Here is a 144179-nt window from a genome sequence, read left to right as displayed (position 1 = left end):
GCCATGGCGATATTGCAATAACTCTTCAGAAGTTGTTTATTGATTTGAAATTGTTGTGGTAATGCACTCCATTTTTGATATCCTTAAACTCACCTTGTGTTTCTGTCTTCCCCTGTTCTCTGTCAGGCCTTCGGGAACGCCAAGACGGCCCACAATAACAACTCCAGCCGCTTTGGAAAATTCATCCAGGTTAATTACCTGGAGAGCGGTGTGGTCAGAGGGTGAGTTATTAACAGAAAATGTGTGTGTTTGTATTTTTTGTATGTGTCTTTGTGAAGACTTTAAACAAGCTGTCTCAACCCTGCAGTACGGCACCACACAGGGACCTTTAAGTGGTCCTTTTTTCTAATATGCAATCTTGTTCCTGCAGCTCATCATCAGGGACTTCTACCTCTCTATTACCTAATATCTTCCTCTTTGACTTTTTTATGGCTGGTCATGTGGACTCACAGTTTGTGTAAAGGCTGAAACTTTTAACCACTAGCGCTTCCTTCCGTTTTCTCAATCGTCAGAGTCTGGTTAGGAAATGCATCAGAGTCTGTTCGGCCGAGTCACTTCCTCATCAGGAGAGAGAAACAGCTGCTCAATAGTGTTTTTTAAAGACAGGAATATTTTATTATGCTACAATTGTGAGAGAGTTGAAGTTGAAGCGCTGCAGAACATCTTCAGTCTATAAGGCTAACAAGATGAGATTTCTAATGCTTGTGTGTGTGTGTGTGTGTGTGTGTGTGTGTGTGTGTGTGTGTGTGTGTGTGTGTGTGCGCACATGCAACAGTACTATACATATCATTTAAATGTCTGTGGGGACAGCTGCTCGAGTCCACAGTAAATGGGGATCCCCAACCTGATTATCCACTAATGGCACCAGGTCCCTTAAAGCTCTATTGAATTTGCTTATCCTAAGAGAAGTATGTAATCAAATCAGTAGGGAGGATTTTTTTTCTGTCCTACAAAGTGAACCCACTTGGAAATAGAAATAAGATTTAAAAAACGATGAATGTAGTCAAACCAATACACCGTGCACTGTATGTGCTAGTGTAGACCTCATTGAAGTGTTGGACTACCACCACAGCTCTGCTCTGCCGACCTAACAAAGGCTGCCTGTCTATCTTTCCATCTCCAGTGGCGTCCATTCAGACAGTCAATAGAAGGGATTAACAAAGGGAAGGCTGCTGTTCGACTGCTCTGCTTTCTGAGCGGATTGACTAACTGACAGACAGGATGTTTGTTCTCTCTCTCTCTCTCTCTCTCTCTCTCTCTCTCTCTCTCTCTCTCTCTCTCTCTCTCTCTCTCTCTCTCTCTCTGGCCTCTGTTTGGGTAAAAGTTCCTCACTGGGATCTGAGCGATTTAAAAGGAACACACACTTTAGAGGAGGTGTAACAAGGAGGTGAAGTGAAAAATGTCTGAGCATGTACTGTATGCTTTTGTGTGTGTTGTGAGACTTCAGTTACGCCCCTGGTATATGCTGACAGATATACTGTATAGTCAGTGTATCATAATAACCCCCCTGAAAATAAATAAACATTCATGGATGAGAGACATTGTCCAACTGCACTATTTACTGGAACTTATCCTGGAATGGGTCCTGGTTTGAAACGTGCTTCTTTATGTTTCCGAAGAAGTGGCATCAAGCAGTAAAAGCTCACTTGACCTGTATTCCGTATGTATTCATGGTGTTTCCAAATCCTTTGACACAGTCAACGCCTGCACTGGATGCCTTATCTGAATTTCTGTCCATTTCTTGTGCCACAAGGCTGTCAAAAACATCTTTATACATCTCAAAATCGCTTGGTGAAAATATAGTCTTTACCCTTCTAATTTATGGTTTTAAAGTATTTGTTGATTACTATTTAATTTTTTTTTTGTCTAAGCGTTGCTAATTAGATTATTGTGAGAAAAGGGACAAAGAGAAAGCAAACAAGTAGCCCTATAATGTATATGTATACACTTGTTTAAGTCAGTTAAGTTGTCTATAGTTTTGGCTGCAGTTTTAGCAGATGGACGGTGTTTCTCACAGCACAGCTCTATTCTTAGTTTGTCATGAGGTCTGGCGTCATCAATGTTTGTGCCTGACTATAGAAAAAACATCTCAGACTTATAAAATCTGATTTAGACAACTTTATGGCCATGGCCTGGTGTGGTGTTACCCACTGCTTATAAAAGTGCATATCTCGTGACTTCAGTGGTCCGAAAGCATACCTCTGCCCCTGCAGTATAGCCTTCCAGTCTCCTCCGTCCGTCTGTCCAAAAAACTATACAATAAAAAGAAAAAAGCCAAATTTGTGTAATTGCTGCTGTGTATGTGTGTTTCTATGTGGTTTGTTTAATGTGTTACCATCCAATCCGAACGCTGTATTCACTATTTGATTGTTCCGACCATCTGCCCACTTCCCCTACTGCCCATCCCCTCATTTTTTATTACTAGCCCACTTTCACATGTGACCTAAAAACACACAAACACAAACACGGACAAAGCTGAGTGACCTTTGAGTGTCAAGTGATTCATCCTCATTGTTTTTCTTCTTCCTCTTTTTTCATTTCCTTGTCCTCTTCTACCACCATCCCACCCCGCTTTCTCACTGTCTTTTAGGGCTGTGGTGGAAAAGTATCTCCTGGAGAAGTCTCGTCTGGTATCTCGAGAGAAGAACGAGAGGTGAGGAGGGGTAGGACGGGTCTTGGCCCTTGACCACCACTGACCTTCATGAGGCCCTCTATACAAACATGGGAAGCCTCTGATGGTTGGATATAAAGTTCAATCATGGCCTCAGTCTTCTGACTTCAAAGTCACATCTGCCTTAACTCACATATACGTACTCTCATTCAGACTAGATTTTGCAGATTAAGATATTCACCACCTAAAGGCTTGAATATGAACATATTGGTAATACTAGCATTAGCTACATGTCCGCAATATAATAAACGGAATAATTGCAACCGCTGACATCAAAGCAGACATGTACTGTACAGTATGGACACACAGTCATGATGGATCATAATAATATTGTTTGGTTTAGCCTGAATTTAAAAGGACTTTTTAGAGACTCCGATTTGTGTGTTTCTTTACTAACAAATGAGAGAAGAAAATCTCTTTCCTGGCCGTCAGTTCTGCGAGAGACTGCCCCACCTCCCATGTCGTCACTCGTTCTCCCTTGACATCACGCAACTAGCCTTTGTTACTCACTCTGACATTTACTACAGATCAGACTGCCAGCATGTTGCTACTTGTGTGACTAATGTGCAAACAAATCTTTTGGTCATGGTAATTGAGAAATAAAGTCAGACGGTTAAGGGGATTTAGTGAATCCTCCATTGTCGTTGGATGTCGTTTCATTTCCAGTAACATATTATTACTGATGAATTAGTCAAAAAAGGACACTGATCCTACTTGACTTTCATATAAATAATTTCCCAAGTAGTGATGGTTTAACTGTTCTTGACACAGGAAGACTTTTCTCTCACTACACGTCATCTTTTATTCTTTGCATTGTCGATTTAGTACAGATGAAGATGTACTCAGCATTCAGGGTGGTTAGTATGTGAAAGCCATAGGTGAAACCGCAGGCTTGATGCCTTGTATAAAACACACACTACAGCTGTTAAGAGTGGGAGGAACACTACTCATTCACATTTCCTGTGCAGATTTTCCCAGCTATTTTGGGGGGGAAAATACAGTTGCCTCCTATTGACAAGCCCGCCTCCATAACCTTTTAGCTACTGGCAGCCTGCACAGTGTACTATTAATCGCCTGTTGACAGTGCATCTCGCCTGTCTAGTCAGGGAGTGAGTCTCCTGTATGATGTCATTGTTTGTTAACGATAAGATTATCCCGTGTGCCTTTCTACCTCCTTGCCCACTAATAGCGTGCATAGTGGAAAACTGTTATCAACATCATTGAGCCCTTCTTTCTATTAGTGTTGACTCTGTTTATTACTAAAACTTCCCCTTATTTGTCACCATAAACATGAAGCTTACATCCACTGATTACCCCTACCCAGATAATTGAACAAACAAATGATGGATGCACAAATTACATTTAATTCATGATTTTTGTTTATCAAGAGTTCCTTTCAGTAACTATTTGGTGTGACTGAAGTTTATGTGTAGTACCAGCTTAAAGGAATTCCTCACCCATATGGAACTGGCGTTCTATCATTATAAAATCGCTATTATAATATAATGAATGAGGTTTTTCTTCCCGCAGTCTTTCCTCAGTCTTCCCTTGGCCCAGCTGTCCTCTTAATCATAACCCTACATTTTTACTAGTGTGATGTCACACTAGTAAAATGAAGGGTTAGACAGTGAGACCATAAAACACTCTTTCTGCCTTTTCTCAGGCTAGGATGAACCGATTTCAAAAATGTTTGCACATTTATACTACATAGGACCTCAGAGTTCAATACACCTTCATATTCCCACCGGTGAAGTAGGTCTTTAAAGAACGATGTGTGTTGTTTTTTCCAGAAACTACCACGTTTTTTACTACCTGTTGTTGGGAGCTTCAGAGGAGGAGAGGAAGGAGTTCAAGTTGCTGCCACCTGAAGACTACTTCTACCTCAAGCAGGTACAGTGCTGCGCCCCTGTGTCATCACATCCGGCAGGTTGTATTCTATCCACTTGGTACAGGCAGCCTGTTTTAATGTGACACTGTAACTCACTGAGGGTGGACTTTGTATTCATGAAGACTGTCACGCTTCTGAATAAGCTGCTGTATACACTCTAGGCTCACTGCGCACATGTGTCCTGCATGTTAATGAAGCAGTCTTTGTTCTCTCTCACACTTTTCATTCCCCTCTTTCCTCACCATCCCTTTCATTCACATCTGTTCCTCACCTGTTTGCCTGTCCATTTTGTGCTTCGTACGTCATTTATCTCACCTATATAAAACCCCACTGACTTGTCTGTCTTTCCTTGTAGCAAAACTTTAAGATAGAAGATGAGGAAGACCTGCGTCATGACTTTGAAAGGTTGCAGCAGGCAATGGAGATGGTTGGCTTCCTTCCCGCCACCAAGAAACAGTAAGCAAATCAGTGGCCATGTTGAGGATAGTCTGTGTAATGCAGGAAAGACTGTTCTTCCAGAAATGTTGAGGGTTTTTTGTTGAAAATTCCGTCTTCAGCAGTTTTCCCCGCCGTCCTGGAAGTGGAGGTTATTTAGGTCTGAGCAATGAGTCACGTTACCATGAATATAAATAACAACTGAGACACTTTTTAACAGTACAACAATAGCAGTATTGAATTTGCTAATGTAGCAGTAATAAAAGGTGGAGTCAGCGATTCTGGAGAATGCTTGCTGTGAAAGTCTCTTTCAGTCAAAATCAGTTAAGACTACCTGTACGTACTGTGTGTGCGCTGAAATAAATCCAGTATTAATACACAGCCTAGGCTCTATAAACGGGCATGTTGCTAGCTACGGTGGGCCCTCTTTGTAAAAATACCCTTTGTTTACATACTACGATGCAGCCCCATACAATGCTTCTATTCAGTTTACTAGTTATAGACTGTTGCTGTTACTTCATGCAACTTTTGTGACTGTGTTGCAGGATATTTTCTGTGCTTTCGGCCATCTTATACCTGGGCAACGTGACCTACAGGAGGAAGTCGACAGGCCGTGACGAGGGCTTGGATGTGGGACCACCAGAGGTCCTGGCCACACTGTCTGACCTGCTAAAGGTAACGTGTGCATGTGTGTGTTTGTGAGTGACGCCATACTTCACCACTGTGTCGGCTGCGACTGTCTCAGCATTAATCTCTATGGGCTTCCCTTTCAGGTTAAAGAGGAGCTGCTGGTTGAAGCGCTGACGCAGAGGAAAACAGTGACGGTCAACGACACACTGATCCTCCCTTACAGCCCCTCTGAGGTAAGCAGCAGCCATGGAGACATCTCTGCAACCTGGCATTACTATGATAGTATCCAATGGCACACTAATTGGTGGCTCTGTGTGTCTGCTCCTTCCTAATGCCTTTCTGCTTCTTTATTGAAACCACATCTACAAGTCTTCCCGTCAGTGTGTAAATGTTCATGTTATCCTTAGTATCTCCTTAAGCCCTCGTCATCCATAGCAATTGAATGCTGAATACAAAGCGCTATACAAAATAGTATCATGGTATCAATGGTATCATTTCTATTACGTAATGTTTGTGGAAAATTTTGTCACAACATTATATCATTCCCTCTCGTTCCCATCAGGCTATCACGGCCAGAGACTCCATGGCAAAATCTTTGTACAGTGCCTTGTTTGACTGGATTGTCCTGCGCATCAACCACGCACTGCTTAACAAGAAAGATATGGAGGAATCTGTTCCAGTAAGAGACAAACACACACAACAGCACAATAACAACAACAAAAATAATCTTAGTTTTAATGTGACAGAAGAAACACATTTTTCCTGGTCCTGTTTTTCAGTGCTTGTCCATTGGCGTCCTGGACATTTTCGGTTTTGAGGACTTTGAGACCAACAGCTTCGAGCAGTTCTGTATCAACTATGCAAACGAGCAGTTGCAATATTACTTCAATAATCACATCTTCAATCTGGAGCAGGTGCGTGGCCTTGTTCAGTTTATTTACCCTCCAAATCAGGAGTTTCTCCTCTGTGATTCAAACACACAACTTGTCTTCTCTGCTCTGTGTTTTATAATAATGATGTGTTAAACAGTGACTCATCCAAGGATTTCCTGATGTCTAAAGACAGAAAAGGTTGCATGCTAGACAGTACATGCTCATTTTTCTTAGCCTTGTTAAAATAGAAAGGGTATACTGCTGCACATTTTTAGCATACACATTGAGTATTTTTGGGGATTTCACCAGTGAGCTTATTCACCAAAATGTTCCGTCTTGCCTCATCCAGGAGGAGTACCAAGCAGAGGGGATCACCTGGCACAACATCGACTACACGGACAATGTGGGCTGTATCCAACTCATCAGCAAGAAACCCACTGGCCTGCTCTACCTGCTGGATGAGGAGAGCAAGTAAGGGCAGCCACAGATGACACAGTTTCATTCATGTCTTATGGTCGCCTGTAAAGACTTGAGTTTGTTTTGATTCAGTTGAAGCTGTCCTTTCATGTGCAACATATTTTCTTTTTCCTCCCCTCCCCGTGCCCTTCACCCCAGCTTTCCCCATGCCACAGATGAGACGTTATTGGCCAAATTCAAGCAGCAGCACCAGGGCAACAAATTCTTTGTCCCCACAGCAGTAATGGAGCCTGCCTTTGTCATTCGACACTTTGCTGGGAAAGTCAAATATCAAATCAAGGTAAGGAGGACAGTCAGGGAAGACACTAGGGAACACATGAAAACGTAGTTATTTTTCAAAATGACCATGACCCATTTGTTTTTTATTGTTGATGTTGATGTTTGATCTCACCAGGATTTCCGAGAGAAGAACACAGACCACATGCGTCCAGACATTGTGGCGTTGTTGCGGAGTAGCGACCGTTCATACGTGCGACAGCTCATCGGCATGGACCCCGTGGCCATGTTTCGATGGGGCATCCTCCGTGCCACCATCAGGGGCATTGCTGCTTTTAACGAAGCTGGCCGCTCCTGGGCCGCCAAAACTTCAGGTACATGATCGCTCACTGTCATTCTGAAATTATCTTTAAAGATTGAAGGTCCACAATCAGTTTTGGTCTGCTTTTTTTTTCTTTTTTGTTATGCAAATGCTAAACAAAGACTTGTATTGCCAAATCGTTTCCCCATGGCTTGACAAAGACAAAAGGCATCAGACTGGACTTTTTAATCAGTGTTTCAGGTTTATTTCAGGAGTTTCCAGAAGACATACAGAGGTACATGCTCACCCACAGTCTTATATCTGTGTGAGGGGGGTATCAGGTGTATTAATATCTGCAAATAGACATGTAGTCTCATCATCTGTGCAACAACAAGTCAAACACCCGTCCATCTATGGGTGTTTTCGTTCTTCCCCGTGACCTCAACCTTTAAGATATACAAACTCTGGTGAATACAGGCCATTTAAATCCACTACAGACTATTATTTGTGTGTCTTTATCAGTCAGTAGTATTGAAGGTAGGTTTCATTATGGTCAGACACATTATAGCAGATGTCACACACTAGCTGCTTTTGCTCCACTTGTGCAGCTTATGCCACAACTCCACAGAGTGCTGCAGTTCCTCTGCTCTGTAATTAGCCTTCCAGGTCAACTCCATACAATATGGTGAAATGTGAGGCCAGAGGCGATTCTGACATTTTCCGTGCAATTCTCAATCCTCCACACTATTTTGGTTCCCGACTGACGTAGGAGCCTTTTTATGTGGATTAACATGCCTAACATGGGGGGGTAGTGGTTAGAGCACCCTACCACGAGGTTCAGTCCTCCAAATCTGCCTAAAAAAAGCAAAAATGCCAAAAAAAAATGCAAAAAAAAAAGTTGAGACAAAACCCAAAGCAACAAATACTGATCAGCCTTTATATTTAGTTTTACCTGAAAGCCCACCTAAAGTACATACATTGCTTGGCTTGTTAATAGGGCATGTAAGGTGTGTGCTTATGATTTTCTTTGTTTTGTTTTGTTTGGTTTTAGGTGTTGTCCGTCCCACCTCCAGAAGAACTCCTTTAGGAGAGCTTCAGCGATCCAATGCCCCAATAGAAAAAATGTACAAGTAAGTAATTAACATTAGTGAATATATATTGAAAGATGTCTCACTCAGTCTTTGTTGTGTTTGGATTACTTTTCAATCTGTCAGGTCTGTTTGCTCTGGAGGAGTCTGTCTGCCATAGCAACTGCAGACGACAAAGCAGGCAGTTGTTTCTTTGTGGTTAATGACTCTGACTCTTTTCTTTCATGAAACACAGGACGATTTATTATAAATAGGATCCACATAAAATACAGTGCTTGTGAAGCTTCAACCTTTTCTCCACTTATAAACTACACATTAACATATTTCCTGCTCCTTGTTGAAGGTGAAGGAAATGTTGAAAATGGTCGGTTGAATTGTGGACATCCACAATTGTCCTGAGTTGCTGGGTGAGATGAGGCAGGACATAGTCAGATACTATAACTCTGTTCACCTGAATTACCATCTGACCTGAATCCATTAACACAGACACAAACACAGATGAATCCTCCTTCATCTCATCACAGTCACCCATATCCTCTCCACTTTTTGGTGACCTCGGTGTGTGTGCGGTTCTCTCCTCTCCCTCTCCCCTCCACAGACGAGCGTCTATGCTCGATTTCTACTTTGATCACTCAGAGGAGCGCCCTCTAGAGGCCTTCGAAGACATCTTTGCTAGCTATGAGAGTAAGAAGTAAGTGAATTTGGTGGACAGGAGTAAGGTATGAAGACATGACGCCAGGCATGAAGGAAGTGTGTTTTATTTTGGGCAACAGATATTGGTTTGCTCAATTTTTCTGAGTCTGCTTCCATCTAAAATATATTTATTATAGGTTTTACCAAAGAAGGTCCAAATGGTGCAATGTCTGCTTCTTGACATAATAGCAGTGGAGGAAGTGCATCACACCGATAAAACACAGTGCAACCAAGTTGCCCTTTACTTTGCATTCCCTCTATCCCTAACTGTATTCTCCATCTTTTTCTGTGGCCGTGATAATCTCCCTCCTCACGTTTATTATTCTTGCCGTAGATAGATAGATAAGCTTTATTGTCATATGCACCGTTACAGCACAATGAAATTTGCCTTTTCAGTACACACCTCTCCACAGGTGCCGCGCCCCTCTTAGAGCACAGGAAGGTGTTTGTACTGGTCCACTCTGATTAGCCACCAGGACAACGTACATCAACTGTGGAGCTTTGGAAGCACACTTGTATTCATACACGTACAGAGGCTCCAAACCAAATAGAAGAAAAAAAGAACTTGGAGAGTTTTCTCAGAATGGAAAACAAACCATAAAGAATATTTTTGGATTGTTGGGCCCTCTGAATCTCGACCTTAAACCTCCTGCTTTTCCAATCTAAATTTACTCGGTTGATTTATTACAGGCCAGTACCTGACCCGAGTTGAACCGCCAGGCAAATTCTTACCATTATTAATTCAGCCAGCAGCTGCCAGATCTGCAAAGATTGAGGTGTGGGGGTCAGATTCACTGGGGCTCATTTACTGTTTTTCGCCCATTCCTTCACTGCCTGTCCTCTGTTTTCATGGTCAGTCAAGGTAAGTATGGAAAAGAATTGCATGGACTAGCTCTGGGACACAGAAAAGTTCCCGCATTAACCTCACCAGACCCGGTGTCCAACGTGACACCAGACGCAATTAAAGGACACTTAAGCCCCACAGCCTCACTAGTAACAACTTACAGTCACACAAAGCCCGGCATGGAAACAGACCGACAACCTGCTCAACGTCAGCTCAGCTCTGCATGTTTACTACCACAGCGGCAAGGATTTGGGCATCCATACAACCCCTACCTGCTCAAATCTGTATGTGTGTGTGTGAGGTTTTTTTTCTGTCTAGAAGGGGATATGGCAGCATGGTTGGGTGGCCTAGTGTGTCTTGTGGTTTCCATGTACATAAACATGAACAGAGGGAGAATACATTTTGTGGGTTATTCTTCATGGATGAGCAGAGCATGACATTCCTCTTGATATCAGACCCCCAGCCATCCTGCAGTCTGTGTGTGTTTTTTTGTCTTGGGTAACCACGGTGGTGTCATTTCTTCCAAGGTGTATAATCACGCCCCACTTTACGTTTTATTTTTTCTTTCCTTCCTTCCTTTCCTTCCTCCTTTTGTCTGTTCCCCTCCTTCTCCCCTTACTCCCCCTCTCTGTCCATCTCCACACTCTGCTGGGTCTTTGTGTGTGTGTGTGTGTGTGTGTGTGGTGGTCAGAGAAATGCACGCAGAGATCATCAGCTCCATTAAGAACTTGCCGTTGGATGGTGAGGACCCTCGCAAGCTGCTGCAGTCCTGGGGTCGCCTCCGCTTCCCTCGACACGTCCTCCAGTGAGTCTGCAGACAGACCTGGCGTCAGCTCTCCTACAGAATCAGTCCAGTCTAGTTGGCTTAGGCAGAACATGCTCCTGTTAAAGTATTTTCACCAGCTTTTACTCACGGCTCATAAAACCATTTTATAGCAGTCACATTTAAAAGCCACTTTTCTCAACGGATCATTCTCATCCAATGCGCTCCTGCATCCTCATCAGACATTAGGTCTTTAGCTCTGTGGGTAGATACTATCTAGCTCTCTTGAAGGCTGAAGCTGAAATGCCTTCAATACCTTTTGTAAACTGCTGCATGGATATTATCTGGAGACTGTTCTGGCATGTGAGGTCTTGCGGAGCATCCAGTGTAAATATGTCCAGGTGGACTCAACGCATGTTACACTTTACAGTTCTGTATTCTGAGAAAACTTGAGCATACATTTAGGGCCCTTTTTTATACAGTGAGGATAGCAAGAGAACATGTCTGTCAAGGGCATGCTGAGTTTCCGATGGGCTGAGTCGCAGCAGCATCCCATCTCCCTCCTCTGTCAGTCATTCTCTCCCGCTCATTGGTGCCTTGTCTCTGCCCGTCATTCATTCATCTTCCAGGTGCCTCCCTGGATTCCATCACTGAACTGACATCGCATGAAGAAGTCACGCCGCCTGTACTAACCCGGCTTCACATTCTTCATCCACTATTTATTCCTCCCGCTTCAGGCCTTTTCATTCTTCAGTCCCTCACTGTGCACATTTTGTTCTCTTTCACAGGAAACACAAGAACGCCAAACAGAAGCAGGTCATCCCCAAGGTAAACCCCCAGTATATGATTAAGACTTGCATGTTTAGGGTCCAATAAAGACAATGTATTGCTTATGTGATTTATTTAGGTTATATCCTCATTTCGTTGGAATCCCAATTATGGTTGCAAGAAGTAAAATATATCGATTGTATTACTGTCGTGCAGAGTTTGCTGGATTCCAGGTCGCTGAAGTACATTGTGAGCCTGACGCTGCACGATCGCACTACCAAGTCTCTGCTCAGCCTGCACAAGAAGAAGAAGCCCCCCAGCATCAGTGCTCAGTTTCAGGTAACGTCAACCCACAAACAGTTTGCACGTTGCACACACACAGAAACCAGCCAAACACAAAACCTCCCAACAGAAATACTGAATATTCCCTTGCTTTTTCTTCAGACCTCTCTCATCAAACTTTTGGGGACTCTGAACCGAGCTGAACCTTTCTTCATTCGTTGTATCCGCTCCAATGCTGAGAAGGTAAGCCTATATGGTATTGTTAATCTTGTGTAGGATGTATACATTGAATGTTATTCTTAAGTATTACATGTAATACTGAAGTTTTCTTCCCGCGTAATGAGAAGAGGAAAATATACCTCCATTTAAACAAACAAAAATTGAAACAAATCTCAAGTATACATAAAAAAATCACAACATTTGCATTCTAATCAATGATATGGAATATCTTGAACACAATTTTCAATAATGCTCATAATTACCATTGCCTTTTTGCAAATCTAATTTAAATGGTTGGAGTATGACTGACTGCATGTGCTACATGTGTCCTTGCATATGAGCAGAAGGAGATGCATCTGGATGAGGCCTTGGTGTTACAGCAGCTGCGTTACACAGGAATGCTGGAAACTGTTCGCATCAGGAGGTCAGGCTACGGAGCCAAGTACACATTCCAGGTACTGTAAAGTTACTCTGTGATAATCATGCACTGATCTAATGTCACACCGGGCACAGAAGGCATGTTTATATTATTGGTGTATATTTTTCTGTTGAATAGAATTTTGTGCAATGGCGTGCAACAATAGTATAAAAAACAATAAAAATTAGAAAGTGTCATAATTTCTATATATAAAATACGTTTAAAAGTGGGGTTAAGGTTCTGACCATACATTTCTACCTCATTAGTCTTCTTTTAAACAGTGAATTCCTTTTCTCATTAGTTTTTTTTTTTTTTGTCCCTGCAGGAGTTTAAAGAGCAATTTGGGGTTTTGCTGCCAAAGAACGCGGCTGCCTCTAAAGACGACATCGCAGCGCTGCTTGGGAAGAAGATGGGTCTGGACCCCACCACTTACCAGATTGGCAAAACTAAGGTACAACACAAAACTCTCTTTACATTCTCAGTGCTCCTTATATATGCTATGCCCATTCCGGCCTGCATTTGCTCCTGTTCTTTGCACGTAACATACGGTGTATTATTTTCTCTGTTCAGGTGTTCTTGAAGGAGTTGGAGCGACAGCGGCTGCAGGACACGCTGCACAAGGATGTCATGAGGAAGATCATCTTCCTTCAGCGCTGGTTCAGAGCTCTCCTGCAGAGGAAAGACTTTGTGGACATGCGAAAGGCAGCCATATTGATTCAGGTAAATATAGACGCAAACATTTATGGGCAGAGGTATGTGTCACTAGAACTTGAATTCGAATTGATCAACTTGAATATGGATTGATCAACTTAATTTTGAATGATTGATACTTGAATTCAAATTGATACACTTGAATATGAATTAATCAACTTGCATTTGAATTATTTATACTTGAATCGGAATCAGTTAATATTCGAAATGCCACATTCAAATTCAAGTTCTAAAATTTAAGTTTTCAAATTCAAGGAGAAAATACTTGAATCTGAATTTCTCTACTTGAATTTCTCTACTTGAATTTCTCTACTTGAATTTCTCTACTTGCATTTTCTACTTGTATTGTCTACTTGAATTTTAGAACTTGATCAAGTTGATTTATTCATATTCAAATTGATCAATTCGAATTCAAGTATTAATAATTCCAATGTAAGTTGATCAAGTCGAATTCAAGTAGAGCAATTTAAAATCAAGTTCTAGTTGCCCATAAACATTATCCTTAGGGGTTTCTGTCAGAATGTTCAATTGGTGTATGTTCCCACGCATGTTCTCTGTGCTCCTGCTTTAGCGTTCATGGCGCAGATACTGCAAAGAGGAGCAAAGGCGGCAGGCAGCCACCCTGATCCAGGCTGTGTGGAGAGGGCACAGGCAGAGAATAGAGTACGCCCTCCAAAGACAGGGCGCTACCAAAATACAAGCCCTGGTCAGAGGACACTCTGCACGAAGGAGGTAACAACACAGAGACACTTAAAAGTCCTGTCAGTAAGAAGTCCACATTATTAGACACCTAACTTTTATATCATATATTGATTTTTACTATTTTAGACCAGGTTTCCTGAGGCTCTAAAAAAAATATAACGCTTTAAATGGATACATATGACTGTACCTATATTCATGCTCTGTGCATTACAGGTGCCACTCCATGCGTGAGGACAAACGGATAAAGGAGGAGGAGGAGGAGAACGAAGCTAGGAAGAGGGCAGAAGAAGAGGAGCGGAGGAGGAGGGAAGAGAAGGAGGAAGAGGAAAGGAGGAAAGTGAGGGAAGAGGAAGAGAGGAGGAGGAGGATGGAAGAAGAGAGGAGGAAAGAGGTAGAGGAGGAAGCACGGAGGAGGGCAGAGGAAGAAGAGGCAGTCATGAAAGAGGAGGAGGAGGAAGCGCGGAAAAAGAGAGCAGAAGAGGAGAAAAGACAGGCGATCGAGCCTCAGACAAGAGACCATCCGGATATAGAGCTGGTCACAGAGGAGACTTTGGATGACAACCTCCCTGTCCAAGTGACAGAGGAGGACGAGGAAGAGGAGAACCAGGGTGAGGACGAAGAGCTGAAGGATGTGGACTTGGAGACCAACAGTACCCTGGCTGAGGCTGGACCCCAGCTGGAGGACAGAGAAGAAGACCACGATGATGAGGAGGAGGAGAACCAAACATTAGAAGAGTTGTCGCGTCCAAAACCTGCTCTGCCCTCCGACGCACACACACCATTATCTCCAGGTAAGGGCTCAGATACACAACCTCTCAGCAGTACCTCCAAACCTTCCAATGCCGAACAGAAGAAAGTACAACCGTCGGCAGCTAGCAGCAAGGCCCAGCCCTCCTCCTTCTCCAGGAGCCAGGAGAAGAGAGAGCTGAGGAGACGCAGAGGCCTGGAGCACAACCAGAGAGAGACCGAACGAGCCTCCTCCACAGCCACAGGCAGCGGCAAGGAGCAGACGTCTCCGCCCAAGAGCAAAAGCCAGGAGGCCTCTAAGCTGAAGGAGCGGGCGGACAGCAAGGAGCTGGACCAGTACACCTTTGTGGCCTGGAAAATGAGGGAAGACAAAGGAGGGAAGAAGGAGGCCAAGACGTCTCCCCCTTCTGCCAGTCCCGTTCGTCCGTCCACCTTGGCGCTGCAGCCCGCTGGCCCCGCGCCGGACAGAAACGGTGTGAGTGACAGTGCCGGAGCGGTAAACCTTCAGCGCCGTTCCGGTGGGTTTAAGGAGAAGCCGGAGAAGTGGAAAGGAAGGAGCACTGACGGAGAACTCTTTGAAAGCAGCAGCCCTCCTCCACCTCAAAACAGGGAGGACAAGAGAAAAAGAAAACCGCTGTATGTCTTCTTTTTTTGTTCTGGTTATATTCCTAGATATTTTTGATATTTACAATAATGAGATGTGAGAGTAGATCCTCTCCAACATAATGTGTATGTGTTTAATAAATCCCTCAGTTGTCACTGCTCACTGAACCTTTTAAATGTGTGTGTCTGTCTGCAGAAGTGAAACAGCCTCCTCATCCATTGATAGTTTGTCTCCGTGTTCTGAAGGGGCTGGCAGTATTTCAGCCAGAGAGGTATTTATTTTTTATTTTTTAATGTGCTTCTGTTTCAATGGGAAATTGCCTGTTTTGGAAATGAAAATATAAACTTTAAAAATTTGACATTTTATGTTGTACTGGCAAATTCTACTGCACATGCTCGTAGCATCACTCGTAGCTTGTTTTCTGTTCTTTGCAGATGATGCAAGACTACAACAGTGACGGTTCAAAGGGAAGCTCCATCAGAAGGAAAAATCTAGATGAACCATCCACACCGGATAGGTACAGCACTGTCGTATGAGCAGAGATACATTCTAGAGTTTAGTACACAGCTGAGACAGATCAATTAAAAAGAGGAAATCTCATTCACATATCTTTACAGATTTACATTGTCAGCATTGAGTATTCATGTGAAAACTCTATGCCTTGAGTAATCAAACTGTCCTCAGCTCCTTCTGTGTGGTGTTCACAGCCGGAAATTCCTGATAGCCAAATTTCCCCCTCAATGGATTCATACGCCAAAAGTGTACGCTTAGAGCTCGGCCAACCCGCCAGAGTTTTATCAGACGGAGACATCGGGTGTATTGCTTTGTTTGGAATTTCTATTGTCGCTATGGAGACACTGCTGGAGCCGAGCAATGACCACGTGGCACTTTAAAAACAGACTTTCTGTCAGGATAATTTAGTATTGATGTTTTTTTTTTTATAAATATTGGATACATATATTTCCTATGAATTGTCTGTTTTGTTTGTTGCTAAGGAACAATCCTGGGGGAGTCACAAAAAGACCCGGGATAAAGAAGAAAAAAAACAAGCCTGACCGTGCTGTTAGAAATGAATCAGTTGTTTGATATGGCAACATGAATCCACACTGAAAAACCTCGCTTAACCACTATGAGTCGCACAACGGTTTTGCTTAGCTTGGTTTATGGATATTCCTGAGTGCTCTGTGTTTTTTTCTACTTCTGTGCCCCTGCAGGTCAGTCGGTTTCTTCAGCAAGATTTTGAAAAAACGGCCACACAAGGAGGCCCAGACTCCCGACAATGGAGAGTTGACACCTTCCAATGAGGGGCCACCAAGGGGGGAAGGTAAATAATGTAGAAACAGGAGGACAAAAGAAATGTCTTTATTTAAAACTAAACTCCTTTTTAGTTTGTGGTTTGTCACATGTCCAAAGCTTGTATAAAAACGGGAGATTCATTGTGCTGTGTACACATATAGCACTACACCTGCTGGACAACTTTTTTCACACCTCATAACGTGAGAAAAGGAAAGAAAACACAGGTGTATTATCACTATTATTATCAGGCCTTAACTGATCCTGCTGTTTGCTTTCTGAGAAAATAATGACCCGTGCAGGGTCGTGCTCACTGCTAACACAATAACTTTAGTCTGGGTTTTTGTTTCCTTTGATCCTGTATATTCTGCATTAGAGAAGTAGTTTACATTTCCTTTGTTTACTTTGTCCTCTTGCTACAGATATAGCAGTATTATAAGTATGAAAACATTCTCCTTACAGCCCCAACATCCGCAAATCCATCTCGGCCTCTCTCCCAGCCACACGGGGAGCGTGCCGCTAAAAGTTTAAGCCGCAACCCCACCATAAAGATCAGTCGGGCCACACGCGTTTCAGAGCAGTGGAACGCCTCGCTGGATCGGGAGATCACCAACTCCAATGAGTTGAAGAGCCTCGATGAGTTTCTGGGCAACCAGGTGAGTGGGTGGAAGGCGGCTAGATGTTTACTCATTGTAGGACCACATTTTATCGTATTAACCAATACCCACGGATTTTTTGTATTGTTTGTGTTCTCTTCATAGGTCAATGATTTCCGCTCAAGAGGGAAGTCGCTGTCAGCTACAGAGGCCATCTTTGTAACAGCCACCATGCAGTTCAGAGACACCATCAAAGCCATGTATTCCCTCCCAGTGAGTCTGTCTTTCACAGGCACATAACACACACACACGATACATACCGATCAAAGTTCTTCCCCACCATCCTCTCCTTTTCCTCATTTTCTCTCCTGTTCCCCAGAAACCCACCATTGGCTACAAAGGTCTGATGACCGGCTACCAGAACAAAGTGATCCACCTGGCGGGCGACAAGCAGAAAGGAGAAGTCCAACTGGTGGTCAATCTCTTCCAGTCGGTGCTGGACGGCTTTATCAGAGGAGAGATGAAGAAGGAGGAGGCTGAGCCTGCAAAGGTGAAACACACTTGTGAATTTACACTCATCATTCGGTCTGTAAAGGGCAAACATGAGAAACTAATGTATCCGTGCTTACTCTCTCTGTCTGTTTTTAGCCCGCGAAAGCAAGGAAAAAGAGGAGGAAAAAAGATAAAAGTGTAAGAATGCAACATTTTCCCTCTAATTTTAAATCTATTTTTTGTATAAGAATATAGAGTTGTGTTTGTAATTGTGCTATTCTCTGTCCTGTTAGATGGAAAGCCACCTGGGTCATAGTTTCGTCAATTATCAAGTCAACATCATGCAGTCATGTGACCAGTGTAGTTCTTACATCTGGGGCATGGAGAAGGCCTACATGTGCAGCTGTGAGTGAACAAGCCAACAACCACAATGTTTTATTGAATTTGTTTATGTTCAAATATTAAGCACAAAGAAATCAGTTCCTGCTCTAATTAACCTGTTTTTTTCATTTATTTCGTCTTACAGATTGTAAAATGGTCTCCCACAAAAAGTGCCTCCACAAAATAGTCACAGACTGCTCCACTTTCTGTACCAAAAAGGTAAGTTTTAATAAAAAAAAGTAAATCACAGGTCTGGATTAATGATGTATTTAGGGCGTTGAGTGAGACTGGGCTTTACAATGTACACTATAGAGAACAGTAGAAAAATGAACGCATCGTTTAAAAGAAGTTGAAATCATTATTTTGTTAGTACTACTCTCTCACTATAAGTCTCAGCTACAGTTGCACTGTCGAAGCCTGGTGGGAGATGTACCTGTGTTGAATGCTAACAACATAATCCTTCTTGTATCTTTGTTAAAATTACAACACACAAGTTATACTGAGCAAAGAAAGCTAGGAGAACAAATACTGAGAAGTGGACCTTGGCTCTCAATATTGTATTGCATTAATTAAAATGTAAGTCCCAATATAATGTAAAGTATCACAAAGCACATGGTCTCACATGTTGGCACAGTGGAGAATATAATGTCCATAGATATTGTACTTACTGACTACTGCCGCTGTATGTGTGCGATTCTTGCAGAGCGATGAGGAGTCTGACGGTCTGCACTTTGGGGTGCGCGTGTGTCGCCTAGTCAGTGAAAAGAACCCTGTCCCCATGGTGCTAGAGATGATGCTGGAGCATGTGGAGATGCACGGCCTCTACACTGAAGGCATCTACCGCAAGTCGGGCTCTGCCAACCGAATGAAAGAGCTGCACCAGCGACTAGAGACCGGTTAGACCCTCCATCAAGTTGACTTCTGACGTGTTGATTTTTTAAATTCATAAACCCTCTTTGTCACTCTTTGGCATGGGCTTCTTTCATTGATTTCTCTATTGCTTGTGTTTAGACCCCCACCTGGTCAACCTCGAAGACTATCCCATCCACACAGTGACGGGCCTGGTCAAACAGTGGTTGAGGGAGCTACCGGATCCACTCATGCGCTTCATACATTACAATGACTTTCTCCATGCAGTAGGTGAGGAGGATATTCCACCACCAGGGGGCAGCATTTTATTTAAGGCTTTCTGACAGTATTTCTTTAAATTGGCTTGTAATGGCGTGAAACCACAACTTTGACATGTGAAGGGGGAAATTGATTTAAAATGAAATTGCGGCATTATATAAAATACATGATCTACTATTTGTGATCATGTTAAATTATAGGGTTTCACTCATTATGTGTTTTCTCCTACTTGTAGAATTGCCAGAGAAGCAGGAGCAGCTGCTATGCATATACAAAGTGCTGGAAGAGCTTCCACCATCGCACTTCAACACATTGGAGAGACTCGTCTTCCACCTCGTCAGGTAGGGATTCTCTCATTGACACAACTCAAGGCTACTCCTTTAAAAAAAATGGGTGCACTACTTCAGCAGTTAAGCTTGAACTAGGACAATATGCACATGCAGCTGAACTTAAAGTTAACGTCCAATGAAATCTCTTGCAGGGTTTGTAAAGAGGAGGCTCACAATCGAATGTCTCCTAACTCTTTGGCCATAGTTTTTGCCCCGTGCGTCCTGCGCTGCCCGGACAGCGCTGACCCGCTGCTCAGCATGAAGGATGTTGCCAAGACCACCACGTAAGGCCGTCATGAAAGCAACAAATATTAATAAGAATGATCTCATCTTTTATTCTAGTCTTGCTTTGTTAATATCAGATAGACGGTATGTTTGACATGTGCTTCCCGTCCCCGCCTGCAGGTGTATAGAGATGCTCCTCAATGAGCAGATCAGACGCTACAACGAGAAGATGGAGGAGATCGAACAGCTGGAGTACGCCGAGGCTCTTGCCGTCAACCAACTCAAACTCAAGAGAAAGAACACGGTGAGAAACTCAACACTGCCTGGCTCTGGACCGCCCGTTGTTTGGGTTAAGTGTGGCCTCAGTAGCGTACCAAGTCGCTGAGCCTCATGCCTGAATGTCTGAACTTGTCAATAATGTCCTATTTTATCAGACAATCAACAAAGCTTAACCACTTAACGTAACCTTTTCCTGCTTATTATTATTATTATTATTATTATCATGAAAACCAGTGTCAGATACTGTTGTTGTTATGTTACATGGGTAACATGGCCAATGTTCCTTGTCTCTCTTTAGCAATACTGGCATTTACCTCTCAGGTTCTCAGCTCCTTACAAAGGAGTGGTGGTATGTATCATCGAGCTCTCCTAGTACAGTAGATATAGTAGTTGTAGTGTGTAGTGGGGTGCCATGTAGGAGCGCCTGTGCATGGCATGTTAGATGTGGGGGACGCTGTGGCTGTTTTTTTTGGGTTTGTTTTTCCATCCTCCTTCACATAATCTCCTTTTTACTCTTCTTTACTAACAGGTGGTCGTTTGCATGTTGCCGTTTGCCATTATTCTTGTTCTGAAAGGACAAGATGGTTCTGGGTTGGTGTTGTATTAATACTTTTGTTGTCTTTTTTGAAAGACAATAATGTGACTCGCAAAGTTTTTTTGGTTTGCTTGGATGTTTCTGGATCGTGGTGATGCTTCTTTTAGTTTTAATCTCATAGCTAAACAATGAGAATGTTTGCATACTTAAACCCCCTTACACCAGTACTGTTTCAAATAGGTGGATGTTACCGTGTTTACTACGTTATTTTGTATCACAGCAAGCTTTTTTTATTTTTTTTTATTGAAGTTATTCTGTTCACAGCAGTGCTGCAGGAATGATGTGCAGATGCATGATAGCCACAAGCACCATCCATCCAGCCTCTTCTCTTTTTTTTCTCACTAACAAAATCTGGAATCAATTTCAGATTTGGGTCAGAGCTGTGTGTGTTGTGTGGCCTTTTATGTTTATTGTGTAGTTATTATATGAATAATCACATTTATATAATAATAACACAATAATAAATGTTTGAAGTTGTCTTGGTTCAGTCAATGATTGATAGTTATTCTGCAGGTGCACGAGAAGGTCAGCACTGAACTCAGCGTGGTCCCCGAGAACGAGCCTGTGGACTCGGACACAGAGGCTGAGAACAACTTGGTGGAACGCATCAAGTCCATCAAACAGGAAAAGTAAGGAGGATACATTCTGCCTTATTTCACCATGGTATAGCTGTGTAGTGTCCTATACTCCAGTCTCTCATTATCTCTGGTGCCCTCCTCATCGGTTTCTCTATAGAGAGGATCTGGCGTGCCGACTGCCAGAGATGGAGCAGGCTGGTTCAGACCAGGAGAACTTGGACTCCGAAGCCTCGCTGAGCTCCGAGAGTCTTTTGGACGAGCAGCAGCATTCTTCTGTTCACAGCTCGGAGCTTGAAGGTCAGTATTACGGTACACTCTCCGGCCCTCCCCTTCCTTTCTACCCCGTTTCTCTCACTCACCTGTGGCTTTCTGACCAGACCACGGGCCCTTCCCTGTCTTTTGTGGTGCAGGTTTGGACCCGTGATGGTGACAGGGAGCGGTGACGGTCTGCTCTATTACGATGCAGGTTGGAGTATAAGCAACCGTGTGTCTGTGTGTGTGTGTGTGTGTGCGTGTGTGAGTACGCACACCCATGTATGCATGTCAATGCATGTGTGACACAGAAGCATGCTCAAATATAACCCAAATGAATGAATTGAACATTTGACTCAACATGTCCAAATAAACCAAATCTTATCTCACTGGACATACTGTTTGGTAGCTAACATGGTTGCATGATCATCCGTTTCGCTATACCCTGTCAGCGTTGTTGTGTGAATTAAAACAAATGTTCCTCTTTTCCTTCCCCCTCTTCTTTCAGGACAAGGCGGCGTCTCCCAGCTGGGGAAATGCAAACCAGCTTGTCCACCCAAACCATCAGACCTGGCTCAGCGACGTAAATCCTTTGCTGGTGGACGCGTCTCTCTGCCAAACCTCACCCCTGCTAGCTCCACCTCCTCTGTGTCCAGCTGCGCTTCATCTGACTCCTCCAGCTCCTCCTCCTTCAGGCATCTTCTGCAGCGCCGCAACCCTGTCATTCCAAACACAGTCAAGCTCCCCCCGGGCGTCCGCTCCCAGTCCACCGCATCGAGTCCACCTCAGACTCACATGCCTCCTGCCGGACGTCGAACGATAAATCTCTTGGTCAAGAGACGAGAGCAGCCCGCCCGCCGCACAGACGTCACCCAGTCCATGTACATGGACAGCCCGGACTGTGACCTGCTGCTGCTGGATTTCTCCTCCTGCCCTCCATCCGCCTCCTCCTCTTCCTCTTCCATCGCCATGGTAACACCCTCTGCTCAGCAGCACAAGAAGCCCAAGGCACAAGCCTCGAAGGGCCGAGACAGACGTTTTTCCGACCCAGACATACCTTATATGGACGAGGGTGTCTGACCCAGAGCTGAAAAAAGGTAGTGAAGAGGATCCTAGGGCGATAGCAAATGAATATAATAGTGCTGTCAGTTTAACGCGTTATTAACGGCGTTAACGCAAACCCATTTTAACGGCGTCAATTTTTTTGTCGCGCGATTAACGCTCGTCATGGCAGAGGAAATGTTGTGGTTGCTGTTTCACATGCTGTTGTATCAACTAGTAATGTTTGAACAACTGAAACACCACAAACTATACATATGGCTCGCATTTAAGTTACTGTCAATTCAAACGGAACATGTCCTACAGCGTAATTTCACAATAAAATCATTTAACTGGCAAAACGGCAAGTCAATTCTGACTTTTTATTTTGAAGCAGAAACCGGAACCTAGCACTTCCTAGCTCAGCTACGCGACCTTCACTAGTCTTCCGTGTGTGACTCTGGGACCTCGCGGAAAAGAACAGTAAAGAAAGCCTGTCATTTGCAAAAGTCCGCACACCAAAACCTCCATGAATGTTGGTGGCAGCCGCCAGTCATTCATTTTCACTTTAATTTTCGCTACAAAGCCTCGGCTGCAGCAGCACCATGGCAACCACCTGCACGCAGGCATAGTGTGTCCACTCCATACACAGTCTGAAATAAGCCATGGATGAAAGACTCCCAAAACATTTAGGCCTACAACAACCAGTTTAATTTAGCCTTAATACTAATTTGTTTTATATACCCTATGTTGTTTTATGGTTTGGTTTTTAAATAAAAAAAGAAGTTCCAATATGTTTGTGAATGCTGTTCTAGGGGTGGGGTGCGGGGGGGAGGGGGGTATATAGCCTATTGTTATTTGCATTGAATTGCAAATTATGATATTTTAGAAGAAATACACTGAATTACAATGGTGTAAACATCATTGTAATTCAGTGTATTTCTTCTTTAATATCATAATTAGAATGGGTGTGATTAAAATGAGAAACAATAATGGGACAAAAAGAAATCAAGGGACATTCAGGCTAGAATAAATAAAAATGCGATTAATCGCGATTAATCGCGAGTTAACTATGACATTAATGCGATTAATCGCGATTAAATATTTTAATCGTTTGACAGCACTAGAATATAAATGATTTGCCTCTCATGATGATGATGGACTTAAGAGAGGATAAGAACTACGATGTACAGCAGAAGAACAGAAACCTGTACATCTCAGTGAAAAAAGGTGGATCCAGTTGCTGTTGTTAGTGGGGAACTAATCAATGAACTGGAAATGTGTCTCGAGTCTCCTCCTAAAATACCTGGACACGATGTTGCCAAGCACCTTTTCTACCATTTTAATTTGTTGTGCTTACTGTTGATGAAATCAGTTGGGTCATAGGCATTTATTCTGTAGCCTCATAATGTTGGACCAGCAATTTTGTATTCTTTTTTTCCAAACGCATTTGTGCTAATTCAAGGAAATATTGCAGGTTCCGGCCGAACTTTTCTTCATTTCTTAGTTCTTTCAATGAGCAAAAATGTTAGCTAGTGCCTTGTTATTGTACAGTAAGATGACATGTCACATTATGGACGGTGCTCTCGGAGGGAGGGAGGGAGGGAGGGTGGGAGGGAGGGTTATATGGGATAAAGAGAATGTACCTTTGTCTCAGACTTTTGTGTTTATGAAACTTAACGGACACGGGACATATTTGGAACAAGGACCGAAACATGCACAATGTTGGTAAAGATGCATTGCTGTAACAGACGACGGTGTCTTTCCACCTTTTACCTTCCACCCACTGCACAATGAACCCCAGATAGGAAGTTGATGCCTCGAAGAGCAATGGGAAATGGGAACAGCACATGCCACTTTCTCCTTTTCAAACAACAACAAAAACACGAACCCAGCCCTGCTGCAACAGCCGTGCCACAACGTCTTCAAAGCTCCGCTTGTCCTTGAATGTCCTTAGCCCTTATCTTGAAGTGGACTAGGCTTCACTCAGCTGTACCGGACCTGCCATTCACATTAAACGGTCCCCACAATGAACAGGTTCTGCTGGAGCACAGCATTGGCCCACTTTGTATGAAATTGAATACCACAATCCCCTCTCTGACTGCTGTTGATGTATGATGTCTGTTAGTTTGTCTGGATTCTAAGTAAGATGTTCCCATGTGTAATGTGTAACAGCGAGAGTGTGTGATAGGGATTGATTGACGTGAACTGTAACGGTTATTATTATGAGTATGACAATACAGAACGTGAACGCTTGTAACATCTGCTCTGCTGCTGTGTGTTTTTATCAGGTACGGGCAAAAAAAGATGTGGGTTACATCAAAAGGTGGTAGGCCTATACCACCTTTTGATACAGTAGATGATTATGAAAAGGTTAACTCAAAAGTTAATTACTCAAGGGGCGCCCTTAGCTCAGTTGGTAGGGCGTCCCCCCCATGGGCCTCGGCCAGCAGCGGACCCGGGTTTGATTCCAGCCCACAGTCGTTCTCTCCATGTCACTCCCCTCTGCCCCATTTCTACTCTGTCTCTACACTATCAATAAAGCATAAAAAATGCCCCAAAAAAAATGTAATCAGAAAAAATATGAATGCAGTAAGTGACACATGTACAAAATAATTTAAACAAAGGATTATTGTGCTTTAATGTTTACATTCAACCATGAGAGCAGCACCTGAATGTTTTACAACCTCAAACATCTCCATCTCATGTCGGGGAAGTTGGATACTTTGTCACTCAGCAAACCCTTTGAACCTTTGTAGTTAACAGAAATCGTGTACATGACTAAGTGTTCATTAAACATGTTGAGTCAAAAGAAATAACCTCTAGATCCAAAATCTTTGACAGATTTAATGATCTTCAAAACAATAACATTCAGTCTGCAGTCAAAAGTTTCTCATGTTAAATATTGTTGCAAAAAACATCACAGTATTTTCTTTTTTGTGATTATCAATTTTTATTACATCACAGTATTTTCTAAAAACTATACGAATATATGAATATATTAACCTAAACTCAGGTTGAAAGATAGATAAGAAAAAAGGTCAGTAACAACCACATGCAAGATTTAAGATTACATTTTGTGGAGGAGTGTTCAGGATCAACAGGTATTTTCTAATTTAAAAATAAGTTGATCTCTGTTAGCAATAGTCTACCACTGTTCACACACACTATGCTGATTTAGTTGTATTTTTCTTTCAGCCTGACATGCAGACCATAGTCTTCCTGTAGACTCTATCATTAACCTACTCATAAGTTATAATCAAGCTATAGTGTATATCATTTAAAGTCCTATTTCCCTTTGGGGCATTTGAGTAGACATTATTTGGTTATATTTAGCCATTCCCATGAACCCTGTCAGTTGGGTTCACAGATAGTCCCGTGGAAAAACGGATATTTACATTAAAAAAATAGATAAATCTTTTAGTGTTCGCTCTGCTTCATCTTTGACATTTAATTGCAGTTGGTTTCTGTAATGTTTCATTACTGCCTCCTCCTGGAATAATTCTAGCCTGGCAACGTCCGCCTTCCTACTTCCGCTCAATTTTAATTTCCCTTCAGGTCGGTGCAAATGAAATGAAGAACGATGGTCTGGTAGGACTAGGCTAGAATCATTCCTTCTCAATCTCCATTTTTTAAAATGTGCTCTGTCCTTTTAACCATTACTTGGTGGTCTCCACTGCACCTACATCACGTAGCTCACACAAGTTGACACAACTGATCCTTCTGAATATTTCAGAATCGACCGACTTCAATGACTGACCATCAGGAGAGAACAAGCTCTTTACTTTGCTTTCTCTAGGTGTAACGTATTATTCAGGGCCAATGTTTTCTGAACATGTTCCTTATCCTTAGACTTTGACATAATGTCCTTATTATATTATTATTGTAGATATACAGCATATCCATCTCATCGACAATTGCAAAAGGCTTTTTCGCCGATGGAGCACTGTGTGCTTTACTCCACATAAACAGCGTCTTATTCATTCTCTCCTTATTAGGCATTTTCCAAATATTCTATCTCTTTAGTTGAACTGACTCTTCTAACTGTCCCATGTCTTCCTGAAGCACTTGAATGGGAACAAATCTATGAACCCCAAAAAAAACGTTGTAGGCTTATGTCTCTATTTTGTATGACAACATTTTGGCTTACATTATTTTCAGGCTCCTATCCCTGCAGCATAGTTTACTTCACTACACAGACACATGCAACACAAAGCTGAGTATTTGTAGAATTTCCAGAACCAGTACATTAATTAATTTCATAAATGGATAGATACATTCCCGATAAGTAGCGAAATAAATATTAGTAATAATAAAAAAATATATAGTTATTAAATATTAAATACTAAACTTAAAGATTGAATCATCATCCTATCAACTAGTCATTGTGACTCAATTCCAACCTCATAAATCATAAATTCAGTAGGCCTATTTATATGCACAAACTTGCTCTTAAGTGACTGAAAACATTATGTGGGTTCTTCTTTCATACATTTCTTTCTGCATTAGTGGTTTGATTAAATATTACGATTTATCTAATGATATGCTCATTTCAATTGGCTATTACTGTACAGTAAAATGACATCATCTGCGTATAACCCATAGACTATATATGAAAGAGGTGTAGCCTAATTATAAATATTATATATTTATTATAATACAGTGTACTATTAATACGTTGCCTAATTTAATATCATCGAAGCACGTGCATCAATCTATCAGGACCACGTCACCCTGATACTCCGCCTACATAGTCATTTAACGTCATAAGGCTGCGTCAGTGTGTCGGCTCCCCAACATGGCTTCTAGGTTAGAGATAAATTTCATCAGATTGTTATCTCGCTGTGAGTCCATAGCGTCGGAGAAGCGAGGAGAAACTGAATGGAGACTAGAAAAGGTAAATCGGTACATTTACGTCAGGTCGCGCGGTGCGGTGCTGTTTTTCTCTGACCTTCACGAGCTAAAGTTAGCATGATGTTGTTGTTGTTGTTAGCTGCAGTTTAGCCACGTCGTCACTGAAACCAGAGACCCAACAGCTTGTTAAAGTAATTTCCACTGCGACACAGTTTACGCTTTTAACTAGTTAGCACAGTTGACATGTAGACAGGTTGTTAACGTTGCTAAGTTACTACATGAGTGTAACTCATCACGTTAATGTTACACTTTGCGTTAAAGTTTCTGGAAATTCATATACAGTAACTAGCAATATGGCATCACATTTTTCAAAGAGTTTATGAGTACCTTTGACACGCAAAGCAACGTAGTTTTCACAGATATAAAGAAATTGGTAGAAGTATTACGTAGTCTCACTATAACTGTTGGTGTTTTATCTCCACTAGTATGTTGGTGCCTTGGAGGAGATGTTGGTTGCTCTGAGGAAAAACCTGAGGTAACTACTCTCAAAACTCTGTGTCCCGCTAACAGCTAGGCCTTTGTATCAAGCACATCTTGAACCCTGCTTATGCATTCTCAACATAGTGTCACTTCAACAGTGCTGTTCTATTCTACTCAGTTAAAGGTTTATTATAAACCTAAACTTGTGTCTTTTTTCAGCAAGCCCACACCAGAAGTACTGACGGAATACACAAGAAAAGTTGATTTTCTGAAAGGTCTTCTAGAGGCAGAAAAACTGGTCAGTGGCAAAATGGATGTGTGATTGCCACTTTAATATGTACAGCAGTGTTTAACATCAGTCCAATCTCTGTACTGTACACCCTAAATACCTAAAAACAGTGGTCTTTGGATTTTTTCTCACCTGTTCTCTCGTCCACAGTCTTCAGCCACGGAGAAAGCGTTAGCCAATCAGTTCCTTGCTCCCGGGCGAACACCTACAATAGCCAATGAGAGGATGTCAGCCTCTAAAACTGTCCACATGCAGACAAAGGCCCGCTGTACAGGAGAGATGAGGGACGAGCTGCTCGGCACGGTAGGATGAGACATACACTGTTGAACTCAAACGCAGTAGTACTATTATTGGTATAAGTAGTTGCAAAGCATTCAAGGTGTACAGTTGTCAGTGAAACCCTGTGTTTACTGAACCGTAGAAAAAAAGAGCTCATAAAGTACATCTGCATTGTATTTCTCACATGTTGCACTACTGATTCCAGCTCCGACTAGTTGAAAGTTGGACATTTTAGACCAGGGGTTTTCAAAGTGTGAGAGAGTGAGCCCCCCCTCAGAGAACAAATTTCTCTGAGGGGGTCTTCTGTTTTATGGTCAGATGAAACTAAATTGAATTGTTTGGCCTCAATGAAGTATCCTTCATTTGGCATAAAAAAGGTGAAGCCTTCAACCCTAAAGCTGGGAACACACCGCACTGGCCCCCTTCGGCGGTTGGCCGTGTGAACGCAGGAGGCTCGCTGCTTGGTCATATTGGGCCATATATTCCTGACGCCGATGCCGAGATCAGTCCCGTCACACTTGCGGTGCAACAACAACAATAACATGGTCCAGCTGTGCCAAAAAATACAGATGTAGGTAGGCCTACACTGTTTAACCAGCGGCAGTCATGTCACAAATAACATTAAAACAGCATGAAGACACAGTCACAGTCTGAATACTCTTCAATAAACATTTGAGGAATCTAATCTTAGACATACAGGCGTAATACAAGATAAATACAATGTTTCTTATTGCACAAATAAGCATGCTAACATTTCAGTCCGGAGATAGACCATATGCATTAATTCCCAATACAAATCCAATTCAGAATCTGTGGAGGGAGCTAAAGATCAGGATGATGGCAGTGAGACCCTCCAAACTGAAAGAGTTGGAGCTCATTGCTAAAGATGAAAGGGCAATAATACCAGTAGATGCATGCAAAAAGCTGGCCAGCAATTATAGGAAGTGTTTGATTGCTGTAATAGCCAATAAGGGCTTTTCTATTGATTATTGAGAAGGGTACGAATAATTTGGGACATGCCACATTTTGTTCAAATGTAAATAAAAGCTGAAAAATATTTTTTTCCACAATTATGCCTCTTGTACATCGTCTTATTATCTTCTGGGAGAAGCCTGTGTCATTACCAACTTCCTGATTGAATAAAAATAACTAAGTAAAAATTTGCCAGGGGTATGAATAATTTCGGGCTTGAATGTATATACTTTATTTTCATGCCTGATTTGGAAAAGGTAACACTCTCCAAATCTAGAAACACTATATACTAATGGGCCCACATTCTGTCCAATTCACACACTTTCTTTATTTGTGTCTTAACAGGGACTGTCGGGTAAAGGTAAGGGATATTTTGATATTCAAAATCTTTAAAAAAAAACTAGTCTTCTACGTTCTGATTGAGATGATGTTGTTGGAAGGTGATGTTCTCCTTTCCTTTCCACAGGCCAATCAGAAACAGACCTGCGAAACAGAAGGTAAAGCTGAACATAAATTTGTCTGTTATACTGTTATTTATTTATATGTAAGACTGCAGCACTCAAGGAATTGCTTCTAAAAAGTGCAGGATCATTTGAATTGAATTGTGTCTTAAAGCATCATTGAGTTTATTACGCTTCATCCTTGCTGTGTATCATCGCTATCCCTGTCGTTCAGGTGTGACCCCTCTCACTGCTAAATGCTTTTAATAGATGGATAGTCTTCATCACATTTGTTCAGGCTCTGGATGAGAGCCTCGGCTCCATGCCCGCAGTGAAATAAAAACCAATCGTGCTTCCCCGCTGTGTGCAGAGGTGTCCCTCTGGACGAGCGCCAGTCGGCTGCCGAGCTAGAGGCCGTGCTGCACCACCACCACAACCTGCAGGAGAAACTAGCTGACGACATGCTCAACCTGGCCCGCAATCTGAAGAACAACACTCTGGCCGCACAGAACATCATCAAACAGGACAACCAGGTACCGGGATAGTATTCAGACTACATCAACCATGACTCTGAAGTTACCCTGCTCACATGATGCATTCAAAGTAATGTTGAAAAAGTAATTCCGTTCCATATTTTTTTGAAGGAGTAGTAGCTGTTTGTAAATGTCTGTCAGCGGATTGATATGGCAGGAAGTGATTGATCAGAACAATGTCCGTAGGTCCATAGCAAACGGTGAATTAACCTTAACGGGCATTATCGGAAAGATAATTGCCCGTAGAATGCAGTGATTGGCCAATCAGAACGCAGTATTTATCAGTGCCGTGTAATAACGTCCAAGAATAAATTTCACCAGACAAATCCTCATCTTTTTATTTTCTGTTTTATTTGGCAAACAGTAGCCTTTCAAGGGACCCAAGGATGATTTACAAAGTCGGACAAAGCTCAAAGAATGCAAACAATGTAGGCAAATAAAGATATGAATAGGACTTATAGTGGGGAGGTCGTGATTGGTTATTGTCCAAAGGCCTTGGTGAACAGATGGATTTTCATAGAACTAGGTTTAATTTCATGCATCCGTTCCCTAAGCATTTTCTCCTGATGTCTCTGCTGATTCTGTCCACAAGAGGGCAATACCTGACAACAACAAAAAACATTTATAACCAACCTAGAAACTCCAGGGGCCTGTTTCAGGTAGCTGGTTTTACATACTCTGAGTTTAATCCTGCGCTCTGAGTTGGTAAACTCAGAGCGCAGGGTTGATGAGTAACTCTGGGTTTTCGGTTTCAGAACAGTGGATCAGCGTTGGGTTTATCAACTCTGAGCGTGTTCACTCTGGGTGGAGCATGTGCGTAAAAGCCATCGTCAATGGATCGCTGATAACATGATTCACCATGGAAACAGAAGAAACAAATAGTTGATCCTCCCACTTTTCCACTTCTCAAAAAAGAAATCTCCGCTCCTCCCACTAGAGTTAGAAATACTAACAAATGAGCTTATGGTAGCCTATGGAGAAGAATTAACGGGATATTGTCTCATAACTCTGATCTAATCTCCTCGGCAATTCAGAAAAAAAAACAGAGCAAACATTTTTTGTCAAGAGAATCATTTCGCTTCCGTATGAGAAGCCATAGTCTATTTTAAAAAGTTACGCATATCAGCTGTAAAGTAATAAAGCTGGCGCGGCACAGCATTGCTGACAGTGTTTTATATTTGCTGTATAATATGTTGGCAAGCTATAGCCTAATAACCTACTGTGCAGTAAACAGAACAGACTGTCGCTTCTTTTAAATGGGGAGTGAAAGACATTAACGTCAAGACACATTAGGTGACAGTTTCCATTGAAGAGCCTGATTGATTTATTACCAGATCCATTTTCCTCAAGTGATCACAGTTTAAATTATTATATAATTTTTATATTCATATTAGGCTATTTAACGAGGCTCGTCTGTGACTTTAGGATCGCAGAAGTGAACTGTAACGATCGCGTGCAGCCGCAGCGTTACATGAATCCACCTGACATAAATCTGTTCAGTGGCACATACGTTAAAAAACATACAATACAAATAGGTTTATTAATCTGAATGTAGAGCATGTCACGATGTGTAAGGTGGCCGTCTATGAACGGACCGAGGGCTGAGAACAAGGCTACTGATCAGATAAATGATCGTTCAAACGTAAAATCATCAGGAAATTATAAAAACATCCCGATGGAGATTTTTATGGAGTGATTTTGCTTCAAACTGTACAGGGACGCGTGTGACAGTGACACTCTTTCTTCAGTCGGAGCTGCAGCGTAAAGTGAAAACAAACTCAGGGTAGGACTAACCACCTCCCGAGCAGGTTAGACCCACGGCGTATGTTGCCGCAGTAACTGACCCTCGGTTGCGCTGAACCTGCTACCTGAAACGGAAAACCCAGAGTTTCCACCAACTCGGAGCGAACAAACTCTGGGTTGCCTCAAAACCAGCTACCTGAAACAGGCCCCAGGAGATTAGTCTAGTAGTCACGGAACAACTTGATAGGTCTGTTTTTGTTCTCCATATTTCTCCTGTTCTTTACATGGCCGTCGGTGTGTTTCTTCTCCCTCCCCAGACCCTGGGCCAGTCCATGCGTCAGGCCGACCTGAACTTTGAGAAGCTGAAGACTGAGTCGGAGCGCTTGGAGCAGCACACCAAGAAGTCAGTCAATTGGCTGCTGTGGCTGATGCTCATCCTGGTCTCCTTCACCTTCATCAGCATGATTCTCTTCATCAGAATCTTCCCCCGACTCCGATGATGACCATCAAACCAATCCCCCTGAACTCTTAGTCCTCCCTGTGTTTACAGAGCAGCACCTCCACAGGCTTCTATAGATCACTACTGCATGTACTGTACGTGCGACTCATCAGTAGCTGGTCATAACCCAAACAACGCGGTTTGGTGAACGGAAAACATTGCACTCTTGAAACTGAAAAAAAATCTTCCTCTAAACTGGACTGTTTAAAATGTGTTTTTGAAGCATCGGTAGTCCTTTTTCTTTTAGCAGCAGAACTTGAATGGAGGTCAAGAGCTTCCTGTTGGAGCGTTACCATAGTCTTAATACCCAGACAGCAGAGACGGAGCCTTAATAGTTTCAATCCCTTATCAGGCTATTAGCCATTCTACTAATGTTTTTACTTTCTCATGTGTGGGACTTTATTTTTTTTGCCTTGCACATCAGCCACACTTTCAAATCTATATTGAAATAATCGGTCTAAAGATTGTGACCTATTTAAAGCTCTGGATGTCCTAGAAACCCTAAATGCACTTATAAGCAATGCACAAACATTTAATAAATGGTTTACATCACTTTGATCTAGTTATAAGAAGATATAAAGACATTTTAATGTGTTTATTAAAGCTATAGTGCGTCACTTTTCCATATAAATGAATATCGGTTACATTCAAGCCCTCGCCAAGCAAGTTGAAAAACTCTGTATTCCTCAGCGTGGGGGTGTGACATGAACTGGTGTCGCCCTTAAAGACTGGCGCAGGAGCTCAGAAAAAAATCCCAAGAATCGCCCAAGAAATGTTACAGTTGTTTATTCTACTGCAACGAAAAAACTGACATACAGCAGACTTACCCCATGCACCAATGGTGGTGTTTCTCATGGGGGCAACAGAAGTTACGCGCTACAGCTTTAATGTACCATATTTGTCAAGAGCTCTTTAACGTTTCCTGTAAAGACACGTTTTGTATTATTAAAACTATGTTTTACTATGTTAAGATTTGTTTATATTATAATAGATGCCTACATAGGTGGTTATTGAAAGCGGTTTTAAGGCAACATTATTGGTGTGCTGTAAACCATTTATTAAGTGCTTATTAAATGCTGAATAAGGGGATTAAAGTAAGGGGTTACCAATTGTTTCACTAAACCAAAACATTTATTTAAAATGACTAAACATATGAATCAAACATTAATTTGATTTGTCACCTTCCAGCTGAGTTTTGGAAACTTTGTAGCTTTGTGTTAGGGTTCAGTGGGTAAGTTCACCACTCCTCATATGTCCAATGACCTCACTACTGTTTGTTGATTATCAGTCTGTGTGTGGTGTTAGGTGGTATGGTATTTGAGATGTTGGTGATGACTGCTGAGGCTGCTGATGTTGATGAAGTAAGAATTTGTTCTTGTTAATGACTGTATACCCGTACAAACATTGTTCACTTGAAGCTTAAGCTTTCTGTTTAGGACACTGGACATTTTTTTCCAGATAGAATAGAGCCGCTAAATTAGGACCGTTGCCTTTTTTAATTGTAGTACATGTTTGTGTGTAGTGGGAGCTGTCTTTTGACCTTTCCTCATAAACCTAAATGCCAAATTGCTCTCCCTGTCGTTTTGAAATAGACTGATGCAGTAGCTTGATGTGGCCAGTGTGTGTCAGTGCCATCCTTAGAATAGGAGCAGATAATGACCCCTATGAGCCTAATCAAGCCATTAATCCAAAATTAACCCCGCTACTCATTTAGAGTACTGACTTATTGCTAAATAAAGACAGTTGTCTGCACAAAAGCACACAGCACCCATATGTGACTCTGGTTAATGTGTGCATTTCTTCCTAATTAATTTTACCTGATAACATTTGTGATCCAATACTGTATTTTCCATGCAAGCGAGCATAAAAAAAAAAAAAAAACTTTAACATTCCTGCTGTGGTTCCAGTCTGACAGTCATCTGGGGCCCGTGGAAGTGACTTTCTTGTCCAGACTTGCAGCTCTGCCCCTTGGCCCTTTCTCTCTCCTCTCTCCCCTAGCCCTGGCTGCTGCTGCCCCACCTCGTGGCTGGCTTGGCCCGGGCCTGGCCTGTGTATTTTGGGATCCCTGGGGGGTATTTTGCCTTCTGGAAGCCGAGGTATGCAGGCTACCAGGAGACCAAATGAGGTTGTGTCGCTGTGTTGAAGATCGTCATCCCTCAGTTTTAATCGCAGCTGTTTGCGCCTCCATTCTCAGGCCTCTGCTAATACTGCGGCCTTTGAACTGAAATGACTCTGCGAGACTCTGTTCGGCCGTGTGGTGTTTCATGTTCATTATGGGTTGTATTATTATCCCATTAGCTGAAAGTGACGGTTTCCTTTTAGTTTCATATACGCAGACTTCAGAGTCTTGAATATGAGAGTTCCTATTCAGCTAATAGATCTGTGGCGCTCGTTAATGGCACTTTTAACCTCTGACCCGGCAAACCTGTAGGGGCTCCTTCCTGCACTCTTTTCCCACAGGAACACTCTAAATATAGTGTTCGACACTCAGTGCTCAAGAAAGTTGGGTTGTAGGTTTAGCTTCATCAATTCAGACCCATTTTGTTATAATAAAGGACTTATTAGCTGTAATCAATGTTAGAAAATAATTCAAACTCAAGTGCTGTACTCAATGTTATTTTTGAGCATTTCTATTTTCTTTTTTTAATACATTAGTTTTTCGGCAAATTTAGCTGCTTGTCACTCGAGATTTTGCATAAACATACGAACAGCTTATAACATTTGATTTATTATTATAAATTTAAGTAACCAAACTACCCAACATAATGATGTATCTATAGTAATAATAATGTATCCTCATATAACACTCCAACAAGGATCATTCTGTCCACTCATGATTCATGTTCATATTCATGTTTCTGAATATTTTAGTTCTTTAATAAAAATTGACATGAATCATGAATTAATTCATGTGGTACTTCATGAACTATCAGTAATTCACTAGGATTAATGGTATCTCATGCTTGACTTAACAGGAACAATACATTAATTAATGCATCGGCGCTAAGGTATGGCAATCATAATCTTTGAGTTATTACTGATGATCAAGTCTGAGTAGTCACACCAATACACATGTGTTTTGTTAAATACTAAGTGTTTAGATCATGATGAACTAAGCATACATTTTGTTTTCATGTGTGTGGCCCTTCAAATAAAGTGGGAACATGATCCGTCTTATTCAAACCATTTGAGATAACTCAATTCAATTCAAAGTCACCATTATCTCAATGTCACTACTTTTTAAGTGGTGACCTTGAATGACCAGGTCCCCACTTTATTTGAAGGGCCACAAACATGATGAAACCATGACAAATTGAAGCTTAGTCTATCATGATTTCAATACTTGGTAATTAACAAAACACGTGTAATGGTTTGACTGGTCAGTTTTTGGGTCAGTCACTTTAACTGCAGACTTACCCATGAAGAAGACATCATAAATAATGACTTTAAGAGCATGATGATTGATTAGCTGATGCATTAATTAATGTATTGTTTTTGCATTGCAGCAAAGTGTTAACATTATAAATATGAATATATGAACGCAGGGCTTTTACTTGAACTTGTAATGGAGTAGTAATGGTGTGGCATTGTGACGATTTCTTCCAGAATTAGTTAAAAATGCTTGATAAATCATTTTACTGGGGTTTTTACACAAAAGTAACTATTTGAATAGCTTTTATGTTCTTTTGTGTTGCCAGGCTGTGAAAGAAAAACCAATTGAGTGGTTTCAGCTTTCACCCCTTCATAAATGGGCTGCAGACAATCTGGACTGAAATGAATGTTAAGTAACACCTTACACTTCCAACTATCACGTATATTAATAAACTTAGCTTTTGTAAGACTTCTGAAAACAACATTTCTTTTTTAGGTATTAATCTTTCATTAGTATTGTTTTACCATGCAACATGAGATATGAACAAACAATATGCATAATGACAAAACACAGCAGTTGATGTAGGCATATAGTGTATGCATATGTATATACATAATTACATATCCAAAGATTTCTCACACAAAATCTCCTATGTTCTGAGAAAATAATATCCAACCATGAAATGAACCAACTTCTTCATTCCTGTGAGATGCACTCTGTGGATAAACAAACACGTGTGTGTTTTAGTGTGTTACCGCTGGTGTTTGAGTTGGTGCATGTATATTTGTGTGTTTGTGTGTGGTAGTGGTACGCTTTTAATTGGTTCAATTCTTCTAAAGTCAAACAGCAAAGAGCAGAGGAACAAATTGTTAAGCTTGAGAGAACTTACATCCCCTCTGAGCGCCTGTTAAACACCACAACACTCCAGTCTTTTTAATTTACTTTTTGGCTGCAGCTACAGGAGGATTTGGGTTGCCTACAGAGATGAAGGAGAATTTTTTTTTCCATGCACTTCCTCGTGGGAGCAAAAGGGTAAAGAGGGCTTTTCTTTTTATTTTTTCCCCACTCCTTGCCAAAGTTTTGAATGTGCTGTTATGTTAATGACCTAATGGGAGCATAAAAAGGCAGCACTTATTAGGCCTACGCTTATTACATGACTCACTATCTTGCACTCACACAAAACACACACACGCTCCCATTCATGGAAAAATAACTGATAGGCCTATACATCTCTGTACTCGTAGTCACACAGGCACAGTTTGCAACAGCACAGGAAATATACAGTTTACAGTTTATCTCCACGAGTCAATACACTCCTGTTTGTTTGTTCATTGACCGGCTGCTTTTATGGTAACATTTTCCAGTTGTCTCCACTAATTCTTATTTCAGACATTACAAAATCATGTCTACATCTTAATAAAAGCTGGGTAGTTAAAACAACAGGCACAATGATAGGAATAAATCAATCTATTTTTTTAATCACTCTTTGCGCCACAAAAGATAATGTATTGTAGGCCTATGTGATCAATATACAGTATAAAAAAGTTTAAGAAGATAAAAATTAGAAAGATTTGTATTAAAACTGCGAATCTAAGGCTTTTTTTCAGACTTCAGCAATGATTGCAGTGTTTGTGTTTGCTAGAGTGTGTGTCCTCTGATCGGAGCTGCATCACTCTTCATCTCAATCTCTTAATCTCTCTCGTCTACGCAGGTGCTGTGGAGGTTTCTCTGTTTTCATTTGGCCGTTAGTGTTTCCCGCCTCTGTCTTGGTGTGGGTGTGAGAATTTCTGCTTCTGCATCTGTATTGCGCTCTGTCTGTCTGGTTGTGTTGTGACTTCGGCTCTTCCTCAATCTTAACAGCCTGAGGGTCGTTTACTCTCTCTCTCTCTCCCTCTCTCTCTCCCCCTCTTTCTCTCTCTCTCTCTCACTCTCTCACACACAGACACACACACTGAGGATGAAATACAGGTGGATTTCAGAGAATATCCAGCGAGAGGTAAAATAACAGATGAACCAGCCAGCCATAAGAACAGCCCCCCCAGCTGTAAATTTGGTGTGTGTCTCTACATGTCCTTTGTGTTTTTTCGCCTGTGCATGCATGTGTGTTTGTTGCACCCCATAGACCTGAGCCATATGTCAATCCCTGCAGCCCCCTTATGCCCCTCTATCACTCCCTATTCGCAGCCTTGGTGTAAACATGTGGGTTAATGCACTGAACCTCCAGCCTATTTGTCAGGCAGTGAGGCGCTGAAAGAGTCCCCACTGAAAGAAAAAAACTCCCTGCTGGTTTGTGGTCAGCCTTTGATGTATAGCGGCCAGGTATTGCTGCTGAGAGGCTTAATTTCTCGCTTCTCTACTCCCTCACCTTTTAGTGAGTCAGGACTGAAGACCGCGGCTTTTGCTGGTCCCATGAGGACGCTCTGAGGCATGATACTGCCTCTCACTCTGCCATAAGACTGCAGACTTAAAGGTAAAGGTCCACATTTATGGAAACATGCTTATTTTCTTTCTTGCCAAGAGTTAGGTGAGAAGAGTGACACCGCTCTCATGTCCATGTGATAAATATGTAACTGGAGCGGCAGCTAAGCTTAGCTAAGCATAAAGACCGGAAACAGAGGGAAGCAGTGAGCTGGCTCGGTCAAAAGGTAAGTAAATTGGCCTTCCAGTACCATTATGGTCCAGAGATAGTCTCGCTTTTACACTGTAGTGAAAACAGATTTAACAAACAAGATATAGCAAGGTTATTAGTGAGCTTTAGAGGTTGTTAACTTCAGACAACATGAATCTATTGGTCGATTATTTATCAGTTTAGAAAGTTGATCATTTAATAAATACAACATAACTGTGTTCTCTATTTTTGGACCTGCTGCAAATTCTATAAAGCATTGATGAAATGAATCTGTTGAAATGAATTTGTTTAAGTATGAGTTCAGACAGAGCGGGACAGCTGTTTCCATGCAAGCTAAGTTAACCGTCTGCTGGCTGCAGCTTTATGTTGAATTGAGGATGGGCGGTATTACATCCTCCCACTTTTACATTTCAGTGTAACTCCCACCCAAGAATTAAACAATCAAAAGGTATTTTCCTGTAGTGTCTATTCTGATCATGTGGAATGCAGAACTAGAATCGGGACTGAGGTATAGGACGTCGCAGGTGGCTTGGATGCAGCGCTTGTTTTTCCCTGTGTTGACTGAGCCTTTTGTCTGGGAAGCGTTTTCTCAGAAAGGGAGGAGGCCCCCAGGGTAAAAAAAACTGTCAAGGACAAAAAAGATGCTGCAGAAAGTATGAAGCAGGAGCAACGGCGAGCAGTTTAGGCTTTTGATTCTGGGGGCGCACCTCTCCTGGGCCCCCGCAACGTTCTCCCCCAAGCTACCACAGCAGGTGCAGGGCCAAGGGAACACAGGAGGCTCCTCAGGGTAGGAGATTAGGGGGTGTGTGTGTGTAATGTCTTTGTGTTTTTGCTTTCATCTACTAGGTTTCTCTCTATTTTCCCACTCAGCCTGAATGTGTGTTGTTCTTTTTGGTTTTGTTTTGTACATTTTAAATGAATAAAAGTCTGTATCTGGCCAAAATTATTTATCCAAAACAAACCCAACCCTATTTCTGAGTTAGATTAAAATACTTGTTTCTCAAATTGTGTGTTGTTAAAAGAGATTAATCCTTGGCTGAGCTGTTATTGGCGAAGATGTTGGAGACCAAGGTTTTCTTTCAAGGGTAGTTTCGACGTCATCCATCGCATGTTTTGTCCGCTGAGTTGGTATGTCAAGGCTGACCAGATGGCCTGAGATTAATTGCAAATATAAAAGTGCTACATTTTGGTAAAATTCTTCTCCAAGGTTTTCAGCAAAGTGTTGCTATTTCTCTGGGCAGCCTCTGGGAAAATGCTGCGCAAACAATGAACGTCATGATTGAACAGATGTTTTTTCTTTTATTTCTAAAAATGCTTAGTTGCAAAGGACTATGTTTATTTTTTAGTTTCGATATCTGTTTTTTTTGTGTGCAGTAGACACAGTGATGTGATGCATCATATTCCAACCAATCCAGACCATTATAGTGATGCTGCTTGTTTGGCTGTCAAACTGACTCTTGTATTCGACTATCGATTATCTTCTTGCTCTGTTTCTTCATGCCTTGTTAAAGGATTGGATGTCTCAGAGTTGGAAGACAGCCGAGGGGGATGTTCGCAATCGTGAGGTGCTCTAACCACTACACCACGAGCGACCCCAGGTTGAATATGTTTGACTTACAGGACACTACCACTTTTATACAATAGCCCAGCAACATATCACAACATACAAAGAGTCTTTGATGACCTCAGTCAGGATACTGACAGACTGATGGACAATGTTACTAATTGACTCAAATACTGTTGAAATAAAATGTTGAGGTACTTGTAATTTACCTGAATATATCCATTTCATGTGAATATCTGCCACCACATTTCAGAGGGTAAAATTCCACGACTACATTTACTCATCTACTAATATGTCTTCTCTTGCACAGTGTGAAAACGAACAAACAAAAACCCTGCACTTCTTGAAAAAACGTCACTCTGGCCTCCACCGCTGCTTGCTGTAACCCTTACAGATATTGTATTCTCTCTCATCTCTCTCTTACCACGTCGTCTCCTCAACCTCATTCTGTTATACAGTACACCTGCATCCATCGCCTGCCTTCTTTCCCAATTCTACCTCTTCATCCTCCCTTCATTCGCCCACTTTTCCCCTCACCCTCTCTGTCTCCATCCATCTCACACTGCAGCACAACACCAAGAGAAGTGTTGCCGATGAATAAAACATCACAGGACTCGTGGCGAAGGTTGTGAGAAGCCTTGACCTGCAGTCATAACGCTTAAGCTCAGCGTTGGAGCATTCTTTTGGCTTAAAACCATCTCACCACGACCTCTGCAAGTCAATGGGATCATTTGGGAAATGAACACTCAATGTGCTGTTGCTTAAGGAAAGTTATAGATTTTTCCTTTGTTATGCTGGAAATATTAAGAAAACCTCCAATCTTTATTTTTTCGTCTTGTGATGTTCAACTTTACTTCACTTATCCGTGATTGACGCTGACGAGGTAAAGCCACCCTCCCTCCCATTTTCCTGTTGTCTAAGAGCCAGGCAGGTGATAGGGCATGGAATAACACTATTAGCTGTTGATCATAGTTCAGGGATGCTCAAATAACGCCAACAAACGTCTTAGCCGCACAACTGCAAAGACACAGGAAATCGATGCGGCTGAACACGAAAGACGACAAAAGACTGAAGAAAGCAGAAGAGCACAGTTGCGGGTCAAAGGTTTGTACATAATGGTAGTATAGAAATTATAATTATCTCTTTGTTTTCTTGCCCCATCTGCAAATAAAACATAATCACAGCTAGAGTTTGGTTGCATGACATGCCTCAGCTCTTTTTCGCCTCAGTCAGCCACTTTTTCTTACCTTCAACATCCTCCTGGAAAATGTTACTTCAAACAAATGTGTTTTGGTTTTCTTGTGTGGACTCGTCTTTTTAGGGCAGTCGTCATGTTTTCAATGGGGTTGAGTTCAGGACATTGGGGAAGACCACACAAAGGCTTGACCGAGCCTAAACCGCCCACTTGTGTCCAAGGTTTAGCAAAAAGTTTGATTTTGTCCCTAATAAATCTTGGAGCTAATCCTTCCTCTTCATTGCTCGCTCTACTTTCTATAAAGCACCAGCATAACCTCCTTTCATAAACTTCATCCTTAGCGTACATCTGATAACAAAACTCTCCTCTGGAGTTTTTTTATTTTTAGCCATGAGACCTAATATTTAAGGAGAAGTCAGTGATATTTTTTAGTTAATATACGTTTTAAATCACTCTTTATTCATATAGCAATCACACAGTATACGCAGTCGTCAACACAGGTCTCCCAGTCATTCAGCTTTGCAGTGATTGCCAGGTACAATTTCGAGTATCCCTCCCGTCTTTATCCAATCAGGAGACAGAGCGCCATAAAGAGGTCGGGTCTCTGTGCCTGTGAACGATGACTTCGGGACACTCTTCCTCTTACCCTAGCGAGCACAGCAGTCTCTCTCTACACACTGCTGCAAACCCCACTCCGTTGTGATTGGTTAGGAAGGTGGGGGCATGCAGCCGGAGCTTGCCTGAGCAGCATTACCATACATGTAAACATGACAGAAACTACCCGAGCGTGACAGAAACTACCCGGAAATTTGAACAAGTTGTTTCTCGACCGGCTGCCATAGTGTTTAGTGCTCTGCATAGCCACCCCAGACGGTCAGCAGGGAATACGTCGAAATGCATGTACGTAATTATTTGATACTCTAGTATGGTTAAACATGACTATAAATCATTATAACAACGTTTATAGGTCATAAAAGTCGAAAAGTATCATAGGTCCTCTTTAAGGTCTTGTTTTTGTTAACTTGCAGTGTAGCCCATTAGCCTAAGTTTAAGCTCACATGACTGAGTGTAGACCTGTGAACCAGCTTCTACATCATGGGAACTTGTTGTTTTGTGAGTCTCAACATTGCACTGTTTTTATTTCTTGTTTTTTTTCTTTTCTGTGCCAACTGTCCCTCCACAAAGTGCAACAGTTTGTATTTTCTCTTCGATCTTGGCAAAGAGGCTGCTGTTCCCAGAACCCTTTTGTAAATCTCTTTTGCACTTACTCAGCTCTGTACTGGGCTTCTTTGGGCTTAAATTGTGTTGTTTGTGACTGAAATGCAGGCAAACAAGCTCTAACCAAGTCCTAACCACTGACAGAAAGGTAAGAGACATTAAGTGAAAATACATATGTCTATGCAGTATTCATGATATATTCTAATATTCTAAGTTTTATTGTATATTTTCTGATACGATAATACCATATTTTTAAAGAGGCTTACAAACAAAAATTCATAAAATAACTAAGTGGATTTGTTTAACTTTGGCACCATCTTTGCTTTGACCACCACCTACAAGAAATTCAACAAAGTACACACATCAAAATTAACTTAATGCAGGGACATGTCCCACGGATACAGCATGTTCCCAATCATCAACTGTCTAATCTTAGCCTGCATGCTTAGTGGGATTTGTTATTTTTGAGCACACTCTGAACATTTATGTGAAATATTGTTTTGTTTTTTCTCATGTTTTCCAACTTTCGGGTTATTTATAGTGGCTAGACACTGTACTCCCACACAGCCAGCCTCTCTCAGGCATGCAATCATCGCACACACACACACACACAGACACACTATTGCACTCGGTCAAGTAAAAGACATTACATTACAATAATCCCAGTTTGCGTAAGCCTAAAGCCACGGTTTGTTTGTTGACTCCCAGACCCCTTGATGAACTTTTACACTCAGCCTACTTCCCTGTTCCCCAACCTCCCCTTCCCCTCTCGTTGTGAGAACATAAACAAACACGTTTTTATTATTGTCATCCTGGGAAGTTTCAGGACACAACTTGGCCTCCCTGGTTCCCTCCCGCCCCTCACCCTGCAGAGCAAAGCCCCCCCCCCCCCCCCCCCCCCACCCGGGTCAGAGAGCAGCACTGTGGTCAGTCAGGCCTGAGTCACAGGATGTTCAAGTAGCATGCCTCAGGCGCCGTGGCTGGAAATAGGACTCGGGAAGAGCATATATAGTTAAAGACTTGATGCCTGGCTTTCCTACTCCTGCTCCTCAGGGATGGAAGAGAACAGGCCACACACACACACACACACCCTCAAACCACTCCGTCAAACAACTGACATGGGCTTGGGGCCAGTACTTAGACATCATTCTGCAGGGTCAATAACAATAGTAAAAGGCAGACGGAAGAGGAAACTAATCAAGGATTTTGCCAGTTTGTTTGGTAGCCCTTACAATTTTGTTGGGGAATGGGGAACAAGACGGTTCACAGGAGGGGAAGTAGCTCTCCAGACGTTGAAGCCAGGTTGCCATCAAGAGTAGCAGTTATGGTCTTTGGCTTTCTTGTGAATGATGGTGTCACGAACGCTGCGACCTGTCTTCGATCCTCCCAGGACAAGTTGTTCTCACCTTGTATGCAGTGTTTGCAGCTTCCAGGATGGGCGGTGCGGCCGGGTCTGTTTCTTCTGTAAACACTAATACAATGCTGCCTTGCTCTCAGGAAGTAATTAAGTGTTTCCCCCTTTCTCGTATTTAGTCTCTGTTTGCCAGAGAGAAAATACACTCTGCACTCTGACCTGTATAAGCTTAGGTTTTTTTGTCTTCTTGTTAATACATTTGTAAGGAAAACATATTCATAGTCATTTTCTTTTCCTCCCCTTTATGTTAAAATCGGCTTTAAGCAGTTTACAGCTTGTTGGTAAGAGAGCAAATGCATTTCAATTGCATGTTTGTTATTACAGTATGTAATATAAGGTATATTGCATTGATTTTCAAACCATTTTTTCTGCTCCAGCCAAAGGCCAGGAAAACACAAGTAGTCCCAGTTGTTTAAAGGGAAAATGTAATGCATTGAAACTTCACAAAATGACCTAACCAGTGTTATACATGTTTTCGTGTTGGGAGAACAACAGTTATGGTTAGGGTTAGAATTAGTGCCTTCCAGGCAGCTCAAGGCTCTGTTGGGAGGACAAAACATTATCAAGCGTTTCACTCAGCCGCCCGTCAAGCACATGGGACCATCTACTTCCTGAAAATCACTGCAAGGCCATAAGCTAGTGAGAACACGGGGAGTAGTGGATAATATGGGAGAAAGTCACTCAACAACAGCGCCAAAAAGAAAAGAAAGAAATAATAACTTCATAGCATTGGATTTTTGTTTATTGTATTGTATAGTTCTGTTTGCACCATCGTAATGGACCACGTTTATGTATAGCCCGCCGCTATTCTATTCTATTTTTTTTTTACTTTGCTCCTTCAAAATACTTTGGCTGTTAACTTGTCTCTGTCTTCCTTTTATTAGACACGTCTGAGCTAGCTGTGACACGCTTGTGGTAAAATCATAAAATGAAAAAACAACGAGGGTTTTTAAAAAAAACGTGTTAGTGGAGCTTCAAGTAAGGTTTTCTTATTCTGTCAACCTGCTAATTGCTAACAATCAAATGCAGAAGAGGACACACCCCTTCAGTCATCTGTGACAAAAAGGAGCATTTCTGAGACATTTTTTCTTCCTTTTAAGAAAGACAACTATAAGAGTATTTTTTACTGCAATAACATGGTTTTAACATGGTTAATTACCAACTCAGTTGGCCCTTTAAATAAATAGATAAATTGTTTGCTTACCGTATGTGTGTACTAATAACAATTTGAGAATGACTCTCTTTCACTCAGAAAGACGGAAATGATTCAAAGAACTGAGCTGTTTGCGTGTTCGCTGTGCCTTCACGTGTGAAAGGAAGCAACAAAACAACTTGTCCCCATAGTCCCGGCGAGAGGGGAAGTTTGAGAGGACACAGTATCTTCCTGAAGCCAACACACCTTTCCCCTGAGCCCCTCTGTGTGTGCACCGAGGGGGGAGCTGTGACATTGATCTGACCTTGACCGGCCCTGTTCCTTACTGCACGCTCTGTCTCTGGATGTGTTGTTGGCTGTCACGCTGACAATATGTTTGATAAAGCTGTCACTGACACATCCTCTCAGGAAGGGCGTTGAGGTTCAAGCTGGCCATGCGGTGCTCCTTCCCGGTTCCTTATCAGTGATAAAGCTAATCCTTTGGCCCCACACACATGGCCTCTTGGACCCCTGAGCTGCCCATCAGTGTGAGAAAAAGAACAAAATAGAGCAGAGGGCCGGAGCAAGCAAGAGAAAAACAATTGGGAAGAGGAGGGAGAGAGATGAGGGGAAGACACGGGCACATGAGGTGTATGTGTGTGTGTGTGTTTTTGACTACCTGGTGTGTTTGTGTGTGTGTGTGTTGTGTGTGTAAGAAAGTCAAAATTGTAAAAGGTGGATTCAGATTTGAAAGTTTGAAGAAAAAGAGCAGGTGAGAATTTGTCAATGGAAAGACAGGCGTGGGCAGAGGTGGTCTTTAAAGTCTAATCTGTTTTCAAATAAGTGTTCCTCCATGTATTGGCATAATTATTGTATACTGTAGGTGTGTGTGTGTGTGTGTGTTTGTGTGTGACCCTAGGTTAAGAGTCTCACACACAAAGCAGGGAGTGAACACGCGGGGGCACACGATGCACATGGCAGAGCGGGATATAAACAGGGGCGGAGGCTGGGTTTACCGAAGGGTCCTATAGTTCAGGACATCGTGACAGAGATGGAACTGTCTGAAAGGGGAAGTTAAAGCTTTCCTTTGGAAAATGAACTGCTATATGTCTCACCTTATCTTACAAGTGGTCAGAGAATTCACTTGGTCAGCACAACATATAGAACCAAAGGAAGTTGAAGGTCGGGAACAAGGTTGTGTATGTGTTTAAGTGGTGGCTTTTGTCACGTTTGCTGTAACTGCTTCTCTTCAAAACAGCCACCTAGTATCAGCAGCAGCTTCCTGTGTGATAGGCTACACAAGCTGAAAGCAACAACTGATAATCATATATATAAGTTTTTGTTTTTTAACTGTCTCTTTTCCCAACCAACAATCCAGAACCCCAAATTATACATTTTACCAGTGAGTATTCCAATTTAAGAAACTATATACAGTAAATGGTCCATATTTGTACATAATAAGTAGGAGTCAATGGGGAATGTATAGCCCCTTTTACACAGAGATTGCGGCATATTGACGGAACAACATCACTCCAATATGCCGGCTTTGCTTGCTTCTGTGTTATTTACACAGAACCAAGCAACGCCGGCCTGCTGGCGCATCAGTAGTCCCTTTTACACAGCGCTCCGGAATGAAAGAGGTGCTTGTAAACAGCGTCAGGTGTGACGTAAACATTTAGCGCCGCGCCGGTCAGCTGCTTTACAACAACAACAATGGCCGGTGAATTGAGAGCAGAAGTGCTGGAGGGCCGTATTTTACTGTCCCCACGATGTGCCAGTTGATCACGCTACGCGCTGAGTCCAACATCACTGGGACAGTTAACCAAACTGACTAAATCAATCCGACCGCTTCACCTCTGTGTGTGTGTGTGTGTGTGTGTGTTTGTGTGTGTGACAGGTTGGTTGTGAGCGAGTCTCTTTGTGAGGGCAGCGATCTGCCAATCAGACATACACATACACATACACACAGTGTGTGAAGTCACGTTACTGTAGACAGAAATAAAGTGTGGATATACGCTCAGACTTAGGATAATAATAGCGGCGGCGGAATGTGTTAGTAAAACAGTAGCTCTGTGGCTAACAGCTGAGCCGGAGCCTTCAGTCAGCTGAAGCAGACAGTCTAGCGGGGCGAGCAGACTATTCCCCCGTTACTAGGTCGACCTTCAAGCTGAACAAGAGCCCTCCGCTGCGCGTCGGGCTCCTGCTTCAGCTTGTCGGTCTTTATTTCTAGCAAGTGACCCGTTCGCTATACTTTATCCCTTACTTAGCCTAGCCTAGCTTTCCATTGTACAACTTCTCCTGGGCAGAAATAGACTCATACACTCTGCAAAATGAAGCGCGGGGGTTTGGATTGAGCAACGGACCTTATGATCAGCTAGATTATACACCGTTCCTTTTATTTGGTGATTTTTACGGGACATCAGGCCGCCGTGGTTAATGTTAAACACACGTCCTTCAACTGCTAACATGGTCGCATGTTTAGAACGTAGACTATGGAACGTCAAACGCCCCCCTGTTCCGCAACAACAAGCTGGAGCATTTAAACAGAGAGGCGGAACTGCTCGTGTCGGGAATCTTACTACCCCCCGAGGTAGTAAAATTCCCGGAACGATCACTCGCACCTTTCTTCCCTTGTTCCGCAACTGTCGCATTTATACAGCAGGGCGGAGGGCCGAAAGGCCGGCATATTCCCGGCTTTCACTGGCTGTGTAAAAGGGGCTTATGATTTTCTATCAGCTCTTCCTAACAAGGCAATAAACCACTGAATCTTAAAGGTCCCATATTATGCTAAATGCACTTTTTAAATGTGTTCTAACATATCCATGGGTCCACGGTGTGCCTAGAGACTGCCAAAATATAAAACAAAATAACAATCTCTCCTGTTCTCACTCTCCCCCTTTCTGAAACCCCCACCCCTCCCCCCCCAATATACTCCAGTCAGAATTTTCCCCTTTTCTGACCTCACAAACTGGAAAACCAGAAGCTTCCACTGTGCAGCCCACACCCCTATTTCTTATTGGTCCACGGCCCTGACAGACAGAGGGCGAGGCGTATCTGGCTTCGCTTCCGGACAGGGGGCGGGGGCAGCTCAAAGATTGTATATTTACGAGGGGAGCTGCAGCTCTTTTTAAAAAATAGGCCATTGTGAGATTAGCTGAACATCGGCATAGTACAATAAATTATCTGAAAGTTTTTTTCAGCAAACAATTAAAGAAAAACGTATTAGGGACCACTAAGACCATATAATATGGTGTATAATAGAACCGAAAAGTGTATAATATGGGAGCTTTAAGCCTTGGTAAGAATGAATACAGCGGGAGAATTGGAAAGAAACAGAGCTTTCAATATATTAAAAACCTGCATACATGACTTGTGTCTGGATCGGCGACTGAGACTGCGAGGGAGCTGTAAGCTGTGTACAGTGAGAGACTTATCATTTTAAAGGCTGATTGACACACAGTATGCACTCTGCGTTTCATAAATCCCCGGTAATGCATATCCATCTTCCCTTAGATGGCACGGTGTACCCTTGGTTACAATTTCATTAGTGGCAGAGGTGATTGATCAGAGAGAGAGGCAGACAGAGAGTGCAGACAAAATGAAGCTCCGTGGATCAATCTGCCGACCTGAGAGGCAGCTGTTATCAACATGGATTATCAACATGAGTTGTGTGGTCTGCGCGAGAGATTTATTGGATCACCGAACGCATCGCTGGGCACATAATCACAGTGTTGACCCGGCCGCGGTGTTCTTTCCGAATAGGTTTAGTCTTCTTCATCAATGGCTTAGTCTGACTTCCACTCTTACAGTCAGCAGCCTTCAACATCGTTCTCACTCCTCCTATGTCAGATGAAACTGTTTCATGCAGACAGGGGGGCTCGTTCATCCACTTCACCTGGATCATCACGGACCAATCCAGTCAACTCAACTCCTGAATGGAAGACAAGATAATAGGGAACTCAATGGTTTTGTCTGATGCAAAATTATGATAGTAAAACAAATATATACACAGTATAATTAGACTAGGCTACTATAACTAGAATACTACATGCACATAACATCAATACTTTGATGCTGTACAAAGGCAGTGCTTTGAGGTAAATGTTAACGACAGCATGCCAACATGCTCATTATGAAAGCGCAAATAAGGCGATGCCTAGCAGGTATGCCTATAGTTTACAAAGTTAACTGACACAGTTTAGTGTTTGAGCATGTTAACATTAGCTAATTTGTGCAGAACAAAGAGAACAGCAAAGGCTGATAGGAACGTCATTACCTGCTAGAGTGGATAATAAAAAATAGTGAGCAGAAATATTGTCTAACAACTTTTTTTAGACCATAATAAATAACATAGCCTATACTTGTCATGAATCTATGGTGATGGACACATTAAAATGTTGACCTGCTGATGGCACTAGATGAAAAGGAACACTATCATTATTATATACATGATCTAATATGAAGCATGCAAAACAATCGATAAAAGGTACACATCAGCATACATAGGCCTGCATACAGTGTACGGAGGTAAAAATAGTCACAATTCAAGAGAGGGGAAGTTGTCCTACAAAATGGAGAAAAGGAAATCCACGTGAGGGAAAGAGTGGTGTTGTGGGTTTCGTGTCTTGTGTCTGCAGATAACAGCATGAACAATACAGTTATTGCACTTTTAGCAACAAAAACAACTACTAAGCAGCATGAAAAGTGCTGGTCAATATGCAGAAATGAATAAAAAATAATAAAATTGAATCAACATTGAAACAACGGATCAAAGGACGTGTGAAGTGAAAATTAGATAGCTTTCCTCAATTGATATCTAATAATGCCTGAATGCTATTCATTCGTTAATTTATACAGTGATGATTATGATGATGATAGATTTTTGATAAAACCCTCCAAATACCAATGCTTGTCACACACCCCCTCCCCACACCCACTGCACCTGTACAGGAAGAAGAGCTGATTTTGTTCAACATCACAGACCCACTGCAGTAGTGAGTGAAATACAGTACACTCTTCTGCATTGTGGCTGTGTGTGATTGGGACACAACAAGGGAATCAGGCGGTGGGAGAGAGAGGCAGTTGTTTGTCTCTGCTGCAGGCTATACGTGGGGCCTGAGGTGCAGGAACAACGAGTGCTAAAAGTCTAAATCACTAACACAGGGAGCCGTTTTAAGAGGATAATCCAGGAACGCTTTGTTTTATTTAAACTCATGACCCCTCTCCTCATGGACGTAGTCGATCTTTCGCACACGTAAAGCACACAGGGTTGCCCTCATGCATACACACAGAGGCTTCCTGATTCCCCAGCAGCTAATTACTGAGCCTTCCATGCTAACAAAGGGAAATACACTCTCTCCATTCACACATATTAATCCCTCTGTTAACAGGCTGCAGCAGGGGCGACTGCGGAGAGAATGAGCGGGAGTTCCTTTTTGTATTAAATGCATCTGTGTGTGTGTGAGAGAGAGAAAGAATGTATCAGGAGTTTTTCTTCTTCTTCATTTTAACCTTTGACAGAGACAATTGTTCCCTACTTTAGTAAGTTTCTTAACAGTTTTAGAGAAATATTTGCTTTATATGCTCCTGCATGTTATCCTTTTTTTATTTACCTCCCATACATTTGCTGGACCTAAACGAACAGAATCACACTTGGTAAAAAAACAAAAAGAGAAAAATATTAAATGGGAATAGGAATGGCTTTTTCCTCAACTGTTAAACTACAACCATGCTTGTGCCTATCCTCCAGTCTGAACTACCAACATGGCAGATGGAAAACATTTCAATCCCGCCCCAGATCTTGTGATAAAAAGAAGTGTCAACATGGTAGTGACAGGCCGTATCCAGGTTCCCAGCAGAGAATACTGCCTTTGTGAGTGACAGACAGAGGTGAACTCTTCATAGAAGATATGACGTTTAAATATATATATTCTTGATTTATTATACTTCCTTTGCAGTCATCATTTAATTGAACCATCACCAAAGAATCCCTTCAACCTCCAAATGCAGTAGCCATATGGGGAAATAATCACATTATGTTTATGTGACAGGGTGAAACAGCCCCTTGAGCTTGCCTCTCTGGTCTGATTTAGTCCTATTTATTTGCAACTTTGTATCCCTTTGTCCTGATTTGACATTTGGAGAAAGTGATTTATTTTTAGTGCCACCTACTGAAATGAAGTCGTAATACAGCAGAGCAGGAGCACGGCTGTAGTGCTGCCAGCACAAGTGCGGCATGTGTCGACTCATAACAGCACTCTAGGTTAGTGGGATAAAAAAGCCATTCACTTGACTTCCTCTACTCCCACTGAAAAAAAAATATGAAAGAAATCGGTGTTATGTATAGTACCAGAGGAAGAGAGACAAGAGACCTGAAGAGAGACTGCATGTGTGTCTGGGTGTGTTTGTGTGCTCCCAGTTGGCGTCAGACAGGGTGACTACCACAAAGAGATCTGTTTTGATTAGATTCCACAACCCTTAGTCCTTCAGACCTGCGACATTTAATCTCACTAAGACCTCATTTACTCTGTTCACTGGGTAACAACATTCCTCAGATTAACAACAAGCCTGCTTCACAAGCTCTCAGCAGAGTAGACCAGTGTGTATCCATGCACACAAACAGCAGCCCTAATGTGATAACAAACCAGAACCAAATGTTTGACTCTATTCTAATCTATACTCTTCAACTAAGTCAAGTGTTGAGGTAAGGGCTGTGGAAAGATTCAGACATCCTGTGAGTGTTAGGAGGAAGAGCTTCCAGGTATTTTGGGCCGTTAAGCTCCATCAATAGGACAGGTTTTATTGTGATGATATGTGCTATGCAAATGTGCAGGAACTATGTGATCCATCCACACTGCAGGCAGGTTTTTTACTTCCTGGCAGCAGGGATGTTTACACTGGTGACGAGCAACTTTGTTTTGCCTTCAAATCTCACTGTACTATGACAACGTAGAAGGGGAAATCCGGTAACTGTAAAATCATTAAGAAATGGCTGCATGTTATCCTGTAGTACAATGTGTTTTAAGTTATGTTTGGTTCAGCATGAATGCAAGTTTGGACCACATATTGTGGTTTGGACTCTATTATATAAAAAAAGGAAAGTCTTTGCTTCACATGTAGCTTTAATGCATTTTTTCCACATTGTTGAGGTTTGATTTTAAAAATGCTCTGTGTCTTTTTCAAAGAAAAGCTGCTTCCTGAAATCCATCTTAATGAATACAATTTTCTAAGCAAATGACTCAATTTGATAGCCTATTAACTTATCACATATATTAAAGTAACATTAACTTTATTTATTTGTATGTATTTCTAAATGTATTGCTAAAACAAACAAGGGTGTGATTGAATACTTGCAAATATTTTGATAGGCTATTTAATGAATAATTTCAGTAATTTTTCAAGCAACCATGCCATTTAGTCTTGAACTTCATGTTCTGTGTGTTCCTTTGTCCTTTTCCCCCATCATCTATGTTAAATACTGTGAACTGAAAAGAAAAGAAAAGAAAGGAGACCTTTCAGGTTGAAACTTCCCTTCGAACCAATCAGACCACTGTGATGAATATTAACTAGAATTTATCACGTGGTTTTCCATCATTTCATATGGGCTATCGATCTCAGAACCATAACAAGTGTTTGTATTTACACATCTCCAATTATAGTCATCGCCCCCTCCTCTCCCTGAGAAACAGCCCCGGTGCTCACCGCCGCTTCAGACAGTCCGGATCCGCAGCGCGAGGGGTTGAGCGCGTGCTGATCCGCTCCGTGTTTTCCAGCGGCCCGTGTGTAGCCCAGCTGAGGTGACTGGCAGGGCTTGTTTACTGGCGGAGAGACTCGCAGAAAAAGAGAGACGGACGGAAAGAGGGGGAACCTGAGGGAGAGCCATCGCTAAACGGAACGGGAATCCAAGTTTTGCCACACTTGACCCGTGTTTTAAGTCTTTTTATGTTTGTTTACCTCATCGTTTGACGACCATCGGACACGGGATAGGCTACTGACTTTGTGTACGTGTGTGTGGTTTTATCTTTTTATTTTAAACTCTACCGCCGACACTGAAACCTGGTTTGTTTTGGATTAGCTGGCTAACGCTAGCTGTTTTCCCCCTATCAGCCTCACGTTAATCTGAGAGAAAAAGACACGGGCGCGTGGTGGAAGAGTTTTATCACTTCATAGCTAACGTGCTGTTTGAAACGGGGACGTATTTTTTCGTCGTCACCCCGCTCCTCACACGGCGGACGGGGAAGAAGTAAACGTGTACCTCCCAAGTTTTTCGCTTCTTTGTTTTCTTTCTCTCGTTTCGTTGCTTTATGGGTGTCCATTGGTTGGCGGCGTGGTGGTCAACGGGGGTGAAGGAGTTCAGAGGAAGGTCGTAGTCGGGAGGAAAGCTGCACGTAGCTGCCTGGAGGAGTTTCCTGGGATGTGCTCCCATCCGTCTTAAAAGGGTGAGCTCCTGAGAAGACACCAGCAAACAGGGGGGTAATAGAAAGACCTGTGGACTTCAAACGAGAGAGACAGGCCAACCCTGCCAACTCCCCTTCTTGGCGATATCCATAACTTCAGCCCATTTCTGCTGGACGAACAGGAGAAAAGGCTGTGCACAGGAAAATTACTTCTTAGCATTTTGTGTTTTTTTTCCCTTTTCTTTTTATTTTGTGTAGTGGATCTTGGAGCAGTACATTACAGAGAAATGAGCCCGGGGCCAGTGGACCTCCTTCGGGGACCTCGGAACTAGCCCTCTGCGTATATTAATATTAATCCTGTTAATTTATCTCTCTGTTCAGCAACGGCAATTAAAACAGATGAACGTGGACTGTCGCCTCCGCTTATGGAAAATGAAGATCTTTACTCGCACATGTGTCGCCAGAATCGAAGATCACGTTATTTAGTGGTCTGCATTTTTTTCAGGCCTTGCATACATCATAAACTTGGCTGGGGAAGATACTCATAAATATATCACCAACCTACCCCCCCCCCCCCCCGGCCCACGGGGGGCAACCTTGAAACAGTTGGCTACATTGGACCTTATTTTATTCAAGGAATTGATTTCATACTTTTGATATTCCAATGCCTTTTTTGAAGTAAACATTGCTCCCTAAAAATTGGAGTTTTTATTTTTATATATTGTTTTTAGAAGCTTCAAGAGGAGAGCAACAACTTACCCTCAATTCAAAATGAGACGGTGGACGCTAAAGCTGCGAGCACAAATTGTGTTTTTTATCATTTGCACCTGCATTGTTTGCCAGTGTGGACTAACAAATGGAGAAAGTAAGTAATGTTTTTTTTCCTTAGTAGTGTCGCTGTGTGTTTGTCATAGCAGTTTAGCTGTTTACTGTTTATCACTGCATACAGCGCCACCTGACACTGTATGTTTATGTTACAAACGTTTGAACAAGCAGACAATACATCAATCATAATGATTAGTTACAATTAATAGAAACCATAAAACATTCGTTATTAATAGTGTAAAATCAAAGTCAAAGTTTGTTTAAGATTATTGCATTATTAAAGGAGCATAAACTAGCGTAAAGTAGGATATGGTAACGCCACCATAAACAAACAAAAAATAAGGCTTCTATAGGAATATTATTTTTGAAATGCTTGGTGTAATAGACAAATAGCTTTGTTTTAAAACTGTAACAATTCCCTGGTAAAATACAGTGGCGGGCGGATAGTAGGCCTATGATTATTGTATTGTTTTGACTTGATCAATCAAGATGGTCACGCGGTTGTCGCCTTCATTCTGGCGCATGCGTGAAGTTTCGTACAGTCTAATTAAGGCGCTGGTATTTTCAGTTGTCGCGGATGCGTGGAAGTGCGCTAATAAATTATATTCCTCCGTTAAATGATCGACCAATGTCTCCGCCCCCTCTTGCTATCTCTCAGAGGAACATATTTTGGCGGCCTGTGTCGGATGCGCCAGCCCCAGGGCCAGATTAGTCGCTGTAACTGGACGAGTGTGGTCTGCTGCAGCGAGTCTAAACTGGGAGTAGCAGGATTGGCCCTGTGCGCGCAGCTAGGCCTCTCCTGGCGACAGACACACACCAAAAACAACACTCACACACGGCGCTGCTGCAGCCTGAACGTAAACAAATTAGCCGCCGACGCTAAATCTCTTTATAGGTGGCGGATTAGCCCACATCGGGCTTTAGCCCCAGATCGGACCAGATATGGGCGTCTTCCTCACCGGATGATGTCTGTAGCCTACCGTGTGGTGTTTTTATTTTCTTTTTGTCAATGAATTCGGGTTTTGATTGATCATACCAATACAACGCCGTTTTATCTAAACAGTGCCGTAATGTGTTGCCAGAGTAGGAGCGAGCTGAAGATAATGATCCCACTGCCTCATGACCTCGCCTTATTAATGATATCACTGGAGTGATCATTTTATTTCCAGTGGGTGCGATTATTGTAGACTGCATTTAAACGGTCATATAGCGGCCACTAAAGCCACTTAACATCGGAGTTAAAGTTCTAAATTATCTTCGGTGGATACATTTGCTATCCAACTTTTAAAACAAGATCAGATTAAGCAAAGATATAGAAATATACTTACTTGACGTAATCGATTCTCCAGCATAAAAATGTACTAGGTTGTAAATCTTTACAGTAGGCCTATAACTATTGACAGTGGGAGCACATTTAATTAGAGAAGAGAAAATATACTACTTTTGCCCATGTGATAAATTAATGGAAAACAGATTAAAGTAGCTACAAGGAACTTTTAAATATTTCTGAAACAATCTAATTTTTCCTCTGATGATACATTACATGTAACAGTACGAGACCATCAGAGAAAAACAATGTTATTTTCATATAGTTTTTTTAAAGCCTTTGTCCAGGTACACTCACACAGGAACAATGCTGGTGGCATCTTAAAAGCACTACCGCTTTTGTCCAAAGGGGCCACTAGAATTAACACAAACTAAAAGTTCATCGTAGCACCTTTTTTTTTAAAAATCGCTGCTTGAATGCAACCACACATGGATTAATTAACACAAATTGTACTTGTTTGACAGTGGTTTAACCTTTGGACTACATTTTTACTTTTGAAATTTGTGTTCAGTGTTTTTAGAGATGTGTAGCACAAGTCCACTTAGTAAGTACACAAACCCAGTACATGTGGATAGAGCATGTGAGCAATTACATTAGCTTAAAATTGGGGGAACAAATCACCTTTAATGATACCACCAATGACTTGTTGTTTTCCGTTTTCTTGTCTTTAATGCAGTAACGGTGTCGATCTTTAGACTTCGAGTTGCATTACTTAAAAATGGCTCCCAGTGGCCAGGTTCAAAGGGAATGTTCAAGCTACTTTGCACAGGTCATGTAAGCAGACAGAACATTATGAGACAGGGCTGTTGGTCTTATGAGACAGGGCTGTTGGTACCCCTCCTTTCTCCTATTTCTTCTGTCTCTTTCCCTCTGAAAGTGGGGTACCTTACATATCATTGGCTGTTTCTGGTTCCTGATTGACTCAGTTCTCTGGGAAGTGACCATATTTGGCACTTTTGAGATGTTTACGCCCAAGGGGAGGGGAGGGGAGAGCTACAACCAAAATACTTAGAATATTTCATTCTGATTCCACATGCTGGTTGACATCTCCACCTCAGTCATGAGAAAGGAGAAGAAGTATTGATATAAATCACACTGAGGCTCTTACCTGCTGAATGCACTGTATAGAATGTGATAAAGTGTGTTTGTGTGTGTGTGTTTTTTTTTACAGGCTGTTTTTAGTTGACTGTGATTGCGCTGCTTGTCATGGTTATCAACTGTTTTCTGAAATAACCGCTGAGCTGTCTCCTGCTCTCACTGCGAAACAAGTTGTGCAACTGGGAGCCTTGCCCCCTTCTTGTTCCTCTCAGGCTTGTAAGCACAGCTCCGATGGAAAGGATTTAGCGACTAAGCGAGCGTGTGTGTATGCAATGCATGTGTCGTTATGCTTCATAAAATAACTTAGTCACACAGATAGCAAAGCCTCAACAACCTCCAACTTTGACAATCTGAATTAAATGTCCAACATTTCTTTAAATTCAGGTCGAACAGTTGAATAGTTGTGTTTCTATCTCTGCTGATGAAGTGACATGTAGTTTTGTCAAATCAGAGAGCAAGCAAAGATGCCCTTCATTTGTGTGTGATTTTGTCTGAAGCCCATTTGGATCCTGAGGCGCTCTTTACTTAAGTGCACAGTGGCATTTTCCGACAATGCTGTGCATGCTGTGGAATGTGTTTGAAGTGGCCCACCATGTAGGTGTGTGTGTGTGAGTGTGTTGTTTGCGCCAGTATGCATCCCAGCCACCCTGTGCTGTCTGCAGGATCTCATCTGTCAGCCTGCCTACTTCCGGACAATGTATGTTTTCTATGTGTGTGTGTCCGGAGGAGGTGGTCATGCATGAGAACAGTGTGTACTAGAATGGAGTGCTCAAGAGTGGGCTGCCCGTTAGCACTAGCCCTTGTGGCCCCTTGACCCAACTCATCCAGTTCATCAAATGGATAAATAACATGTGTGTTTATCCAATGTGTAAGTGTTAATGCACGTCCAGGTGTCTCATACATAAAAACAATGAATGCGGAGACGGCGAAGAATAAGTATGTAATATTATCTCCCGACATCAAGTAGGCCAGACTCGGTTAGTTCACCCCAGTCTGATCAGTCCTGATGGTAAATTATAACTATAATTGGTATAATTGGTTAAATGTCATAATGTAAATCACCTTGTCTTTCCCTCCATACATTTCTCTATTTCAGGACACATTGAAGGCCATTATAATGGAAAGTTTGGAAACACAATGGTTAGTTAACAGAAACAAAAGAGATGCATATTATTTTTCTAAATAATATTTTGAAGGCAGTTAACCCACAGTACAGGGGCCGGTTTCCCGATAACGTCCTCTCTTTAACGTGTTTCTAGTGTTAAACATTTATTTAACACTAGAGGCGCCAGCGTTCTCTTTATATGCTGCATAATCAAATCTACCCTTGCATTTCTATTGTAATATAAAGTCATACATTAGTTTGTTTAATCATCATCGGTGTGTTGGACCTCTTGTTTTATAATCTATGTATCTTTAAGAACACTAATCACGTTTCGTGGTGGGTCAGTAAGGAAACTGAAAGTAGATATAATATCGCCAATAGCCTATCAATAAAAACAGATGGCCAAAACAGCGTCCAAATGAGCTAAAATCCTACATACAATAAATATTAAGATGGCACACTTATTTTAAGGTAAGCTTTAATTGATTATTAATATTTTTTTTCACACGTTTACATGTTTTGAGGCGGAGGATAGGACGCACTCTGCCCGGCTTGCGTTAGCTGAGCCGAACGAGCCGTGTATTTCATATCAAAGGGACACAGTGATGACTGTATTAAATATCAAACTGATAAAAACGATCCGACTGCAGGCAATCACGTATAAAGTATTTTCATATTGACGGACATCGCATCCATTCAGTTAATGCAAGTCAGTTAGATGACTAAAAAGTACTTGTTCATATAGTTTGAACACTTTGTGAATCAGAGTGAATTGTATTATGCTAAAATATCAAATAGCCTACTTTAAATAAATAAATAAATAAATATACGTGATATACACTATACAGTTGTATAGTTTTTAACAGTTTTATTAAATACAGTCATCGCTGTGTCTGTTTGATATGAAATACAGTCAGATTTATTAGTTAAATGACACAAGTGAGAGCTGAAACATCCCTACGGTAGAGCTAAGAAGGCTCTGAGGGCGCTCCAGACCAACCTTACCAACGTATGACGTACGAAAGAGATTCGTAGCAAAGAACGTTTCGGGAAACAGGCGAAATGTTAAGTAGGAACTCTAAGTAGGGGTTACGAATGACGTAGCGTTAAGAAGGCTCTAAGAAGGCTTCGGGAAACCGGCCCCAGTAACCAGTCACCTGTTTGGTTGTAATGTTGTAGACTGACATATGCAGTTAAGTTATTATTATCTTTTAAGATGTTTTTGTTGCATTTTTTATGCTTTTATTGACAGTGCAGAGAGACAAATATGAAATGGGGCATATACTGTAGTGACATGCAGAAAACGATGCGTGCCGGATTCGAACCCGCGTCTCCTGCAACAAGGGCTGAGCCTGAGTCCTGTTTAGATGAGTCTCGGCTGGCACAATGCGCGGTGCGGTGAAGTCAGCTTAATAAAGTCACTCCATTAAAGTTAAAATGTATACTGTATATTTAATAACATTTTATATTTAATAAGTATAAATTAGCGTAATAAATAGTGTGGCCAGCCACTTCCTGTGTCTATCCTTTCAACTTACATTCCCACATGGTCGAGCCGTATAGGTTGTGTTTTATTTGGGCAAGGCGCAGTTCAATAGTTGATTTTATGGTATATTTTTCCTCAAGTTTCTTTTTTTGGTGACCAATGAAACCTGGTCCGACCAATGCCCTTTCTGGTCGACTATCAGGGGCAACCGAAGTGTACACATAGCATTGAATGCTAAACATGCTAAACATAATTTAAAATATATACAAAATACATTTCAAATGAATTCCAAGGAATTTCCATATTGCAGTGTATTTATTGATGTGCACTCATGGCTTGCAAAGTCATGAGTGCCATGAGTTTTGGGGCGACTGTGGCTCAGTTGGTAGAGCGGATCGGCCGATGATCAAAGGGTTGGAGGTTCGATCCCTGCCCTGCCACCTGTGTCATAGTTGTTGTGTCCTTGGGCAAGACACTTCACCCACCTTGCCTCGTGTGAATGTCGATAGTTAGCCTGCTGCTATCGGTGTATGAATGTGTGTGTGAATGGTAACGTGGGAAAGGAAAACAGGTCTCCCTTGCAAAAGAGTCTTTGGACTCAATGGGATTTACCTGTTAAAAAAAAAAAAAAAAAAGAAGTAAAACAGCCTTCACTGTATGCTTGGTGAGCTGCATGCAGAATCGTGGCTTTCACAATGCAGCTGCAGATTGCTATTGTATGTTTGGCTAGTCCATGTTCACAGAACCTGCAGACAATGAGGATCATGAACTGAGGCTCCACCAGCTGTGTTTTGCGTTTTGAGTGTTGGCCAGGAAGGCAATATGCACTGCTTAAGGAAATTAACTGTTGGGGTGCCTTTCCTAAGTGCTTCCCTTCTCTGCACTTACCTTTCAAAGTATCCCTTTCAACTTTTACTAACTTGACAATGCTCTTTTTTTCTCATCTTGTTTGACTCACAATTCATTCATGTAGCGTGTTTGCTTGTGTTTTCGGTTTTGTCTGCTTTTGATTGACACGTCATTATGTAATCATTGTTTTCATTTCATGATCAATTAAAAAAGGAGGAGAGGTTCCTTTGAATTCAACCATTTGTAAAGTGGACACAATAACTATTCATCCTAGCTTTCTCAGCAAGCATTGAGAATAGACTAAGTGGTACTGTTGTATGGATACTGAACAAAAATCAAAAGGGGCCTCTATGGCAGTTAATTGCAATGTAGTTTTGTGTATGGTATTGACTAACTATACATGATCCAAAACACCATCCAGAGACTCCTAGAACATTAATTCATATCCTGAAAACTTCCCACATTGATCTGGAAGCTGAAAATGAGTTTGATTCTAGCTACTTAGCGTATAAGCAACTGGATTTGTCACTAGCCAATTAGTCATGAGATGCCACTGTTTAATAAAATATAAATATGATGAAGCAATTATTTCTATTTAACACAGTATCATGTCAGCATGGAGTATGTGTGTCAGTCGTCACAGTGCTGTGAGAAGCAGGGTTAGTTTCTTAATATGGATCTGAGCAGATGCCCTGATTCCCATTCCTAGATAGAGAACTGTGGTTGTTTTTGTAAAGCTCTGCTCACTGCATAGAAACGCACGCTCACGCTCACACACACAGACATACACACACCACTCACACAAACACGGAGAGCGCCGTTACGCCATCCTGCGACAATCTGATTTGATAGTCCTTGTTGCTGTTTGGATCTGCTCTATTTTAACTGTTGGTGACTTCACAGTAAAATCCAAGTTGAGCTTGCCCTGTGATGCGGGGATCAGCAAAGGGATCTTTTTGGGGCCTTTTGCAGGTAGGACCAGACACTCACCGGGGCCATGTCCATGTCCTAATGTGAGTCTGTTCTGAGTTTAAAGGATTGTGGATTGAAAATGTTTTTCTTGTCAAAGAACCTGTCCAAAGCTGATTAAGTTGACTGGTTGCTTGGTTGTCTTGATTTGACGAGAGCATTACATTTTCTGTGAAGTGTATAGCATACATAGTCATGTGATCCAGGGTTTAGCTGTACAAAGACTCCCTTCACGGTTAATTTTTTAACCCTAAACTTAGCAAACAACTGTTCAAAAGTGGAAATATCTATGGTCGAGATGACGTAAAGCTTCTGGCTCAAATTGCCGGCGCCTGCCCAGTACAAGAGATATAAGTGTTTTTCTATTATTTTGGTATTTCAGAGGACTGCAGACTTTTTATGTAAGCAATTGCGTGGAGAGAAAACATTTTTGAAACAGTGTTTCCAGATTAAGCGTGAGAGAGAGGCACATGGGAATCCTTATCTGAGCTCTGGTGGTTACAGTTTAGAAAACCATCCCATAATTTGATGGTCACACTTCCAGCATCTCTGTTGGATCTTGTAGCCTTTTCGAAGTTCTTGTTTTCTGGGTACCCCTGCCCCCGACATAATGACCAAATCTTAAATTAATGTAAGTTTGAGAAGTAGGCATGGAACGATATGAAAATTACACATTAACATTATCCTCGCCAAAATCATTGCGATTCACAATATTATACACGTAATCATCAAAATAATTTCAAAGTCTTAAATTGGCTGTAAAACATACTGGAAAAAACTTTTCTTGAATCTTTGTAAGTCTGTACATACGGTTCTATGGTAAATAAAGAACCCTTTGAGTTTTTTTGTATACAATTTGTATAGGTATAACTTTTTTTTGAGATCTGTACAATTGTTTTCATGGCTATTTATGAACATACTGTAACTTGGTGCAAATGTTTCCCTCTCTGCACCGTGTGTCTGTGTATTTGAGTTTGCTGGGCTGGAGTGGCTTTGTAACTGAACCTGATGGGTTAAATTTATTTTGAGGACTGTCATATGACTGAGAAGTGGCAATTTGACACACAGCCCAGTGAGGCTCTTAGCAGTTAATTAATACCACACACATACACACACATACACACACACACACACACACACACAATGTGGAAAAGTTCAAGGGATATGAATACTTTTTCAAGCTACTGTACATAAAGGTATAGCGGCCACATATATAAAATATGCCATATAGAAATCAGTCATGAATGTTGACTGATACCAGTTGTCGCCATACATTTCCATCATGTCATGGCTTTTCAGACGCAGCTGATCAAAACACATTTAGCCAGTCCATCTAATGCTCACAGTTGCGTTGAAATCTGATGAATGTTCTGGTCGGATAAGGAAAATTGTGAAGAATCTATTAAATGGTGTGCCGTAAGATATTCCAGATCAGACTTTGACCTTGTTCTTGAAATAAACAAGGGGAACATAGGGATGGAAGAAATCATTGTGAAAAGGACCAGACTTTTGCTCCCGCTTTCGTGTGTGTGTGTGTGTGTGTGTGTGTGTGTGTGTGTGTGTGTGTGTGTGTGTGTGTGTGTGTGTGTGTGTGTGTGTGTGTGTGTGTGTGTGTGTGTGTGTGTGTGTGTGTGTGTGTGTGTGTGTGTGTGTGTGTGTGTGACCCACGCATGCGCCTTCAGCCTTGGCTGTGTCTCGCTCCCTCTCCTGCATATCAAGCTCTCATTTCCCGCCCTCCCTCCCTCTGCTTGCTTTTACATTCAGGGGTAAAAGGGTTCATTCTCATCCACTGATTTGTTTTTCTTTCTCACTGCAGATGCGCACATCCTGCAGACCAGTCTAACACACACACACACACACACACCCACCTGCTAATCCCGCTCTGTATTGGGTGGGGAAAGCCTCCTCTTTCAAACCTCTTAAATGTGTGAACACCATCCATTTGACAACCCTCTCTCCAGACCCGTCGCCAGACCTCAGTCTTAAGGGTGGCATATGAAATGCATAGGGGGGCACAATTATTATTAGCCTACAATACGTATATTTATAATAGTCCTATACTCTATTCGAGCAGCACGTAATCATCACGTTAAACTAACCAACAGCGGTAGCCTATAGCCTACAACATCAGTCCTCATAATTTAAAGCAATACATTACATAGAAGCAATGTTATGAATATCCATAAAACACTTGACTATTCAACATATTATGTAGCCTAACACCAGACGCATATCTCAAACATTGCATTATAAAGCAGTCAACAGAGGGATATGCATTGCCATTATATATACACACACACACACACACACACACACACACACACACACACACACACACACACACACACACACACGGTAGCCTACTTTGAGTGGAGGCAGGGCTGTGCTCTCTCCAGTCCCTTCTATCAGTACAGCGGGAGGCGGCGTTTCTCCGAGCTCAACCTCCTCATCAACATATCTTTCGGCCTCTGGGTTCAAAGCAGCCAGTGCGCCAATGAGCTCGCTACTGCGCTCTCCAAAACGCGCATCCATCTCTCCTTGCACAGCATCAATAACACTGTAAAATACTCTTGAACTCAGTCTTTTCGTCTATGTCACTTTGTGACGGACCAACTGTTTCCTCAACTGCAAATCCGCGGAGGTTCTTGTAAATTGTGCGTCTTCTCGGCCGGTCTCCAGCACAGCCTCGCCCTCGATGGCCGTGGCTGGAGGAGCGCAGAGTTCCCACAGTGCAAAACTGTGGCTTCACGCAATCAGAAGTGTCACCGCGCTGAACAAGTCCATAATTTCGGCTTGTAGTAGTCTGTTGTGCGGCTCGAAAAGTGACAGCAGTTTGACGATCCGATTTGGCAGAGGAGACTGTTGGTGGGCTTTTCAACCATTACCGAATATCGATTATGATGAACTAGAAATGAAATAGTAAGCCGGCGAAAACTCATCCAGCTTCACTTTCAAAAATGCGCGGTAACTGTTGATCGGCTACATTGACGTAGTTACGTAGCCTTACTTTCTTTTCAGTAAGGCCGTGATAGGCTGTTGCAGTGTAGATAGACTCCCATCAATCAAACAAAATCACACCATTGTTTATTTATATTTTAAATGTTTTGATGATACAGAATGCAACATTAGTATTTATCAACACAAAATTAGCTACTATGATAGTATAAAATTAAAATGAAAGTATTTTTTTTTGGAGAGATCTGTGCCCCAAGTGGGGGGGGCACAAGCATTTCTGGGGGCGGGCCCGGCCCCCTATGGCCCGCCCATAGCGACGGGTATGCCTCTCTTTCTCTCTCTGTCTGTATGTCTTTGTTTTTGTTTTTCTCCTCTCCTATTAAGCCTGCTTGCTCCAGCTGGGCCTAAGTGATGCTTAACATGTCCACCTGCACATTGTGAACAACAGCATCCAGTCACATGGACCATTCTGATTATGTTGTGTTTGCCGCGCTGCTTCTGTTTGTGTGTTTGTGTGTCCTCTTATGAGCACTCGTGCTTGTATGTGTAATGTGATGGTGTGTGTCTGTCTGGCGAGGAGTGGGGTGTTTTTGTCCTGATGCACTAACCTGAGATGGGTTACTATGGTGACAGCACTAGCTGTGCTTGCAGTAGGTTACAGTGCCCCCCACTTCCCCTAACTAAATACGCTTTTAGCTTCACTGCATTAAACTCACATTTAACTCATTTATGCATTTTAAATGCTTGAGGGATACTCATTTTTGACATAGTTGTTTTAATATAGTCTTATGTGTCTGATTAACCCCTGCTCTGCCACCATCAGGGTTTCTACTTTAAAAAGAAAACATCGTCTATCCTGCTTGTTTCCTGCTTGTTTCACTCTCAACACCTGTAATCATATCGGGGCCTCTCAATCAGCATGTGTCCTCCACCATCTGAAAGTAACTCACAACAACAACTCATGAAAGTCCTACCAGTAAAGTCTGTCCTAGACTCACTCACTGCAACTAGTTCAGTGCTCACGTATCGGACGACCACTGAAGTTCTGCTGCTGCTGTACTCAGACACATACAGAACTCTTCTTCTTTCACAACTTGTAGTATATGCACTCTTCACTGCATCTTCAACATCAGACAGATGGTGCGCACATATACAAAGCACCTTCCTTCTCAATTCTGTCTCATTTCCACTGAGCTGTTCTGTTCGCCTCTTCACTGTTTCACCCACTAGTCATGAAACCAAATGGGTGATGCTGCACAGAAACCACTTGGCAAGCAGTACTTTTAATCTTGAAATGACAGAATAAATTCCTGTATGATTTTATTAGGTGTTCTATTAACATTTACTTCTTAACAGGCTTATTGTTTGCGTCTTGGAGGTGTGGTAGATTATTACACGAAAGGCTTATTCTTATAAGTATTGTCAGTAAGCTTGGCGTGGGGTAGCTCATAGAACAGAATACACTCAAATTAAGATACCTATGTAATTTTTAAACTGATGTGAACTGATGTGGGCCTGGGTCTCTCAAATATACCAAAGCTCTTAAACAGGCTGTACCTTTAAGTTTTCTATTCTATTGAACAAAAGCAGTGGTGGGACCTCTACAACAAAGTATTTGAGGAGAGATGAAAGGGTTTACTTTGGAAAAACATTAAGCTTTGAAACAGTCATGTCAAACAGTGTGTCATCGGGTAGTTGTTGACGTGTGTGTGTGCACACATCACGTGCCTTCTGCTGCTGTAACAATGTTTAACTAGTCATTAGGTGTCATGCGGTTTCAACAAAAAAAAAGTAAAGAAAACAGACACTTGAGGACAGACCGGAGTGAAAGGAGTGTCCCTGTGTGGTGGGGCTGATACTGCAGCCTCCATCTGGGACATAAAACACTGGAGGGACTCGTGCCAAGCCGGAGTGAAAAGGAACGGGAGAGGAGAAGCACCTAGCTTGCACCTAGTTTATGAGCCTGCGTCAAGTATTCCTAATCCACTTACAGTTAAAGGGGGCCCATATTGAATCAAGCCTTGCTGTGAAATGACAGCGTAATGAATGGAAGACATTTTACAATACCGCTATGGCCACAGACCCTCCACTCCAGGGACCCATCTGTCAGAGGAAGGTAGCAGCCCGTGATTTGTTGGTTTGGGGGGGTTTGAATGTTAACATGACGTACCTATTCCTTCCATGCCATACCTGGGATGTTTGTGGATGTCCTGAATGGAAAAAAAACAAGAGATGGAGGGCAGCAATCGAAAGTCTTTGGGAATCTTTGAAGGGTTTTTTTTAATGGAAAAACAAACGGCAGGGATATTTGTCCATAATCAATTACGGCTAAATGTTTATATATGACATGTTGACAGTACTTTGGTGGTCCATGTGTAATGATATTGAGTAAGGAAGAGATCTTATGGGCCAGAGAGCAATGAGAACAGATTACTGCAAACATTCATAGCACATTTGTAAATAAGATCTATTCAATTATAGGTAAACTAGGGGACTCCAACATGAAACCAATAATTGAAAATTTGAATTTCAACGTTTTCGTTCAAAAAAAAAATTCACTAGGACTTTAAATGCAAGGAGGCACTGACTGGAGCTATGGGTACAGGCCTGTGCAATGGAAAAGGAGGGAGGGTGACATACGGAAAGAAAGAAGCACAGAGACGGCCAGGGTGTTTGTGTGTGTGTATGTGTGTGTGTGAGCTTTTCCTGCAGCAGACAAACGGGCCATTAAACCGACCTCTGCTCTCCATCCCTCTAGCCTCCTGTCTACTTCTCCATGTTTTCCGTCTTGATTTGTCAACTCTCCCTAAATCAATCCCCTCTGTGTCTCTGTTTGACACACACACACACACACACACACACACACACACACACACACACACACACACACACACACACACACACACACACTTAGAGTTTGATTTCAAGGCAATTAGAATCAAATAATGTTCTCATCACATTTTGGATTCAGCAGTAGCTCAAAGTTGGCAGCCTGGTTGCACTCCAGTCAAATCGATAGGATTTGCCATGCTTGGGATGAGCTCACTCTTCCGTTCTTCACGGAGGGAATACCTTTACTAAACTCCTAATCTGTTTTAGCATGAGTTCAAAACAACTGAGTGTCAAAAGAAAGTGTTAGCATGTTGAGCTACAGCCCAGACAGCTGTCCCATCACAACTAAGTTATTTCCCCATCTTGTCTGAAATCCCTCTCAGACTTGATTTGTCTTGTTCCAGTCTCATTGCTAAAGCATGAGCTGCAGGAGCCAGGTGAGGATTGATAATGTAGCTTCAAAACTATACTACACAACCACAGTGGTATTTAGCAGCAGGGCAGGCAGATTTGGAAGTAGAAAGTCGGCCATCAAGGGACAGAAGAAGCCGATATTGGCAAAGCCATCTGGCAGGCGTAGCTGGTCCAGCCTCACGTGTAGATCTGGTTTGTGGGTCGGTTACATTGGTGGGGCCGGGCCCTGCATCTGCTGCTGTGTGGCTGCAAGTCAAGCTGGGGAACCGAGCCCCGGCTGCCTCCCTCTCAGGCCAAGGCTCACCACACCAAGATGCTGCACTGCGCTCCACTCGCTAACGTGGGAAGATGAAAAGGAACATCAGATGTTTTTTGTATTACTCACTCTCTGTGTGTGTGTGTGTCTTGCACTATATCTTCGGCACAGCTCAGCTCCCACTTTTTCTCAGTCCTCTGTTTGGTCCCAAATGCTTCGACTATGTCAGGAATGCTGCTCCCCCCAGCATGCTTTTTTATTTGTTTGGAGCACCACCTGGTTTAGCTGTTTTGCGAGGCGTGGCCAGAATTTTTCAGATTTTCTTTTCTTTAGTTTTCATACAACCAGCTGTCCAATTGTTTTCTAGACGGGGAACACCTCGGTTGCAATTCGTCATGGAGTTCAGCGGAAAGACTGAATAGATGTTTGTTGATTTTGTGGAGACAGTTGAGAGCATTCTAGTCATGGCAAACGCGTATCAGTGGTCTGCATTTTCAAATCCTTTCGTGTGACTCGTTTCAAAAAACGGGTAAACTGCACTATACTGTGCTGCGGAAGCATATGAGGTTGACGTGAAGGAGAAAGACAAACGGCTGGAAATGGAATGAGGAACTGGCCTATAAAGAAAAACCTTCAATACCAAAGACTCAAGCTGTCATATCTGCTTTACATATGGACTGAAGATTTTGAATGTTTGGCTTTTGTTTTGCCATTCTACGATCACCGTTCTGCCAAAAGCGGCTTCTACAAAATACTGAATACTGACTGAGATTTCATTTTTATCATTATGGTTTGTTGAAAAGTGCAAACTTGTCTATTTCAAACAACATCTTTGACACCATAGATTGCACTCAAAGATAATGGGTCTTAATACCTCGTCAAGCACCTGGGTTAGATGGACATGAGACATGTTTCGCTGTGGGCTAGACGTGTCTTGGCCAATCGACTTAAGGGATCGGTTCCTATCGGTACCCTGTCACTCAGACAAGAAGATGTCAAGCAGGCCATTGAGTGCAATTTTCCTCTTGTTTCTTCTGCCCTCTATTCCTCTATTCCTTCTTTGCTTCGATGCTTTTATTTTATTTCCCTCTTCCTCATTCTAACAGCCCTGAGTCCAATGTCTAACCGAGCTCAGTGAATCTAGAATATAGTGAGTCTTTGTTTTCAAAAGCAAGTGTCGGTGACCCCCGGCACCTCGTCTTTTTCTCTTCCTTATTATTTTTTTAATCACTTTTTCTCCCTCTGTCTGTACCTATTATTCCCCCTCTCCTTCCGTCCCTCCATTCCTTTATCTGTGGCCGGAAGAGAGAGAGAGAGTGAAGGAGGCAAGCCAAAGTCACCAGTGTGATCTGATTTTAGGTCTCTCCTCTCTTTTCTTGGCCCGCCATCTGACAGCGCAGGACCCGCATGTTGCTCTTTTCTACCCGCTTCAATCTGCCACGGCCTGGCCTCGTGCCACAGCTGTAACGGGACCCAGCGTTGTGTATAAATAGTCTGGGCCAGCTCCCCTTGCCATGCTCCTCAATGGGAGGCTGAGGCAATGGAGGAACAGGTGCTCCAAGCTACACACACACGCACGCTCCCATGCACGCACGCACACCCTCTCTGCTTCCCAAGCCTCCTCCTAAGCCCCTCAACCACCTTTTTATCTGATGTCCTTAAAATGTCAAACAGGTTAGCGGCGATGCACGTGTTACCTGCACTCGCTCCTTGTCCCACCCTGCTCATTGACCTCTCTTATTGTCAGCAGAAGATTTTCCAATTTTTACTGTGTGGTTTTATTTTTAATGAGACTCTGAGCTTATATACACTCTTCAAATAGCCCCCCCCCCCCTTCTCCGTCTTCGGTGTTATTTTGGTCCTCAACTCTCTTTTGTTTTGGAGAAACAAGTTGGCACATGTTAATCAAAATGCCTCTCTTGCAATTTCTCAGCATCATTTTTCACCGTGGAAGCCACAGCTTGGCAGTGGGCGAGCAGGGAGCTGGCTTAAATTCTCAGGACTTTCCACAGCTATATTAACAAACAAATGCATTTTTTCCACTGGCAGCCCACTTGGCACCTCTCTCTCTCTCTCTCTCTCTCTCTCTCTCTCTCTCTCTCTCTCTCTCTCGGGGGGTTTGTTCAGCAACTGAGCTGTTGACAAATCTATAATCAGCAGATCACCTCATCAGGAGCAACGTGCACCTAAGCCGACAGCGATAGGAAACTTCTCACAGTCCAGAGTTAGCTGCCACCTGGTTTCACGCTGAGCTAACATGCGGCTATACCCTCCACTACAGGAAAAGCTACGTTAGCCGGGGCCACCTTCTAAAACTGCCACTGTGATCCACTTTCTCATTGCCAGCCAGCTACTGTTAGTCAATGCATATTAAATTCTCTGCAGAGGAGCACAACTCTAAAAATAAAAAAAGAATCTATCTGAAATTGTAGCTACAGTATATCGGAGGCTGCAGCTGTGGGTGCTTACTCAATATTGGAGATGGCAGTTTCTGTCAGAGATAGCCTACATTGGCATGACCTCAGTTGCACCGGTCACCCTCAAGCAATTTTTTTGAGCTGTAGTTATAGTGAGCTTATCCGGTGAGCTAATTCTGCCCAACACTTGAAAGGCAAAGGGAGTAAAATAGCAGGGAGCCACGGGGATACTTTTCAATATTTCTTTCATTGAACAGATGTCTTTAAGAGTAAAGTGGAAAATGTTGCTTTTCTGATCATATTCACATCAAACGGCCAGTAATTATGATTAAGTGCAGTCATAGCAGATATTCATTCCTATGATATAAACTATTTCTTTAAAAAAAATAAAATTACAAGGAAAAGAAGGAAAAAGAGAGCTTATCTGAATGTTTTCCTTTTCACTGGATCACACTGCTGCAAGCTCAATAAAGTACAGTCTTCCATTTCACACAGCCTTGACTTGCTGAGTACCGTACTTTCCGTACTATATGCCGCACTGGACAATAAGCCGCAGGTGTTATAATGTTTAATTACCATATGTAAGAGTTCGTGCACAGAGGGGATTGTCGGGAAAGAGATGGCTGCTTGAGGAAGCTCCCACATTTCAACAAACAAGTTGCATATTTGCATAACGTACGTAAGTGTTACCATTTTGTGCAATAGTAGCTATTAGGGATGGGCACGAGTGTTTTCGCTACTCCTGTGATCGCTTGCATTCCTCGAGGATCAATCGATTCCTCGTTAAACTTTTTTCTATTTTTAGGACGCAACGCATCTGTCTACAGAACAACGGTTGACCGCAATAAAGCGCTCAATGCTTATGTCAAACAGTCACAGTTGCCATATGATATTAAGGATTTATTTTCCACAAGTTTAAAACACATTTTCCTAACTGAAAGTAATTAAATAAGCGGGCCACAATTTAAACCGATCGAGTAGGTCTGCGGTGGAGAGAGAAAAAAGAGAGAGAAAAAAAGCATGGGCTGCAGTTGGCTAACATTCAAAATAGACATTTTAAATAAGAAGGGCAGCAAATACAATACAATTATTGTCCTACAATTTAAACACATAGATAGGCTAAATAACTCACCAAAGCAGTAGAAGTAGTAGGCTAGTATATCCAACCGCGTATGCTCACTCCTGTCCGTGACTAATTACCGCGACTAATTCCTCGTTAACGGAACGTTACACCATCGGCTTTTGAATCTCAATCCTATATTCCATAATAAAGGCTTCTTATCGTTTGCTCGAATGTGCCCGAAGTCAGCCTGGCTTCTTTACGTGCCTTTCCAAGTTTTCCAGCACCGCATTCAGCTCCGCGGTGCTGTGGAGACCACACACTGGCTGCGCTGCACGGAGGTGGCAGTTATTTGCGGTTTCTGTTTGACACAACGCTTAGTTTATTTAACTTGGATCAAAATATTTAATTTTGTTAAACTTTACATCCGTTTTGTGCCGTTTTGTACACGTATAACATTTGAAAATAGGGGCGGCCCGCCGGCCGGCCTAAAGGCTACAAACACTAAAAAAAACAAAAAACTATTTTCCTCATCCACCAATCGAGATCATTTGAAACGAGGAGTACTCGATTACTAACGCCCATCCCCAGTAGCTACAGAATATATACTGTGCTGTGTAATAACAGGGTCGAAAAACCGGGAAAAAGTCGCGGCTTGTAGGCCGAAAAGTACGGTAGTTAAACATAAATCTGAATATTTTTTTCTCACTCGCTACCATATAGCGTTTCCCAAAGTGTGACTGAATTGTGTTCTGTCTACTTGAGTTGAGATATTGATGGTGCAGCGTAACTTGCACATCAGGGATAGCGAAATACAGTGCTGCTTGAAAGTATGTGAACCCCTTGAGCCTTCTAGAATTTTATTGAGTTTAACCATTATTAATTCATTGTTATCAATACCAGTATTTTTATATGAAATAACTGAAGTTTGTTTATCAATTCCACATTTTTATTTGTTTGTGAACCCTGTTGCTTAAATCGAGCAGTAAAAAAATGGACAAATGTAATAAGAGATCTTTATGGGAAGAAATTGCACGGAGATCAAACCAGGTCAGTTAAGGCTCACCAAAGTGAGCCCATACAGGTCAGACATGCAAAGAGGAAGGAAATCTCAGAGGACCTCAGGAATAGAGTTGTGATGTTGCACATTTGTCTGGGGACAGCTATAAATTAATTAAAAAAAAAATGTTGGCTCCATCGGTCCACCGTGAGGCAAATCATCTACAAATGGAGAGCTTTAAGAGTGACTGAACATCTGCCTAGAAGTGGACTTCCTTCAAAAATATCCACAAGTGCCAAAAAAAAAATTATTTTTCAGGTAAAAGCCCACCCAAACATCACATCACAATAAATTTTGGAATAATCTGTCCACAGAATAGACTTCCAGAAGACTTCAGGTATCTCAAGGTGCTCTCTGGCAAAGTTGTGACAAGCAGTTTTGTTCTTTCTTGAGAGCAGAGCCTTCTTCAGCAACCCTCCCATGAAAGCCACGTTGACTGAGTTTTCTTCGTATTGTGGAATCATGCATCTGTCCCAGATGCTGCAAGAGAGGTCTTCAAATCACAAGATGTAATGTTTGGGTTGGCTTTTAACTGAAAAGTCACTTTACTTGTGGATATTTTTGAAGGAAGTCCACTTCTAGGCAGATGTTAAGTCACTCTTAGAGCTCTCCATTTTTAGATTCTTTGCCTAATGGTGAACCAATGGAACTATTTTTAAATGAATTTCTAGCTGTCCCCATACAAATGTGCAACATCACAACTCTATTCCTGAGATCCTCTGAGATTTCCTTCCGCTTGGCTTGTCTGACCTGTATGGGTTCACTTTGGTGGGCCTACACTGACCTGGTTTGATCGCTGTTTAATCTAGTGCTGCCCAGTTTCTTCCCTAAAGATCTCTCATTACATTGGTCCAGATCATCACTCAATTTGGCCTACCTGATTGTGTTTAACTGCTCGATTTTAAGCAATGCAGCTCAGGGTTCACAAACTTTTGCACATACAAAAGTTGGCAAATAATTTGTTTTATTTGAGTCTTTTGACTACACAATTGATTTCCGGGATTTTCTTTTTGAATTGATAAACACACATCTGTTGTTTTTAATATAAAAAATGCTGGTAATGATAAAAAATGTATTAATAATGGTTAAACTAAATAAGATTCCAAAAGGCTCAAGGGGTTCACATACTTTCAAGCAGCACTGTAACTGTGTAATACTGAACCATCATAGTACTCACATTTTAAATAAATATAATTAAAACATTTTTTTTTTACTTGCGTAGGCTTTACCCTTATGGTTTAACTCAAATTTGGTCTTAAAGATTTGTCTGTGTGTATGTGTCTGTGTTTGAACACGAAGCTTATGCCAAAAAATCATCATGTGTTTAGAGCAATTGGACTCCATACGTCGTGGTAACATTAGTGCTAAAGTCATTTTATGGCTGAATAATGTGTTATTCAAGCAACATCATTGCAGTGTACTAGCAAGTTAGAGTCACAATCGTAAATCAAGGAACCATTTTATCGCCTGATAGAAAATGAAAACTTTCAAAATTCACTTTTCATGACTAATCTGAAAAGCAAACAGTCAGTCTTTTCTGATAAATAACACAATAGCCTAATTTAATTACAATTTGCTTACTGGTTTCTCATTCATCCTCCTCAAAGATAATCTTATAAAGAATAAAATATATGTAACATTCCTGAAGATGCGCTTCCTCAAAATGTCCACGTATTAATTTATGAGTCTCCTTATAAAGACGTCTATCTCCCAGTTTAATCCTCTGCTGATTTTTTTTCTATTTGCCTGACACCCCCGCTATACGTCCCTCCGCCTCCTCTCATTCCTGCTGCCAAATTAAGTGTCAGACAGACCAAAAGGCGGGAGGATGACCAATGTTTCTCCTATAGAGCTACACACTGGTACAGTACATTACAGACTGCGCTCTGTTATTCCTTTCTCTTCGATACAAACCTTCCACCCCTCCCCCCCTGGGCTCATTAGCGGTCTGATTGGGTTGTTATTGTAATTAAGAGCTCCTGTACAGCCAGAGAGAGCACTAGGCTGTCAGCTAATGGGTGGTCCTCAGTGGGAGGGTGAGCTGTAGAGAGGGGTCACGGTCACTGTCCAACAAGCCCCCACCCACATACAATGACCACCGGGTTGTTTTTAACAAGGTGTCCGTTTAAGTAAGTCATAATGAAAATCAATGTAGGGGCTTTACTATAATGTCTTTGTTGTGTTTTTTTGTATCGCAAATGTTCTTTAGATGATGACAAACTGTGCAGCAGGTGTCATATCTTTCCATTTGTCTTTTTTAGTTTTTTTTACCTTTATACATCCAGCCAGCTCAGTTAAAGTGCTTCTGTATTGAAGGTGGACATTGGTTATTGTAGTGGACATTGGTTATTGTAGTATTTGTTGCCATTAGATCGCAAACACTCCTGCCCCCTGTGAGCCTGTGTATTTGTGTGTGTGTGTGTGTGTGTGTGTGCTTGTTGCTTGTCATGTAACCCTGGTCCATAGCGGCCCTCCATTCATGCATGTGATCACCAACCGTCCTGTAGGTCCCTTACGTCACTCTGCGTTCCAGCCTGGGCTCAGGTTACACTTTCACCCTGCTCACTCCCCTCCTCCCATCATCCCTCTGCCCCCCTTAACCCCTCCGTCTTCCCCTCTTTTGCCCGCGACCCTTTTTCCCCGTTTCCTTATTCGCGCTCTTTGCCTCTCCTGTGTCCCCCTTCTCCTAGACCTGGGAGGAGATGGCTCATTATTTTAAAGACACAGTGGCTCCCACGGCCAACCCCCCAACTACAGCCCCCACCCCCTCCCCATCTGCACCCGTGACCCCTTCCCTCCTCCCTCCCTCCCCCACCACACCCAACCTCTCGTTCCTGTCAGTCGAAAACAAGACTCCATTTTGCGCAGCATCGTGTCCTGCTTCCCCTTAGAATTTCTTTACATCAATAAAGCCTCTCCATCAGGAGACACGGATACGAGCTAGCCCGTTGGCATGCTATGTGAGGAGAAAGGTTGCATTTCCAGTAACATATTTCTTACCCGCAGTGGGAAGAAAATGCATTAATGTGAAAAGCTCATGTTTGTTTGTGTCCCCTTTGTGGGTCTTGAAGATCATTGCGGGAAAAGGTGAGTTGCACCCTGGCCCCGATAGTGTTGCGTAACCCAGTTTGTTATGTTGTCCTGTTGCACAATAGGTATCCGGTTGGTGAGTGTGTGTGGCCTGTAGGCCTTTTTGATGTGTCCAGGAGATAAGGGAGGAGGGGCAGAGAGGTGTAAGGTTGCTTTTATCACTGGGAATAACGCCAACTAACAGAAAGTGAAGGAAGAAGTGTATATTTTTTTGTTTTGGTTTTTTTGACACAGTGTGTGTATTGAAAGAGGGTGCGGCCAAGGCAAAGTGGCTACCTGGTGTGTATGAGATGCTGTTGTGTCAAACTCTGCGTTATCTGATGGGATTCTTAACAGCTGAAATTGATTTATTGTCATGTTTTATGAGTTATTTTTTTGGCTGCTGGCAAGACTGGCAGCAAGAGGAAGTGTGCAGAGTAGAGGTAGCTTTGGCCACACTACTCTGGTAGTATTTTACCATTGTTTTGTAAGTTTTGACAAACCGCAAACTGCGAAACTTCTCTCTTTGTCTGATTTGATGGAAGTCATTTTGGTGCACAGTAAATGAAAGACAATAATGATCTTGTGACCAAGTGTTGCTTTTTTGACAAAGTTTAAAAATGGACAGAGTGGGGTCGCTTCTGTTGTAGTGGTTAGAGCAGGAAGCCCCTTGAGGATCAGTCCTCATCGCAGCAGACCCAGTTCAAATCTGACCCGTGGTCGGTTCCCTGCTTGTCTTCCCCTCTTTGCACCCTTTCAACTCTGTCTCTCCAACCTATCAAATAACGCGAAAAACGCAAACATTTTTTTTTAAATCAACGAAAAAGTGGGAAAGTGCTTTATTTTAATTGTATATTTGTAATGTATATTTTCCTCTTTCATTTGAATGTCACACTTACTGTATATGCCTGCTGTATTTGCCACTGTTTTTAATCATTGTAAATATCCTGTTAAACTTTTATTCAGTTTAAAAAAGAATTGCCAAGTCTCTGTTGTAGTAAACACCAAGGCTTTATTTGATAGTGTAGCAATTACATGCTTTATTGGCTCATGGCCATTACAAGAAGTCACTTCAAACCGTTCCATTGATGTGCTGCAGGTCAGAGTTTGTACCTGGATTGTTGACATGTTTGTCCTGTTAACCATTTACAGAAATGAAAGATAATAGGTAGACCTATTTTCAAGCTCAGACCCATATCATTTAGCTTTTAAAAATAGAACTTATTTTGATGTGATATTCAAATTTGAAAAACCCACTGAAAGTGGTTTCAGTATTGAATACAATTTAGTTTCTTACTTATGATTAAAGGGTTGTACTTAATTTGCACTGTTGCAAAAGTAGCCTGCTCATTGTTTGTTGTAGGGGAAATAAAGTTTGTAATTTTCCATTAATACATTTCAATATGATAAGAAATGTTTTCATAGTAACGTCTTTAAGCAATGACTCATTCTCCACTCCTATTTTGTAATTTTCCTTTAACCGCAGAGGAACACGGTGGCAATGAGCGTCTTATTATTGTTTGTAGCAAGCGGGAGCAGCATGCCTTTTCTCTCTGCACATCTCCTTGAGTTACTGTCCCCTAATGAATTCTCCACTCCTCTTGTAGGTGTGTGTGTGAGAGAGAGAGTGAGAGAGTGAGAGACAGTGTGCAGCAGCTCAAGAGTATGAATGAGCTTGGATGAGCATTTTACTTCCAGGCTGAATTTCTGTTAACCCTTTCATGTCTGCTTCATTCAGATCAGACAGTGCCATATAATCATTTCCTCTCTAGAGAAATGCTGCTGGAGCCTGTGTGTGTGTGTGTGTGAGAGAAAGAGAGAGTAAAAGAGAATAGAGGACGGGGGGCGTGCATCCAGTCAGATTGTAGAGGGGGTGTTAGTAAAGGCTGCTTCATGAATGGCTCTGCTCTACTGAATGCACACTAGTGGTTTCACGGCTTTGGTGCAACAAATACGGATCTGTTCTTTTGATGTTCATATTGGCCTGTGACTATAGATTTTAGTCATTTTTCTTATTTCTGGGACCCATTGTTTTCTATTGAAGTTTGTGTTCACCCAGTTTACATGAATCATTGTATACTTAACATGCTGAGACGATTGCCTAATTGGTCGATCAATAGAAAAATAACCACCAAGTATTTAAAAAACCCAAGCAATCATCAAGCATTTTTTTTCAATACCCCAAAAAACTTTGAATGGTTTCACTATTCTTTTAGGAAATATTGATGGACATAGTCATGATTTAACTTGACTTAATTTCTACTCAGACAATACTTCGATAATTAAAATAATTTTTAGCTACAGCTTTTGTTTAGAACTCATTTGACAAAGTACCACACCTTAACAAACTAGAGCCTCCAAAATGACCAAACAGTGGAACTAACCCTTCTCTCAAAACAGTTCCAACACACGGTTTACCTAATATAACCTTTTATGAAGGTGGGATTTTTTAAATAGCTGTTGTATTAAGGCCAGGACACACCAGTCCGACACATTCCGACTACCCAAAAACTGGGGTCGCCGTTTCAGGAAGCTCCAGTCTTTCCGTCGCGGTCAAAAAACACACCGAGACGACTGCTTATTTTCCGTACGCTCTGTGCTTGCGCGGGACGTAATGTCTCCACAACAGCAGGCGGCGCTAATCTGTATTGTGGCCCGAAAAAATACGAAAGCCGGAAATGATGGGACAGCTCTCTAGAGCATAAACATAGATAGAAATACGTATTTATATTTATGGACCATAAGATCCATTTTTAGCAGAGAGTGTCGAGCAGTCAACAAGGGTTGATGCATGTGAGTACTCGCAAAACGAAATGAACAAACACATTAAAACGATGGCTAGCTGTTGTTAGCTGTTTGTGCTACCCGCCTCACTTCCGGGCTTCACTGATTCGCTAGCCCACCACCAATCAAATTGCTCCAAATGAAAGACGGTCGGCCGCCGATTGAACAAGCCCGACTACCTCTACGTCGGCCGACGTCACGGCACACACCAAACAGATTCGTGTCCCGACCCCCTACCGACACTACGACGGCGATTATCTGGCCGGTGTGTCCTGGCCTTAAAATGGATTACTTTCAGTTAGGTGTACCTTACTATTAAAAAGGCAGGAAAATCAGGGAAAATCTCTGCACACTTATCGTTAACGTTAAGGAAATTCTTGGAAGAACCATTTTGATAAAAAAAAATGTTTTGATTATTGTTCCTAACATCTCCTTTCCCTTTCTGTCCTTTTCCAGTTTGCCAGAGCAAGGACATTCGGAACAACGTGACCAACCTCAAGTCTTTGGAGAACTGCACCGTCATCGAGGGTCACCTGAAGATGCTGCTCATGTTCAAGACCAAGATCGAGGACTTCCGGGGCCTCAGCTACCCCAAGCTGCGGGTGGTGACCGACTACGTGCTGCTGTTCAGGGTCTACGGCCTGGAGACCCTGAGCGATCTCTTTCCCAACCTGACGGTGATCCGCGGGAACAACCTCTTCTTCAACTACGCGTTGGTCATCTACGAGATGCTGCAGCTGAAGGAGGTGGGCCTCCACAGCCTCATGAACATCACACGTGGCGCAGTGAGGATCGAGAAGAACCCCGACCTGTGCTACCTGGCCACCCTGGACTGGTCCAAGATCCTGGACACGGTGGAGGACAACTTCATCGTTTTCAACAAGAACGACAGGGAGTGTGGAGACGTGTGTCCCGGCACGGCCCAGGGTCAGACCGTCTGCCTGCAGAACACCATCAACGGACACTTCAGGGGACGATGCTGGACCCAGAACCACTGCCAGAGAAGTAAGTGTTACAGACTCTTCTCCCCCCCTCGTATACTCTCTTTGGCCTCGTTTCCACCGAGTAGAGCGGGTCGGATCGGAGCGGTTCGGTCCAGGTAGTTTGGCTTTTCATTTGCCAAAAGTTGGGTAGGGTACGGTTTAAGCGCACCTAACCGCTCTGAGCCGCTCCTAATCTCAGTACTCCTCCTTTGGGGTACTAGCCGCCTGAAAGGGTGCCGAAAAGGCAGAGCTACACACTGCTGTCATTTGATTGGTCGAAAGAATCATTTCGGCATTAATTTTGTGTAGTCATCTCGGCAAGAGTGAAGAGAGTCTTGTGTTTTGGCGAAAATGTGAGCACAGCACTGTTTATTGTGTGGTGTTTTTCCTCGTCAATAAATTAATCAGTTGGTTACACTGTGTCCCACTGCTAGTCACGTAGCTGCCGCAGCCAGCACTGTTTGCTCACTGTCTCTATGAGTTGCACCGAGCCTTCTCTGTGTGTTTATGCCATAGATAGTAGTAAATACACGCTCACAACAACACGGGGGGAATAAATAAAGAAGCGGCTGGTTTGACCGAGCAAAAACGAGAGACCGCTGGCTTGACCACAGTTGGTCGAAATAATCGTTTCCGCCGTGTCACCTCGGCTAGAGTGAAGAGTCTTGTGTTTTGGCGAAAATGTGGCGTTATTGTGTGGTGTTTTTCATCGTCATTAAATGGATCAGTTGGCTACACTGTGTCCCACTGCTACGATGTCACGTAGCTGCCGCAGCCAGCGCTGTTCGCTCACTGTCTCTATCAGTTGCACCTAGCCGTCTCTGTGCTCACAACAACACGGGGGGAATAAATAAAGAAGCGGCTGGTTTGACCAAGCAAAAACGAGAGACCGCTGGCTTGACCACAGTTGTTCCACAAGCTCGATAGTTTGACCCTCATTCTGGCGGCGGCTATCGCAGTCCAGCCTAAACCCCGCCCTACCAGTAAGGGTAGGGTCGGCGGTGGAAACACCCCCGAGATTCTTAAAAGTGAGCTGTCCCGCTCTGAGCCACTCCGACCCGACCCGCTCTACTCGGTGGAAACGAGGCATTTCATACCAGTTTTTCTAAATGTGAGCTGCTGAAGAGTTGAAGGGGAAGAGAGTTGAGTGAGAAACGTGATGTTCAGCTAACCTGGATGAGCGACCTATGCCCCTACCTTCATCAAAAATGCAGGCACAGTTACAGGGAAGGTTTCTGTCGCCTTATATTGAGCCTGTGAGTGAGGCAAATCATTAAAAACTAAACATTTTAAACTATTCCTTTAAGTTGTTTAAACCAGCTGGATACTTGCCAAATGAATAAAAAGAGTGACAGTATGTACATAGAAGTGGAAAAATCTCCATATTGACTAGCTGTTGTTTGCATACTTAAGAGTGTAGCACCTTTTACAGAATCCATCTTGCTGCTCGTCATAAATTGATCCATTTGGACGCATAATGAGAAAATGCACTTTTTTTTCTCTCCTCGCAGAAATCAATTGAGACAACTGATGTTTTCATTCCGAATGGTTTGTGTAACGATTTCGATTATGCAGAGGGTTGCTCCTAATATCAGCAGCCAGGGGTCGTGCGCTCCCCTGATTAGCATTCATTGACTAGAGTTTTGTGAGCAAGTGATCTGTAATTATAGGCTTGGGATTCGCTTGATGTGTGAAATGACTCAACTGCATTGTTGAGTCAGGGGACTGCATGCTAAAAGGTAGGCATTATGGGAAAATAATGCAATGAAAAAAAATGTGGTTATTGCGAGTTATTTGATGGATAAGGATATATATTATATTAAACTTGTTTGTAAGAAATTGTACATATTTTCTATCTTCTTAAACATACAATATGTCATTTCTGCCGCTAGGGGGTTCATGATGAAAACAATAACAAAAGGCGGAGTACGATGATGTCATAATGTTGCACGGGATCATGGGAGATTGTGTCTTCATCTATTGCTAATGAAAATCTATCAGATGTGTCACCTAAAATAAGGTGGATACACAGACCATAACATGAGCAAAACGTTCATCGCAGCAGTAATGTAGACAGTTAAAAGCATGTTCACGGACGAGGTAATTCAATAACGTTATCATCATACCAACAGTATGTCGCCATTGGCAGACGACCGAGTGAATTGGAAGTGAAATTTTCTGAATTTCTATTGCAAAATCTTTAAATATTGGGCCCTTTTAAGTTAAAAAGAGCTGTGGGTGCTTGGTGCTGCAGGCAGCTGCCAGTGTGTCCGCTAGTCAGTCAGTATTTCCTCTCCTACCATAAACATAGAGAATGGCTTCTATTGTGAGACACACAGAGAGAATGCTTATTATTTTTCAAAGGCGATTATAGCCTGTGTTGTTTTTTTCTTTCTGTCTCTGTGTCTGACAGAAAGGCCGGTTTTCTGAGGATAGCAACCTTGGCCATGTTTTTACCTTAACATCAATTGTTGCAGCCCGTAATAATGTTGGCTGCTAGATTTTCTGCCATGTCTCAATGTAGTGAACGTAATACAGCAGACCACAGGTTTGAATTCTGAACATTTTGGACTAATGTTAGGCATAGAAGTCAAAAGCTAAGTTAGGCAGTAAAACAATTCAGTAAGCTTGTTATGACTGCAAAAATACTAAAACTAAAATGTATTTTAAGTTGGTCAAAGTTTATGTAACATTATTGCAGCACTAAGAGAGAGATGAGCAGCTCCTGTGACATGTTCTGGAGTGATTGTACAAAATATTGTTGTTCATGATGAATTATACATTAAAAGAATCAACGTGTATGATTCAGATGTGATGGTAATGTTAGCCTATTATATGCAATTGATTTGAACATTTGAGAAAATGAAACACCCGTTTTCTTTGTTCCTCCACTTTCCATTCATATCTACTAAATTCTCCTCAAAGACATTTGTATACTACCAAAGGACAAAAGGCGAGCCTTCTGAAGTGTAATTCTGAGCTTGAAGAATAAATGAGTAGTGTTCAGTGTGTCAAAAAACCCTTGCACATGTGCGTTCATGTCTTCTTTGCTTTCTATAGGGCAGAGCAGCTTGTATGACGCTGGGCTCTGTGTCATGTGAGAGGCACCAGTTTAGTCAAGAGCTGTGTGTCAAAGCAGGAGCCTTTTCTAGAACATGATGCAATGGTTGTCTGCCCCTGTGGTGTGTGTGTGTGTGTGTGTGGGGGGGGGGGGGGGGGTGACTGTGTGTGTGTGTGTGTGTGTGTGCTACACATAGGGCATAAGTTAAATGGCCTTGTGTCTGAATTGTGCTATATAAATAAACTTGCCTTAGCACGGTTTTTGGCCCCAAGGGTCATTTTAGAGAAGAGGATGTGAACCTCAAGAAAGAGAAATGTGTTGTTTCCCTTGGGTGCCTGTGCAGCGAAATACATTGAAACACATGCTGGGTGGCGGCGTGAAGAAGGTAGGCTCTCTAATTAGGGCTTTTTGCGAATGAAAACTCACAGTTTACAAACTCAGATGCTCGCATACGCACATGTGTGTTTTGTGCAACCAAAAAACGTGGCTGCAGGGCGGAGGAACATTAGATGGGGCATTAAAGTTTATGTGTGAGTGGAAACTGTGGGGTTGTTTTTGTTGTGTTTTTACAGGGTTCCAGTTGCCTTAGGTAAGAGCCAAGGGGGAGCCTGCATTCCTCTGATCTTACACATGCTCCTTACAAGCAGGAAAACCGCTGTGTGTGTGTGTGTGTGTGTGTGTGTGTGTGTGTGTGTGTGTGTGTGTGTGTGTGTGTGTGTGTGTGTGTGTGTGTGTGTGTGTGTGTGTGTGTGTGTGTGTGTGTGTGTGTGTGTGTGTGTGTGTGTGTGTGTGTGTGTGTGTGTGTGTGTGTGTGTGTGTGTGTGTGTGTGTGTGTGTGTGTGTGATGTTTAACTGTGCAGGGCCTTTAACTTGTAACTTGGTGGCAATCCAAACAGTCTGGAGAGTGTATGAGATCTGACATTCAGTGGCCAGTACTATTTTCTCCCTGTTGTTTGTGTGTGCAATGTATCTGATGCACACATGTATTTGTGTGTGTGCCTCCTGTATATTTACAACTTTGTGCAGGTAGCTGTTCGGTTGCCGAGGTCAGTCCAGTTTAGTAGGTTTTGTCAATTGCACTCAGGCTACAATTTTCTCAGCCTTTACAAGCTGTCACCAGTCATTGTGGCTTTGTTGCCTGATTGAATCTTGGTGGTTGCCCGCTTTTCCTCTGGACAACAGTGGTGCAATAGCGTATTTTCAACGGTGGTAGTTGTCAGCTTCATGCGGACTGTGTTGTGCTGTAGAGCAATACAAATTCCCAATTCATGAGGGAGATGCCGTTTGTTTCAAGGCCTAAAATGTTCCAAAAGCCTTAATACATTGAAATCATAAGATAGTTTTTGTGTTATTCCGAAATTTTTCTGCGTCTGAATCAGTTTAAATGTCTGAATTTCCTTCCAGTCCGACGCATTATCCTGCTGCTGATCCTGCACGTGGATGTCCCCAATGAAAACAGTACATTTAAAATAATTTCTCAGTCAAGGATCAAAGGTATAAAAATGTTTTGCTTATGGTATTAAAATACAGCATTGGCAAGGAAAAAAAAAATGCTCTTGGGGAGGGGTGTCAGGTTTGAGATAAGTGGAATTCATGGTTCATGGGCACCCTCTGTAAAGTGATGGAGCAGTTGCATTCTGCTTTCAGTTCTCTGCTGTCCTTGCACTTACTGCGTTGGTTTATTATACATGAATGTAGTTGTTCACATTATAAAAAAATACTATTTTTAAAGTTGCTGTAAGCGAAATGGTTATTTTAGCTAACTTCCTGTCAGTGACTGCAGTTAGCAGTCCCCTCCCTCGTCCCTACGTCACCACATTAATGCACTGCGGTCTTCAAGCAACGAGTTATCTAGCATCATCTCCCTTAGTGCGATTAAACATGATAAAAAACATCAAAACAGACATTGGGAAGGATTTTTACCTGCTCCGCCATTGTAGGCGCATAAACATTCACCCATCTGTCGCTCTGCGCTGAACCGGCAGTGAGACGTGCTGGTTTGTAGCGGTCTCTCTTCTGATTGGATATCAGTTGTGGGATCCCAGAAAAGTTTATTTGCCGACTACATACAGAGCAGGTGACTGAGGGATTGGAGTTGAAACACGCACACTATATACGTGATCACTGTATACATATAGAGCGATTTAACGCGTATTTTAACATAAATATATCCCTTACTTCACTTATAATGTCATGTCAGAGGTTTGTTTTTTTGTGGGACATTCAAATGTTGTTAAAATTGAAGCATAATTCCAAAAAGGTTGGTTACATTTACAAAAATAATAGATAATAGATACAAATGTATCCAAGATGGCTGATTCATATAGGGGAGACAGAGCTATATTTACAAATGAGACATAGACGATTGTATACACATACAGAGGCCGATTGCTAGTTGGAAAGAAAGCTCACAAGGCCAACAAATTGATTAACAAATGAACCCACCCTCACACACCTCAGGTTAAAGTTCGCCTGTGCCCACATGCTTTGTTGTTGGCTGCGATTGTTTTTAAGCAAGCGCACACTCACACACATGCACAAACACAGACAGACAGACAGACACAGACAGACACAGACAGACTTTTGTAACAACAAACAGAGACATTGTGCAGGATTGGATGATCAAAAGAAAGAGTGAAACTTTATAGTGTTTACAGTATAGTATGTAATTATTAATAAAACGTGTGAAAGTCTAATGAAAGGATAAAAAAGAAGTTTGAACAGAAGTTCAGAGGACTCCAATAGTACCCAGCTGCAGCCCCGGAGAACAATACTGAGTCGGGCCGGGAGTACTGAGTCGGGGCGGAAGAAAATACGAATAAATCTCGAACGTTATTTAGACAAATTATATTGTTTTGGCGATTAAGTTCAGGCATCACACAGCTGGGTGGTTTGGGTTAGGGCAAGGGGATAGGGAGAGGTTATCATATATATATATATATAGAACATTAGATTATGTTCAGGCATCACAGCTGGGTGATTAGGGTTAGGGCAAGGGGACAGGGAGAGGTTAGAATATAGATAGAACATTAGATTAGCCACGGCGCTAGCTCCACTCGGCTAACGGAACACCGCGGCGGCCATCTTGAGAAGGTCACGTCAAACAATAAAAAAGACCGCAGACCGATAGGCTACTAGCCCAGACACAGTACTCCCGGCCCGACTCAGTACTCCCGCCCCGACTCAGTATTGTTCTCCGGGGCTGCAGCTAGACTCTACTCGAGGACATTGCATCTTGTGGAAGGGTTTGGGTTTTTCAGTCTGAAAACAATCCTTAAATGTAGGCATAACATCGAGGGATTTATTGGTCCCTGAAATGATTCCTACTAGCCCTGCATCAATCCCTGTGTTCCTCTTAAGTTAAAGGTTATTGGTAATGGAAATTGCTTTCAAAGGCCTTTCCATCAGTGTTTCTATTTCTCCTGCTATCAAATGAAACTGGACAGTCGGTGTGGATGAGATGAGGGCCGGATGAGGAGGGAAAGAGAAGGGGTTGGGCCACGCAAAAATAAACAGAGCAAAACAAATATGGCGGGGCGTTTCAAGGGTGGCCCCCAGGTACACACACACACACACACACACACACACACACACACACACACACACACACACACACACACACACACACACACACACACACACACACACACACACACACACACACACACACACACACACACACACACACACACACACACACACACACACACACACACACACACACACACACACACACACACACACACACACACACACACACACACACACTTTAGCCAAAATGGCAAGTGGTCAAGCTAAAGAGACAAGAAAATAAAATTGTTTTCATGAACACAAAGGGACAGACCGCCCGAGTGCAGAGTTGTTATTCTTAAAAAGAGCTGCACAGGATAGTTGACTAAATGGAAACATCTATTTTTCTACACAGGAGCAGCAAAGAAAATCGAACGAGATTTGATAGCAGCTTTTAGCACTGAGTATAGTGTAAATATTGTGAACTCTAAATGTCTACGTGAGAGAACCATCGCAAGGGTTAGAAGTGGTAATGTACACATTCAAGCGCTTCATTAAGTTTGATGCGCAAATCAACGACCTTTGCTCATATATTGAGTCACTACTCTTGAGTCTTGGGCCTCCTATCTGGAGAAGAAGGCTTGTTGTTTTTCCTGTTGGCCTTCCACATGCTAATCACCTGAGATCACACAGGTGCACACACACATTCTCTTCCTCCCTGGTGATCAACAGTCAACATGAAGACTAGAAGTGGTTGCCAATGTTTCCTCAAATATTTGGTAAATGAAACTAAGATTGTGTTTGAAACGGCCTACTTACGTCCTCCCTCTTACATACTCAAAATGTATATACTACATACTGTCTACTTAACGATCGATGGTGTGTGTAAGGTGAGTCGGACCGTTTACACTGAAGTATACAGAAGCAATAAAGAATTAAAAAAAAAGCTTCTGTGTCGTTTGAAAAGACGCAACGCATTGTGGGGCGGTTGAGTAGGAAAAGTACACAGCCACAGCCTACTCAAATTGACGTCAAAATTAGTATGAGTAGGAAGTTTGTAGGGCTTTTTGAACACAGCCTAAATAATCACAGTATGGAGCTCTGGGGCCACCTGAACTTTGACCCATATGCTTTTTCCAGTGAGAGGAGACACAAGCTAGGAACGCTATCCTTTGCTGTCTTCTCCGTCACTGGAATTACCTTGGCTGCCTGGAAGTGAGAGTTGTTTAACAGTTACTAGCTAAATAACTTGTGCACAGTATGAGGTAAACACTGAACATGTACTGCATGTACAGGGTAATTATAGTGTGTGCATTAGTCCAACATGTGCCATTCTATGGAGAAACAGTGAGGTGTCTAACTTGAGATATGCGTACAGGATCTGGCTCACATTAAGTTTATACTGACGACTAGGGTAAGCATTATATTGTCTCACAGCCAAAACGATTGTCTAGATGTTTTTTTTAATGTTATGATCATAGTTATTGATGATATTTGTTTGCTCTTATGCAGTCATGAATTCTGCTAACAAACTTCAGATTTTGCAACAGGAAAAAGTAACGATCGAACACGTGTATGATAGTATTTGAATCGTTTCCAATTTCAATGGAAAGTGAATTGCATGTGATGTTATCTTGAGAGTGATACACTCGCACACAGACAAGAGAGCAGTGTACATTTCTCTCTCTCTCTCTTTCTCTCTCTCTCTGTCTCTGTCTCTCTCTCTCGTATTGCTATGGACACAGGCAAACTTCTCTGTGGTTCTCTCCATTTGTAATTGTAATAGCTTGTCAGCGAGCTTGTCAGCGTTTGCTTATCTTAAATTGACACTCACTCACTCACTAGTGGTTGAATTACCATGAATGTTAGTTATAAGGGAAAAGAGTGGAGGAGACAAACTGAAAGAGAGGGGGACGAGGGAAGGAAGGATTGGAAGAGACATATTGGAGGTGATTGTGCTGCTGTGTTTTCCTTCCTGGCTGCTTGATTCCTTGTTTACAAATCCAAATGAACATTGATTAGCTGGCTGGCACCAATCACGTGTGTGCATGTGTTTGTGTGCGTATTTTCCCTCTGCCCGCTGCGTCCATACAGTGAGTGCAGTAGCAAACTCTCTCGCCTCTTTCCTCCAGCTCTTCAATGGACCGGCACTTTCACCTCCTTTTACACACACACACACAAAGAAAAAGAAGTGCACATGCGTATACGCAACTGTAACGGTACACATTCCGATTGACACTTGCACAACAAATACACACTTTAAAGGGGAGCCAAGTGGAGTACAAACGCACACCCCGGGCTAAGTGGAGTAGGCTGACACTACTGCTCACAATTCTGACATGGGATTTGCTGTGAGTTGAGATGTAAGCAGCCTATAATGTGGAGCATTGCTGGAACAATATGTGTGACTGTTAGCACACTGTGTTGTCTTGAAAAGAAAATGGGAAATTAATTCCTCCTTTTTTTCTTTCTTTTTTTAAGAAAACTCATTTTACTTTTGTTAACCTATAAGAAAAAGACATATTGAGAAGGAGACTGCAAAACCTCCCCAATGACTCTAATGGTTTGATATTGATACCTACTGTGTGTGTGTGTGTGTGTGTGTGTGTGTGTGTGTGTGTGTGTGTGTGTGTGTGTGTGTGTGTGTGTGTGTGTGTGTGTGTGTGTGTGTGTGTGTGTGTGTGTGTGTGTGTGTGTGTGTGTGTGTGTGTGTGTGTGTGTGTGTGTGTGTGTGTGTGTGTGTGTGTGTGTGTGTGTGTGTGTGTGTGTGAGCTTTGGAGGAAAGCATGTTGGCAGGGAAGTGCTTGATATAGCCTGCGCTGTCTAAAACGACTTCCTCATTACCTCCTGCCTTTGTCCAAAGCACTTCCTACAACCGGGCTCTAGGGGAAGGCTGGCAGGCGAAGAGAGTGTGTTATGGGGGATACTATTTACACGTAAGAGAAAGTATTGGTGAAAAAAAAATTAAATTCTGGGTCACAGCACTTGATCCGCAACCTTGAAACACAAACACACAGCTCTGACAAATCTGTTTATGGTGATTTCATTCATCATCGTGCGAAGCCTCCAGCAGATACAAACCCCAAAGTTGTGTGACGCGTTTGTGTGTACAGGGAGGAACAAAACACAAACCTCCCTCTGGTCAAGGGAAGGGGATTGTTTTCAGATCTTTGGCCGGATCAGATGACAACCTGCTTCCAGCTCTGACATCAACCCTCTCTCACTCACTCACTCACTCACTCACGATAGTAAAGACACGGTCTGATCAACAGTAGCCCCTGTGTCCTGGTACTGTGCCAACATGGTTCAGTCCAGACTTGTCCTAACATGGAAAGCAGAAACATAGCACTCACACTCAGATGCACCTGACAGGAGACAGAGTGAAAAAGTCTTGTTTCACACAAAGCATGTGCACGGTGCCAAACTGTCATGAAAGATATCATTCGAATTGTGTACAATAACTGTTGTGTAGATCAAACACAAAAAACGTTTTGAATTATTTTAACAAAACCATTTCACTTATCTCTTGATAGCGCAGTAACCTCAATAAAAGGGGTTCTGTTACATTTCTCCTCAAACAACCACGCAACAGTGGTACAGCTGATTTTGATTTTGAGTGAAGGAAATCCTAAAATGAAAAGTGTTTATTATAGTGTTTATTATAGGAGTCCATCTATAAACACAACACACATGAGCATAAATGAAAGTGGAGTTTTGTCATTTAAGTGGAAGCAGATGCAGCCCCTACCTGTACATCCTTAATCCCTGTCAAAGGAACAACACTGCTGCTTCAGTGGAACAAGGAAGCTGTGTACTGCAGTACGTTCATACATACATGATCTCAGAACCACGTGTTTGAGGCTTAACATAGTCTGCAACCACCTCTGCTAGTATGTACTGTATTCAGAATATGTGATGCTTATGCTCCGTCAAATACTTGGAATTTCGTGGCTTGTACAACAGCTCAGCTGAAGGGGGGTCATAGAGGGGATGTTTGGACGTTTGAAATTCTCAAGAATGTTGTTGTTATCACCGTCTTGGGAAAGCGGCGTTTCCCACAGGTCACTCATGTATTTGTGGTGGAGTGACATGCTCTTCACCTAACACTTGTAACAAAAAAAAAGTGTTATACCTTTCAGTTATCACTTGCAGTTTTTACCATGTGTACATCCTGGTTAAGTCGAGCAAGAACGACGCAAAGCCAGCACTGGAAATAATCCTTATCCTTGTTATTAAACTCTCTTTTCCTTAATTGAACACACATCACCTTCCCAATATTGAGGTGCATTTTAAACCCAACTGAAAAATAAAAACATCATGACCTCAGTTTAAAAAAAAATATAAAGATATTTTCTTTGAACTATTTTGGTGCAACAAAAAAAAAGCCCCATGCCCTCCAGGGAGTCAGAATGTGTTAAGTGTCTGGGAAAGAAGTGTTTCTTCTCAGTAAGCAGGGGTGTTGATGGTGACCAGCTCTCTCCTGTGCAGCCTGTAATGGTGCACTCCAGATTACCTTAAATCTATTTAAGGCAATGCTTGTGACACTAGGCCCTGAGGGAGTGGGGGGGGGGGGGGTTGAGAGTGGGAGCAGGACAGATGCAGGGGAGAATGTGACCCTGAGTTGACTCACCCAGGTCAGCGGTGAGCAAGTAGAGGATGGGGCAGGAATACAGGGGGGCAGGAACCAGCGGGCCATTCACTGGACATAACTACTGGGTAGTTAGGACATGGAAACATACATGTGTACAGACAGGCACATGCACATTCCAGGAGGGCTGACAAAGACAGGAAATACCAATATGGAACATGAACAGGTGTGTGTGTGTGCACATGGTGTTTTTACTTAGCAGAAGGGAAACGCATTAATAAATGTCTTCCTTCTTCCTCCTCTTCGTAACACTTATGCTGACATGTTAGACGTTAAGTCAGGGGTGCCCACACTTTTACAGCTTGTGAGCTACTTTTAAAATGAACAAGTCAAGATGATCTACCTTCTATAAAAATGCAAAACATATATTTTTATTTAAACATATTGATCATTATTTATATGTACAGTACAATATAAGTTGGTGTACCTGGCATAACTGCATGAACCCATGTTGCCAGGCCCGCCTCAACCTGCCATTAGGCCCTGGGGCTGAGGTATCGTAGGCCCCCTGAGTGGCTGTTTTACAACACAACATGTGTAATATTTATTTTGATTAATTAACAAATCCTTTTAAAATGTATCAATCTGCATTTTGAGAAGAAAACCAAGGCTAAATCAGCTGCGTCCTATGTGAGCTATTTAATACTATTTTCTGGAATAATTTGCAGACACAGAATTACCAAAAAGCATAAATAAAAAATGTACAGGTCTAAAAGATCTCTCTGTGAATTTATTTTTATTTATTTTTTAATACAGTATATTCCTAGCCTGGTGCTACCAGACCATCGTACTTAATTTCATTTGTACAGAAGGTCTGGCTGTGCTGTAATTGGCAAACGTTCACTCATGGAGGCGGGTGTCTGTCGAAGTTTAAAACTATTGGATCTGCCCAGTGCCACTCTGGATTAGCCAACCAATCGCATAACGTTTGGTCGTCACGTGTGTCATGAGCCGGCTTCTGGCCGCAACTGAAACTGGAGCGCGACTTCGACGTCATCGTTCTCAGCCACTCGCTCTGTTCGCTGATTGGACCGGCTGTCGAATCTCCGGCAAAACTGGGAAATGGGCTGTACACCCAGACTGACTACTGAAGGGAAAATAAAATTTGGCCGGAAGTAGGCGGGCGGGCGGAGCCAGGCTAGTATATTCCAATATAGGCCCCTGATCTCCATAGCCCCTCCCCCTGCGAAGGTTAGGGGCCTATAACGAGCCAGTGATTTTTTTTTTTTTTTTAATAACGTTGTTCGGGGCCTTCAAAGATTAGGAGCCTATATTGAGCCAGTAAAACAAAAACAAAAAAAAAAAAATATATACAGGTATATACATTATTTTTTATATTGAAAGATTGCCATGCGATCTAAACACACTGCCTTTGCGATCGACGTAATGGGCACCCCTGCAATCAATGCAGTTAATAATTTGACCTGAATGGTGGGGATGTGTAAGTCCTCTGGTCACGTCTGGAAGAAGAAGAAAAAAAGAAGCATCTGACACTGCTTAAACAGTGTGATGAGAAGGAGAAGAAACATCTCCCTTCGTTTTCTCTCTACATTCTTCTTCCCTGCTTCTGTTGCTCCACCTCATGTGAAAGATCCTCCCCCTGCACTTCCCTCCTTTCTTTCTCCTTTTTTCCTTTCTGTCCCTCTGTTCCTTTGCGTAGTGCTCTCTCTCTTTCTCCCCCCCCTCTCTTCCCCTTGCACACTGTGGTATGCAGACATGCAGGAATTTCTGGGCCTCAAAATGATAGACCAAACTTGTCAGCCCTGGCTTCTGTTCCTAAAGATGGCCGCCCTGGCAGTGTGTGTTCCTGTGATTGGTGCACGTCTTGAGTTACTCCCCTTGCGATTGGCCATTACATGTTGGTTCACAGCTCTTGTGTTTTTGGCAAAAGTGCGGATTTCAGTTTCTTGTTTGTATAAGACTATTTGTGACTGCTTAGTGGCAATAACTGTTACCCTATTCTGTTTTGCTGCTGTGTTTGTGTCTTCTTGTGTGAATGTGAATGAGAGAAATTAACTAACGCCAGAGACAGTGGCTCAAAGTCCAACTGCTAGTGAACATTTTAATTCATCTTCCGTTTACATTCCTACATTAATCGGATCATAATTGTCTCTCTATCCAACTGTCCAAACCTCAAAGATAACTGGTTAACAATGACATTATACGAAGAAATGCAACAAATCCTTGAGGATGAGTCCGGAACAGGGCAATGTTTGGCATGTCTATTGTCATAACATGTAGGGGCTGTCCTATCTATCTTAATGTATATGTAAAGCTAGAGTAAGTAAGTAAACTTTAAGAAGACATAGTAGTTTCTAGTAGGGCCCGACCGATTTTCGCATATTTCGAAATTATCGGCATTGGCCGATTTTTATTTTTATTATTTTTTTATTTTTTTTATTTTTTTTAAGCAATCGTGTGAAATGTATTGCTGCCCTGGAGGTAGCCTAAACGAATAGCATTAATGCTATAGCCTATTTACAGCAGCAGCAGGTGTGTTGTAATACATTGGATTAATTTACACTTGACAGTTCCCCCTGCAACCAATAGCAGAGGCATTGGTCATCGCTTGATAGTTTATAATAATAATAATTGATAGAATTTATATGGGGCTTTTTTGGAGGTCATTCAAAGACACTTTACATCATAGAGAATCATACATGTAGAAAAAGAAAACAAAATACAGAAAAAATTAAAATAAGGTTTGAAGTGGAGTCAGGTGTCATTATGCTTTCTTAAAGAGGTGAGTTTTGAGTTGACTTTTGAATGAGTTTATTGAGTCTGAAATGCTGATGTTTGGAGGGAGGGAGTTCCAGAGGGTTGGGTGCAGTAAGATAAAATGCATAATGTCTGAATTTAGACATATGTTACACTTTATTTGTTTTAGACAGTGCGTATTGCAATAAAGACAAAGTTCCTGTACATAATTTCAACAGTAAAAGGTATATATATATTTAAGGGTTCAAAAAATATTTTTTTTTCAATATATATTTTGGGGATTTTTATTTATCTATAAAATTATTATTACTTAATCGTAATTTTTCTCTGAAAATAATCGGCATCGGCACTCCAAAATCAATATCGGTCGGGCCCTAGTTTCTAGTTTGGTTGTTCTATATAGGAAGTTTGAGGAAGCTTTGCATCCCCCCCACCCTCCCGTCGCCTCCCAGTATACATTGCAGATGACACTGAGTAGCACCCGCAGCTTGTCCTTTAAATAGACTATGAGCTAGTGAGCTAGTCTCTTACGACGCATGTGTTTGTATCACCAGGCAGAATGACGTCCAGCCCAGCTAATATTTAGCATGCCTTGGCTGTTGCCTCCACTCTCCAGTGTCTCCTGCTCGGGTGGGCCTTGTGATGGCATTGTTGCAACTAAATAAGGTTCTGCTCCGCTCGCAGCCTGTCAGCCAGCCATACTGCACTCTGCTGTCTGTTTCCACTAACTCTGACACACACACACACACACACACATACACACACATACATCATAGCTATGTTTGTTTCGCAAGTGTTTTTTGCATGAACTTTTATGCACCTGCGTTCGTGTTTGCATGTGCACTGTATATGCCCATATATCATCTGTCTACTCTGTGAGATTCGTATCTTGACAGATACAGCGGAATGAGGATATTTCTTTTTACTGAGGAATTTTGCTATCATGTGCTGTCTACTGTTTGCCTGTGTCTACTGTACTTTACCGACATCTGGCTCGCCACAGCACAGATTTTCAAAATAATGAGATCAGCCGGACCCAGGATATTTCTGGTGTGTGGACAGCCAGCATGTGTAATTCATGTAAACCACGAGGGAGGAGCAGTAAACATTATCAGGCCCAGTGACACCAGTCCATCAGAAGGCCTCCAGCCAAAATAACCCAGTTCACAAACCACCATTTTGGTATTTTAAACCAAGAACCTCTAACCAAGAACACAAACGCTCCTCCCAAGTGAATCCTTTTCCATTTGCAAGATTTCCTCTTTTTTTTTTTTTACAAATAATTTTTTGCTGTCACGTAACAGTTGGGTATTTGACACATCTTATAACAAATGGCTTTGCTCATCACGCACATAAAATGCAAGCCCCCAGGAGGAGTTCTGGTGTTTCCCCTCTTATCACCCACCATCTCTCTTCCTGCCACCTGCCTCCACCGACCCAGGCCAAGTGTGCAAGGAGAGAGAGAGAGAGAGAGAGAGAGAGAAGGACGACCCTCTGGCCAATTCCACTAAACTAATTGGTTGCAAGGGCTTGTGGGTAAAAGGGAGTCTGGAAGCAGAGGTGAATATCCTTGTGTTTCTGTGCGCCTCCTCAGACATGTGTGCCCTATAGTCAGTTTGTTTGTGTAAACGTTAGCAGAGAGGGGAGTAGGCCTCGAGTGAGAGAGGTCAGCCTGAACTGCAGGAAGCCAATGCAGGTACTTTGTCTTATTGTGTCTTTTAGCGCCGCACTTGGGACTGGACTGCTGGAGCACTCGCTCTGAGCATCAAATAACGCAGCAGTTAGTTCAAAAATCAACATGCGTTCTCTTTAGAAACTGTATTCTCCACATTTTTTAAACTAAGGAGGGCTCTATTTTCATTTGAACCGTTGAATTCATTAGAGAGAATCAGCATTGCTAAGATCAAAGAAAACAGAAGAATGAAAAATAAAAGAAGAAAAAACATCAGCAGAATAAGATCAAATTGCCACACAAATCTAATTCAGAAGCCTCCAATACAAAAGCTTTATGAAGCGTGTTGTATATCTTTTTCATTTGAGGTCATGTCATTGAAGTGTTGATTCAAATATGATAATTTTTAGAGGCAACAATCTCATGTGTGGGTGTTTGACCCCTCTGAGGATTGGATCGCAGTGATGGAGCAACGGCTTGGATGACAAACTCAGCTCCCCGTTCTGCATGAGGGGACGTGTGTCTGTAGGAGGAGGGACTGTCTGGTGCTCCAGAACTCCATACTGTCGACAGAATGTGCATGTCTAGATTGAGACAGATGCTCATGTCTCTCCATCTCATGTGTGCAACCCAGAGATGAATGTGCCAATAATGCCTTTGTGGACAAATAGTTGTGGTGGTGATGCACCCTTTCGCCTGCGCTAGCTGGATTGGAAGACTGTAACCCCAACCCAGTCGCTTATTGGTCATATTAATGGGTACTTTGTTTAAAGAAGTATTAGACACACTGGAATGACTCATTTAACTTAATTTTACATTTGTATCTTCAAATATTTTTAGTGATTCTTTAAATCTGTGTTGGTAATTCAATTTCTTATGCGTAAGCTTCTTCAGGGACAGAGCGTTACTGATTATTGATCATTTAAGTGACTGTCAATAGGTTAAAGACACTTACACGTTTGCATTCCTTCCTACCTTTGCTGTACATGTGATGAATTTAAGTTGTTGAAAAAGAGCGACGTTCCATTTCTTTGACACTTCAGCCTTATCTAGTGCAGAAGTCGGGCCATTGTTGTCATTTTACATGCCCTATTTAAAGTGGCTGTTTTTGAACTTTATATTCCTGTATTCATCTTGTCACAATTTATTCATGTCACAATTTTATTTGATCTACACACCTGACCCTACTGTCATCAGGTCCTTCAGTGAATACTTCCCTATTCCAGGAGCTGGCTATGGCCGCTGATAGCATCAATCACCAGTACCTGTTTGCTGTCTCCTGTTAACCGCTCTTCCCCTAAACGCCCAGACTCTCCCCTCTGCACTGATTTAATTTATCCCTCCATTCTAGTTTTTAAAATTTGATTATGAAAACACACACACACACACACACACACACACACACACACACACACACACACACACACACACACACACACACACACACACACACACACACACACACAGCTGTTTACCTCTGTCTGTCCAATGTTCTGTGGCAGACAATCACATCTGTTACACAGCAGTGGTGGTGTCGAAGCACGTATCACATTTAGAAGCAGACCACAGACACTTGGATTTGCTACACTTTAACTCATTGGGGTTTTTTTTTTTTTTGGCTTGTTCAGGAAGTAAAAAACAATAGGAGGATCATCATTGTTCCTCATCCATTTCATTCTTTATTAATAAGTGAGTTCACTCACTCACTCACTCACTCACTCACTCACTCACTCACTCACTCACTCACTCACTCACTCACTCACTCACTCACTCACACACAGATCTGCGGCATTTCTCAGAATAAAAGCCATCCAAGTCTCCAGCTGAGCTGCAGGCGGCATCTCCTTCTTTGAGCTGCTTTCACTATGTTTGCTTTGGCAGCGTCCAGAGATGAAATCCTTGCCTGCCCCTGTCTTTTATTGTTTTGCTGGATGTGTGTAAATCAGCTCAGGGCGTATTTTTTGTCTGCATGCCCCCAGGCCAGTAAGTTTATTGTGTGTGATGTGACACATACATGTACCCTCTAAACCATTAAGTTTAAGTTGTCATTAACGATGGTGTCCTTGCCGAACACAGTGCGGGGTGTTGGTTCAGGGATCATTCGGTTTTACAGTACAGTCTTCCAGTTTTGAAGATGTATCTGTGATTTAGGTGGATTCAACAACATAACCCTAAATGACATAGTCCAGTTTAATAGGTCAAAGACAGGTAAATCAGGTCATACATACCAGTGTGACATGGCATGCTTAGATAAAGTGGTCTTTCACAATAATATACCGTCCCATTTAACAACACAAGAGAGGACACAATCATTTCCTTAGCTGATGTACACTTAAGCAGAATCCTCTAAATACTTTGATGGCCTACATAACGCTGTCCTTGTGAGTGGGGGTGGTGGTGGACTTCAGTCAGATATTCTTTAAATCGTCCCCTTCACATCAACGGTAAACAAAGGTTCCTCCTGGGTTGTTTTGTTGACGTGATATTGAATGTAGCTTTGGTGAGTATTGCCGGGTTAAGCAGGGCCGTTTCCCTGAGGCACACAGAAATTATTTGAGACAGAGAATCAAGATATTTTCAAATTGCAGGAACATTTTATTTTCTTTCAAGCTGCATTTGTTATTTATTCCTGTTTTATGAGCAGCAACAGAGTTGAAGCTTTCCACCAGGCACGGGTGGTGTGCCTAGTACAGTCAGCTTTTCTTTCTCTCTGTTTACCAATGGCTGCTGTGTTTCAGTGAAAGGGTTTTTCTCTTTGTGTGCCACCCACCCACCCACTCACCCAGGCTGCCTGCCTGCTAGCAGGGGCCTCTTTTGACAACACCTGCGCCCCTTCAGTCCCCTGCTGACACCCCTTAAACCCCCTTCCTAATGTATGTGTTGGGGTTCCTTATTCTTTTGTCCTATACCCTCTTGTACATGTATTATGTATGTGTGTTACATGCATACCCACATATTCGGACACATGGCCACATGCTACAAACGGGTACTCTTTTTTTGATTGGCCCTCTCCTCCAGCAGTCACCCCGCTGTGTAAATCCCTCGGCTGGGGTTTGTTTTTCAGTCAGGTCCTTAAAGGGACACTGTCTTGTGATTGTTTTCAGAACAAAACAAAATGTCTACTCCACTGTAGACCCAATGGTTAAACGTGTGTAATCACAGACGAGGACATGCACTTACTTTTGATCTTAATACTAAATATGGACACATGATGACAGTGGATCAATTGGACAATAATGTAGGCACAGACCACACAAAGGCACTAGAGGCCTGCCCTGGAGCACACCTCTTTGTTATAGGTCGGTGTTCAGTAAAGCAGAGGCAGCATCCTGTCATTATGTCACAACGGAGTAGAGTTAGTGGTTTGTATTTCTGATATTATCAGAATTTTCTATGTTAATATTAGGTACACCACGTGCACTGTTGTTTGGTTTGTAAGAGGCAAACATGTTTTGAACAGCGCTGTAGATTTTACCGACTTCACATCTGACTGTGCGTGTCATATCTGTGGAACTGAAATCAGCAGATACCTCCTCATGTTCAATATCAATTCTTAAGGTGCTTATTGGATTGATATTTTTATTCTGTTATTTTCATAATCCTACCTTGCAGTTTTTACAACCTACTAAGCAACAAAAGGAGGTGCACTGTTCCTCTTTTTGTCATCTTCTATACCAGAAATACATTGTTTCTCATAAGAGATCCAATGTGTCCTCTCAAGTTTTTTTTTTTTTTAACATTTACCATTTACATTTAGGGGTGGTAGGATGGCCTAGGGGTGGTAGGATGGCCCAGGGGTGGTAGGATGGCCTAGAGGTAAGGTGGCCGACCAGTAACCATGAGGTCGCTGGTTCGATCCCCGGCACCGGACAGGAGGGTGTGAGTCGTAAAACTAGCAGAGGCTGGTATTGTGTCTACGGTGCCCACCATCTCTACCATTGTGTCCTTGAGCAAGACACTTAACCCCAAAACTGCTCCAGGGGCGCTGCACTGCGGCTGACCCTGCGCTCTGACCCCCTCCGAAGTGTGGTAACTTGAGAGGGGATATGCGAAAAGACAAATTTCAATGTGCCTCGTGTACAACTGACAAATAAAGATAACTTAACTTAACTTAACCTATGGTTGTTGTTGATTGAGATTCTTCCTGCACGTCAGGTTTCATCGCTGTCATGCCAGCGTTTGTAAACAGCTGTAGCTGCTTTTCTTTCTCATATGAAATCCAAGATACAAGCTAAGCTAAAATGCTATTCGTGTGCAGAGGCCTTTTCTTTTTCTCCTGCGGGCCTCACAGTGAGAAAGCCGCTCCTCCTTCTTACTCACAGGCTGACACTAGGCGGCTTTGCAGAGAAGAACCCCGCAGCAAAAGACAGAGAAGTGAAAAACTGAGGTTGGCACTAGGGCTGCAACTAACGATTATTTTGATAATCGATTAATCTGTCGATTATTTTCTCGATTAATCGATTATTAATCGATTAGTGTTTTGGTCCGTAAAATGTCAGAAAATGGTGAAAAATGTTGAACAATTTTCCAAAGCCCATGTTGACGTCCTCAAATGTATTGTTATGTCCAAAACACACAGATATTTCAGTTTACTGTCATAATAGGATTAAAGAAACCAGAAAATATTCACATTTGAGAAGCTGTAATCAGAGAATTTGGAAATGTTTTATTAAAAAATTACTTGAAACGATTAATCGATTATCAAAATAGTTGTCGATTATTTTAATAATCGATTAATAATCGATTCGTCGATTAATCGTTGCAGCTCTAGTTGGCACTAATGTCAAGCTTAAACCTTCAAAGTTATTGTCGTATTATTTTGAAGCGCAAATAGTCAATTTTTTCACTTCACATACGCGGCGTCTTTAAATGAGTGACTTATATCAAAATGCTGATTTACAACTGTTTCATCGTCAACAGCCAATGAAGGAATTATTATTATTATTATTATTATTATTATTATTATTATTATTATTATTGTTATTATTATTATTATGTCTGGTTTAATTTGTGTGGAAGCCATTTCTGCATCATGTATTGTACATAATACAGGAAAGGTGTCACAGATTTTGTTTTGCTCCTATGGTCATCAACGTGCTGCTGAGCAAGAAATCGTGCCGGAAAACATTGATCAGGCATGGATATGATGAGAAAAAATTAGCAGTTTTAAAATGAGCTGTTTAAAAGATTATACCATTTAAGGAATATTATTTATGTGACGAAAAAATAAAAAAATAATGCATCGTCGTAACTCTTACCCCTAACGGTCCTCGTTAAGGTAACTGATGTGTCCACCGTTTAATCTTGTTTTTGAGGAGACGCCCCACAAATTCCTGTACCAGGAGAGAAAAACAAGCCTGGGGGGAGGGGTGTTTGTCAAAAGGGAGCCGATCAGAGACTGAGTGAGTGAGGGATAGGAGGACAGAAGCAGAGAGAGAGAGAGCTCTTTACCCTGCACTGTTCAGTCCATGCTTTTTGGGTGAGTTTTATAAAAAAAAATCCCCCTTGTAGCCACCACATGCTGCACCCTCCACTGTTTCTACAGTTGCTACACTGTTTCAGCCCCCCCCCCCACTCCCCCATGTCAAGCTTTTCTCTGGTTCTTTTTTCCTGCTCCTTCCCTCCACTCAAGCTTCACCCTGCTGCCCGGCCCTCTTCTCTCCATACACAGCTTGCCTCACTTGTGCATTCTATGTCGTTATTATTTGGTTATCATGCTCTGTTTACATGTGCTGCGTCGGCCCTAGCTTCTATTCCTCTCCCCCACAGTATGTGACCAGGCTGGTAGGAGCATCTCTTTTGGACCGTCCAGCTCACTGTAGAAAATACTTCGGCTGCGTTCCAAATCTCATACTCTACTTGTTTTTCTTCTATTCTACATACTTCAGCTGATCATAAAAAAGTATATAGTTAGCATGCAGTAGGCATACATTTGGGACATACTTTCACTTATTTATTTAATCATAATATTGCACCTCGAACTTGCCTCTTGCTTATATATCCATCGTAACACTGGTTGTTTTCACTCTGAGGCTCTGTCCAAGTGTTGTCACTTCCGATGCGCACTGGATTGTGGGTCAGAAATCTCTTCCCAAAAGCATGCTGATTTCCACATTTTAAATCCTGACCGGATGTTGTAGGGCATCAGGGTATTCTAAAGCATGCTGCATCTGACCACGTGAATTGGGACATCCTAAATCTTTTCCTACCATGCAAAATAGTAGATAAGTATGGGTATTGGAACGCAGGGAAAATGGAAAATCTGTGTCTGCTTTTGTACTAGATTGCCCATTGTGACCTGCAATAGTCTACATCCGAGCCTCCCATATTATTATGCTAGACATTGGCATGTGAGGTTATGCACGCACATGCACACACAGGGACACAAGCATATAATCTCCCTTCATTCTCTGCTCTGCAGTTTATAGTGTGCACTTATATCAAATCTCTTTAGTCTGGCAGTTATTGGAACTAAGATTTTAATTAGGGGAGGTTTTAGAGCAGCGCACGCTGCATTAGCATTACAACAGGGGCACGTTTGTAAGGGGTGCACACTGGCAGGCAGACAGCGAGCCATCATCTTGCTAGCAGACATATCAATCCTGTCACATAAGGAACCGTGGCTGCATTTGATACTGTATGGAATGCACACTATTTCTGTGTAATCTAGACAGGGAAAGGATGATTTACTTATTTTTAAACACATGATTACTTTTAGATTTTGGGCAGTCACAGTTCCTATTCAGCTAAGTTTACACTCTTTTACTTATGACTAACACTCTCCATTATCAGTCCATGCAAACCGGCCCAGGAGACCCCTAGCTGGTCTTCCAAAGCTGTTTTCCTTGGCCGCTCGCTCGTTGATGGAATGTGTCTCTTAGTGAGGTAAAACGGAGGCTGCCGCAACCTGAAGTGAGGCTGCGTGGTCTGACTTTAAGTTAAGTATCTATACGGGAGAAGACATTATGGCCGCCATGTGTTTAGATTTTATAAGCCAAATACGTTTCAAGACCACCGCGTCGGAGGGGTTTTTCAACATCCCAAGGACGCTTTTGGCGCTTTTCCACTGCGTGGTATCAGCTCAACTCGACTCAACTCGCATTTTTGGCGTTTCCACCGCAAATTCATGGTACCTGGAACCTCGTAGCGGCTGTTTTTTTCGTAAACATTTTCCATCCGTATTTTTGGTGGTTGGTTCAGTTAATAGTCTACAACAACTGCTTGTAATTTCTGCTTTTCTACTTAGCTCCGGAGTCGGCTTTCTGCCCCTTTGTATGACGACCCGACCACGTCCAGAAGGTACTATTTGCGGTTGAAAACGACCCGTACTCCTACCAAACCAAGTTGAGCTAAGTCGAGTTGAGTCGAGGAGAGCTACATGTGGTGGAAAAGCGCCATTTGTATCTACCCTTTTGATAAAAAATTAAAAAAATAGTTCAGAGAATATTTTATACTGTCTCATTTGATCATCTCCAAGTAGCAGATGTTTGCGATGAATACAGTTGGCTTCACGGCTGGCAACTGTAATGTTTTTCTCCAATCTGGGTGGGAGAGTCAGGGGTCAATGGGTAGGAAGGGAGCGTCACTTGACTTAGAACAAAAGAAACATACTAGAACTTCACGTGTCTGCAACATGTGACCTGTGTGTACTGTACTTTTCTGCTGCGTTTTCAACAAAAGATATGATGGGAATGTGTGTATGTGACCCCTTTTGACCAGCCTGTTTCTCCTAGTAATGATGGAGCGTTTCCCTCCTTCCTCTCAGAATAAATAGCCTTCCCGAGGCCTTGTTGGACATGAATGGAGACGGGTAGGATGGGAGTGGTTGGATATTTTTCTGATACAGAGAGCAGAGAGGGCACTCAAAATGCACCTGAAAATGTTTTTGAGAAGCCTTGGGTTTGTAACTCATAGACTTAAAACAGAAAAGTAAGGTGAAAGCTTCAAATCAGATATCTCTGTGATTTAATTAGGTTTCATCTCTTTAAACTACTGCTTTGTTTTGTAGTAGCAAAACTAGTTTGCTATCTGAGTTTTCTTCAAAATATTCCAACATTGGAAAGCTTTTATCATCTGCTCTGAAATTAAATTTTCAATTTAAGCAGAATTGTATTATGTTTGTTTTCTTTGCTTCTCCCTCTTACCATCAGCTGCTCTGTGTGCATGAATGCACGCTTGTGTGCATATGTGTGTGTTTGTGGGTGCCTGCCTGTGTACCATAGCTCTGCTTAGCTCGCTATGCTGTGAATATGAAATAGGGCAGCTAGCATCTGCACTGCAGCCATCCCTCCCTGGCCCCACCACAATGTGCCTACTGCTCAGTGCAGCTGGACAGCCCGCAGAAACAGAAGCATGTGGCTTGTTTGTGTATGCGTGTTGTATAATTGTGTGTCAAAAAAGGTTAAGTTTACTTGTGTCTGTGCTTCTGTATGTGTGTGCTCGCCTCCATGTTCATCTCCATGTTTTCCTGAGAGATTCTGTGTTAATGTGGATGGAATTGATTTCTTCTCTCTATGCATGCATATTTGTCTGGTGTGGTATGGTTGTCGCTACATCTAAACCCCACCCCTTTACTGAATACTTAACATCTTTTATTTTGTGGCAGTTTTGTGTAGCTTATGTTGGAGGGAGGGATACAATTAACATTATTTTGTCAAATGAACAGTCGAAACACAAAAATATTCAAATGGCTGAATTTGCCATTTATTTAATGAAAAGGGATTTATCAAAAGTGTTGCCCTATTTCATTTTTTATTTAGTGAACTAATCAATTGAGTCATTTCTAAGCCCAAAGAGGCCTGTGCCTTGGTTGTTTTTACAGGGTCATTCATAAACACATTGCATCTCTAGCAATGTCAAGTCCTTGTCCCGGTCACATGGGCTAGTTGAACTCAAAGCCCCTGAAACACTAGTAAGCCAGGAAAGAGAGAGGTAGGAGGAGAGAAAGATAGAGTAAGGAAAGAGGACAGAAGAACGAGAGGGAATCTATGACAATCAGCCCTTTGATAAACATTTTCTCTGGGAGAGATGGAGCAATTTGAGTTCTCTTGTCCTTTTCTGCCTTCTCTCTCTATCTGTGGCTAATGTGAGGAGATAATGGGCCATTGAGGCAGAAAGGGAAGGTTTAAAAACACCTTAGTCATGACTGGACCGCCACTCAGCGCCACTGATTAAATTACCCAGATGAAGGGGGGAATTTATCGAAGCACAACTACAATCCATAAAACTGCACTTAGGAGTGCCCAGTTAAAGATGTCAAATCACTGTCTGCAGCTCTTTGTGGCTGTGTGTCGTGTGTGTCGTGTGTGTCGTGTGTGTTGTGTGTGTGTGTGTGTGTGTGTGTGTGTGTGTGTGTGTGTGTGTGTGTGTGTGTGTGTGTGTGTGTGTGTGTGTGTGTGTGTGTGTGTGTGTGTGTGTGTGTGTGTGTGTGTGTGTGTGTGTGTGTGTGTGTGTGTGTGTGTGTGTGTGTGTGTGTGCGCCGAGGAAGGCTGCTGCAGACATAGAAGATGGTGTTCCTCAATTCAGGCATTTGATTTCCTCTTTGTTTTGAGTAGCCGGAGCTTTTTTTCGTTTAAGTTCTTTCCCCCTTGGCCGACTGCTTGGGCATGTCTGGGTGACTGCGAAGTATTCAGAGATGATGATTCTCTTGGACCCGTCTCAGTTTAAGGTCGATGGACATTGTCAAGTGTGTTTTTTTGACTGGCAGTAGCCTGTCTCACTGTAATAGACACAGTAGATGTTTGTTGGACACAATTCAAAAATAGCTGTGAAATTGTTGACACAGATTTAACAATAAAGACTGAATTAGTTAACAAAAGACCATAAAGGGTCATCACTGATTCTACATGGTACTGGCCTTTTTTTTTTAGGACTGGCAAAATGGTGTTTTGTTATGAAGAGACTGGTGTGTGTGTGTGTGTGTGTGTGTGCGTGTGCGCAAGAGTGATTCTTGATGGCGATGTGAAGGAAAATCATGAGGCCGGTGATGCAGGTGTCTTGCTCTCTAGATGGATGATCACCCGCTGCCTCTGTTCATCACCTTCCCATTGTCACCAAAAGGTCCAGTCAGCAAAACGTGCTAGACCTGTGTGTGTGTCTGTATTAGTGTGTGTGTATGAGAGAGAAAATAGACTACATGTTGATTTCAGTTATGTTTATGTTTTTGCACTCTTTTGGCTTTGGGTGTGTACTACTAATAGTGCATACATAAGTGTGTGTGTGTGTGTGTGGTCCCAGCTTATCTTTGTTTGTGCGTGTGTATATTTCATGTTTGCGTCTAGATGTCAGAAAAAGTGCAGCCGGCAGCAAATGAAGCTGCGGCTGGCTGGCGGTATGACAACATTAAAGATGTGGTGCGGGGAGGAAGAAACAGAAGGAAGGGTTGGGTTGTTTTTCGGGGGGAGGGGTGCAGAGGGATGCTGAGGGCATTAGGCAGTGAACATAGAGGGGCTGTACGGTGCAGAGGGCATCATGTGAAGGCTGAGTTGGGAGTGTCAGTAACCAGGGATCTGTTGGAGGAGGAGGGAGAGAGGGGGAGAATAAGGGAGTGGCGAGGAGGACCATCAGTGGGGGACGTATTGATTGTAGCTTCAACCCAAGCGTCTGTAATGAGATCTAGTGGCTGTGGCGTTGTGCTAGTGGCTGTGGCGTTGTGCAGGAGCAGATTTGTCACCTGGGGCTGGACACCTGGGTAGAAGAGAGAGAAAGAGAGAGAGAGAGAGAAGCAGAGGAGGGTCAAGAGGAGAGAGGATCCAGAAAGAGATGGAGCGAGTGTGGCTTCCCCGATGCAAAGACAAGAGAAGAAACATGTGATGACTAGAGGGGAATCTTAAGAAACATGCCTGTTGGGAGCATGCAGCTAATTACTGCAGACAGTCTATGTCTCGGGCTCATCTCCATGGTAACAAGATGGGCCCAGTATAGGGCTGACCAGCACTCAGGGAAGACACAGACAAGGAAATCAATGAACAAACAGACAAAGGAGGGAGAGAAAAAACGTGCTCATTATGCCACATTCACCCCCTTTTTTTTTTTTTTTTTTCTACCTGTCTGTGTAATTTAATGTGTGTTTATCATATCAGGCTTGCCTGTTATGTCTAGAATATGTTATTCATTGCTAGAGCAGCTGTCGACAAAGAGCTTGAACTTTCATATAAAGGTTTTTTTTGTTGTTGCTCTTGTATGGACGGATTTGACTGAACAGCGCAGCAGTAGGCTGGAGATCAGAGCAGGCTGCTTGTGATGCCAATGTTGCTGGTTTGGATCATGGATCAGTTTATGACAGAGGAAGGATATGTGGAAGATGTGTGATTGTGTGCTTTTGTGAGACAAGGAGCCGAAAAAAAACAACATCTACCATATCGATACAGAATGATATGACGATTAATTAGAATGTGGGATTGGCAAAACATGGAACCTGCAAACAAAACAGAGATCAAAGGTTGCTATTAAAGGAAAAACACTAAACAAAAACCACTGCATGAACTGTGTATGAGACGAGTCCTGTTCTCTTTCATTAGACTGTTAGCACTGAACACATGGCTTTCAACTGCGTGCCCTGACCATTCAGTGCATTTTATTGACAATTTTAACATTTTCTGGAACCGCAGGCAGCTTTTTAAGACAGATGGACTCTGCCTAAATAAGGCTGGAGTCAAACTATTCACATCCAACGTGATTTACGTCCTACGTCACCCATCTGTTCTTGCCAAGGACAAGGCCCAGGAGGAGAAGATAACACAGCGTAGCAGCAGCACCGAAGGACAACTGCTGTTCCCAAATGACAGCTCAGACCATGAGAGATATCAGGGCAGAGAGGAGGGGGCCCCACCCATAACAAGCCCACCTCTTTCTCATTCAATCTCTCCTACAACCACCCTTTCTCCATTCTCTCCTGATCTGGGATTCAAGGAAATCATATGTACCCCCAGCAGTCAACGTCCCCATCAACTCGCCAATCTAAGCCACAGCGCCCGGCTCTTCACCCCTCCACGCACACCCTCTCCGATCCCACTGCGACGTCATCACTTGGACCTTATCATTTCCAAAGGAATGAACATTTCAGACGTAACAGTGGCAGACATGGGTCCCCTCTCAGACCATTCCTGTTTATTTTTTGAGAGTAAAATGCCCGTGCACACAATTGATCAATCAAAAGTAATCAAAAAAGGGTATATTACAGAAAATACCAGTGAAACATTCATTCAAGCATTTTCTTCAATACCACCCCTCCCCTGTAACTCAGTTAAGGAGCTCTTAGACAACTTTAACGGCAAACTTACAAGTGTTATAGATGCTATTGCGCCCACTAAGATGAAGGTTGTCTCTGGTAAGAAAAGATCTCCTTGGAGAAATGCCCCGCAGGTCAGAATAGGAAGAAGAGAGTGAAGTAAAGCATAAATACATATAAAATACATAACCATATCACCAGGAGACTACAGTCCGATACAAGCACTGAGTAAGTGCATTGAACAAATCAATGATTGGATGTGCCAAAATTTCCTTCAATTAAACAACGACAAAACTGAAGTAATTGTCTTTGGTGCCAAAGATGAACAATTAAAAGTCAGCGCACAGCTTAAATCCGTTATGTTAGAAACCACACCCCAAGCCAGAAATGTTGGTGTTGTCGTAGACTCCGACTTGAATTTCAAGGAACACATTAAATCAATTAATACATCGGCCTACTACCACCTAAAAAACATATCAAGAATTAAAGGGCTTATGTCTCAGCAAGATTTAGGAAAACTTATCCATGCATTTATCTTTAGTAGACTTGACTACTGTAACAGTATCAGACAGCTTCAGCTAATTCAGAACGCTGCTGCTCGAGTCCTCACTAGGACCAAAAAAGTGGATCACATTACCCCAGTTCTGAGGTCTTTACACTGGCTTCCAGTCACTCAAAGAATTGATTTCAAAATACTGATGTTGGTTTATAAAGCACTAAATGGTTTAGGGCAGGGGTGTCCAAACTACGGCCCGCGGGCCAACTGCGGCCCGCAGCCCGCTTTGTACTGGCCCGCGGCGGATTTTAAAAATATAATGTAATATGGCCCTTTGGAAAAAAAAAAATATATATATATATATATTTTTTTTTTGCATTTCTTAGTTAACCCACTTGTGCAGGGGTGTCAAACACTGATTGATTGGCCCGTGGCACATTTTAAAAATATAATGTAATATGGTGCTTTTAATTTTTAAATAATTTAAATGCACTCATTATATTACTGAGAAATACTGTATGTCCCATAAAAGAAAAAGAGCAACAAGCCCATCCCAGAGGACCCTGAATAATATTTTATTTTAAATTAATATTATTATGGAAAATCTGTGTCCTTCTCCAATAGCTTCTAATTCATCTGACAGAGTGTCTCCATTTATTTTTTCATACAAAATTCTTCAGATTTAGCCTCTTAATTTCCCTCTCAAAGTGCACCAGATTCATGTATTTCACTTTAAAAACTTAAAAAAATCTCCCCCCTAGGAGGATCGGGACCTCGGCTGGATACTATTTTCACCCTGCTGGACATTGGACGCAAAGGCAGAAAACACTGGGTGTATCATTGGCATATAAGCAAGAGGGGAAATGTGTCTGTTTAATGTGCAAGGAAAGTGTTGCCGTGAAGAAGGATTACAATTTACGAAGACACTATGAAACTAAACATCAGAGCAGCTACATGTCCTGATAAATGTGTTATTTTTGCAAAGTGGCCCGGCCCTTCGTAGATTTTTCTGTATGTGGCCCTCAGTGAAAAAAGTTTGGACACCCCTGGTTTAGGGCCAAAATACATTACTGATATACTGGTACGTTATGAACCGTCCAGAGCCCTTAGGTCGTCTGGGACAGGTCTACTTACAGTCCCAAGAGTTAGGACTAAACAAGGAGAAGCAGCTTTTAGTTATTATGCACCAAAAATCTGGAACAAACTCCCAGAAAACTTGAGGTCTGCTGCAACTCTCAGTTCTTTTAAATCGAGTCTGAAGACTTTTTTGTTTCCATTTTAACCCGCAATTTTTATTTTATTTGCTTCTTTTATTCGCTTTTAAATGTTTTATAATGTGTTTTATGTATTCTAATCTTGCCCCTGTAAAGCACTTTGAGTGGCCTTGTGTCTGAATTGTGCTATATAAATAAACTTGCCTTGCCTTGCCTTGCCTTGCCTTGCCTTGCCTTTCAGACAGTTCCAACCATCAGTAACCCAATTTAGTCTGGGTCATTTAGCCAATAGGACACGCACGCTCGCATGTACACACGCGCACACACACACACACACACACACACACACACACACACACACACACACACACACACACACACACACACACACACACACACATACACAATGGAAAGTCTGTGTCAGGGTGCTCTGCCTTTTCCCTCCATTGATGTCACTTACTTTTAAATGAGGATGTATACTAACCACTGGATCTTCTTTGATGCTTTTATCCTATCACATCTGTCCTAAACCGAGCTAGGCAAAGACGTATCGTTTTCAAATTGATATCCAGTGTTCTGTTTGACATTGACACCCAAAGTGTGTGCATGCGTGTAAACCTCCTGCAGTGTACAATGTGGTTCGATGAAGCCATCGTGATCCAGTGACGTGAAACAGAGCGGCAGGCATGTTGGCATGGTAAACCACGCAATCTCATTACTGAGGGACAAGTTGGTTGAGACGACTCCCTGCACAAAGCATAAGACCTTGTGAATACACATAAGTGTCTTGTCCAAACATTTAGTGTTTTGAATTCAGGCTGTGTGAGTCATGCACACTCTGTAAAGAGACACCACCACAGTGTCATGGTCGTCATTGTCTTGGTGACAGCTCCACAGCATTATATAAATAGAGTGGATAGAATGGGAGATGTGGTCATACCCCACTTAAATGTTTATTCTCCACTGTTTTCGCTGTGTTTACTTCTTTTATTAGCAGCGATACACAGAGCTACTTCAGAAGCAACTGATTTGAAACAATAATTTTTCTGCTTATTCTTTCATTTGTAATTCACTTTTTTTCAATAGTATTGCTTTTGTTTAGTTCCCAGGAAATCTTTTAATACAACCACATTTCTTATTGTCACATTAAAGTTGCCATTGGGACACTCCAGAGCCTCACTAGAAATTTGAGGCAGATATCAATAGTGGACATCCAATAATGCTCTAATAGCTGATGTCTGGTTTCACATTCACACACAAAAAATGAATTCACACACTCCGCACACACACTCAGATTTGATCATTTATAGCCCACTCATGCAACAACTACTCGTTTGCCAACACAGCTTTTTCAACTCAGTAACATATATATTTTTTAAATATATTTGCAGGTACACAAGACTAAACTCAGACACCTCTGGGTCGTGTGTTTGGAAAGATGCTTACATAAAGGTGGCTCTTTATCTGTGCATCATTAGCTCTTGACAGGGAGTGGCTGTCGCAGAGGGACATGAAAAGCACGACTGTTTACTGCTTTTTTCCATCCGTTAACACTGGTTAGGAAAAGATTGCGCATATATTCAGAAGCGCGTGTTCAATTAGCACCGCTTGTACTGCAAGAAGAGTGTTGTGTAAGTCACACAAATCCTAGTCCTCGTTTCCAACTGCTGCCAGCTTACAACATTGTATACTGACAAAAAATTTCACATCCGTTCAAAGAAGTAAAAGGTATGATATCAAATATATATGTTAAACAGTAGGAGATGTTATGATAAAAATATACACTGAGAACTTTTTAAGTTTACCACTGAGGCTACTACATTTACAGAGGCACAGTCAAAAGGATTTCTCACTTCTAACTATTCATTTGACTTACACTCTTCTATATGTTGCTCCCTTTATCCCTTTTTGGACCTAAGGTCATCACTGGATAACCTACAGTGACAGGTGACAGTTTGGCGACATGAGCAGTTGTGCAATGGGTAGGGCTTCTCAAATGGGGAAGGGGCCATTTTGCTCTTTAAATAAATAAAATTAAGATAAGTTGATATATCTTTTAACCTCCTATGAGTACTATTCGCTTTGATGAAGTCAAAACCTTTGCCTCCATGTGCAGAAAAATGTGTGAATTTTGAATGGGAAATTGCCTCAGCCTGGTATTATGTTACCTTTCCTCCTCTGTATCGCCCTTTATCTCACTGACTCTGTTCGGCTCTTCTGTTTTCCCACCCATCTTTCTCCATCTCTGTCTCTTCGGCTTACCTTATTCCCCCTCTACTCTCCCTTGTCTGTTACACTCCTCTGGGCCACCGCAGTAAGCGCAAACAGACCTTTGCCTTAGCGTGTGTATTCGCCTGTGCTCGCTTGCATGCGTATTGACGCCTCTGATGACGCGATCGCTCTCTCTCCCTCCCGGCAATCAGTGTGTTTTTGTTTACACTCCTTCCCCTCCTCCCGTCTCTCCTCTACTCTCCCATGGTGAATGTCTTACATCAGATCACTCGGAGCATTTATAGCAAGGCTTTTGAAGCTTAGGACTCCCACCGTGGCCAAATATAGTAAACGTGAATCCAGCAGCTGTGTGTGTGTGTGTGTGTGTGTGTGTGTGTGTGTGTGTGTGTGTGTGTGTGTGTGTGTGTGTGTGTGTGTGTGTGTGTGTGTGTGTGTGTGTGTGTGTGTGTGTGTGTGTGTGTGTGTGTGTGTGTGTGTGTGTGTGTGTGTGTGTGTGTGTGTGTGTGTGTGTGTGTGTGTGTCTGTGTGTGTCTGTGTGTAAGAGGGTGGATGAGTGTGTGTGCGTGCATGTGTTTTCCTGAGTAAGTGGTTCTGGGGTAAAACGTGTTTGTTATTGTTCCCAGCACTTTGCCTGTAGACAACACTGCAAATTAAAGGGGAGGTTTTTATGTGTTAAGAGCAGGAAGTGTTGCCTCGTGTGGCTGCACGCTATTGGCTGTCCTGTTCTCTCCCATATTTCTTCCCTGGGGACTGAGCAGCCAGGGCTCTTTACTGCCATGGCCAAATGAAAGGTAAACACAGCACACCTTTGATCGGGCTTTGCATTTTAAAGCCCTAACTGGAACTATGTGTGTGTGTAAGAGATGAGCAAATTATTGAATGACAAAGTGAGGTGTGTGTGTGTGTGTGTGTGTGTGTGTGTGTGTGTGTGTGTGTGTGTGTGTGTGTGTGTGTGTGTGTGTGTGTGTGTGTGTGTGTGTGTGTGTGTGTGTGTGTGTGTGTGTGTGTGTGTGTGTGTGTGTGTGTGTGTGTGTGTGTGTGTGTGTGTGTGTGTGTGTGTGTGTGTGTGTGTGTGTGTGTGTGTGTGTGTCTGTGTGTTTAGCCTAATGAGAGATACGCTCTCCAGGATGCTACCGCCTGCCTGCTCCTCCTCTTGTTTTTGAAGCATGAGTGAAATCATCCCTCCATTACCCCCCACCCCCCATCCAGCCAGCATGAAAACAAAACAAGGCGTTGTATGAATGAAAGTGGGAGGGGTTGAGTGGCCTAGAAAGGCAGGCAGGCAGATAGAGAGATAGATAGTGGTGCAGGGGCTGGGTGAGGCTGCTGTGGGGGAAAGGAGGGATAGAGACGAGGACAGTGGAGGAGGAGGGGATGAATGAATGAACGAGTGAGCTGACTGGGGCATGTTTGGCATAGCAGCTCACTAGTGTAGCCCTGCGCTAGTGTGACCAGAATAATTGGGGGAATAATTGCTGCTGCAGTAGTAGTGGTGTTATACTTCTGTATCACACCCCGCTGAGCTGCAGTCATATGCAAACAGGAGAGGAAAAAGGGTAAATATACCTCCGATTAATGGTGGATAAAAAATAAACAAAACAAAAAAGCGCATTGATCTTTTGCACATTTTTCAAGCTTGTTGACATAGCTCCACTTATCTCAGCTGTGGCCCAGCTCCACTCTGAAGCCCCTTCTGATTCACCCAAAGCAGCAATGGATTGGTCTTCCATGGCATGCTGGCTGGCCACTTGGCTTTTTTCGTCTGCCCCAGCAAGGCCAGGGTTAACCCTGGGCGTCTCTCCTCCCTGACATGGAAGAGGCCATTGAATGGCTGCCTCCCCCAGTCAGCAAACACATTGGCTGAGGCTGAGGGTGGATCTGAGGCTGGAGCCACACTCTGGCATGGATCCTGGGGTTGCTGGAGCCGGATCTACTGTGCGCTGTCTCGGCCCTCCCTCGCTCTGTTATGTGATGCCGTGGTCACACAGCATGTACACACGCAGCAGACAGACCAGGACGGGAGGGGTGTGGGCTAGGGAAGAGCTGTGCATTTTTCTCTCCGGGTCAGACACGAGTGTGTGTGTGTGTGTAGTGGTGGATTTTGTAGCTCGTAGTAAAGAAAACGTAGTGGAGCGACCCCTGCATGAACTACCCCCTGGAAGGTCGGAGATTATGTGTTATTTCTACATTAGTCATTGTCCCTCTAGGCAGTTTTGACCCCGTCCCTTTCGTCATTCAGTGCTTTTCTTTAACCTGGTTATCACCCCCCTACCCCCCCCCCCCCACACACGCACACACACACACACACACACACACACACACACACACACACACACACACACACACACACACTCTCACTAAAACCCACCGTCTGACCTTTCTGCTTCCACTCAGGCAGCACAATGAGCAGCCCTCCCGTGCTCACGAGGGTCCTAGGCTAACTGTATCCTTGGTGTTAACTCGTGATGTCCTCACTGAGGTGGCATCCCAACGAAGGCTGGCATACAATGTCCCCTGTGCACTTTCAAGCGAACGGTGTGCTGAACACTGCTCTAAACATTCCAGCTGCTAGGGAACTAGCAGGGAGCTAATCAGAATACTATCAAATGCAGAATCTTCCATTCCTTGATTCTGTCGGTCCAATAATCCGAATGAATGTTTGTAGCTTGTTATTTGACCCGTATCTGCTCCTTGTCCTGACGGTCTTTTGGTTAATCTAGCACATGATATCAAGGCTGACAGTTTAGAGAGAAACATGGTGAGAGGCGCTGATTAACACACAAAGAAAAGGAAACCCAGTTGGAGGTCAGATATTTGGCTGTTTTATCTTGGATTCCAAAGTCAATATAAGGAGTACTTGAGATTGTATTTATTTATATATATTATTTTATATGACTGTTTACTGATGGCTGCTGCACTAATTGGAAAATAAGTCTCAGTGTCTACTTGGCACAATAAACTGATGTTGTTAAATCTGAATGTTAAAAATAAAATCTTAAAAAGATTAATTTACCGGTCAGTAGGGGAGAGTGGGGGGAGCTGTGCCACTTTTTACTCAAAGTGACTTTAAAGTGAGGCGTTGACAGTAAAGTCTCCAACTAAAATATGTATGTATAATATATTTTTTTTTTTAAAGATTTTTTTTGGCATTTTTATGCTTTATTGATAGTGTAGAGACAGAGTTGAAATGGGGCAGAGAGGGGAGTGACATGCAGAGAACGACCGCAGGCTGGAATCGAACCCGGGTCCGCTGCTGGCCGAGGCCCATGGGGGGGACGCCCTACCAACAGAGCTAAGGGCGCCCCCATATGTATGTATATTTCAGGATGTGGTGCATCCCCGGCAACAATAACTTTGGATCTGAAATAAACTGTTTAAGAAATATAGCTTTCGGAAAAAAAGTTGTCTTGTGGCACAACTTGCCCCCGGTGTGGTGTAAATTGGAGTTTGGAGAGAATACCATGGGGTAAATTGTGCCATTGATATATATCTCATAAACTGTAATGCAAGACAAATCTATTTGAAAATAACTTATTTAAGGTTTATTTAAAGTAAATATTTTACAAAGATTGAAGATCAATTTTCTTAAACAAGGCCTAGCAGATCTAATGGTTTTACCTGCAAAGCTCACAATGACAAAGTCACCATCATCATCTTTCTGGCCATCTGAACTCTCATCAGTGGTGTCGTTAAGTGGAATGGAGATGTCAGTCTCTTCTGAGCTACTGTAGACAATCACTTTCTTTTGGTGACCAGCATATACAGCCCTGCCAATGGCACAACTCTCAGAAATGTACTTCGCAGTAGCTGCTCCGTGCTTGTAGAACCAACTGCCACCTGGCATATATGATTCCCCCTCCATTTCTGCCTTTAAATCAAGGCTCAAGACCCATCAGTACACCCTGGTTTTTCCTCCCCATTAACTATTTTACCTCTGCACTATCTTTGTTTATATGATGATGTCTGGGCTTTATGTCTTTTATTTTTGTTATTGTTATTTTACCTTCATTTTTTACCTACTGAATGCACTACCTTTAACTAGATAGGTCATTGCATTGTTATCCCACAGGGGCTCGGACAAGTGCGTATACGTTAATGAGAGGGTCAAAGTTTTTTAAGTTATCGTTCTGATGGCAGTACACCGTTCCTGTTTTTCTCTTTGAGCAACCACACATTAAAAAGGCAAAAGGGAACCACAAGCCCTAGCGAATAACACCTGTTTATAGTTCATGAATCTGTGTTCATGTGTGTGTACTTAAACACCAAACATGCATTATTGCATGTGGTTCCCTCGCCGCTCTCAGATCAGAGCAAACCACCACTTGGTGGCCATTTTGACCACATGGTTTTTGCTCTTTCCACCCCTTCTTGTTTGAATGATTTGTGAGCCGTTAAATGCTAGCCGGAGCAACTAGGGCCCAGAGAAATATACCTGCCTTCATGCAGCCCTGTGCTGTTTATACTTGGTATTTTGTTTTTCTTTCAATTTGCATTTGCAGGGTATTTAGAGGTTTGTTTTGGGATAAGTCCCACTGCTTTCCCACTCATTTCCAAATTGTGCCTAAACGAGGACTGGTTATAAACACTATTTTACTAGTAGGGGCCAAAATAATGTGAACCAATATTAACCACCTCTTTCCTCTTTCTCTCCCTCTGTCTGTCCTCAGTGTGTTTGGACAACTGTAAGCATAGTGCGTGTAGTCTCCAGGGCCAGTGCTGCAATGACCAGTGTCTGGGCGGCTGCTCTGAGCCAGGGAATGCCAGTAGCTGTGTGTCCTGCAGGAACCTTCAGCACGGGAACACCTGTGTGGAGACCTGTCCTCCTGGATACTATGTCTTCAGGGGCTGGCGCTGCGTCAGCTTCTCCTTCTGCCAGGTTGGTAAAAACTGCAATTCTTAAGAATACCTCATTTACTATTGAGCACATCTTGACTCTGGTTTAAAAAATGCGTGTTTCATTGTGTTTCGAATCCAGGATCTACACAACCAGTGTAAGGAGACTAAGAAGTTGAACCAGGACCGGGAACAGGGCTGCCATGAATACGTCATCCACAACGGGGCCTGTATTCCGGAGTGTCCTTCTGGATACACCACTATCAACTCCACTACGTACGTCTGGTACACACACACACACACACACACACACACACACACACACACACACACACACACACACACTCGTGCCGCCATATAATACACACTGCTGTGTTATTGTTGGGGGCCATCATTACATGATTGTAGATGTCACTTGTCGCTTTCACCCACAACACATCTTGAGGTGTATTGTCGTCACTCAACACACTCAATAACATTTGCACACATGGGGTGATGGTTTTTGGAAGTTGCTCAAACAAAACATCACCTGCTTCTCTGTTTGCTGTTGGCTGTTAAAACATGCAGGTTTACGATTAATTCACGGGTGACATTGCAAGCAGTAAATATTATTACTCATAGGATTCCACTTTAATGTGAATGCAATATTTTGACTGTTTTACTGTGTCATCTTTATTTAAAGATTTGTTGTAAAAGAAGACAAAATAATAAATTGTTATCAAGTGCAGTGTCAAATAATTGAATGTAAAAAGCCTAACCTAACCTGGTCCTGTTTAGCAGGCAGCTTTGTCTGCATGTGCAACACGCAAGGGCATGACCTCTTCTTGCGTTCTTACTTATTGTAGTAAACAGAGGTCAGGGACATCACAGGCTTCCTCATTTAACCCCGGTAGCTCCCGTTTGCAATCATTTCAAAACACATGTGTAGATTTGGGCAATAAGGGTTACAGATTTTACAGGAGAAATGTGAGGGATGTACTTCTCCTGCTGTCTCTGTGTGGCTTGGCAAATCTGACAGAACTGCTATAGAGGGAACTGCCAGTTAATTAAAAAAATAAAATAAACATTTAGGCTAGCATAGTAACATAGTAGCACTGTGTCTTTAAGCTATGACAGAAGTCGTTAGAGTACGACACTGGCTTGTGTTGGTGTTAAGACTGATGAAGACATTAATAGGAGGAGTAGGAAGAAAGACGGTAAACAAGCGAAAAAGAAGCATGGAGAGTTGTTTTTCTCTGTTTGTTCTAATGAGTGCAGGTTTTGTTCAGGAGATGTCTGCATAGCTTCAAGCTACAGGTTGCTGACTGAGTGATGGTGTTTGTGTGTTTCTAGTGTACCTGTGTGCGTGCATGTGCACACTTTTGCATGTGTGTGTGTGTGTGTGGGATGACCCGCGTGCACATACATGCATTGGACTGCTTGTGTGTGCAGAACGTGTTTGTGGCTACATTAGCTCGTTCCCAGTAAAGTATTTGGTCGGGTTACTTTTTCCGGTTGTGTGTGTGCCCAGATAGACAGAGGTGTTTATGTGTATATATAGATATATTTATAGGGTAAATAACCCACGTGCATGTACACACAGAGCTTTAGTACACACAGCGGAAATGGTAGGGAAATTTCAGCCCAGCATGACTCTCCAAGTGTGTGTGAGTGAGATTGACTCTCCCTTGCATGCTTCCAGCCTGCGGGGATTATCAGGTGCTTAGACAGAAAAGAACATTCTCAGTCATACCTCACCCTGAGGCATACGGCAAAATGGCATCCTTCGTATGTGTTTGTGATGCCCGTGCTTCTATATAGATGTATGTGTTCGCACGTTATGCGATAAACCTTTCCTTGTTCATTGGGATTCTGTAGCAGTTGCACCATCAGGGCCTTTGCGTGTTTGTGTTGCTGCTACAGTTTTGGTCACGGCAAGAACAGGCGTCATCACAATGGCAAGACACACACACGGCCAGGCAGACGACACACATTATGCATATCCGTACACAAACACACACACACCGGTGAAGATTGACAAGGAATAGGGATTTTCCAGGGGGGAAAGGAGACCCATGCATCATGGATTTGAAGTGACGCCAATGAACTGTTCCTCTCTCACTTTGGCGTCCTACAATAGTATTATGCAAAATGTTGGTATCTGTAATGTTAATCTAGATATTGAGTATGATAAATTATGGGAGAATGCCACAAGAAACCTTGAGAATCCAGATGCCACAGTAAGATCAAAACTGTCAGGTGAACATTTTCAGAATTTAAAAAAAAAGTATTTCATGATAAAACATGTTTTCATATATACTTTCATAATGTACATTGTGTCTTTCATTTGGATGTCTTGTATCTGCATACAGGTAGCTTTCCTCTCTTGACATTCGGCCATCAGTAACATCCACCGATTTCAGCCCGTATTTTCTGGGCAATGTCACAGAATAGTAGTACTCCAGTGTGTATGTGTGTGTGTGTGGGTGTGTGTGGGTGTGTGAGTGAGTGCACTTGGTCTGGTTCCGCCAAGCCTGGGCCCAAAACCAAACCAGAGCGTCAGCTGCGGCTTCTGTTCTCGATGGTTCTAGCAGACTCTGGAGCCCGAGTCACAGAGTTCAGCCGGACAGATAAACACTGGCCCTTTAAGAGCTGCCGTTGGACCCAGTCTGTCTGCCTGTGTGTCTGTGTTTTTCAGTACAACAGCCCAAAACATTCTCCCTTTCTATGCTGCAACTAGAGCATTACTTTTGAGAAGCTGAATATATGATTTTCCGTGTGGGAGAAAGAGAGCGCACACACAAAATAGGTTTTCTTCTCACTGTTGTTTTGGAGAGCTCATTACAGTGTGTTTCCACTCTTTCAGAAGTCAGAAGGGGCAACAGTGATTTGGCCTCTGATTGATATAAATTATTAAGAGCTTGATAAGATGGAAACTAGGCTAAGCCAGGTGTGTAATGGGTCATTTGGCTCTTCCATAGTGGATAGGAAAAGCCAGACAAGGAGTCTTGCAGCACCTCTTGGACTGTTTCCTGTCACTGTGGTGTATAGCACAGCCTGGCTGTGTGAGGGGAAAGTAGGGGCAGCAGTTGTGTAAGAATATCTGTAGTGTGTGTGTGCGTGTGTGTGTGTGTGTGTGTGTGTGTGTGTGTGTGTGTGTGTGCGCGTGTGTTTGCGTGTGTGTGCGCATGTGTTTGCGTGTGTGTGTGTGTGCACGTGTGTGCACGTGTGTGTGTTTACATGCGCTTGCTTCCTGGAGAGGGGGATTATAATAAGAGCTGCATAAACATAGAATTAAATCAGGGTGAGTGTACAAATGGCTGCTGATGCAGAGCTTGCATGATCCCCGCAGTGTGCGACAACATCGTGTTGTTGTTAGCTATTCCCCAGGCACAGGGAGCTGCTTTAAAAAAAAGGTTCCTGTTAAGGTGGACGTTTGATGTCATTGTCTCCTCCACTTTGAGTTTTGAAACCCTGATTAGATGGCTTCAAAGTGAGCCAGTGTCATCATCCCCTGTTCTCTTCAGATTTGTGGATGCATTTTGACAAGAAAACAGAACATTTTGACTCTCTTCTTGTTTCTGTTGCGCAGCCAGCCTCACATCAAAGCAAGTCCCTGAACCTGAGCGCGTGGGGGGGGGGCTCTCATTCAGGAGCGTAATGTAGAAGTTGAGAACATCAACCACACCTTTTGTGGTGAGGGGTGTCAAGGCTGCAAGTGGAATTAAAGAGAGAGATTATGTTCTTTTGAGATGGCTTTAAAAAATAAATAGTGAATTAAGCCTCGGGTCCCTTTCCGTGTGGAGGCAAGTGGCTGATTGCTAGACAAGGCCCTGCCTTTTGTGACTGAAAACATTTCCTGAAAAGCAGCACTATCCAGTACTCATTGGCCAGTGTACTTGTGTGTGTATGTGTTTACATGCACAAGCAGGGAGAGGACGCTGCTCTTAGAGCTGAGAGAGTGAAACAGAATAAGGCCTGTGTTTCAGTCATGCTGTTTTTGTTGTCTGCACTGTGTTTGCCTTTTTTGTGTGTGTATGTGCAACAGAGTTAATTGATGCAAAGGATGAACAAGTTCTCTCCTCTGTCCCTCAGCGCTCATATCAATGGATGAGGCTCACATCTGGATGAGAGATTACCTAATCTAATTCCACTATTAAAATCCTGTGGATTAATCATGGAACACATCAGATTAATTGACAGAAGTATACACAATAAACAGCTCATAGATTTTTTTAATGTCTTATTTGAGCTGATACGTTTGAGAAAACAACACACTTACTATTGTTGATATTTAATAATTTTTCTCACTTAGAAGTGTTTTTTTAGAAGAGGTTTCTTACCTCTTGATACCATGTTGGTGAACAAAAAAATCTTTATTTTTATATTGTGTAAATAATTCAGTTAATTTCCACTGAACACATTCAGCCCTGTTATTTGAAAATGCCACGTCGCCGCTCCCAGCCCACGTCACCGAGCATTCCTGCCTCATGCCATTCAATCCTACTTTCATTTCTGATATTTGCACACGGATGCATTCACAGCATTTGTTTTTCCGCTCTTTCAAAAAAACTGTTTGTTGTTTGTTTCCACCCAAGGAATTTGCTCTGCAACATGACCGTGACGTCTCTAAGCGGGGCCAGTAGGCACTTAGATGTGTGGCGTGTTTGAAATGCTTGTGAACATTTTAGCCTCAGTTGTTTTGTTGCTACGGGAATAGCAGGATAACCCATTTGAATTACTTTATTTTAATGTCCTTCCTTGTCTGCTATCGACCCCCAACGCATTGGCCAGTGATTACTGTGATTACACACAGGTTGTCCTAATGTATGTGCATCTCTCTCTCTCTCTCTCTCTCTCTCTCTCGCTCTCTCTCGCTCTCTCTCTCTCTCGCTCTCTCTCTCTGTAGGTTGACCTGTTCACCATGTGCAGGCCTGTGTCCTAAACTGTGTGTGGGGAATAAGACCATTGACTCGGTTAATTCGGCCCAGGTTTTGAGAGGCTGCACTGTTCTCCACGGCAACATGATCATCAAGATTCGAGGAGGGAGTGAGTAACTGCTGCACCTCCCCACCACCTCCGTCTCTGTCTCACAGTCTGTCTCTCAGTCTTTGTGTTATAGTTTGACTATCCACATGTGCATTGAAATGCATTCTTTTAAAAAAAGTGTTTTATTAGTACACTATGTGGCCTTTCTAAATGACCCATCTCCTTTTGCAGATAACATAGCAGCTGAGCTGGAGGCTAGTTTGGGACAGCTTGAGGAGATCACAGGCTTCCTGACAGTGCGCAGAGCCTACGCCCTGGTATCCCTCTCCTTCCTCCGCAAACTACGCATCATCCGGGGGGAGCAACTAGAGGGAGAGTAAGTCTTCTCTTCTCTTCTTTTCTCTTCTTTTCTCTTCCCTCCTTTCCAGGTATATCAATTTAAATCAACAGTTTAATCCTAAATAGTTTTTAATGTCCTCCACCGTCCGTTCCTCTCAGTTACTTCGGCTTCTATGCGCTGGACAACCAGAACCTGCGTGAGCTGTGGGATTGGTCCAAGCACAACCTGACCATCCAGCGTGGCCGTACCTTCTTCCACTACAACTCCAAACTCTGCATGACGGAAATCAGAACGATGGAGGCGGTGACGGGAACCAAGGAGCGCAACAAGAAAAATGACATCGCCGAACGCACCAACGGGGACCAAGCCTCCTGTAAGATAACCACCAGACTGATAACATTTTATTTTGAAATGCTCTGGAGGATTTTTCCACTATAGCAGAATGTATTTTTTTTTCCTGTTTTAGAAAAGTCATTTGTTGAGTATCATCTGTTTCATCCCATAGGTGAGACCAAGCTGCTGAAATTCACCGTGAAGAAGACCACATCGAATATGATTATGTTGAAGTGGGAGCCCTTTTGGCCGTTGGACTTTAGAGACCTGCTGGGCTTTATGGTTCTCTACAAAGAAGCGTAAGTATCTGGCAAAAAATCATTGCATTTATTTCTATATAATGGCACAAAACATACCAAAGTCAATTACAGTACAAGTAAATGTCAAGCAGTAAGTCGAAATGAGCAGACCTAACAATCGGCCCTCCTTGATTTCACTGCTGCATATCATACCGACGATCACAATATTATAATCAAGAGACCAAAAGTTTCTTCTTCTTAACTGGTTTCCTCACTTCATCATGATAGGAAAGCCAATAGCTGCTTGAACACAATTTGTTTTTTTGAATGTGCTTTTTCATTAGTACATATATCCAATCAGTCATATGCGCATGATACACATCTGTTTGGAGGGTTTCTATCTCAAGCTGACACTGAGAAGCTGGTTCTTGAGTTCATTTAGACCAGGTTGGCCTATTGCAAAACTCTCTTTTGCTGCATTGCCCAAAACAAACAATTGGAAGGCTCCAGCTCATTCAAAATGCATTATTCAAAGTCCTCACCCGTCCACAAAAAAAACCCAATACATTACTACAGTGCTTGAATCATTTCATCGGCCCCCACTCAGTGCAACTCAGAATCGGCCTCAAAAGCACTCTGATTGAGCTCTCAGGTCAAAAAGAGTTGTATGATCTTGGTTCTTTGAAAAACATTGTAATATAATTTCACTTTTTGACGTAGGCACTTTAATGTGAGGCACATTAAGTCAAACGTGGAGTCAGTGATTCTGGAGAACGCTTGTTGTCAAAAACACTTTTTGTCAAAATCAGAGAATATCTCCTCATGATGAAAAATATCCAGCGTTTCTACACAGCCTAGGCTCTGTAAACTGCTATGTTAACAAAGGGCATCCAAGCAAAGGAGGCCCACCATAGCTAGCAATCTACCAGTTTAAAGACCCTAGGGCTGGCTGTGTATGAACACAGAATGGACAGGTAACGGATCGTGGTTGTTTTTTTGATAATTTGAAATGATAAAAAAATAAAAATAATAATGTTTTCTCCAGAATTGCTGAAACCGTTAAACCTGAACTCAAATGTACTATAGCAGGAAAAAAAAATATCTCATTCTAAATGAGCAGCTTTTATTGATAGTAAATTTTTCCTCTGATCTCTTTTTCTTTGCCGTCCGCTCCAGGCCATATAAGAATGTGACGGAGTTTGATGGACAGGACGCGTGCGGCTCTAACAGCTGGGCGATCGCTGATGTCGACCCTCCGTCTCGAACCTCTGACAGCAAGAGGGGGGAAGACCCGGGCCACCTGATCAGACCGCTAAAGCCCTGGACCCAGTACGCCATCATGGTCAAAACACAACTGTCTGCATCCGACGAGCACCAGGTCCACGGAGCCAAGAGCGAGATCATATACGTCCGCACCAATGCCTCCAGTGAGTTACCGTACTTAAAAAAAAATACACACAAGCACGGTCAGGGAATTGTATGTTTGTGTACTCATGTTTTAGACGTTGGATTTGCTAGATACAGACAGTTTAGCTGGCTGTTGTGGGAATAGCTGCCTTTTTTATTGGATGATAAACAAAATACATACAGAATCACAGTCTTTTGGGACTTTTGACTCCCTTAGTTTTAAGGGGGCCCTGTGGAGTTTTTTCTAGTAAACAACAAACACAGCTATGTTTACGTTTTGTCTTTGGCCATGCAGCACATTGCATGTATCCTTGAGGCATAACAGGCGCGCTGAGTGCATTTACTTCTTTGTAAATCATTTGGAACATTGATTTGCATATTTCCAACATGACATTGTTTACCTCTTGTGTGTGCTGAATAGTATTCTTCTTACTGGGCATCACCATGTTTGTTTGCTTGTTATCGTGTACAAACTGTCAATCAACCTAAAAGAGTTTGACCAATGGTAGGAATGTGGTGTTGCGTCACCTCCACACGCATGCACATACATGGAACCAAATGGGGGAAGTTACTCAAATGAGATGATGAAATACCAGGAAGTCCAGTTAGCCCAATATATCCATGTTTTTGAAGGCTTGGTGAGACGCCATAATAACACACTGCACAGAAGTTTACAATGCTAAAAAATTATGCAAAATAGGCAGCAATAATTTGACTTTTGTGTGACTTTCTTCCCTTTTTCAGAGCCTTCTGTGCCTCTGGACCCTATCTCCTCTTCCAACTCCTCCTCTCAGATCATCCTGAAGTGGAAGCCTCCCACCAGCCCCAATGGCAACATCACCCACTACCGGGTCATCTGTCGTAAGCAGGCCGAGGACAGCAATCTGGACAAGTTTGACTACTGCCTACAAGGTTCGGATATCCACAAAGTTTAGCCTCATACAAGTCCATGAACAAATCGGCTTGCTGCTGCTCACTTGATATATATGATATTCTGAATGATAACCTTAAGATAAAAATACCACGGTTTCATGGCATCACAGTATTGCGATTACAGCTCTCAAATGTGTTTTTTTTAAATGTCTGGGTAAATACATTTTCTTTGAACACAATCTTTCTATTTTTTTAAACAACACATATCATTTTCTGAACATTAACACACATCGTGTGTGTTCAAGTAACTTAGAATGGCATGACAGAGATAACGGCGGTGTACCTTAAAACAGTTTATCGTCCCATACCAAATCCTCACACCTATTTTTTCACCTCCGCCCAGGAATGAAGCTGCCGTCTCGCACCCCGACCCACCTGGACAGCGAGGATGAGCAGAAGTGGAACCACACAGACGAGCCCACCTCAGGGGGAAGGTGCTGCGCCTGCCCCAAGACAGACACGCAGCTGAAGAAGGAGCAGGAGGAGATAGAGTACCGCAAGACCTTTGAGAACTACCTGCACAATGAAGTCTTTGAGAGCAGGTACACATCATGGCACATTTGTGATGTTAAGTTCCAGCTCATGACCAACAACATCTGGACTGGACACCCAATTCCAGACAGTTGTTTTATCATTTGTTGACTTTAAAAAAATCTCCAATTTAATTGAATTATTTTAGGCAGGCTACTGCTTTTGCCCACTTGCTAGAACATATTGGTTAGTTAGACCAAAAAAAAGAAGAATAACGAAAATAAAATAATAAATAACAGAAAAAAATCAAAAGCCAATATCAATATAACACACAGCAGACCCGTTCAAAAAGGGATAGGAAGAAGCCTAGGCTTATCCAGTCCTACCCACAGTCTTCTCCATAAACAAGTACAAAATCCAGACTATAACACTTTATCCTGCTAGACTAGATCACTCCTCTTGTGTCTCAGCCACCATGATGTGAGTCCCAACACGGCTCCGTGCCAGCTCTTTCTCATCCATCCCTGTGAGTGTGGGTGTCCTTTATGTAGACCCTTGTTTTCGTACAGTGCACTATTTCTTTTTTCTTTTCTTTTTTTTTTTGGGGGGGGGGGTGTTAGTGTGGGAGGTCCTGATTGTCTGGACCCTTGTGCCTCTATCCTCTCCTCCTCTACACACACACACACACACACACACACACACAGTCTCTCCCTCCGCTTCCCTAGGGGGAGTGATTACTCTGCTCATTATCATTCATGCCAGTCTGAGGTTCATCCATGTAGACTGCCATTTGGACAAACACTCAAGCTCACACAAACCTCAGCTGCATTTTGAACCCATGCCGCCGGATCGGCCAAGGTCGGCTCCACATACCAAAATACACAAAGAACTCGTCATGCTCTTTCTCTGTCACACAAAGCGATGCAGGAACGTTCGTATTTTTCTCAGGTATTGGTCCCTAAAAGATGTTTGGTGGCCATCATTCTTTAAGAATTAAAGATTATAAATAGTTTTCATAGGTTGTGGTTCCACCTGGATTTACACAGGTGCACTCACTGCAAATCATGTGTGTCTTAATTGGCTAATGCTGAGACTGAGAGCAAAGTGATCTTGTTCATAAGCACCACCCAGTGGTGAAGGCTGGGAACTCTCCCAACAGGGCAATAGGTGGTATTTGTGGATAAATGTCATGCGGTCTGACTTGCTTCACACTGTTAAAGGTTAGTGTGGGCAGAGGTCCTGCAATCTGCTGGGGACTAATTCATTTGTAACGAACGTGACTTTGACTAACTGCTCTACCTGTTCCTCTTTTTGTCCAGGCCATCTCGTCGGCGACGCTCAGTGGGCGTGGCCAATGCCAGTGACTTCTCCCTCCTGCTCACCACAGCCCCCAGTCTGCAGCTGGGCTCCACTACAGCCAGACCTGAATATGAAGACGAGGATGAGGAGGGGTCCAAGGTCTCAAACCCTTTTATCTTTTGTATTTCATGCAGACTATTTTTTTGGGTGTCACTATCTCGTCAACATATTATGTGCTGATCGTTTCGCTGGTCCCCATCTAGATTAACAGTCTGAAAGATGCTCCACGTACATTAAGAACATTTATACGGGTCCTCTTTTACAAGTGGATTTAAAACCAACAGAAACAAAAGTGCAAGCCGTCCTCCATAAAATAACATATTTCCAAATCAGTAGATTCCTTTAAACTTTTTTAAGTTTGAATCATCCTATTAAATGCAATTCAACATGTTAGCCTCTTATTTACATTCCATATCCTTTAAACTAAGCAAATACCCTTTTTTATAAAACTTTCTGAAGCTTTAAAGACGTAAATATACTTGCTCTTAACTACACGAACGCGTGCACATGACAACATACCTGCGCATCCGGCGTCCTTTTGAAGTTTTAGTTTTGCACGTCCTCAAAAATTAACATTAAGCGTCTGTAGTTCCATTAACCATGAGTAATACGCGTCATACGTACATAGTCAAGTATGTACACAAGTACGTTAACTACATCTAAATAAACGCCTGTTTGAACAGCAAGTATTTTGTCGGCTTAACACTGCCACAAAGAAAGCAAAAGTAGAACATATTCCTGTTCAGGGAAGATGCCATGCTCTATGAGACATTGTTCACGTTTTGCTTAAACAAACATAATGGTATTTTTGTTAGATTTCTTACGTAACATGATGTGGTGTGAGGCAAACTGTCCCTTCCAACTTAAAAAAATAAAAATAAAAAGATGCATTGTTTTGTTTATAATAGGATTTCAGTGTTACCCTTAAATGACTGTCGCTGTTGGAGTAATAACATATACCTTAAACCCTTATCATTTCTACCCAGGTGGAGCTGAAGGTGTTCTCAAAGGAGTCAACGGTCATCTCCAACCTGCACCACTTTACCAGTTATAAGATCGAGATAATGGCCTGCAACCATCCGACAGATGTGAAACGCTGCAGCATGGCTACTTATGTCAGTGCTCGAACTATGCCCGAGGGTAAGAAGAAAATCCAAATCCCACACTTAGAAACACTCCTAGATTATATAATACAAATTCTTAATACTCTACGAAATATCCATCTTTAACACAACATTCATGATGGTCAACTGTGTTGTGTTTGTAGAAACTGTTTTAGAGAGAGATTGATTCAACGTTCTGGGGGAAAGGGATATTCAATGTTGCCAAAATTGCAGTTTCTAGAGACAGTGACTTAGAGCTTTGTGGGAATGCCGCGATTTATGCCCGCACACGCGTTGAGCGTTTTTCTTTCTTTCTGATAACCGCAGAGAAAGCAGACTACATCCCGGGCCCAGTGACCCACGAGATAGTGACGGCCGAGCCTCCATATGTGCTGGTCAAATGGAATGCCCCACGCTCCCCTAATGGCCTCATCATACTATATGAGGTGTTCTACAGGAAGGTTGGAGACACAGAGGTCAGTATAAACCAATCACTGAACTTTAAAAATATTTAGTTTTTTTTTTTGGGGGGGGGGAGGTGGTGTGTGTTAATAAAACAGAGGTCTCATGATTTGTTTAAAAATATATATTTCTCATAAACTGAAGCACGAAGATGCTGGGGAGGGAAAGAGGAGGCAGAAATGATCTTGATAATAATCATCATGGGAAGCTCTGTATGAAGGTGAAACACTGGACTTTAAATGCAGACAGGTGCGTCAGAGGAAATGCATAGAGAACAGGGTGTGATCGGGGTAGACTGTGATGGCAGGCGCGGGACGAAATGTTTGTCGGATTCACTCAATTCTGTATGGGTGTCGTGCAGAGAATGGAATGAAGGAGATTTTGGTTTACAAACTACAATTGCTAACACTGAGCATTTTCATGTGTGCCACGTGTGTTTACATGTTATTATTATTATGGATTATTTCTTGGTTTACGTGCACAAGTGCTTGTCCCTCTGTCACATCCTGAATGTGTAAGCGTGTGAGTGTGTGTGTGTGTGGTGGTGGTGGTGGTGGTGGTGGTGGTGTTGTTATTGTTGTTTACTCGCTGTAAATATGTGGATTCATCTCTCATTGCTATTCACTGCTGCACTGCCTGACCCAAGGAGCCAGTAGCAGCTGTTACCATAGTGACAGAGGCAGGGAGGAAGGCTAGAATGCAGTGGCAGGGATGGACTGGCGTCTCAGACGACATCTCCTCTGCACTGCACTGAAAAGAACACCTGCCTCTAACACGGCTCGCAGCTGAAACAAGCTGATCTGGGTTTATTTCAAATTTGTTTAGAAGGGTCATTAGTAGTGTTCTTATTTAATTCAGACCTCTGGCTGACTATTGATTGGCCTCTATGTTAAAAGTTGCGAAAATGCTTAGACAGTTTTGGTTTTTGGTTTTCTCCTCATGATATCTGACATATGACTAAAATATATGAAACTATAACTGTGTAAACCATTACAGAAGTGTGTGCACTGATGTTTTAGTTTGACTAAAGTGTCAAGTGTCATTGACTCATTGTCATTTTATTCAATGTGGCTTTTCCGTGCATTGTTGGGTGTCTTTTGAAGGCCAATCGTCCTCTCTCAAACTTTATTGAGTTCAGAACATAGTTCGGTGTGCATTTCAGGGTCACAGTTTACGAGTGGAATACTCTTAAATAAATGTTAACACTTGTCATTTTCCCTCAAGATCTTCTGTGCTGAAATTTTCTTTTTCTTATTTCCCCAGGATCACACAGCTTGTGTGTCCCGGCCGGCATACCTCAAGTCAGGTGGCACCAAGCTTTCACTGGTGCATCCTGGGAACTACAGCCTGAGGGTCCGTGCCACCTCCTTGGCAGGGAATGGCTCCTTTACAGAAACCACTCACTTCTTCATGCCCAACCGTAAGGCTGGAGGCTATATGTCTGGCATAACTCAACTCCCATTTAAAACGTCATGCATTTTTCACACATGCATCTGGAAGTTCATAAACTGCATACACGCTGTTGCCGTTGACATGCCACCAAGCCAGCAGGCCAGATCCAACCAGCCATTCATCTTCAAAATGATCTTCTTTTATTTATTTATTCTTTGACAGAAAAATGGGAAACATGCAGAATACAATTAACTGCAAATAAAGTTGTCGGACAACCGTAGGAGGGGGAGCGACTGATAGGCGTTTTTTTATGATGTTTATTGATTTGATAATGAATCTTCATAAATTAAAGGGCAAAGATAGTAATGAACAGTTAAGGCCAAGGGTATAAGCTTTTAAATGTTTTTTTTAATTTTATGTCTATCTGCTACAGAGGTTGAGAATTTTCTTTTTTTTTATTAAACTTTGACATTCTTCGCAGTTTTTTAAAAATTATTATTATTATTTAATGCATATCCGTCTTTCATACTCAAGTGAACATCTGTGTTTATTACAGCTGATCAGGGTTTGATCTGGATTGTGATTGGCCCAGTCATCTGCTTCATCCTGCTGCTGTTCGTGGGAGGTGGAGTCTTTGTGCTCTTTAAGAAGAGGTAAGACTTTTGACCGGCAACAGCTCTTATTTACTTTAGAAACCTATAGTGGGATTTGAAGTAGGGGATGTCTAGTTTTAATACTCCCGAGGAACATTAGCTATATAGAATATGTGAGCAGAAAGTTCCATTGTCGTTACAGTTCCTCAGTGACTCAGATGCTCTCTTGTGTTTACAGGCAAACAGAAGGCCCGACAGGACCTCTCATAGCCTCCTCTAACCCCGAGTACCTCAGTGCCAGCGACGGTAGGAAAGCACATCATGGCACAGTTCTAATTGGAACTGTATTTAAAAAATTCCACCTTTTTATATGAGGACTTGTGAATGGTTGACTTATTTGACTATGGCCTCCGTTTTCTGTGCGTAGTGTACGTTCCCGATGAGTGGGAGGTGCCGCGGGAGAAGATCCAGGTGATGCGAGAGCTGGGCCAGGGCTCCTTCGGCATGGTGTACGAGGGACTGGCCAAGGACATCGTCAAAGGAGATCCGGATACACGCGTCGCTGTCAAAACGGTCAACGAATCGGCCAGCCTGCGCGAGAGAATCGAGTTCCTCAACGAAGCCTCTGTCATGAAGGCTTTCACCTGTCACCACGTGGTACGAGTGCAGAAAAAAAAAAACTATTTTTCCATATTCGGCTTCATTACTGACAAATGGTCAGGGACATGGGAGCGACACTTAACAACTTGTATGACTCAGATCAGGCAATCATGACTCACTTGTTGTGTCGACGCTGACATATTGACACACAGTTTGACTCCAGCTAAAAAAAATTCAAACGTTCACACTTGGTTAGCAATGGTGACTACTGTTTTCTTAAAGAGGACCTATGATACTTTTCGACTTTTATGACCTACAAACGTTGTTATAATGATTTATAGTCGTGTTTAACCATACTAGAGTATCAAATAATTACGTACATGCATTTAGACGTATTCCCTGCTGACCGTCTGGGGTGGTTATGCAGAGCACTAAACACTAGGGCAGCCGGTCGAGAATTCACTTGTTCAAATTTCCGGGTATCGTGTCGTCACGTCCCCGGTTGTTTCCATGTATGGTAATGCTGCTCAGGCAAGCTCCGGCCATGCCCCCACCTTCCTCTCTCAGAAATCTTCTCGCGCGCTGCTGGAAATGTTCCGGAAGGAAGGTAACCAATCACAACGGAGTGGGGTTTGCAGGAGGGGGGGGGGGGGGGGGGGCGGAGAAGCTCAAGGCAGTGTGTGGAGCAGACTGCTGTGCTCTCTAGGGTGAGAGGAAGAGTGTCCCGAAAATCTGCATGGTTTTTTGTGATGTGATTCGTGTCAGGTTGCTCTATAGCAGTTTTTAACGAGAAATTAAGACCAGAAAAGTAGTATAATAGGAGATCTTTAACATCCTGTTAGCGGCATACAAATGTTGTGCTGTCATCTGTAAAAATCTGTAGTTATGTTTCTCTGAAAGGTAAAATAATTGAGGATACCTCATCTTCACTGAGTTATAGGAATGCAATTTTATATAATGTGTAATAATAAGTGTGAGAAATATTTTTTATTTAGACCCAAACATTTAAGTGTTCAAACTCTTGGTGCATAACTACTGTGTTTAATGAGTCAGTGTAACCAAAACAGAAAAAGAAGAATGAGTTCACGTGTTTTGCTTTACTTCCTTTCTACACAGGTACGCCTGATGGGCGTGGTGTCCAAAGGTCAGCCCACACTGGTAGTGATGGAGCTGATGACCCACGGGGACCTGAAGAGCCACCTGCGATGTCTCAGGCCGGACTCTGAAGTATGTGACACAGGAAAAAAACCTCTCTGCTTTAAAAAAGAAGAAGAAATTATCCTGGTAGGGTAATCATACCAGCTAGTCGCTGACTGGCTTGTCTTTTTGTGTGTTTTTTCTTAGCACAACCCCACAGGTCGTTCACCACCTACGCTGAAGGAAATGATCCAGATGGCTGCAGAAATTGCAGACGGCATGGCCTACCTCAACGCCAAGAAGTTTGTCCACAGAGACCTGGCAGCTAGGAACTGCATGGTGGCAGGGGACTTCACCGTCAAGATCGGAGGTACTGTAGCTTAATGTTTTATCATGTTTTACTGTGAGCTTACAGTTCTCGTGTACTGATCTCTCTCTCTCTCTCTCTCTCTCTCTCTCTCACTCTCTCTCATAGACTTCGGGATGACCCGAGACATCTACGAGACGGACTACTACCGTAAAGGAGGGAAGGGCCTGCTTCCTGTCAGGTGGATGGCTCCAGAGTCTCTGAAAGACGGAGTCTTCACTGCCCACTCTGACTGCTGGTGAGTCTCACCACGGAGGCAGTTGCCCCATTCTTTGCTATCTCACTGACATTACCTGTTCGTTTTTAATCACGTGCCTGTATGTGCTTGTGCAGGTCATTCGGCGTCGTGCTGTGGGAGATCAACACGCTAGCAGAGCAGCCTTACCAGGGTTTATCCAACGAACAGGTTTTGAAGTTCGTCATGGATGGAGGATATCTTGACCGACCAGACAACTGCCCGGAGAGGATGTGAGTAAACTCAGACACTCTGGCAGCATTGTTATTCCCAACGTCTTTTTCAAAACTCTTTTTACACCACTTTAATTCTTATTATCTGTTAAATGGTACCACTGATCTGTTCCACATTGACACAGGAGGAATTTCGCTTTCTTCAAACCTTTTAAGGAAGTTCTTTTATTTTTCTGCTGATAGACACTTTGAACATTTTAAACCTCTGGCTTCTGAATAACAAAATGTATCAGTGTCCACTTCTAGTAGGAGATTTCTGCTGTGCCTTAATCTGAGGCTGAATTGGTACATGCTTGTTTCACTATCACAAACTTCTGTAAACCTTTTGATTGTTCACCAAAAGTTACATCTTGGGTCATGGAGGCCATTTTGTTTCCTTTTTTTTTTTTTTTTAATCTTCAAAGAATTGTCCTTTTGACTAATCCTCCCATACCCCTCTTTTTCTTTATTAGACAGGGTGGTGTACGACAGTGCAGATGTATGCATTTCAGGGTTAAAGCCTTTGTGTCGCTTCTTATATCTCCTTTCCCCCTATAGGCACAGCCTGATGCAGATGTGCTGGCAGTACAACCCCAAGATGCGGCCGATGTTCCATGAGATCATTGAGATGCTGCGCGAGGACCTTGACCCGTCGTTCCACGAGGTCTCCTTCTTCTACAGCGAGGAAAACAAAGTGCCCGAGACGGAGGACTTTGACCTGGACCTGGAGAACATGGAGAGCATCCCCCTGGACCCCTCCTCATACTCCCAAAGAGAGGAGAGCTTAGGCAGGGACAGCGGGCCCTCGGTGGCCCTCAGGGGGAACTATGAGGAGCACGTCCCCTACACACACATGAACGGTGGCAAGAAAAACGGACGAATCTTATCGTTGCCCAGATCTAGCCCTTCCTAACATTTCCTGTTTTTCCCTTACAATAACTTTTTTGTTTAACCTGCTCCCCCTCTTCCCTCAACCTTTTCGCAACCTTTTTTCCCTCTTTTAGTCCATTTATTTCTGTATTCTTCATGTTTCTCCTCATTTTCTACTGGTTTTCTTCTTTCTTGGAGAAGCCCTTCAAAAAAAAACACACCCACAGATCTCAGGACTTTTTATTTTCTTTCTCAAGGCTGCCAAACTCAGGCAAGCAAAGGTTTTAGTTTTGTTTACCTTCCTCCACACCACATGGGATTTTCTAATACCATATTACCTGTCTATTGTTTTTCTCTATTGCCACGTTTCCAGGACTCCTCGTGACGGAAACGGAGAAAAAAACAAAACAACTGTGAAACACAACAAACCTTAGACAACCAAGAAGGCTGCTTACGCTCAACCCTTCACCAGACTTGTCCCTCCTTCCTCTCCCCACCAGTCTGCATTTCCACATTTCTGTGCTTTTGTTTCTCTCTCTCCCAAGTGAAATCTTGTTACTCAGATAGTGTCCTTTTTGTACGTGGCCTATAAACAAAGAGAAGTGTCTATCAGCGCTTATACTAATTTTGAACAATGACTTAACGGTGGGATGACTTTTTAAAGACTTGATCCTAGAACAAACATCTATTCCTTGAGGAATGTTTTTTTTCTTTTGTTTTTGTTTTTTTTAACCTTTTGATGTTTTTACTTTGGTTCTGCAGAATTCCAAACTACACACAGATTCATCGGGTGTTTGGTGAATAGTTTTAATTTATTTGCTTTTATTGTTGTTTTCTATTTTCCACTCAACTTTTCCCAGTTTTTTTCTCTGTGTCCTCACTGTATGGCTGAAGGATATTTAAACAGTTAAGAATTGGACAAAAGAGTTCCTCAGACTGACCAATAGCTGCTGCTTTGATATATTTTAGTGGGTATATAAATATATAAATATATATAATATAGTATATATGGAATATTGGTATCAATGTACCAATATTTTATATATGATATATGATGTTTCTTTGTAAATAGTTCATATTTGTAATATTTTTCATCAGAAGCTTTGCCAGGTTTTTTCATTTTCTTATTTTTATAGCCCCCAGAAAATCACACTAATGTACCATCAGTGCTCTCTGTGTCTTAGGCCTTCCGGTTTCTCCTTCGAGAACTCTCTCTCTCTGTGTGGATGGGAAAGGAGAACGCCCCGAAATATTCTCAACTCACTGCATAATTTTTTTCTATAAAACCTCGATTACCACTGAGAGCTGTCAATATTTGGAGGCATCTTTACTACAACGACAACAAAAACAACATCGGGGCAAAATACCCCAGATAAACCAAAAAAGAAAAAAGCTTTATAAAGGGGAATGAGGTCTTTCTAAGGTGGAAGTGCACCTGCTTTGTTTTTGTGTCTGCTGTATTCTCTCTGGCCAGATCTTTATGGGTTCTTTATCACAGCTTTTGATCACGTCAGGCGATTGAACCGGTTCGTTCCAAGTCGTTGTTAATGGTAACAGTGAGGGTTAGGGAGGGAGTGCGGGGAGCAGGTCCTCACCCGCTGGTTGTACTGCCGTATGTCAGCGTAACACGAATAGCTTTTCAGTTGTGTGTCGGTGCTGCTTGGATCAGGGCAGGGTGGCTCTCAGCCAAACATTTGTCTTCATCATAAAAGCCCTTTGGAATCCAAACGGGAGAGCAGTAGCACTCCCTGAGATCTGGCTGGATTCTGGACCGCGGTGGTAGATTAGGAAGGGTTTTTGCATTAAATTTACACATTGACATAGCCCTGCCATAGTCGTTGTGCTGGGTTTGCTCTGCACCACTCACTCCTCCTGCACGCAGTCCTAACTGTTGGTTCTGCCCATCGCTGGCAAAGCTGATACTATCCCAGCACCCTTCCCCCTCCCCCATCAGACTCACAACACCACACATGGAAGACATTGTTCTTCTTATTAATAATGAAATATCTGAAAAATGTCCATCCTGTCAGCTGTAACCTCACACAACACTGCAGAAAAAGTCAGTTGCCCTCTTTGCTTAAAGCCCCTGGACACCTAGTCTAAAGTAGTAAAAATCATTATGTGATATCAAAGGTCTGTGTCTCAGTAATACCTAGGGGGCAAAACCCATTTTTTTTTGGAAAAACAGACATGGAGCGTTGTAAAAGGTTGTTCACCAGAAGTGATATCCAGGACCTTCCAGGATCCCAACCTGGGTGGACAACCTGGTCAACTAGCTGCTGGAAAGCTACAGGGGGCCGACATAGAGCAAATCAGAACCACTTTTTAAGCGAATGGGGGTGGGCTAATAGGGACATTTTTAAACTTATAGATATCATTATGAAACTTTGCAAGTTGATTACTGACATTACAACTTTTTGTATTACAGTATTTTCCAAAAAGTTGTAATAAATATGAAAAATCATCAATATCTTACTAATGATGCATACATTTGCATATCTGCAAAGCCCCAAAATCTAGATGTTGGACAAAAGCAGAGTCAATTTGTTTTTAAATTTTGAAAACAAAACAAGTGTCCAACTGCACATGAAATGTAACTGTGTAAAAAATGTATTTTCTATGGGTTATTGATCAAATTTGAACTGTGATTAGGAAAGGCTTCAGGCAGTTGGACACTTGTTTTGTTTTAAAAATGTAAAAACAAATTGACTTTGTTTTCTTCCAACATCTAGATTTTGGGGCTTTGCAGATATGCAAATTTACGCATCATTAGTAAGATATTGATGATTTTTCATATTTATTAAAAAATTTGGAAAATACTGTAATACAAAAAGTTGTTGTTTTAATGTCAGTAATCAACTGGCAAAGTTTCATAATGATATCTATAAGTTCAAAAAATTCCCCATTAGCCCATCCCCATTCACCCCCATTCACTTAAACAGTGGTTCTAATTTGCTATGTCGGCCTGCTGTAGCTTTCCAGCAGCTTGTTGACAAGGTTGTCCACCCAGGTTGTGATCGTGGAAGGTCCTAGATGTCATTTTTGGTGAACAACCTTTTACAACGCTCCATGTCCATAAAATTACTTTGCCCCCTGGGTATAAGCTTTTACAGACATCTGATTGAAAATAAATGTTTATATAAATATTATAAAACTTAAAAAATAAATGTTACTGTCTAGACAGGATTGTGTGTCCGGTCTCCATGGCAGCATTCATTATTTTTATAGAACATTCGGGCAGAGAACTGCCGTGATTGGTTAAAAATCATTACTTTGTCCAGAGCAAAGCTCGTCTTGATCTAAATCAAATTTCTGTCAGGTTCATGAAACTTAAATTATATCTTTAATTTGGATTGATAACTATACCTAACTATTTTGACATGCTTACCATCATGCAACTAATTCCCCAAATGACATAATAAAAAGGATTTTGTAGATTTGGGTTTAAGATCCAAAATTCACTCTGACTTTCATTCAAACCCAAAGGCCATCAGAGTTTTACAGCAGATCCTCTGTACAAGTTCTAGTGACGGAGGAAAGCGATAGTCAGCAGACTATAGGGATTAACCCTTTATTTATTTATTTTTTTCTCTCTTGGACACACAGACTGGGTGTGGTTGCCAATCTATCCTGAACAGCATTCAGCACTATAGCCAAAGCATTGGCAGCTTTCTGTCAACAGTGAGAACCTACAGAATCAAGAGTGAGAGAAAGCAGAGAAGCTGCCTCCATATTTTACCAGTGCCTTCTCGAACCCAGAGCCACATCCAGGCTAGTTGTATTGGCTAGTAACACACACACACACACACACAGGCCTTTATACTCTCTCTGAATTATTGTTATTTTTTCGTCAGGCAGGAGACGCATGGATATATCATAAGATATATCAAAAAGCTGCATCTTCTTTGTTCGTGTAGAATTACAACTTTTTTCTTTGCTGGGAGATAAGTAGAAGTCCTCTGGACAGTTTTGTTGTTGTTTTTTTCTTCCATTTTTTCTTTAGTTTTTGGTTTGAACACTAACGTTCACCTCGTGCTTTAGTGGTGACACTGTGGACTGGCCAGAGTCTGTGCTGTTGGCACTAACATGCGCCCGATGTTGCGATTTTAGCTTATTATTCTGAGGAGTTACAATCTTGGACTTTTGTACTTTGTAAATATTCTGTGACATAGTTTGGAGAATAAAAGCTATATATATATATTGAATACAGAAAGTAGTCTGATGCCCTTCCGTTTTGCGTAGGCTACATGACAGAAAAATGGTGGACCTTAGCTGTGTCGCAATTCCACACTGTACACTAATACACATCTTCTTATCTTAAAAGTATACTGGCTGGGCAGTTAGAACATCTTTGTACTTAATCTTCCAGTAGAAACACTATGTGCGCAAATCCCGGATAGAATCAGTATGTAGTTTGGAAGTGGGACTTAGCCTTCTTCTCCACCTCGAACCTAGGTTGCTTATCTAGTGGTGGTGTTCACACGCATATGCAATTTTTAATTAAGATAGTGCCCATATCGTTGAAATACCAGATATTTATTTTGCTATGATCATTGTCATTGTATAAAGAAGAACACAGAATAGCTTTTTAGAGGAGCATTTTTAAGGCGTTTGAGAGAGCGGTGCGACGTAAAAGCCTTTTGTTTGTTAATGTGCAGGTGGAGTAGCTGGTGGTGAGCAGCAGGGGTGCTCATTAGTTAGTTAGTTAGTTAGTTAGTTAGTTAGTAATTGTCTTTGTGTTTGGCCAGAGTCTACCTCAGTGCATATGGAGGAATCAGTCTAAAGAGCCTACATCATCCCTGTCAGTCACCCAATATCCCATAATTTCAAGTAATATCACTTTATCAAACATTACTAACACTGCTGATCAATTCTTTCCCCCCATTGGTGTATTAACCCATCTGCCACCTTGTTTTCTCAACTTCTTATGTCCCAGGGGAAGCTGCCATTGACCCCTGCTTATTTCCAGTCACTGGTAAAGGAACAAACTTCAAGTTAATATCATCATCATCATCATTATAATTGTCCCTTGAGCTTCTACAAAGCGGAATACAGTGGAGTAATTTGGCTTTATAGACAGTGCTTTCTTTTCATTGTTTATAAAATGACTCAAAAGAGGCTTCCCTGTCGGGCGCTGGAAGAAGCAGCGTGGCTTTGTTTTTAGTGCAATCCCCTTTCCCCCCCCCAAATCCCCTGGACTGTACGTTGTAGCGGCTCTACTGCTTGCTATGGATGTGATGTAAGCATGAGTAAAAAAGAAAAAAAAAAAAAAAAAAAGCATATCTGTTATCATCTACAACCAAGGCTTACCAAGCTCAGCCCTGGATCCTCATGCATTTAAAATATCCATCAAAACTAAACCTGTTGTCTAGCAGAGAGCCCTACTCTTCTTCTTCTTCTTCTTCTGTCTGTCAATCTGTCCCTTTGTGGTCAAAATCGTTAGCGTTCAAATCCCAAATCTCCAGTCGTCGTCTGTTTCTCCGATTTTTTTCTGTTTTCGTATGTATATTTTTTTCTACTGTGAATATAAAGAGATAACCTTTTTTTGTCAATTCCATGGATTGGCTCTGGTTTTTGGCTGATCAGGACACTGACGTATGTGCTGGATCAAAAGTTTTAAAGAAGAGGGTCCCCCCCTCCCCTCATGAACCCTCCCTCAACGGAAAAGAAAAGAAGCTGGACTGGGACAATCCTGTGTGCCATAATTACTATTAACAAACATGAAATCTAGATTGTAACTCTTTTGGTCTCAGGGAGGCGGCCTAATGCTTTTTCTTTAGAGGATTACAGAGGAGGATGAGGAGGAAGAAGAAGAGCTACTTACCTACTATCTACTACTCTGACTGTCTGAAGCGCTCTGTTCTCAGCGTCCTCACAGAAAAAAAGCAAAGTGGAGATGATAAGCCCATGGACACGTTTTCAAAAACAATATCCCAAACACCCTTTCAAAAGAAATAATCATCTGAAAATGTTTTCTTCATTCCTTTTCTTGAAGATAATCAGAAATCCTTCTCTCTCTCTCTCTCTCTCTCTCTCTCTCTCTCTCTCTCTCTCTCTCTCTCTCTCTCTCTCTCTCTCTCTGGTCTGGCCTGCCCTCTAGTTGTTAGATGGGAGCGTTGCAGGTCAGGGATGGCAAATGAAACAGGGCCCCAACCTCTCCAATCATGAAATGGAATTATGTTTTTTTGTATGAATTCTATGTCCTTAGGTTGAAACTGCAGAGAAAATCATTCTAACTGTTTGGTGGGGGAAATACTGTCATTTGGATTATGTGACTGATAATTTTTACCAAAAAAAACCAAAAAGAAAATGTTGAACTTGTGTCTCTACTTTTCTAAACTCTGGCTTGCTTTGTGCATGGAAAAATGAATGATCTATACCAGCGGATAGCTTAATGATTTAAGGCTTAGTGAGTTTGCTTCTCATCAGCCTGTTTTTTTTTAACAGAGATGCCCCAAAAGCACATGCAAAAAAACAACTAAAACTATGATTAGCAACAAGTGAATGCATTACAGTTTGGGATTCCATTGGATATGAATTCAGTTGTTCCATGACTTTCAACTAAATGAACTCATTAATAAGCTCCTAACTGTAAATAGCAGCAAATATCCCCCTGGAAAAAAATGAAAGCACTTGACTGTAGGGAAGTTTAGGTTGGTTTTGTTGAGCTCTGATTACCTAAAAAGCGGTTTGACAGAGCTTGCTCGTAACGCAGCGCAGGGTGAGAACAAAGCATTGTATGTATTATTGTTTTGCTTTTAAAGAAAAGAAAAAAGTATTATGTTTCAGAGATGTTGATTTAAATTTTTTTTAGCCAAAGTATGGAGGGCAAATACAATGACTTTTTTCTGACTGTAAAACTTTTACTACTCTTGTACATTATGAATTTATCATTGTTATCAATGTGTATATAACTTTTTCTAAATTTAAAAAGATTTTTTCTTTTCATGAGACAACCCACTACACAGACGAGAGCAAAGTCGAGTCTTTGTCAGTGTATTTAACAGGAGCAGCACAACTCTAGTCTGAGGGCTTACTCACGCGTGAACGACATTAAACAGTATGTGGCCTGAACCGTTTTGCGATAAACCCTGCTCTTAATCCCACGCATGTGTGGGCCCCCGACAAGAAGTCATGCATTTTAACCAACCAATCTCCCCCCCCCCCAGCCACATCAGCATGTCACCCAGAAAGCCTTTTTATTTGTCTTATGTCACAGATATGTCACCTATCACAGATATTTGTATGAAATTGTTTCTGACAAGAGAAGAGTGTTTAGTTTGCAAATTGTGTATTTCTTTTATGTGAAAAACTGGAAAAGACCACTGCACATCCTTTCTAAGGAGAGGAAACTCGAGTGACAAAATCCTGAATAAGCTAAAAAAAAACAACAACAACTATACAGCACTAGGTTTAGACTGTAAAGCTGGAAGTGGTCTTAATGAATAGTTGGGGAAATATGCTTTTCTTTTTACTTTCTTACCAAGAGTTAGATGAAAATAAGCTTAGCTTTAGCTGGAAACGGCTGGTCTCACTCTGTCCAAATGGGTCTATATCCACCTACCAGCACCTCTTAATTTGACCAATGACTCTCTATATTTTGATAATTTAATCCGTGCAAAATGAAAAGCATTAAAAAAAATTATAATTTGCCATTTCATGGGGGTTCTGTGCTTGGCCATTTCTTGGCTGCAAGCAGTAACTTCCTGGAGTTATTGTTTCTTTGTACCAGTTAAAGAAACCAGACAGAACAGGGCTTATTTGTAAACTTAGACATGTTGGTTGGCAGATAGATTTGATTACTGTCCGGCGGAGAGAGTTAGCCGTTTCGCCCTGTCCTAAGGGGGTCATTTAATAAATAAGTGGAAGGGAAAGTGGAATACGGTTTTAAAGTAAACAACACTGATTTGATATTCATGATACATTCATGATGTATTGACTTTACCTGATGGGTTCATCTCTGTACCACTCGGTTAAGTTATGTTAGGCAGAAGAGTAACTTAACCTAGTTTCCCCCCCCCCCCCCCCCCCCGACATTCCCATTGAGCCCTGGGAACATTAATATGCTCCAGTACTAAGCTAGGCTAATCGACTGCTAACTGTAACCTTCACATGTAACTAAGAGATATGAGCGTGGTGTAATTTATTTTCTACAGAAAGTAAAAACATGCATATTTCCCCCCCAAAATGCTGGAACTTCTCCTTTAAAAGAGGCCCAGCATAGAGGTGAAACACCTCCAACTACGAATGGGTTAAGTACTGTTCTGTCAGTAGTGAGACGATGATTTGTGTTATTGATAAGGAAGAGATACACCCATTGGTTAAAGGTAGTATGGGTAGGGTTGTGGCAGGGTGCGGTGACCCTGTTTGTGATATGACAAGTCAGAGGGTGGGAAAAACAAGCAGCCTCTTAAGTTTTTTTAAGAGTCATGTGTCGGTCCAGTGGTCTGCTCCAGTTTACACACCAATCCCTTCTATTTATCTCTATCCTGGTCCCTGTGCTGTGCGTTGTTTGAATCAGTGGAATTCAATTGTGTCTGTCTTGTCCTTTTTGGTTCAAGTCTTTACCACAGCTTTTGTTTAGTCTCTGATTGCTGCTGCTCCTCCTCCTCTTGTATTTTTACTCTCCTCAGTGCACATAGGTGGTCCCCAGAATGCTGTGTGTAGTCTTGCAGGATACCTCTTTTTATTAATGTCATTTATTGCTGATGAATATGCTGATGTATTAATTTTTTGGGGGTGAGGGGGGGGGGAATATGTTGTGTATACATGTTGAGACATTGGTGTGTATGCAGACAGCAGGTGTATGTACAGTTCGATACCCCCCCTCCCCCACTCGACCCACAGAGATCACTTCATCCCTCACACTGGATCCAAATGTGCCATTATCTTTAATCTTTATGTATCACATATATCGACATATTGAACACACACATACATACACACACACACACACACTGACGGACAGACAAAAACACATGCATATTGTACAGGATCAAAAATGTGCCATGACTAAATGAACGCTTGACAATTTATTTTTTCTATGTTTTCAAAGGAGAGCCAAGTAGTGACATGTACAGAAAAATGTTGCAATGATATGAAAAAATAAAATTCTTGCTGTGTGTAAATTATTCAACAATTAACTGTTTATATTAAAATTATGAATAAAATTATTGGAGAAAATATGTCTTTCTTGCACTTCTTAAGGATGGACTGAGGTCAGGTATACCAGAAAGTAATTTGGGGTCACCTTTTTAACCTACCCATAACACTAGGTGTAAGTCAATAAGTGGAACATGAGTAGGGTGTTTTTCCCCACTGTGGAATAGAGCCACACATTAGATGTCCCAACTACTATATTACATGTTTGAGGTAGTTTATAGTATTTCAATCTTATGTCAATATACTTTTACTCCACTACATTTCTTACTGGTTATAGATACTTCATTTATCTGCATAAAACATATCCGACAGTGAATAAAGTAGTATTGAAAGAGGCCATCTTGACCAGTTACATCATTGAAATGCTGCTTACATGTGAATGCATCTATATAATGCAGATGGCATAATGTATAAATAGTTTAGACTCCCACTGTTTTTAACCCACTCTTAGCTTTGCTTTTGTTTTCTATATTTGATGCTTTTATTTTTATTTTTATTTTAATAAATCATAAAATCACATAACTAAGTTCAGCCTGTTATTAGACTTATTGCTGCTGGCTGCTGAAATGCTTAGGGGGCATTACCAAAGTCCATTGCTTAAGAACATCTCGACAGCAGTTGACAATCATTGTTACTGTTTCTTTTTTCCACTTCTTGCTCACATTTTCGGTAACAGTCGGACATTTATTTAAACAAACATAATTTAATGATGCAATTCCGAAAGAAAGAAAGATTTTGTATGATGTATATTTATCATTAATTGTACATATTACTTTGGAGCAAGAGAAAAGACAGCAGTATGATACACATTGACTACAGTTCATGAACTTGTTGCACACCTTGTATAATCTTCCTTCCCATTCATTCATTGTCAGCCTCTTTCTGCTTGTGAATTGTTTTTCATGGGAAAACACCTGCAGCTGATACACGTGAGCCTCAACAGTTCATTCACACGCAAAGTCAATCACTATGTTGAGGTGAAAAAGTCAGCCGTGGTTCGCTGTGCGTTGAGGTGCAATTCTGGTAATGGCTGGTTGCAATCATAACAGACACAGCCCTAGTTCCACCAAACCCTGTGTCTCAAAGGTGAAAGGTGTGTAGGGGACCTTAAAGCTGCAAAGCATGAAGGTTCACAACACAAGCCCAGAGATCAGAGGAAAGCCATGAGATAACAGTACAGCTCAATGACCAGTGTGTGTGTGTGTGTGTGTGTGTGTGTGTGTGTGTGTGTGTGTGTGTGTGTGTGTGTGTGTGTGTGTGTGTGTGTGTGTGTGTGCACCATAGTCCGAAGCAAGCACACTGTTGTCAAATCATGATTGCTTTGCCTTAAGCATCAGTTTTGTTTGCAGATAATGAACTCTACCTGAGCTGTGAATGGATCTTTTTTTCTCTCTTTTTTTCCCTTGGAGACAAAGTTGTGGTTGCATGTTTGTATGCTGCCATTGTGTGCATGAGCTGCCACAACGTTTTTGCAAGCAGAAGGGATGAGTGAAAGTGTGCATGTGGGCCACACAGCATCACCTCAGTCTGGAGCTGCACAGAATGAGACAAAAAAAAGAGGAAGCAGGGGTGAGTTATTGTGGCTGCCTCTCTTGCAGTCAGTGTGTGAACACAGTCAACCCCTGAAGAGCCATCTTTAGTTCTCCTCTCTCTGGCTGGTTTTGGTGCACAGATAGGATTTAACAGGCTGCCAACTCTTACCTATCAACAAATGTAAGTAGCGTTTGTGTTACTTTTGCTGTCTCTTAACAGTGATATGCAATCTGGGGCCTCCGATTCATGCCATGCATTTGTGGAGGCATTGTTTGAAATGGGTTTTTTCTGCTTTTAACATATTTTCTACTTAAAGTTACCCTGCGTAAATTACGCCCTTGTGTATGGCGAACATTCCTCTGTGCAGTTTCTGTTTGCATTTATAAAAAGCTTCACTTGCTTTACTCTTTCACAGAGGATGTGATGGTCGGTTCACTCCCCTGTGACTCAGAAGAGAAAAAAAAGCGACATGTATTATTGCCTTCGACTTTCATTGCGTGCACTTCCTTCTTCTTTATTTCTGTTTGTGCTTCATTTCCCGAAAACAATGACACATCTTTAAACTGGTGTTGAACAGCAAGGTGTTTTTCATTGCTGATGTTGATTGAGATCTGAGACAATAGAATTATACGCTATCACCCTTTTACCACACCTCTTAGGTTTCCTCATAAGGCCACAAGACAACATAATAAGAAAACTATAGGTTCTTCAGTCTACACATCTGGTTTTGACTTTTTTCTTTATGTGTTGCCACTTGAATAGTTATTTAAATGCTAATATGGGAGAAGTTTAGAGTCGACATGTCTCTCTTGGTGGAACATGCCAATAGCTCATAT

The 144179-nt window shown here is 42.2% G+C and overlaps 3 protein-coding genes across 5 annotated transcripts in view; all 3 read left to right on the top strand.

The window, feature by feature from the left end:
• LOC307254599 (myosin IXB) overlaps positions 1 to 23327 on the top strand; it is a 62984-nt gene extending 39657 nt beyond the window's left edge. The window contains exons 5-44 of one of the 3 annotated variants that reach the window (XM_080033042.1): positions 127 to 221; positions 2591 to 2653; positions 4462 to 4561; positions 4915 to 5015; positions 5540 to 5669; positions 5768 to 5857; positions 6187 to 6303; positions 6404 to 6538; positions 6846 to 6967; positions 7112 to 7253; positions 7368 to 7563; positions 8542 to 8620; positions 9177 to 9269; positions 10807 to 10920; positions 11667 to 11706; positions 11863 to 11985; positions 12091 to 12171; positions 12492 to 12602; positions 12891 to 13016; positions 13136 to 13285; positions 13848 to 14008; positions 14192 to 15361; positions 15525 to 15600; positions 15764 to 15846; positions 16544 to 16653; positions 17085 to 17278; positions 17384 to 17491; positions 17598 to 17768; positions 17867 to 17908; positions 18004 to 18115; positions 18237 to 18310; positions 18795 to 18987; positions 19103 to 19231; positions 19455 to 19560; positions 19701 to 19832; positions 19954 to 20077; positions 20351 to 20401; positions 21161 to 21276; positions 21383 to 21522; positions 21986 to 23327. In XM_080033042.1, the coding sequence (XP_079889168.1) occupies positions 127 to 221; positions 2591 to 2653; positions 4462 to 4561; positions 4915 to 5015; positions 5540 to 5669; positions 5768 to 5857; positions 6187 to 6303; positions 6404 to 6538; positions 6846 to 6967; positions 7112 to 7253; positions 7368 to 7563; positions 8542 to 8620; positions 9177 to 9269; positions 10807 to 10920; positions 11667 to 11706; positions 11863 to 11985; positions 12091 to 12171; positions 12492 to 12602; positions 12891 to 13016; positions 13136 to 13285; positions 13848 to 14008; positions 14192 to 15361; positions 15525 to 15600; positions 15764 to 15846; positions 16544 to 16653; positions 17085 to 17278; positions 17384 to 17491; positions 17598 to 17768; positions 17867 to 17908; positions 18004 to 18115; positions 18237 to 18310; positions 18795 to 18987; positions 19103 to 19231; positions 19455 to 19560; positions 19701 to 19832; positions 19954 to 20077; positions 20351 to 20401; positions 21161 to 21276; positions 21383 to 21522; positions 21986 to 22557 (6072 nt within the window). In that variant the 3' untranslated portion in view covers positions 22558 to 23327. The remainder of the gene's footprint in view (positions 1 to 126; positions 222 to 2590; positions 2654 to 4461; positions 4562 to 4914; positions 5016 to 5539; positions 5670 to 5767; positions 5858 to 6186; positions 6304 to 6403; positions 6539 to 6845; positions 6968 to 7111; positions 7254 to 7367; positions 7564 to 8541; positions 8621 to 9176; positions 9270 to 10806; positions 10921 to 11666; positions 11707 to 11862; positions 11986 to 12090; positions 12172 to 12491; positions 12603 to 12890; positions 13017 to 13135; positions 13286 to 13847; positions 14009 to 14191; positions 15362 to 15524; positions 15601 to 15763; positions 15847 to 16543; positions 16654 to 17084; positions 17279 to 17383; positions 17492 to 17597; positions 17769 to 17866; positions 17909 to 18003; positions 18116 to 18236; positions 18311 to 18794; positions 18988 to 19102; positions 19232 to 19454; positions 19561 to 19700; positions 19833 to 19953; positions 20078 to 20350; positions 20402 to 21160; positions 21277 to 21382; positions 21523 to 21985) is intronic. The other 2 variants (XM_080033044.1, XM_080033043.1) reach the window with 2 other exon arrangements.
• Positions 23328 to 27313: 3986 nt separating this feature from the next.
• use1 (unconventional SNARE in the ER 1 homolog) lies at positions 27314 to 34170 on the top strand (the record flags this gene model as incomplete). Its single annotated transcript, XM_080032495.1, has 8 exons — positions 27314 to 27412; positions 27855 to 27904; positions 28069 to 28147; positions 28289 to 28441; positions 29735 to 29750; positions 29856 to 29886; positions 30200 to 30362; positions 32423 to 34170. The coding sequence occupies 8 exons, from the start codon at positions 27314 to 27316 to the stop codon at positions 32603 to 32605; spliced, it is 774 nt and encodes a 257-aa protein (XP_079888621.1). The 3' UTR covers positions 32606 to 34170.
• A 20126-nt stretch (positions 34171 to 54296) lies between these two features.
• Positions 54297 to 132819, top strand: insrb (insulin receptor b; the record flags this gene model as incomplete). Its single annotated transcript, XM_080032802.1, has 23 exons — positions 54297 to 54390; positions 78488 to 79036; positions 115462 to 115670; positions 115770 to 115903; positions 120516 to 120655; positions 120827 to 120971; positions 121094 to 121308; positions 121441 to 121567; positions 122684 to 122934; positions 123659 to 123826; positions 124191 to 124389; positions 125638 to 125776; positions 126664 to 126817; positions 127108 to 127256; positions 128506 to 128662; positions 129191 to 129287; positions 129466 to 129533; positions 129655 to 129884; positions 130944 to 131054; positions 131172 to 131334; positions 131440 to 131569; positions 131665 to 131799; positions 132337 to 132819. The coding sequence occupies 23 exons, from the start codon at positions 54297 to 54299 to the stop codon at positions 132689 to 132691; spliced, it is 4119 nt and encodes a 1372-aa protein (XP_079888928.1). The 3' UTR covers positions 132692 to 132819.
• Between the last annotated feature and the right edge of the window lie 11360 nt (positions 132820 to 144179).

Source organism: Ammodytes marinus (assembly GCF_949987685.1).
Source record: "Ammodytes marinus genome assembly, chromosome: 8".
NCBI classification, from domain to species: domain Eukaryota; kingdom Metazoa; phylum Chordata; class Actinopteri; order Uranoscopiformes; family Ammodytidae; genus Ammodytes; species Ammodytes marinus.
The sequence above is the reverse complement of the archived record's forward strand: the minus strand, read 5'-3'. Positions and strand labels throughout refer to the sequence as shown.